At 41.3% G+C, this 144,179-nt stretch overlaps 1 protein-coding gene across 3 annotated transcripts; it reads right to left on the bottom strand.

Moving 5' to 3' along the window:
- Positions 1–40,934: 40,934 nt before the first annotated feature.
- Positions 40,935–98,703, bottom strand: LOC126094663 (asparagine--tRNA ligase, cytoplasmic). 3 transcript variants are annotated; one of them, XM_049909170.1, is made up of 11 exons: positions 98,546–98,703; positions 98,324–98,420; positions 98,090–98,238; positions 96,478–96,739; positions 84,907–85,064; positions 73,531–73,823; positions 71,402–71,530; positions 71,110–71,245; positions 62,772–62,885; positions 62,089–62,261; positions 40,935–42,183 (listed from the first exon to the last, which is right to left on the bottom strand). In XM_049909170.1, the coding sequence occupies exons 2-11, from the start codon at positions 98,361–98,363 to the stop codon at positions 41,961–41,963; spliced, it is 1,677 nt and encodes a 558-aa protein (XP_049765127.1). In that variant the 5' UTR covers positions 98,364–98,420; positions 98,546–98,703; the 3' UTR covers positions 40,935–41,960. The 3 variants fall into 3 exon arrangements, with proteins under 3 accessions (XP_049765127.1, XP_049765128.1, XP_049765129.1); XM_049909171.1 differs by having other exon boundaries at positions 98,542–98,688; XM_049909172.1 differs by having other exon boundaries at positions 98,563–98,686.
- Between the last annotated feature and the right edge of the window lie 45,476 nt (positions 98,704–144,179).

Consider the following 144,179-nt stretch of genomic DNA (forward strand, 5'->3'; position numbering starts at 1 on the left):
AAGTTTTTTAAATTTATAATGGAGGTCCGTCTTCCACCTGGTATTGTGGGTATGTAATGAATCATTGGTTTTGTATAGTTGCTCATTTTTACCAGTGAAACATAACAGAGAATAGATATATTGATATGCAACTGTCAGTATTCCTAATTTTCTAAAAAGGTTTCTACAAGGATGTGTAGGCTGGACTTCGCTCATTATCCTAATAACTCTCTTTTCGACAATGAATAGTATTTTGGAAAATGGTTGATTGCCCTAGAAAACTGTGCCATGCAACAACAGTGCATGAAAGTAACTAAAATAAGCAGTTTTTGTGGTGTCTCGGCCACAGACAGTGGCAATAATAAGATTAGCGATTGTTGCAGAGCTGAGTTTTTTGAGAAGTTGTAAAATATGTTCAGATTATTTTAGATTGCTGTCAATGTGTATACCCAGGAATTTGGATGACTCATCTTGTACTAACTCACTACCATTACATTTAATACTTAATTGATCCTCCACATTTTTACTTACTTGTAAATGAATAAAGTGGGTCATTTAACGATAACCCACTATTTTCAAACCAATTTAGCACATTGTTAAAGACAATATTACGCAATTCCTCAAGATTGTGGTTGAGTGTTTTGTTGATGAGGATGGAGATGTCATCAGCGAAAACAGTAAAGTGAATTTTTAAGTTAGAACCAAGAGAAGGTCATTGATAAAGAGGAGGAAGAGAAGGGGGTCAAGTACAGAGCCCTGAGGAACACCACAGCAAATACAGCCCCAACTAGATGACAGAGTGCCCCTCAGTGTTGTTCAATATGATATTCTGCATTCTTCCAGTTAGGTAGGATTTAATCCATGAGCCAGCTGATCAAATTATTCCATAATATTCAGGCTTTGCTAAGAGGATTTCATGGTTATCATTATGAACGGCCTTAGAAAGGTCACAGAAGATACCAACAGGAGACATTTATTATTAAGACTCTAAGATTTGATAGGTGTTCTTTTGATACTCCCTGTTGAAGTCAAACTGGATACTGTTTAATGTCTTATAATGAATGAGGTGGTAAATAAGTTTCCATGAACCAATCTCTCAAGAATTTTAGATAAAGTTGTTAAAAGGGAGATAGGCCAATAGTTGGTAATATCAGTTGTATCACCTTTCTTAGAGAGAGGTTTGACAATAGCATACTTTAGTCTCTCAGGAACAATCCCGTACTGGATGAATTAATTGAATACGTGGTACAGTATTTTGATTATTGACTTATAGCATTCCTTCAATAATCTTGAAGACGTACCATCAATGCCAATGGAATTCTTGCTTTTCATCTCTCTAACTACATTCTTAATTTCATGTACCGTGACAGGAGACATTTTAATCTGCTTGGGTTTCTTTTGCTTTTTTTTTTTTTTTTTTTGTTAATAGCTTTCTGAAGGGATAACATGGCTTCATTAACAGAACATGCTTTTGCAGTTTAGGCTGCTGACCAAAAAGTGTCTGTTAAAAATGTCAGTAATTATTTCAAAATTTTCCTGAATCATATCATTTATTTCAATTTATGTGTTTTCAGCAGCAGGGATTTTACCTGTTCCCCTTTTTATTATGTTCCATGTGGTTTCTATTTTATTATTAGAGACATTAATTTCTGATTTTATAGAAATATTCTTTGTCCTTCTTAGAACTTTTTTAAGGATAGAGCAGTATAATTTGTAATGTGTTTTTTTTTCTTTTCTAGACTGGATTTAAGTAATGGAAATGCCATGTGGCTAGGAACTCCCATCAGGTAGACTGTTCAGCTGGTGCAAGTCTTTCAAGTTGACGCCACTTCAGCGACTTGTGTGTCGATGGGGATGAAATTATGATGATTACAACAACACAACACCCAGTCCCTGAGCAGAGAAAATCTCCGACCCATCTGGGAATTGTACCCAGGCCGTTAGGTATGACATCCTGTTATGCTGAACACTCAGCTACCAGAGGCAGACACTAGATTTGAGTGAGGTATAGAGATTCCTTTCCCTTCTGCAGCAGGTTTTGGTGCCCAAAGTTAAACAGTTTTTATTAGAATAGTATTTACGATTGAATTTGGCAGTCCTTATAGGAAAGGCCGCTTTGAATAGGCTGATAAATTGATTTAGAAAAGCATTATATTGGTCAATGGTTAAATAACAATTACATCATTCATCATATTTCTCTTAAGTAGCCAAAAACATTAGCAGACTACTGTTGACTATTGCTTCTTGTTCCCTATTTCTGTCATGTGTGCACAACTGTTCTATATACTAAAAATTACAGTGCTTACATGAATAACATTGTGTCAAGAATTTAATTTCGAATGTTTTTCTTTTCTTGAATGCTTATTTGCTCTAGTCAGCTGAATTTTCTGTTGTAATAATATTATGCCTAAATCAGAGTAATTATTCTTGTGTGATTTAAAAATGCATATTGTAAATTAAAGTGACTTGTCTAATATCATATTGTATACCTTGTACAGCAAATGATTAAAAGGACCAATAAAAATGAAATAATACAATATGTTTGGCCTCACTAAAACAACTTGTTTTTCGTTGATATATTTCGAATAACCAAGTATAGAAGGAAGTGATGTGAAAGTATGCTTCTACAATCCATTTGTTACCACTACTGCTGTATTCGTATCGATAACAAATGATGCTGAAACCACAGTCTAACATAACAGTTGCGACACTCACTGGTGTAAAAGCTGTAACCGTTTGACACCTCGAGCGATATTAACGCTCCAAGTGGGGAGAAGGCAGAACTTGAGATGCGCCGTAAGCGTAGTGTTTGTTTTGCATCCCTTTCCTACGTTATTTACGAAGTATTTGAAAATGTTTTGCCACCAAGAGTTTGTGTAATATCATAAAACATAGATTTTTCTAAAAATGATTCTAAAATAAGCGCAAGTAGGGATAAAACTCATGAATCCAGTGACAAGTTACAGTACATTCGTGAAAAAACACGTGTGACGTTGGATAGAACTGCATCTTACTACTTTGATATCAACGATATATAAACACATAGATTCTCACATAAGAACCACAGACTCTACAACCCAAAGGGATCAATGCCCCATTTGTCATTCCATAGAACTACTGTCTTTTGGTCATTGTCGCCTATTGCCACAAGTACGACCTTCATGTTTATATTATTCTAAGTGGGACAAGCAAATAGTGGGAGAAATATACTGTGAGTGTGAACCTCAAGTCCTCAAAGCTAAAAACACTGTCAAAAGTGCTGTCATACATTAAATTTACAATTAGAGACTTCTCATTCAATGAAGTATGCGCCAGTTTATCAGTACCTTGCGCTTCAAAAGGTGGAACACATTGTCATTTGTATGCCTTCCACGTACCTCTCTAATGTACACACTGATGAAAAGATAAAACATTCTGACAAAACCTGTATGCTGGAGTGCTGCAACATAATAAATTTAGAGCAAACAGCTTAGTTTTGTCTTTCCATCTTGGTTTAACAAGAAGCTAACGGCATCTTTTTTAAAATATTGGGATCCTATAGTCTTCAAAATTTGTTTGTCCTTCTTCATTTGATCCTACAATGAAAAATGCACCACATTGTAGAGCGTCTCAAGGAATTTATTTATTAATCATCATTATACCTCTGTATGTGAACCATTTGTAGCATGGAGAATATCGAGTCTACATTTAGTTTCTTGCCAAGTTCTTTATAACATTTCCTCTGTTATTGTTGCAAAAGCATTAGTGATACGATGTCAGAATGTGGGAATATCGTCCACTTTGGTTGCATACACGTGGTCCTTCACGAATCCCCATATGAAGAAATCAAGTGGCGTAATGTCGGGTGAGTGTGGTAGCCAGGTTATGGGTCCTCCGTGTCTGATCCAATGATTGGGAAATTTCGTATTCAGGAACTTTCGAACAGTCATTGACCAATGCGGCGAAGCTACATCTTGTTGAAAAATGATGTTAGGTTGCAAGTCTTGAATTTGAGGGTACACAAACTGCTCCAACATATCCAGATACACTGACCCATTCATTGTTTGTTCCGCAAAGAAGAACTGTCCAACAATCCTGTTGTGCATTAGCCCGCACCAGACATTTAGTTTTGGGCTATCATGAACATGTTCAATGACAACATGCAGATTTTGCAAACCCCAAATCCAGACATTATGCCTATTAACCCTTCCTGATAGATGAAAGGTCGCTTCATCTGAGAATAAACATCTTTCCAGGAAGCTGGCATCCATATCAAAACGGTCCACCATATCCGCAGTAATTGTTGTTGGTGTGGCTTGTCGTTCGTCGTCAGATGTTGCAGAATTTGCACTTTGTGTACATACATAAGAAGATGCTGGCAAACTACGCAATGCAATGTTGATCGAGGTACATCAACTTGCCTACATGCTTGACGAATTAACTTACGTGGCCTTCTGAGAAACATTTGTGTGATGTCCTCCACTGTCTCTTCTGAAACTTCGTAATGTGCACCACCAGAATGTTTCAGAACACTTCCCACTGCCAGAAACTTCCTGTAGCATTCGTTAATTGTTTTCACATCAGGTGGATCACATTCATACACACGACGATAATTTCTTTGCACAGTAACTGGCGATTTTGTTTCTGCAAACCACACTATTGTTTGTGCACGCTGCTGTGGAGTCGCCATTTTCACTTCATGCTGCGACCATGGTGCACACTGGCGACGATACTTGGCACTTCGGACGTGGGAATTTAAATTCTTTGAGATGCTCTACAATGTGGTGCTCATTGTCTTATGTACTAAGGTTTTTCTCTCCTGGGTCCTTGAAATCAGGGAGGTTTGAGTGGGACGTGTAATTTGCAAGAGAATCCTGACGATGCTGTTTAGTAACATGATGGTATGTACCTCTCAGGGTCCTTAGGAAACCTAAAAGAAGAGAGATGTGGTATCTTCTTCTTGTTTTTCTGCAATTTATTGCGTTACACTCCCATTTGTAAAAACCATTGTACAAACCAAAATAAACAACTGCTATTCGCTTTCACTTTCACGATCACACCGAAACCACCAGTTTAATTTACTGCCCGCTTGGCGCGCTGCTGGCACAGCAAGCAACAAAATCGAGGTGAAGTGGCGCAACTGTTACATTTTCAGCTTCCAACTCGTAAGCAGAACATTTTTAGTGTTCACGTTTGCAAAAAAACGTACCTACGTATTCTTTGCTAACCTGTAAATGTGTGCAATGAGGAATGAAGCATGGCTTACTATCGTATCTCGTGCATGTTAACAAAGTGAATGATCATTGAAATATAATCCAGAGCAGCATAGCGGTAGACCTCCATGCAGAAATGAGTACTCGTTTTATTAGACTGTCAGTGCATTAGTCTCATTACCTATCTTCTCACTTCGAAATGTTACCTATGATGCGTCATTCAGTGTGTGGCCAATAATAGCAACTTACAGGGTAAAAAAAGATATAATTTTTTAAACATTTACAACATTGTGGAATGCTACAAATATGACTGATGGAATGGTCTCAAACACTTAAGACACCTTAAAATGGATATTTTGCTTTAACATGTGTGTAAATAATTTTTTCAGTAATGATTGCGTAACTTGCGTAAGATTAGGCCAACCTGTCCGCTGTGCACTAAGTCCGCCGCTGGCGCGCTGCCAAGATGACGTCGGCCAGCCTTATTGGCGCGGGGTCAAAGGTCAAATGGTCAGTGTGATGACGTAACATGCTGTTACATACTCTATGCCGACATATTCTAGATGTACCCTTGTCCGGTTCTCAGCTACGCTACAGATCACTTTATTTATGAAAATACAAAGTACAGTCTCCAACAAATTTTACATATTCACATACTCCTTTACCTTTAATCCAAATAAATACAGACTCATTTACAGATATTTTTCTTTTGTTACGAGTATACAATGACAAGGCAGAGGTAGACGTATAAGCAGATTTACCAAAGTCTTTATTTGCAAGTTCAGCAATATGATAGGTACAGTAGGCAATAATGTCTCTGTCTACAAAGCTTTCAAGTTACGAGTATACAATGACAAGACAGAGGTAGACATATAAGCAGATTTACCAAAGTCTTTATTTGCAAGTTCAGCAATATGATAGGTACGGTAGGCAATAATGTCTCTGTCTACAAAGCTTTCAAGTCCACCAACACTAGGTATGCGCGTACGGGCTAGGGGTCTGAGCCCCCTAGAACCCCGGTCAAATGCTGTTGCTATATCATGCAGTTGCTGTATACATGTGTGTTGCGTCAATCACCATTTGCATTTATATTATTAATTAGTAATATTATTATTAGTATTTTTAAATTAATAATGCTGTTGTATCCTTGAGCAAATGGTTCGTGATGTACCCTTGTCCGGTTCTCAGCTACGCTACAGATCAGTAACAATGATGGTTATTCATATTTGTTCATCATTAACATTTATTATGTTGTAAACCTTCCACTTATGTCATCTTTCAATGAGCCACATCAGCGGCGAGTGATTACATAACAGCTCGGACTTAGAATTCTCGCGAGTAGATTAAGCGCACGAAGTTAAAGTCCGTATACATGGAGTTCCCTATGGGACTTAGTCTCTGAAATAGTGATTTGTTAATAACTTCGGTATTTGTTAATATTTTTGTGTCAAATTTGGCATGTTTGCCGATAGGACAAGGGTACATCGATTGTCATTGTCAAATATGCAATATTTTGAATTTCGATTTTTGACGTTATGCCGTACGCGCATACTAGCCGTACTAGGTATGCGCGTACGGGCTACAGACGTTATCGTCGTCGTTCCAGACAAACAATTTATAAAACAATTGAAAACATTGAATTCTCCACATCAGCCGCAGACAAGAAGAACCGCACACAAGTCAAGAGTGTTGCTGCCACTGCACTCGTCGACGGACCCTGTGTTTTCTGTGGTTGTAGACTTAATTTTAGTATAGACTTGAATGATACATTTTCACATGGTAATGGTTGGCTGACTGTAGCCATTGTACGAGGTGGTAGTGGAGTACCTAGTGTTGGTGGACTTGAAAGCTTTGTAGACAGAGACATTATTGCCTACCGTACCTATCATATTGCTGAACTTGCAAATAAAGACTTTGGTAAATCTGCTTATATGTCTATTTGCTTCTTTTCCCAGAATATTTCTTGCCAGAAACTCGGTCAATTTTTCAGCTGTAAGCCAAACATAGTGCAATTGGAATGTACTTGTACTTTGATCATCATCATGATTTTATTTCTGAATTTCATTTTCAGCCTTTCAAAGTACCAGGTATATAAGTTTATATCATGCTTTGTGATATAACAATAGTTAGTTTCATATTTGGTGTATCATTTGCACGATAAATTGTAAAGATATGGAATGAGTCATTATACATTGACATCAATTTTTTTTAATATGCCTTCACGCTGATCGTATATTAGTTTTCACTTTTCGTAATTAAAGACTGAGAGAGATGTTAGTAAATATTCCTGCCCCAGCAACATTTACACTTTATAGTAACAGATAATATTCCGCAGAATGGGAGGCGTTATCAAACAGAAACGTTTTCAGTTTAGTTTCAAATTTTGCTTTGCTGTGTGTCAGGCATCTTACATAAATTTTCTTCTGGTGTTGTAATTGTGTATATAATTGGAAATGGAAATGAGTGTATGGTGTAGTTGTCCGGGAAGCCCCTGGGCAGGTCCGGCCGCCTTGGTGCAGGTCTTATTACATTCGACGCTACATTGGACGATCTGCGCGCCGCATGGGGATGAAATGAGGATAAAGACAACTCAACACCCAGTCCCTGAGCGGAGAAAATCCCCGACCCAGCTGGGAATCGTACCCGGGCCCCACACTGACCATTCAGCTATAGGTTGCTGTTGAAGTGAAGTGGATTATTTACAACAAAATTTATGAGGAAATAAGTACTGTGAAACGGATAGATTGCTACTCACATGCCGAGCACAAGGCAGGCATGACGAAAAGTGTGTTCACATAAATTTTTAGCCAAAGGCTGCTTGAGAAAAGATGCACAGCACACATACACATCCATACAATCATACACACAAAACTTACGCTCACATGACGGCTGTCTCCCGCTGTTCTAGTCAGAATCTTTTTTAATGGGGAGAAAACGTGAACCATGAATAATAATTATCGGTAAGAGGAATTTAGGGCGTCGGATGCTGCCCTAACAACAAGCACGGTTACGTAGCCGTGTATTTGAGGGGACAAGACCTTTGATATAGCGTGGCTCCGATCTGGGAGGTACGGAAAAACGTTGGAAAGAAACGAAAAAAACAGACACTGAGTAAAGTAAGGCAAATCTAAACCTTTGCGGTAAAAGTTAACAGTGCGGTGTACACAAAAGAAAATTTTGTTTGAATTGCTCCACTTACGAATGAAATGTGATTTTTTTAAACTTTAGATTACGATCGGATCTATTAGGTCACCCGTAAACAATGCAAGCTGGCATTTTTTATGAAATAACTATGTCTCCACACAACCAAGCACCAACGCGGTCGAAACCGCTCCCTTTTGGCATTGATACTGTAATGCTTGGTGTAGCAAGTCTGGGAGAATATCAGCGATTTCGTCTTCATTGTTCTGTTTCATTTCAAGGATAGCTGCAGGATGTGTGTGGTTCACATTGCTTCTAAGATGCCTCCACAGGAAGAAATCGCATACTCCGAGTTCAGGGGATCTTGTGGGCCGTGGTATGTTACCCTTAAGTCAAATGGCATGCCTTCGAAACAGTTGGCTAATGGCTTCCATTGATTGTCGAGCAGTATATGACAGTGCTCAGTCCTACTGAAAACATCTTTTCGATGCTAAGATGATACATGTTCATGGAACTGACAAGATTTTTTCCAGTTCCTAGTAATGGAAACTATGTTTATTAACGTATCCATTAAGGTGGAAGTGTACTTCGTCGCCGGCCGGAGTGGCCGAGCGGTTCTAGGCGCTTTAGTCTGGAACCGCGCGACCGCTACGGTCGCAGGTTCGAATCCTGCCTCAGGCATGAATGTGTGTGATGTCCTTAGGTTAGTTAGGTTTAAGCAGTTCTAAGTTCTAGGGGACTGATGACCTCAGATGTTGAGTCCCATAGTATTCAGAGCCATTTGAACCATTTTTGTACATCCGTATGTTGTTAAGGAAACTGCCGTCCTTATTCATTTTAGCCAACACTCATTTGCTGAACTCCCTGTACAACACAGGGTCTCGTGGATAAATTGCTGCATAACCTGTAATTTATAGGGGTGAAACTTTAATTCGTGCAGTATCCTTTGTACGCTTTGTCATGCAATTTCTAGCACAGATACAGTTTATCAAACATAGCGGCAAGGACTCCTGTCAATAGAAGCTCGAACAGCTGTGATGTAGTCTGGGATACATAACTGTTTGACAGGCAGCTCAAGACTTCTTTTTTAAAATCTGAAACAGTTTCTTCAAAATTACACACCCACATTGTATTGACATGGGCATATGAGACATGTCCATAACGTCCCAGCTGGCAATGTCATTGAAATACCCTTTACGCAGCTGTGACTTATCACCCTGTTAATAGTATGCTCTCACAGTGATAGCTTAATCTGCACTGCTCTAGTGCTGCATGATCACTACATGGCTACGAGTCCACAACAACAATGCATCAAGTCCATACAATGCTGGCAATAGTGTTGACATTATCGGTATTCAAAATTCCCAGTTTTCCTGTACCACCACGTACTTCTGTAATTAAGTTAGTTCTGGTTTCTTTTCTCAGCTGCTTTTAAACATTTCTTCAACACTCTGACCCATCTTCAAGAAGAGTTGAATTATTGAATGGGCTCAATACTGTTCATTACAATTTACCAGAACTGAAACCTGCCTTGATGGCTTTGAACCAATACAGCCCATAACATTAATTATACTAATTTCAGATACTTTATTCCTTACAATTCCTGGTCATACATGACAAATTTTTCTTGCATCCGCCATTTTAATCCAATTCTATTGTTCCCACTGTCCATAATGCCCATTAGTTCAAAATCTCTTTTACTTTGTTTGTAGGGATAATTCCTATCAGTAATGTAATCACTAATTCCTATTTATTCCTAGACAATTTTGAAACAACACTTTACTACTCATTGAGTTGTGGCACATTTGCTACAAAACAGTATGACGACTGCTCATTGTGAGATTGGTGCCTCCTGGTAACATTGCCAGTGTATGAAACATTAAGGAAACAATATAAGATAATCAGAAATGAATGGGAAGTCATTTGCTGCTGCAGGAAACCTTACCAATGATTTGAGCGACAAAACAAATCAACACACAGTGGATGCAGGTAAGCAACCCTATAGTGAAACAGTGAGTCACTTCCCATGAAGGCAGCACTTGTCAAACATTGCGACAGGAGAGGGTGAGATAAGCTAACTGGGCTGCAGCCATAGGAGACAATGTGGTACTTATCGTGATATTTTACGTGAACGCATCAGTGACATTCACCACTATAAATCCTCTGTGGGATAGTCTGTATCCTACAGAATCATTCAAACGCCTTAGCTGACATTTCTGTAGCTAACATATGGACATCCAGCAAATACAAAGGGTGCAAGACAAGCTTGCCATTTACCTTGTTGATCCAGACAAAGAAGAAGATGATGCACAACTACCAGTGGTTGCGCTCTAGGAAGACTGCTTAGTCATCAGAAGACTGCCCAACAACAAAGCTCCTGGGCACAATGACGTTTCGACCAAAACAGTTAAGAACCTGAACAAAGCTGCAACAGACAATTTCAATTTCATCATCCATAAGAGCAATACCCGTGTTCAAGGAAACGACTAAGATAGGATAACATCACTCCTAAAGAATAATTTGGATTCTGAGAGTACCTCTTTACAAGACAACAACTTCTGTCCTCCAATAACAGGGAGTTCTGTGGGGCAATCTTCCTCAATGTATCACATATCTTTGATATCATCTAGCATGAAGGATCTCTACATAAACTATTTGCATTAGAACAGACTACTCTACAGGTGATGCAACAACAGCTAAAATAATACAAGAGTGATGTAATTGGAATTTACATACCATAATATTATACAAGGTGTTATTAGCAAATTAAAATGAATTAAATAAAATACATGTGGCTACATTAGCTGTTGTGACTTTTGAAGCTTTCCAGATGAATCTGTTGCAAATACACTTCTCGGGTTTCTGCCAGAGTGAACTCAGAAAGATGGTGGGTAAACAGGAATAGCTGGTGAGATCTATATCCCAAACATACTCAGATGGGAGCTGGAAACTGCTGGAGACAAAGAAGATGACGATGATGATGATCTGTGAAGATGTGCTGGTATTCCGTGTCTTGTCATAGAGCTAGTCTGTAATGCTACCTCTGGTATGGTGCCAGTAATGTTATACCGAGTGTGAGATTGATGGCAATAATGGATACCATTAGCATTCTACTTTACAAATAACTGTAATTACATGTAACACTGCCCTCTTGTTCCCGATTGCCCAATTGTACTTCCTACAATAAACAGCCTTTTTTAAAACGATATTAACTGCAGTGTTAACTTGAAGATCTAGCTAAATATAAGATCATCAGACAAAAAATTAATCACCCCTAGAGAAATTGTTAGAAGCATCATTTAATGTTGTTTTTGAAGTGTATGGGTGCTCAATGGCTATCATTTATAACCTTGTTATTCTGCCCCTTGACTTGATAACTGCTATGACTTGGGTAGAAGTGGGTCTGCCCAGTTGTGCAGGTATGTCACATCCAGTTTAAGCCTCTCGCCGAGGATTTGACCGTGTGATTCCACTGAATTGCAGGGATCTGAAGTTAGCATTTTACACGCTGTTGTAACGTGTTCCACAGATTTTCTGTGGGGTTCAAGTTAGATTTTGCAGGCCTGTCAAGAGTGAGGGAGTGTTTGGAAAACCAGTTGCAAATTAATAAACCCTAATGAACTTTGCTGTTGTCATCTTGACAGATGTTAACTAAAAGACAACACCTGATCATTCAGAATGTTTAAATAAATATGCTCGTTCATACTAGTGGTCACCTCAGGGCACTGACCCAATTTATGGTAAGAAAAACACACTCAAAACAACACAGACACATCTCTGTCTTGAACCTGACCCTGCACGCATTCAGGATGAAATGCTTCAGTGCACTCGACTACATGCATAATTTGAATAAAAGCAAAAACATATTTCATCAGACTACATAATGTTTTGCCAGCCAGCTACTGTCCATATTTAATGATTTCTAACCCACTGAAGATGCTCAGCTTTATGTGTGCAATGGCTCATTGTGAGGTGACTGACTCGAAACATTCATTGCATGCAGTACCCTTTGCAATGTTCTCTCACTAACAGATTGAGATGGACCTTCATTTACTGCCTGCAGCAATTCATGTTGAATTTGGAAGCGATTTTGATTCACAAAAAACTTGTCTTCAGCCCTTCTTAGTCTGGGCATTTTTTTGACTACAATTCTGATATGTTTCATGGCCACATTTGTTACATCAATGCTTGTAGACACATTGAAAAGTCTGCCGTGAAACATCAACAAACCCAGAAGCTTCACTGACTGTACAACCATAGATATGGCCGCACACGTTTGCCCCTTTTTGCCACTCTGTCACGTCCTTACATTTACCCATGTTTACAGCCAATGTCCATTTGAAACATAAATGTCTAACTGATCGGTACTGTCGTATGCACATGATTGAGCATGTGACTCAATTACTGCGCCATCTGTAAAGGCTTAATGATTCATCTGTATGTGTGCGCATTGGGTGACTAATTTTTTGTCCAGTGAACTTATGAGATGGATTTGGTACATCCATTCTCATTTGTAGGTACCCAGTATAATGTAACATATTATTATGATTATTATTATTATATTCCTCTTCTCCCCATATTCAACTTTTTAATTGCTTTAGATCATCTGTCTGTTTCTATAAGTGGTAGGGGGTGGGTGTGTGATGAGTTCCACTGCATTGGTATTGTTCAGAAGTGTGTATTCCAATTGTGCGTCAGAAAGTATTAAAGACACTTATCGAGACAGCATCGTCATTCATGACGATGATACCCCCCTGTCCGCGATGTGCTGAGAAACCTGCATCAAGAGGTTAAAAGCTAACAAGAATTCGCGTGAGCAGAGAAGGGGCGATCCAGAACCAGTATTGTCTTACCAATCTCCATGCACAATAGCGTAACGAGAAAAGGATGACGTAAATTTACGGATGTTAAATGCTGAATATATGTATTGAATATTGAAGATCTCTTTATATTATCGCCAGTTAAAGTTCACTCGGGATATGTGGACCTTCCATTTTTTTTCCTCAATCATTCTTTCAAAATTTTCCTTTTAATTATTCAAGTAGCAATTTTTTAATGTTTCCAATATATTTTACATTCTTAGGCCCCCGGCCTCCATTCAATGGCGACTGTTGAAAGGACAGCGCCGAGCGGAATATGAACAGACCTTTCAATTGTTGAAAACAAATTTTTTTAGGTAAATGATCGATTTTATCGTATCAAGAAACTAAAGAGGCCTCTGTTGCATTTGTTACATTAACTATTAACAACTTGAAGGAGCAAATTAAAAATTAAATTCTGCCTACAAACGAGACGCACCGGGAATGAGAATTTCAGCTGTAAAAGTAGGAAGCTGCTATGCTATATGCTTGTATGGCCGCACTTGGCGCCGTCTTTCCTGCAGTAAATAATCCTTCTTTCCATTTACTATCCTTCACGGAAAGTGCATTCCTCTATAAAAGACAAAAATCTGTATAAAGTCCACATTAAGGTGCAAAACAATTCTTTCAAATTCTGTAAGACTATCAATAGGACTGTGTCAGAGAATAATTAGGTTTATTAATGAAAACGCACATAAACTGCTTTAATTGAAAGATACCGATACAAATAAAATTTCGTGTTCAATTTCTTTTCTTTTCGTAATTTTATTAAACACTGTTCACAATGGAGTCAAAGGAAATGACCATTGTTGAAAATTCATTACAAACTGCTGTATGCCAAGATGGTGGAAGTTCAACCTTGGCAACAGTTGAAGGTAACGCGCACCAACTCGTGAACTGGTCGATGGCTACCAAAAGAACAAGGCTGGCGTCCCATTATTAAAAAATGATGACACTGGTAATATAAGTAGTCGTGATGTCACATATTTGCCAAAAAAGAGAGATAAATTATGTGCAGATGTAAAGGAAATAAATGAAAAAACTGAAGCCATGATGCTGGATAAGGGCAGCATTCTTACTGAAAACGTAGTGACAGAATGCAAAATTTATGTAGATACTGTAGAAGAAGCTCTAAAAGAGAACGAAAGTCAACTTCTAGTTAAAATAACCTTGGCTTTAAAGGAAGCATAGGAAACGTTGCGAGGCAGTGTCGAAACTACTGACATTCCAAAACAACATATGACAGAAAACAAACCTACGCTCTTGGAGAAGTTAGATATCGTCATTGGTTACCCACAATACGGGGTTAGCCCGTCGAAGGAAAATACCGAATGCAATGCAACAACACTTGCCGGCAGTTGCACCTGTCCGGCAAGCGCAGTTGCTATGCGCTACCCCACAAGCGAACATAAACACGCCTGTCACTGACAGTGCTGCGTTTTGTCAACATTACTTGCAGATGAGGGATTATAAGGTATCGACAATTTCCGATATTTACTTCTGAAGGGAAAAGAACATACCCTATGGTATTTATCAGAGCATTTCGAAATGTTTTACCTCGTACCTGGACCGAAGCCCAGAAAATTAGATTTGTTGTTGGATACACACAGGGTGATGTTCTGCTATGGGCTACGGACATGGCGGAACGTTGCCACTATTATGGACAGTTTGAGAGGGCATTTCTGCATAAGTATTGGTCTGAGGCCGTATAAGAGAGGTTCAGACGTGAAGTATTCAACCCCAGCTCCCTCCAATAGCCAGTATGGAAGCTTAAGGGGCTATTTTGGAAAGTATTTGAATGAAACCAGATTCTGGACAACCCAGTATCTCAAGTAGACATGCTGAAAATTTTAAAGAGCCGTTTTCCTGCCCACATTAGGGAAAAACTCACTACCTTAACACGACACCGAATACCCTCTATCTGTAGATAGATTTAGTATAAAGAGAGACCAGTACAACCGGAGCCTGTTAGTACGCTGATACCGACACAGAGATTTATGGACCAGCAAGTAAACAACGGATTCGTGATACAAAACAACACGGATGGCAACGATAATCGCAACGACAATGTAGAAAGCCGTATAAATACGAAGGTGGATATAAACGAAATGGGCAAATATTTAGCGAAAACAATTACAATGGGGGAGTAGCGTATGGGCAGCCGGTACAATATGTACAGACACAAGCTACTGGCAATAATCAGCCGATCGCTTGGCAAACGCAAAACAATAACAGATAACCGAATAACCCACTGACAGCGGAATTCGGCCAGCAAAGTAACAACATATGGCGAATAACACGCATAGGCATAGAGAATTTCAGTCGAGAGCTTCTCAGGACAGTAATTGGCGTAACCAAACACTAAGGGTCAACATAGTGGAAGTTATAAAATAAATAAAATAAAAAATATTATTTAAATATTAATTTTTCTATCTGTATGATGGTGATTGTGATTGTAATTGTAATTAATATTTGCTTATCTGGAACGTGGACGTTTAATTATTCGGTATCAGACGCTTGACAATGGCTTTCTCGTAAAGGCAATGTTACTCGTAGTTGACCGTGAAATAAAACTGAAATAATCGGACTTCGTAAATAAATCGTTTCCAAAGACTGCTGCGGTAGGTGCGGACTCATAATCTAAATCTCAATATTTCAATAATTTGCCAGCCATGCCAATACGTCGTACAGAGGTGATTGTCTACTAAACATAAAAAAGTTACACAGTTAGTTAAATCAGATATATTCAATGAATAAGCCTACAGTTCATAATCCTACTTACTTTTATAAATATAAATTCTTTACAGAATCGAGTGCCTAGTCTGGTTGCAACTCGCAGTATTCTTCTATAACATGAAATATGGCGGTGTGCCAGACAATAGAATAAAATACGTGCTTCTCGCACCACTTCTACCAGAGCTCTCTCCTTTCTTAATCAAACATAAGGGTAACGTAATTGTGCTTTTGTTTTATCAGTGACACAGCGCTGCAGTTGTGTGCCATAGGCTTTATTTATTTGTCACTGATTATTTATTTAATTAATATTTCGCGTTTCCGAGGAAACCCACGCTCGGCATGCAAATGTGCCTTTATAAAGTTAAGCCTAACCTAGAGGCTGATGCTACCGCGACGCCAGAAAACGTAAACCGGTCACGGCAGGCCCCACGTTCTGTGACCTTGGAAGGGAGTGGGGGCACGAGCTTGATCGAGACTTGCTTTATCAGATACGATAATGATATGAGAGATGATCTTTATCAAGGTAATGAGGGTACGCAGAAAAACTTGACTGAGAGCCAGGTACAAGCTACTGTTACAGAAAAAATATTTCACCTTGATGTACCCATTGTGCTTGACACAGGGGCTACGACTAATTTGATGTCGCAGGGATTCTTTCGAGAACTGAAGAAATGTGTACGTATACTACACTGCCAGTGCAAAATTGCACGGTACAAACTGCCACTGGCCAGAAATTGAAAGGAGTCAAGATAAAGCCTCAATTCCCGTACAATCAGGACAGTTTTCTGTACAATGCAGTTTTTGACATTAAAGAAATTAATAGTTGATTGTTTAATCAGTATGGATACATTTAGGACGTACCACGTACAAATTGATATAGGAAATGGTCAATGTCATTTCACTGTAAATAACCAATTATTTGTAAGACACCTGATTTACATCTACATTTATACTCCGTAAGCCACCCAACGGTGTGTGGCGGAGGGCACTTTACGTGCCACTGCCAGCGGAGGAGCGGTACTCAAGCGTCAACTTTAGGTTACAATGTCTCCGGATGTAATTAACATTTTACAATGCAACAAACGGCACTGATTACGTATTTGTTTATATGTTCAGATGTGATAACAAAACTAACGGGGTTCCATTTAAAAAACGTAGGTTTGTGTTAAAAAACGTACTTCCGTGCATTTTTGTATGGTTTGTATTAAACAATTACACTAGCCTCTCACCTCACGTTCGGTCTGTGGAATCGGTTCGTCAGTATTAGATGTGGTTTACGAAATATATCCAGCGGTAACGTTAGGTGACTCACCCTGTATATTGTGAAAAGCAATGGTCCCATAACACTCCCCTGTAGCACGCCAGAGGTTACTTTAACGTCTGTAGACGCCTCTCCATTGAGAACAACATGCTGTGTTCTGTTTGCTAAAATCTCTTCAATCCAGCCACACAGCTGGTCTGATATTCCGTAGGCTCTTACTTTGTTTATCAGGCGACAGAGCGGAACTGTATCGAACGCCTTCTGGAAGTCCAGGAAAATGGCATCTACCTGGGAGCCTGTATCTAATATTTTCTGGGTCTCATGAACAAATAAAACGAGTTGGGTCTCACACGATCGCTGTTTCCGGAATCCAAGTTTATTCCTACAGAATAGATTCTGGGTTTCCAGAAACGACATGATACGCGAGCAGAAAACATGTTCTAAATTCTGCAGCAGATCGACGTGTTTTGTGCGTGTGTGTAGAGTGTCTGTGTGGCCTTGACTACTGATAGATGCTTTTCGTGTTGAGAGATGTGCGTCTAATCTATTTCTCAAAGTAAAAGATCGCTTCACAGATGACGTCTGTCGGTTCGTCAGGTGTCACACCAAGTCAGTGGTACCTACAATAACAAATGTTCCGTGAAAAATTAATATATCATTCACTGCTACGTAATCATAAATTTTATTTTGATATTCCGTCTTCCAGGTGGTGGCGCGCGCTGAAAGAAGAGTTCTTCTGCCTTCAACTGCGACTCTGGAACGCTGAAATGAAAATTTCTACACCACTTATTATCAGTGTTGTAACAACAGAGTTTTTCGAGTTGCTTAGCAATATTTTGATGGGTATGACTTTGACATTATTCAGCATGAAATGCTCTAAGATCTCGGTGTGCGTATTTTTCTAAAATTCTTTGAAGTGTGTCAACGTGTTCCTTCCAAGACTGTGTAGCTATCAGTATATCATCTACATAGTGTGTGACTGTCTCAACTAAATCATCGCCAAGCACGGTATCCAGGGCTGTAATGAATACCCCAGAGCTGACATTCAGTCCGAAAGGTAGAACACAAAACTGATAGGTTCGCCCCCCGAACATAAATGCAGTATATTTCCGTGAATCAGGAGTGATACCCACCTGCCAAAACGAATTAGCGAGATCTATTGTGGAAAAATATTTTGCATCTAGAAATTTCTGTAATTGCTCTTCTAAATTTTCGGGTTTTGTGTGAACCGGTAAAATTATTTCATTAATTGCTCGTGCGTCTAACACTAACCTAATGCTTCCATTTGATTTTTTGACAACAAGTAGAGGACTACAATAAGGTGAGGTGGATGGTTCAATGACCTTCCAGTCTAACATTTGTTTTAATTCTTGCCACACAGCAGGTCGTTGAGATAACGGTACGTTATATGTCTTGTGGTAGAATATCTTGTGAGGCTTAACTTCAATCTTGTATACATACGTGTTGATAACACCTAATCGTTTGGTAAAAACTTGTAAATATTTGGATAACACTTCCTGTAGTTTTATACGTTCATGTACACTGAGAGCTGTAGCTTCACTTATCTTATGATCAAGCAATGTTTTCAAGTCCATTAGCTCTGTGTCAGATGAGTGTGTTTGCATATCTTGAATGTCATTGTCAAGTACTAACTGAACCTTGTACCCTGTACAGTGTTTGTCATGCTTTAGAGTTCTCCTGTCCAAATCAATAATAATTACACTGCCTTTATCATTTAAAATACATTTACCTTTGGAGAAGTCTATAATAGAGTCCTTCTCGCTCATAATATCTATTCCTAATATGCAATTTGTCACAAGGTTTTGTACAACCAGGAATGGCCATTGTACGGTTCCATTACCTATTTTAATGTTTACAAAAACTTGCTTCGTAACCCTACATGACTTATTACCTAGTGCAGTAGTTATTTTACAGTTTTGGGCATGAAACTCAGGCACAGGTTCCAATTCACACATCTTTTTATAGAAATTAAAAGACAAAACGCTCACAGCTGCACCTGTATCTAGGATAATAGTAGTTGGAATCCCACCTACTACACCAGTAGTAGATGCTAAAACAATTTCATTTGTGTTTGAACGACATTGTGTACTGTCTTGTAAAAGTTCATCTGATATATTCTCATTGTGGTTGTATCTTATAAATAAAACAGGTAATTTTTGTTTAGAATTATTCGGCATATCATTATTCTGTTGTTCAAGTGTGGTGTCAAATAACTGATTAACATTGCAGTCGCCCCGCAAGAATTCTTCAACCACGACCTGGGGCATAGAAGTGACTGTTTCTAGTTTGTTGGATTAGCATTTGTATTAGGTACTGACACAGATTGAGGTTGTGCATCAGGCGTCATTTCTATTATATTCACATTCGGATATTGCCTATTATAATCTCCAAACTTTTGCGGTTGTTGTTGCTGTTGCGCATTATAACTTACCTGTTGGTCGTAAGGTATGCTCCAATTTTGTCCTGGTGGCTGCTGTGGTAAAGCAGAGTTTGAATGGAAGTACTGATCGTTACGAGTCCAACCTTGATGCTGTCTTGGCTCGTAGTTATTATTATTTCTATTTCTGTTTGTGTTTTTGTTGTTGCCTTTGTATCCGTTGTTACCGTTGTAGTTATTACCGCGGTGCCTTTTGTATGGATTGCCGCATGAAGTGTTATTACTGTTGTAACTATTGTTTGTATTGGAATACGCGTGTTGATTTTGATTTTCGTATTTAAACGGCATGTGAGTTTGCTCTTTTTGCTGTACCACGTATCCAACTGTGGGCGCGCCAGAATTGAGTTGGCAAGCCTGCATGTTTTGCATACCACTAGTGTAAACATTGTGGCTGCTGTTTTGCCGTGCGAAGCGCTGATCTTCAAGTAACATGTCAACCGAATCTAAGGCTGTTAAAAAATAATCTGAATCGTCATCCGGGATATGTAGGAGTTTTTCTTTAATGTTGAAAGGCAATTTGGCCTTCAACGCACGGAGTATATCACGCGTTGCGACTGGTTCGTCTAAAAAGTGTCCCATGTTCAAGTATTTTTCAAAATATCTGCGTAAGTTGCCATTTTTACTGTTAAAAGTTTCAGGTTCTAAAATTTGTCTTCTGAGTCGCTCCTGGACGGATTGCGACCAGAATTTGTTCAGAAAAGCACGCTCAAACTCATTGTACGTGGTACATACGTCAGCTTGACTGTATGCCCAGACAGCTGCATCGCCTTGGATGTAACCGACAATATATGAAATCGTTTTCCGGTCACTCCAAGTGCGTGGAAATGCGTTAATAAAAGATTTAAGAAAAATCACCGGATGAATGGTTCGTTTTTCTGGGATAAAAATCTGAAATTGCCTGTGTTTCATTAAGCTTTCTTCTTCCTTCGTATTGTGATATGGATTTATTCCACTGTAATTACTGGTATGTTCAGCTGGCGAGTAATTACGATAATGTTGCTGTGGTTTACCATGATAATAGCTTGTGTTTGTGTTTGCACATCGTGGTATGTGTTGTAGTCGTGGGGTGTTTTGTTCTTGTGTGTTTGTCGTGTGCGGTATGTGTGTGTCATACTCGAATGTATATTGGTTCCTGAACTGTGCATTTTGACTGATATTTTCGTTACATTCAGACTGTGGTCGATCGGTGAATTGTCTCATGGGTGCAGTGACGGATTGTACTGCGTCACTGATCAGCTGTTTGTTATTAGTAATGTATTGCGCTACGGAGTCGTGCACAATTGTTGGTAAATTTTCACGTAAGCATCTATCAAAATGTTTGTCTTTGTTCACTACCCAATCATGAAATTCTTTATTAATATTTTGAAAATGAGCTGTGGCATCAGATTGTAAGATGTCAGTCAGGTGTTGTTCAACATTGTCAAATTTATTCTGTACGTCAGTAATTCGTTTTTCAAGGTTGTCATGTACTGAAGGATATGTTTGAATTTGTTCAGTAAGAACTTCACACGTGACATTAAGGTTTTTTACTTGTGTCTGTAAAAGTGCTACGTCAGTTGTAGTCTTTTCTTGTCTCGTATTAAGCTGGGAAAATTTAGTACTGAGTTCAGTCATCTGTTTGGTCAGTGTGGCGTCTATAAGTTCCACACGTTTACATAAAGTGTCATTACCTGTCTTGAGTGCTATGAGGTCAGATTTAATTGCGTCATTTTGTGTCTGTAAGGTTGCCATGTTTTCGGCGTTCTGTTTCATTAGCATTTGTAACATGTCGGCAATGTTTACTGTTTGCAAGGTCTGTGCCCCCGTCGCGTCATTAGACGTGACGTCATGCATCAACATGGGCTCTGACTGAGACTTTGAAATGTTTGTAGTGGACGGCCTATTGCCAAAATTTCCGTCAACACTTGCGTCAATGTTTGATAAATCGTCACTACCGGTTGCTGTCGTAAAGTCATTTTCTAACATTTGTCTCTCGTCCGAGTCTGAATAGTACGTCTTTGCTGTTCCATTTTTGCGTATTGATTTCTAGTTATTACCATGCCACACGTGATATATGTTTCAAGAAAATATTTGACACTGATTTTAAAATAAAATGCAGTTGAGCATGAATCGCTCGTAGCAACAATGGCTGTCTGTTAATTTAAAAATATAAACTGAATTTGAGATTATTGGTAATGGCTGCTGTCCATGTTACTACGTATCGTACAGAAGTCGGCCATATTGTACACTCGTGTATTGGTATTGTTGCATACGTTATTGTTTAAGGAAAAGTACTGAGAATGAAATTTATCACTGAAAACTGTTATGCACGAAAGAAACACTACAGAATCTACTGAAAAGCTAATACACTGAATTATACGTCTGGTCAAGCCTGCTAATGCAAAGATGCTGTGTCTTACCTTATTTTGCTGGAAGTTTCATTGCGTCTTCCCGCAAAATTTTAGAATTGGAAAATATCTTCAGATTTTTTGTTATCTCTCATACATTCACGTCCAGGTCCAGAAAGTTGATTTTTCACATGAAACAAAGAGAACAATGTAACAAATGACAAAATAACAAGTCCGACACGCAGTCGCCAATATAAAATAAATAAAATAAAAAATATTATTTAAATATTAATTTTTCTATCTGTATGATGGTGATTGTGATTGTAATTGTAATTAATATTTGCTTATCTGGAACGTGGACGTTTAATTATTCGGTATCAGACGCTTGACAATGGCTTTCTCGTAAAGGCAATGTTACTCGTAGTTGACCGTGAAATAAAACTGAAATAATCGGACTTCGTAAATAAATCGTTTCCAAAGACTGCTGCGGTAGGTGCGGACTCATAATCTAAATCTCAATATTTCAATAATTTGCCAGCCATGCCAATACGTCGTACAGAGGTGATTGTCTACTAAACATAAAAAAGTTACACAGTTAGTTAAATCAGATATATTCAATGAATAAGCCTACAGTTCATAATCCTACTTACTTTTATAAATATAAATTCTTTACAGAATCGAGTGCCTAGTCTGGTTGCAACTCGCAGTATTCTTCTATAACATGAAATATGGCGGTGTGCCAGACAATAGAATAAAATACGTGCTTCTCGCACCACTTCTACCAGAGCTCTCTCCTTTCTTAATCAAACATAAGAGTAACGTAATTGTGCTTTTGTTTTATCAGCGACACAGCGCTGCAGTTGTGTGCCATAGGCTTTATTTATTTGTCACTGATTATTTATTTAATTAATATTTCGCGTTTCCGAGGAAACCCACGCTCGGCATGCAAATGTGCCTTTATAAAGTTAAGCCTAACCTAGAGGCTGATGCTACCGCGACGCCAGAAAACGTAAACCGGTCACGGCAGGCCCCACGTTCTGTGACCTTGGAAGGGAGTGGGGGCACGAGCTTGATCGAGACTTGCTTTATCAGATACGATAATGATATGAGAGATGATCTTTATCAAGGTAATGAGGGTACGCAGAAAAACTTGACTGAGAGCCAGGTACAAGCTACTGTTACAGAAAAAATATTTCACCTTGATGTACCCATTGTGCTTGACACAGGGGCTACGACTAATTTGATGTCGCAGGGATTCTTTCGAGAACTGAAGAAATGTGTACGTATACTACACTGCCAGTGCAAAATTGCACGGTACAAACTGCCACTGGCCAGAAATTGAAAGGAGTCAAGATAAAGCCTCAATTCCCGTACAATCAGGACAGTTTTCTGTACAATGCAGTTTTTGACATTAAAGAAATTAATAGTTGATTGTTTAATCAGTATGGATACATTTAGGACGTACCACGTACAAATTGATATAGGAAATGGTCAATGTCATTTCACTGTAAATAACCAATTATTTGTAAGACACCTGATTTACATCTACATTTATACTCCGTAAGCCACCCAACGGTGTGTGGCGGAGGGCACTTTACGTGCCACTGCCAGCGGAGGAGTGGTACTCAAGCGTCAACTTTAGCTTACAATGTCTCCGGATGTAATTAACATTTTACAATGCAACAAACGGCACTGATTACGTATTTGTTTATATGTTCAGATGTGATAACAAAACTAACGGGGTTCCATTTAAAAAACGTAGGTTTGTGTTAAAAAACGTACTTCCGTGCATTTTTGTATGGTTTGTATTAAACAATTACACTAGCCTCTCACCTCACGTTCGGTCTGTGGAATCGGTTCGTCAGTATTAGATGTGGTTTACGAAATATATCCAGCGGTAACGTTAGGTGACTCACCCTGTATATTGTGAAAAGCAATGGTCCCATAACACTCCCCTGTAGCACGCCAGAGGTTACTTTAACGTCTGTAGACGCCTCTCCATTGAGAACAACATGCTGTGTTCTGTTTGCTAAAATCTCTTCAATCCAGCCACACAGCTGGTCTGATATTCTGTAGGCTCTTACTTTGTTTATCAGGCGACAGAGCGGAACTGTATCGAACGCCTTCTGGAAGTCCAGGAAAATGGCATCTACCTGGGAGCCTGTATCTAATATTTTCTGGGTCTCATGAACAAATAAAACGAGTTGGGTCTCACACGATCGCTGTTTCCGGAATCCAAGTTTATTCCTACAGAATAGATTCTGGGTTTCCAGAAACGACATGATACGCGAGCAGAAAACATGTTCTAAATTCTGCAGCAGATCGACGTCAGAGATATAGGTCTATAGTTTTGCGCATCTGCTCGACGACCCTTCTTGAAGACTGGGACTACCTGTGCTCTTTTCCAATCATTTGGAACCTTCCGTTCCTCTAGAAACTTGTGGTACACGGCTGTTGGAAGGGGGGCAAGTTCTTTCGCGTACTCTGTGTAGAATCAAATTGGTATCCCGTCAGGTCCAGTGGACTTTCCTCTGTTGAGTGATTTCAGTTGCTTTTCTAGTCCTTGGACACTTATTTCGATGGCAGCCTTTTTTTAGTTTGTGCGAGGATTTAGAGAAGGAACTGCACTGCGGTCTTCCTCTGCGAAACAGCTTTGGAAAAAGGTGTTTAGTATTTCAGCTTTACGCCCGTCATCCTCTGTTTCAATGCCATTAGGAGAAGTACTAACAGATATAAAACTTAAGTTACTCACGACCTTGAAGTTCAATTGATAAATCCCATTCTTATGTTTGTCAACAAATACCGTCGTCAGCAGGAGAAATAAACTTCGGCGCATTAAACACAAAGGTAAGTGAATCGAAGTGCTTGTCTAAAGAACAGCAAGCGGAACTTAGGGAACTGATACTTGCTTATGTACATGTATTTGAAAAAGAACCGGGTATTATTAAGGATTTCGTGTGCAAAATGGAAGAGGGTATGCAGCTCTAAGTTGTACATATATATAATAGTATTAGATTTAGGATGCTGGAAAATCACATTTCAGATTTTATGTTGTTAGCTGATAAGGAAAAATTTTGTTTAGGTTTCTTCTTATATGTCAAATGATATGTCTTATATGTCAATGATAAGGTAAGTGGATGTAACAAGGAAGAATTTTACTTGTATGTTTCTAGGAACGACGATACTTGAAACACAACGTTTCACCTTGCGCCTGGCCCAGTTGTAGATGAATAAACGAACTTTTGAAATATACGGTAGTACGCACTGCAATACACAACTCGCCGCGACGAGTGGGAACAGAGCAACGCAGGGCAGGCGCATTGGGGAGAAAGCTAGTCAACAAACCGCAAGCGCGTGCGCGCCAGGCACAGCTGAAAGTGTTGGAGCACCCTAAACAAATAAACCCTACGAGCTACAGCCTGCACTAGCATTTTTAAAGCCTATAGCATAAACTAGGACATAGAAAATTGGGGGAGAGTCCATACTACAACTACGACAATCTACACAATCAAAGATAAGCTAAGGGATTATATACACGGAAAGAGAATCCTAAACTACGAGATATTTACTGAAGTTACGTTACTATGTACATTATATCTAAATATTTAAAAATTTAAGTACTGAAAGTACACGCACTTATTATAATGAAGGGACCAGAAAACCCTCGCTGCAGGTATACAAGCGAGTACTATATGAGTGGCGACTTGAGAGATCGCACCTACGCTGATAATACACTTTATCTTTCTGATTTATAACGTAAGTAGAGGCGCATACATGATATTAAATTAGTTTGTGATAGCACGACTGCACACTGAAGTAAATGAATACATGGCTGAATATATGAAAGATGTGTTAGTGACCATCGAGCCACTGTACAGTTATCTATGAAGGTTTAGTTTTAAATTAGTATTAAGTTTTTCTTCCAGGGGACGACGCATCGACATGTCCTAAAAGTGACGAAACATAAATGCTTGTCGAGTGTTAGCTACCATATAAACATAAGAAAGGACCGCACCACAAGTAAATATAGTTTTAAGTTTATGATATGTAAGAATGGGATAGTGTGAAAATAGGTGTAAAGGTATACAGTTACAGTACGACGCATATCACGAGGCTGAACTGAGGTGGAGCATTACCAATCAAGGGATCGAAACCCAACTACCGTGAGCGTCGACTACTCACGAAAGCACCAAACACCTGATTTAGATTGAACTTTTTTTGCACGTTTGTCACTTACATAAACACTATTTTACGCTCATTGTACATGACATTTAGTATTGATGATACAGCTCTGTATAGCTCGGCACATGGAATGGTTATCCTTTATACGATGAACATAACAAGTAAATATTGAGGTGCACTTTAAAAGCTGAATAAGTATTCGACACGTTTGGTATCATCAGGTTTGCGTTATGTTTATAAACAACAAATTATTTTTGTTCTGGGAATCACAACTAAGTCTAGTAAAGAGGCGTAACTGAGCACATAAATGCCTTTCCGTGAAATTTCCTCAACACTGTAGTGTGTAGATCCTTTCCGGAAAATGCTAGAGGCGAGGCCACGCGTCGTTATTAAGCAGCGCGTAGAATATGTTGTAACGAGTGTTGTTTACTTCTTTGAAACTGATAAATATACTCCGACAAGAAGTCACTGTGAATTGGAATGAAACGTACGTCAATTTATACCATAAAGGAAAAACGAATCTATTATTGTATGAATGTCATGTAAAGAATGTAAAACCAAACGATAGAAAAGTGTACTCATATAATTGGAACTGAACAATGTAACGAAATTATAATTTAACAAAATGTTCTAAACAAAATGACAATCAGACTAATGTATATAAGCAATGATAACGGCATGTCAGCAAATGAATAGGATAAGTTTATTTTTGTAGTTGTATTTTTATTCTTTCTTTCGTTGTGTGTATAGTATGTGGAAAGGACACTACAGAAATTTTGTGTAATGTCACGGTATGAAACATGCTCAAAAACAAAGTGCAAAAACATATGAAACCTGCCTGCAAAGTGTTAAGTGTGCGTGTGAGATATGTGGGTGTGCGCGTGATGAAGTAAAAAATGACAATACTTCGTGTAACACGAATTGCCTGTGCTCCACAACGTCGTAGAAGCGCAAGAAACTTGTCGGCGCACGTCAGATGTACACTGAATAAGTGTGAGCGACGAGGTGAAATACTTTCCTCGGGCCGCTGATATGGAAACCAGTTGTCACCGCACCGAAGATTTCTCAAAGGATCACGACACTGAATACGTGCTTCACGAATTTGTGCAGTAAAGACTATGTGGACGCACGACACGCGCACTCTGACTTTGTATTAAGCACGTGAAACCGAGCAGGAACGGTAAAACGAAAGTCGAGCTGCACGCGGATGCTCCACAAGCTAAATACTGGGCATATGCTGACTGACAATGGGGCTATGAGCTTACAGCACTTTGTTAAGAAGGAAGATTTATGTATGTATGTGTTAAGGGAGCTGACATGCCTATATAAACTGGTAATCATATAGGAGAACTCCAATGGCCGAAAAATAAAGGCAATGCCCATACCGGCCAGTGTTATCAACCCGTAAAAAGAGAAATAAGCTCAGGCGCTGTGCACCTCCGTATGACGTCAGTGCACAGTGGGAGAGCAATTATAATGTAACATTATTATTATTATTATTATTTTTATTATTATTATTTTTATTATTATTATTCTTTTCTTTTCTCGCTCATTCTTTTCTTTTTATATATCTATAACATATGTATAAGTGGGTATTCCAGTGGTGCATTAGGAAGTATTAAAGACACTTATCGAGAGAGCAAAGTCAATTCATTCATGGCAATAATACTCATCTGTTCATCTCTCCATGAAGCGCTGAGAATCCTACATCAAGAGGATCGAAGCTAACACGAAAAATTTGCGTGAGCAGAGGAGGAGTGATCTGGAACCAGTATTGTCATACCAGTCTCCATGCACAATAGTGGTAACAAGAAAAAGGTGTATGTAAATTTACGAATGTTAAATGCTGAATACATGTATTGAATATTGAAGGTCTGTTTATATTAGCGCCAGTTAAAAGTTCACTCAGGATATAACACCGTGTGCCTAGTCTGGCAACGAAGCATTTATCACTATGCATGTGACAGTCAATGCGATAACCAATGCGAAAGTAGGATTACAGTATAAGATATTCAATACGTTAGGGCAGAATCCATCTGATCCTTACAAGCTTGGTGCTCCAAATGACCAACGTAAAATCTACAGAAAGCATGTTCAAGAGGTAGTCTGATGCACATGAGCAAATATATATCACACACTGCATCCTCTATTTCGTACACTAACTGCCAATTGTCCAAAGCAGAGTGCTCTTTCTCCTGTATTTTCATCCATCACTGCGGCTTTGGGATACCGTATTCTTCACCAATTTTGGTAAATTTCCTGGGGTGACAAATAATTGAAAAAAGAACTTTATTATGCTACAGTATTCCAGCATATACATCTGGCAATGCACATTCAACATAATTAATTTACAAAACAACTATTCTGTAATTATAAATGATTTAGGAATAAAGGTTATAACCCACCTAAAAGTAGAGACATTGTGTCATCAGCAAGCAGAGAAACACAATAATTTTGCTAGCATTTGGACAATTCCTTTCTCAAGCCAGAGGATTCGTCTGAAAGCTAGCAAAGTTAGTTTATGTGCCTGACAATGACTGATGTTCTACGAGTTGTTACTTTTACTCCTCAATTATTTATGTTCAGCCAGAACTTTCTGTAATCCTAATAAACAACTAACAATATGTACCAATATATCACACAAAACTCAGATATATCAATTCCATGTCTGTACCACAACATTAACTCCTCTCCTTGCCCTCTTATATTAATGATGAGTATTATAATCTCTGAGATAGAAATTTCAAAGATCATTTGTGTGTGATGGCACAAGAGTCATATCTGTGTATGATATGTGAAGATGAGTAGTGTGCTTTGGAATTTTAAATACATTTTAACAGTTCAAGTTTCATCAGCATTAACAGCCTAACAAGCAAAGTATATTGACTATCAGAACACAAGAAATGGAAATCTGAGATGCCCTAATGAAAGAAAACTTTATTCAGGAAGGTGAATGTGGCTTACTTATAAATATTCTTAATTTTTGAATAGAGAAAGAAATCTGTGGTTTTATTATCCATTGATACTTACATTAGGGGGTAATATATTTGTGTTTTCAGAATAGCTTCTCAATACATACTTGGGGAGTTGGAGCAAGTATCATATACCAAAAAATAGTACATAGTTTCTTTTTGACACATACATCTTAAGAAAATTGCAGAATTTCAGACAGTGTCTTCTGGTCAAAGATAAAAGGCACAGTTCAAGAAATGGTCAAAAACCACACAAACAAAATCGTCCTCCTGTTAAAAAGTTTCAGTTCATTTTCTGTGCTACTGGGTGAAAGCAGTAACCTTTCTAATACTGCTCAGTTGCCATTTAATATTTACAATGTTGATAGTAGCCATTTCATTCTAGATGAATTGAACTAGTTTCAAGGAAAGACACTGACAAAGTGACAGATAATCTTGCATTTACACAGGGGCACACAATGGATTATAATGGAAGATTGTTGTTTCTGAGTGTACACATGGTACAGTGAGCATTGTTGGATGAAACTTGTTCCCTCATACTTTCGTAATTGGAGACTTAAATCTTTAACTGCAGCAACTTCATGCTAAGGACATTATGTTTCTATACATAACTACTTCATCGGAATATCATAACACTGACTATGAATATCTTTAATTTTGCTGCTCTCTCTTATAGTACATTTATCTATGGATCGTGAATACAATAACAAGCTGCTGCTATATGAAACATGTCCTTGCAAACTGACAGTAGGCCATTAAATTTCACTTATTGACAACTGGTCTTTTACTGTAGTGAATCTTTTCTTCCCCTCTACCCAAGAAGTACCCCCTGTGATTCAGATGGTGGTTCGCCATTACAGCAAGAGTGCAACACAGGGCACAATGCCAGAGCAGTGAGCAGTTTTATGCATCCTTTTGATCTCTAAGGATAAGGAGATTTTACAGTAGGAGAAAAATTCCTGAGCGTTCTTATGATACAAAGACTCAAACTGGCTCATTGCTTCGAGGAAGCATCCTGTGCTGAGAAAAGACTGCTAGCAAGAAATCCAACATTTCCAGATAGCTCAGGGAGAGGAGTAACTTCAGCCTCAAGGTATTGCTTTCCTCAGTCTGACTTCATTCGATGAACACAATGTTGCTGCTATACGGAAACTCTTGCTGCAACCCAGTCCACTGCAGAATGAATGTTCCATTCTGACTACTTTCCATAATGAAGGTGACACTCCAGCCATTCAAGTACGGAGCTATTGATAACATAACATTTTAGAATCTGAAGTAGTACTTTATAGAGTACATACCAAAAGTCTTTGGCAAGGACTGAATAAAATACCAACAGAATAATTTATATTGGTTAACTAAGGAAGGATCACAATACTGTACATAGTTTATTCTGTACTGAATCCATTACAGAATACAAAATGAGTGATTATAGAAGCAAAAAATAAACGAGGACTAGTAGCACGTTACAATTATAGCTCAAGGGATGTCTTATCGAGTTATCACTAAATTTTAGCAAATTAATGTGTGAGCAGTGGACACATACCTGGGGGGGGGGGGACTTTTCGATAACTATACAACAATTAAATTACTCAACTGAGATTGATAATAGTTTTAGGGCATTCAATGGCATGATTATCCACACCCTTGTTGGATATGAATGTTTGCATTTAAAGAGATGAACACAGCTTTACCTCATAAAAGTCATCATGAGGCAATGGTCCAAGGGCATGTGTTAAACACTTTAGTGACTGCTTGGCATTGACAACATCTAGGAGGCAGAGGCACACCAACTCACAGGGCCACACCAGGCAGAGTATGCAGGCCATGCCAACACCAACACTGTTCTACTGCTTTCTCAGGCTTAGACATTTTACAACATTCTCTCTTCATACTGCAAAACCTGCAGACTGATTAGTGGTACTAAAGGTGACAAATGACAATTCAGATTATTGGAGTATGAAATGGTTTTTAGCCAATCATCTTTGTATTAAGGCTTTGTCAACACTTTAAGAGAGTGAACAAGGCCACCCCTGCAGGAACAGCAGATCCTTACAATCCACAATGCTTTGCCTGTCCTATTGCCTTTAGGAGCTGATATTATGTCATAGTATTCCATTTCATTGTTGATGAGCTAACATTTAAATAATACTGATTATCAACAATTTAATAAAATATGATACTACAGAGGAAAATTAACAATATTGTGAGATTGAGAGAGTGGTAGGGCAAATAAACATCAACTGAGACCACTGTAAGGAAGGTAACACACAAAAATCAGAAGCAATATTTCAGAACAACTACATTTTAGTAATGACTTTATGTATGTTAAATCAAACAATGTAAACTCCAGGTTGGAATATCAAAAATATAAGGGAAAGATAGACTGCTACTCTCCGTAAAGATGAAACATTGAGTTGCAGATAGGCAAAACGTGTTCTTACATTAACACATATTTAGCACTGAAGCACTTCTTCCTCAAACATGGTCTAAGTGTTCCAAATGGTCAGTCACCTCATGCTGAATCTTGAAATAATTTACACTCAGTTTGGAAACTAGTTAAAGTCAGTTTGTGCTAGACAAGGTCTGCAGTAAGATGGTGGTAAAACATTTCCCACAGAGAACTCATGTTTGTGTGTTCTACTTGTTATTATTCATTATCAGGCATTTGGCAAGCCAACCCATCCAGTCAAATTTTCAAATCACATCCGGTGCAGTCCCCAACAATCAGTCTTTCCTTCTCATCCCTACGATAAGTCTCCCCCCCCCCCCCCCCCTCGACCCGGGGTTCCGAGCGATTTTTCAGAACTCTGCCCCTTTTTCTAAACCGTGCATTCCTTTTCCATAATCCCGCTTCCTTCCCTTTCAAACCTTCTGCGAGAAGGAACCAGTGGCTCCGAAAGATTGCAAACTTTAGTACTTTTTACATGTGTGTTCTCCTGCTGCTGCTGCTTAGTGAGGTAGATATTTTTACCCATCCAGTTACATTATATTTTCAAAAATTGATTATTTTCATTGATTTATATGATTACTTTGCAATTCACACTTAAGTGGTGGGAAATCAATTTCCAGGTATTTCTTGAGCGTTCCACTCTCGAATAGCACAGGTTAGAAATGAACACATAAGTCTTTTTGAGCATACTCATATTTTACTACGGATATTATTTCTCCCAATGTAGATGGAAGTCAAGAAAATATTTTCACATGAGGAGAAAGTTCGTAACAGGTATTTCATGAAAAAATCCTGCTGGAACAAAAACACTTTTTTTTTAATCATTGCAACACCAACTCGTGTATACATCTGTGACACACTTTCCACTATTTCATGATCATACAGAACAACCTACCTTTCTTTGAACTTTTTCAATGTCCTCTTGTCAATCCTGTATAATAAGAATGCCATACCACACTGCGATATTCCAGAAGAGGACAGTTAAGTGTAGTGTTGGCAGGCTATTTAGTAGATTTGGTGCAGCTTCTAAGTTTACTGCCAATACAGCACAGTCTTTGGTTCACCCTCCTAGCATGTGTTGGTTTCAGTTTAAGTTGTTCATAATTGGAATGTAATGGGTTGGATTGTTTTTGAGTTAGAATATGGTCCACTCCATGTATGACGTGTCACCCAGCTGATGTGTGTGCAAAAGATTACCTTACAAATATTTTGCAGCTGCTTTTCTTGAAGCTAACTGCTGTAATGGAACTGCAATGCAGTACCATTAGACTTCAGTGTGACTTCTTCACTTTTGCAGTGGAGCGGTTGCTGAAAGAGAGCTCCAATCTATTCAAGCTCCCAAATGATGTAAAACATTCTGTGCAACACTTCTGTATTGTAATCGCAATGTCTTCACTGTACAATCACTTTTACAATTACGAGTGACAATTATATTTCGTAAATTGGTAGCTCACAATAGATCATAACCTGTATTACTGTACTACTTTGACATTCCAGAGAGAGAGAGAGAGAGAGAGAGAGAGAGAGAGAGAGAGAGAGAGAGAGAGAGAGAGTTCTCATTTACTCTTCATTCATTCTCCCTTTTCTTTGTGACTTTCAAGGCACTGCCAAGATGTGATGCCAAAGCCTAAGAGGGTCTCCATAGCAGGTGGAGACTTGCATTTGCCATAGCACCGTATCAGTATGCTGAGACGACTTCTTTTGCAACAATCTGTACATACAGCAAACTAGAGAGCATGCAGTAGGATATCCCACACTTAGTAACTACCTAAACAACATTTTCAATTTCCACAAACATCTTTCGCCAGCCTAAGTGGTTCCAGGTGGAACATGCTTTTCTGCAGAATCGCCCTGTTACACACAGTAGTTGAATCGACAACCTCTAAATTTATGCAGTTTATCATATAACCAAAATTTAATGTTTTTTGTGCTCTACTGAAGGGCTTCACTTTTTATTGTTTAGGATCAGTTGCCACTTTTGTCGCCATACAGATATCTTGTCTAATCAATCTGCAATTAATTTGGACCCTCTGATCACTTTACTAGACAGTTAACAATAGCATTACCCTCAAACAATCCTAGAGGGTTGCTCCAACTGTCTCCTAAATCTTTTACAGTGAAACCTCTACCTATATCATTGTTGAAGGGACCAAGAACTCTTAACACTGTATGCAGGAAAATATTATAAAGAAGACGACTTCCCATTCATAGATACAAAACTTGAGTCAAATTTTATTGAGGATGTATTACAAAAAACACAGTAAAAGGTACAAATTAAAAAAGCATTAAGTGCAAGAAATTACTGTAACAATTCAATTGTAAAGTGCAACTTTAGTCCAATTTTCACGAAATCTATGAATTGACAACTTGACATCACGCACCTATGATTTTTTTGTGATAGTTAAGCAAGCACGTTTTCTACCTATTTCTTCTGGATTGTATCAGATCCACTTCTTGCTCCAAATTAGAATGTTGTGGTACTGTTGTGTCTTCAAGTTTATGGGCAGCCATAAACCTGAATGTTTCAATTCCTTCAGCTGCCTTAGTGTATGAGGGAGGCACGAGGTTGTCTTCTGTCTCACTATCACTTTCATTTTCATTTTCCATGCTTCAGTCAGCAGTCAAATCCTCAACACTCAGCACTCTTGTGGTTGTCACACTATCATCTATGGTCACGAAGTCTTCAAAAAAGATAGAATTACTACCTGCTAATTCACAGAACTCCTGCAATTTATGTCCAACTTCTTCCAAAGGAGCAACCATCTCTATCTCATTGTTTGATAGTTTCAGCACTCACTTTGCTCTATGAATACATACCCCAATTTAAAGCTTGTAAAACATTCAGCTACAACTGTGAGTGACACTGGCTTTCTTTGGTCCATGGCATCCTAGGCCTCTCATTCCAGAGCTGTCCTGTATTTAACATTAAACATACATATTACGCCCACATCCAGACATTGCAGGCGACTGATGCAATTTGATGGCCACTTTTGCATTTTTCAGAAATAAATATGTGGAGGATGTGCCCTCTCCTTGCAGGACTCGCCATTCTGACATCAAATTCTCTAAGAATATTTAAATATTTTGCTAGTAATCCATGATTTGATACTGTCTGTGTACCTGCATTGACAGACAGTAATGTGCTAGAAGCGTTTTGGAATTTTAGGCTTCTTGATGACCAAATGCTTCAATTTCTTGTTGCCATTGGCATTTGTGTACAACAAAATGGTAAGACACACCTCACTTTTTGTACTGCCATGGCAATGTTCACCACAAACAGAAATGTCTTGTACAGCATTAAATTAAAGAATACACTGTTTTTGTCAACATTAATAATGTTAAAGCAGCTCATGGGCAGGTTTTACAATATTTCCACCTTAGACAGTCTGCATCCCTTGAGCTACAGTGTGCTGGTATTAGGACTGTTGATAAAATATTGATACTTTTTCCAAAAAATATATCAGTGATATTCTTTGAAATTGGTCTTTTGAAATTGTAGCAGAACATAATTTTACTTTCACTGTGTGAAGGAATCTTACTACTTCTTGAGCTTTCATCACATCCAGTCTCTCTCTCTCTCTCTCTCTCTCTCTCTCTCTCTCTCTCTCGCTGTGTGTGTGTGTGTGTGAAGCAAATACAGGTGGCACAAAGAAGTAGTCCGATTGCACTGGTGTGTGGCAGTGTGAATGGAATAACAGGATATCCAATGCGAAGAAATAGCACACCAGTTGCATTAAAAAACAAATTTTAATGCAACTAGTGTGTTATTTCTTCACATTGGCATTCTCCAAAAACAGTTGCTGAGACTGATGAACAAAAATCTAAATGACAAAATTGGTCTTTGCAGTGGGCGGAGACGTGTGAGGGAAATGCTGACGTAATTGGCACTCACTGCTACCAACAGAAACTGCAACACTGAACTTCAACATGCAATTTTGACACTACAACTGCTAGTTTGCCGGCATTTGCAGAAATTAAAAAACAGGGAAGTCGACATGAAGTGTTCCAGATAAATCCGATAAGTGACAGAACTGAACAACAGACCCATCGGACACTTTTTATTGTGCCACTTCCATGCAGTTATCATTGTTAGCAAAGTGGTTATCGCCAAGCGTGAACATGCATCGTTTTCACTTCAGTTCTTGCTCTAAGAAGGATAAGCAGGCTGCTACCTTGTTGATGTAAAGAACATTTAATAATAAATCAATACTTAAATATACAACTCTAAAACTGGCAGCATATTTACAATGTGCGGCCAATATTTTTTTTGCCGGTACATCGATATTTTTCCAGCAATATATTGATAATTTATTTCGATATATCAGGTGCAAATAATGATACTTTTTTAAACATGGATACATTGGATTCCCAATATTTTTAAAAATATCACCAGTCCTAGCTGGTATACACCTTCACTCTGCCCACATTCTGCTTAGTACACAATGCCATGCCAGTGTCAAAATTCATCAATACAGCCAATGGAAGCCTTGAAATTTTCAACCCCTAATTGCAAAGCTATTCGTACTGCCTTCTCCTTCAAAATAGTTTCATTTATGGGGATATTTGTGGAATGTTCTTGTTAATGCCACATTATTAATAGTTGCTCCATTTGTCCTAGAGTGAAGGTTTCATCTGCATACAGTTTGAATTTCCACATTTCTCAGTGTTAAGAGGGGCTAACAACTCCATCAATCAATGCCAAACTGAATAACTGTTTGCATAAGTGCTAGAGGTGGACCAACACATTATCGATTTCCTATTTTTGTGAAGTTCTTTCGCTTGAATAAATCTTTGTCTGTATATGTACATCACATCTACCCATTTCTGTCCTATTCGGATAATTTCTTCGCGGCGCATTATTTTTTTTGTCTTAAGAGTGTAATACAAAGGAAAATTTAACATCGTGTGTGTGTGGGCTTTTGGTCGAGATGGGAAAAATGGGCATAACACAGAGAAAAACATTACATGGAGGTTTCAGTGTACAAATATATAGATTAAGAACACCAGAGGGCCTATAGCACTTCCTTGGGGAATGTCAGATATAATTTTGTTTTGCTCTCTGATTTCCTGTCAGTTACAACAAACTTTGACCTTTCTGACAACAAGTCACAAATCCAGCCGCATAACTGAAGCGATGCTCCATAGGCACAGAATTTGTTTGTAAATTGGTTGTGAGAGACAGTGTTAAAAACCATTTTAAATTACAAATATGGAATTAACCTGACACCCCCAGTCAATAGCACTCATGTTGTGTGAATAAAGAGCCACTTTCCCCTCTTAAAAAATATACTATCCGGATATGACACTCAGTACCATCTCCCTTTTCCTACATGCAGTCCAGTAAACTTTAAGAGTGTTGCAGGCCAGGTTGTGGTGATAGATAATTGCTAAGAAAAAATTTGGTACATAGTGCCATTTTTGAGTTAATTACCATTTAAGTTCACCATTCAGGCCATTGCAGACAGGCTCAAGCACACCAATATATATAGTTAGTGTAACTTGTTCTCACAGCATAGATGATAGCATATGAGATTAACAATCTTAAATTGACATGGCCAAATGAGCCTTTCATTTCCAGCACTACCGTATCACAAATTTATGTCTACTGATCTGTGAAATGTCATGCTGCCAACAGAGGATATGGCACTGGAACCTATTATGAAAAAAATAAATCTTCCAATTTCATTTACCTAGGTTTTGGTACCTTGAAAGATGTCCTCATCAGAAAGGAAATATAAAAGTTTTAAGTTACATTGCCAGAAGCTAATAGTGTAAGTCCTGAGCAAACATGCTCAAGTCAAAAATCAAAAGCATTCCAGCCTTTGGTACGTACACCCTGCAAGGTATATCAGACTTGAATATTCATTCTGATGAAGACATCCTTAAAGGTGTCGAAACCTAGGTAAATGTATTAAACAACGATTTACAACCAGTTGGCTGTGTGATTTCTCCACTGAGAAATAAATCTTCCCTTTTTTACGGACTGGCATGGATACTTTAAGCATGATCCTAGATTTTATTATACTCTGTTCATTGTACGTTTAACATGGAAGTAAACCTTGCACTATGTATTCCTCCACATTTGTTGTTACCTCATTGGAGTCTCCTTCCCACTGAATTTAAATAACACTCTGTCAAGTACAGTTGCATGTGATCTTCACGCAGTTCACACATTGCCTTATTGGCACATTGAACTTATATCTGTGTTGCCCTCCCCACTGCTGGGATCCATACCAGGCAATGATTACACTGCAGCTAGAGCATAAGCAGAGCTTAGCAACTGAACAACAGAAGTCAAATACCCTGCACATCTGAGCCAGCATAGGATGCCTCTCCTATTGGGACAGCAGCTTATTTTCCTGCCTAGTCCGGACAAGTGCAGAGTGCTTGTCACTGGGAGGCCCACTGTTAGGCAGATGATGGAGCCCCTCATGGAAATAGCACGCAAGGCGGGAAAGAATGCCAGTGTGCACTTGGTATATCTCTGGGGTCTCGTCTGTGATTTGGAGGAGGCCCTGCTGGCAGCTATTGAATGCACTGGGTGCAACCGGCTGCCCACAGTGACACATTTGGTGCAAATGATATCTGTCACTTGGGTTCTGAGGGCAACCCTGGCTCCTTTCAGTGGATGGCTTGATTTGGTGAAGGCAATCAGCATCACCTGCTGGTTGCAGGCTAAGCTATATATATGTAGCATCGTACCCAGTCTTGGTTGTGGTCCTTTGGTTTGGAGCAGAGTGCGACAGTATTAGATGTGAATTTCTCTACCACTGCTACTGAGTGCAGTATTGTAGGGTTCCCCTTAACACGACAGGTATGCACTACACGCAGGAAGGGGCTCCTAGGATGGAGGAGTAAGTGTCGCATGCACACGGGCTTTTTTAGGTTAGAGAAACCCTCCCTTGGGATCAAAGGGGATTCACCTGATAAATTAGCCACAATGTCCTCAGAGAATGTTCGTATTTGCAGAGCGGAGAGAGAAAAGAATAACATGATTTCTGTAAACTGCAGGAGCATCCAATGAAATGTTCCCGAATTAGCATAACTTCCTAGAGGTCGTAATGCACAGATAATATTAGGAACAGAAAGATGGTTGGAACCAGATGTTAATGACAACAAAATCCTTAGTTCAGATTAGAATATTTATCGTAATGATAGGTAAGTCACCATGGGTGGTGGCAGGTATAGATAGGGAGTGTCATGCTATCAAAACTGGTGCCAGAGATAGGGATTCATGTGACATTGTTCTGGACATCTTGTCTGAGAATTACTTTGAGCAGATAGTTAGAGAACCAGCTTGTGAGGAGTAACATCATAGACCTGGCAACAAACAGACCTGAACTTATTCCACGAGTTAATGGCGAGGAAGGTATCAGTGATCATAAGGCTGTGATGGCATCTATGACAACAGGTATTATAAAGCATGTTAAGAAAGGAAGTAAAATATTTTCACTTAGCATGAGTGACAGGATACAAATTTCAGAGTCAGCATAAAATATCCAGTGATAACGATGACGATGTGGAGAACAAATGGAAAAAATTCAAAGGCATCATGCAATATGCTCTACACAAGTATGTTTTGAGTAAGGTCTTAAGAGATGGGAATGACCCACCATGGTTAATAGCCATGTTAGAAAATTGCTACATAAACAAAGAGAACTTCATATCAGATTCAAGGGAAGTAAAAACTTAGCTGACAAACAAAAGCTGAACGAAGCAAAAATGAGCGTAAGGAGAGGAATGAGAGAAGGGGTCAATGATTTTGAAAGTAAAATTTTGTCAACTAGTCTGAGTAAAAATATACAGTAATGGGGTTTTGGTCATATGTAAAATAAGTAAGTGGTCAAAATCATGTATTCATTCATTCAGTGAACATAGTGCACTGAAACAGAAAATAACAGAAGGAAGGCTGAAATACTGAATTTGGTCTTCCAAAATTGTTGCACCACAGAAGATTGTAATACAGTCCCTTCTTTCAATCGTCGTATCAATGTCGAGATGGCAGATATTGAGATAACCGATTGCAGAACAGAAAAACAACTGCAATCGCTTAGTAAGGAAAAGGCATCAGGACCAGATGAGATACCAATAAGATTCTACCAAGATTATGCGAAAGAACTTGCTCCCTTCTTGTAGTAATTTATTACAGATCGCTTGGGCAATGAAACTCAGCTCGCTCTGTTCCTCCATGAGAGCCACAGCACTGCACATAATGATGCTCAGGTCGATGTCGCGTTCTTTAGGAAGGCATCTGACACCACACTGCTATTTCGTGAAAAAAATACAAGCTTATCAAGTATCGGAGCAGATCTGTGACTGGATTCAAGACTTCCTTGCAGACAGAACTCAACACATTGCTCTTAACGGAACAAAACTGACAGATGTGAATGTAATTTCTGGAATACTCCAAAAAAGTATAATTGCAACGTTACTGTTTACGATGTACATAAATGATCTAGTAGAAAGCGTTGGATGCTCTTTAAGGCTGTTTGCAGATGACACAATTGTCTATAACACACTAGTAACAAGAGAAGATAGTAACAATTTGTGTAATGAACTCCAGAGAATTAGTAAACTGCGCAGGTTCTGACAGTTGACTCTGGACATAAATAAATGTAGCATACTGTGCATACATAGGAAAAGAAATCCACTACTGGACAGCTACACTATTGACGACAAACTGCTGGAAACATTATCTACTGTAAATTATCTAGGAGTAACTATCCAGAGTGACCTTAAGTAGAATGATTACTTAAAGCAAAAAGTTGGGAAAGTACATGCCAGAATGGTTCATAGGAAGAATCTTAAGGAAATGTAACTCACACACAAAGGGAGTGGCTTACAAGGCCTTATTCGACTGATTCTTGAGCACTGTTCATCCATCTGGGGTCTCTACCAGATAGGACTGATAGAAGAGCTCGAAAAGATCCAAAGAAGAGCAGCATGTTTTTTCGCAGGATCATTTAGCTGGCACGAGTGTGTTACGGAGATGCTCAACAAACTTCATTGGTAGACTTTAAAACAGATGCATTGTGCATCAGAGAGATTTACTACAAAAATTTCAAGAGAACACTTTCCAGGAAGAGTCAGACAACATCTTACTTACAACCCCCCCCCCCCCCCCCCCCCGCCCCCACCCCCATAATTTTCTCAGTGAAACAGAGACCACAACACTCTCTTTGTGTACTGTCAAGTCTGAGTCATCATCTTTCTTGTTCAAGGCAAGAATTCTGTGCAAGTTGCCCAATTTAGTAGCTGCTTTGACAAGAAAATGGTGATTCATACAATTTCATATTGAGGGTACTTAACCAAAATAGGAGGTGGAAGATGTAATAACTGATTCATGTTCACAATAATGAGACAAATTAACACATGAAGTGAAACAATTTAAAGTCATTTAATAAACATTTTTATTATTGCCATAAAGCACATTTTTTGATTTTGGTGCAATTTGTGTTGAAGCTGCTGTCAACAAGCCTTCATAATCCTTTCAGTTTTACACCTCCCTTAATAACATCCCACATTTGTCAGCTCTGTTACAAATGTTACTTAATCACATCACCATAAGAGAGCTTTTATTTTCATCTTGGTATGGTTGTACCTGAATAACGCACTTTAATCACAGAAAATTATTTTCACCAATGTTATAGTTTCTATAAAAGTTGTTGATAAGATCTGATGTTCCTTCTACACAAAAACACATCACAGTTAAAAGCACTACTGTATCACTGCAACAAATCTAAACAGTAACAGCCATTGTAACAATAATTACAGAATTCAGCCAGAAATTAAAACCACTTTTTTCCAGAATTCATTCCTTGTGCTCATTAAAATTTCAGACATTCTGTTTTGTATTAAACTTTTTCACTTACAAATGCTATGTCAGATCACTTTAAATAACAGATTCACACTCCTGTGACCCTGAACTGCCTCAATGCACAAAACTGCCTATGTTACATGCAACAGTGAAACTGCAAAAGCCCATTTTATCACAAGCTGGTTTTTCAACTGCAGGACACTTTGCCAGAAAAACAATACATTTTATGGATGAAACCTTGCATAGATTTAACAACACACCAAGACGAGAAATAATTGCCCTGAAGAACATCAAGAGCTTGCAAGGAAAGTAAGTAGGAATGAGGCATGAACTAACTGTATGCTATAAGAATTCTGTAATAGCTTTACTGTTCACTGTCAATTATTTCTTCTGATGCCAAAGAACTTCACTTTCAAGGCCTGTTCAGAGCAATCATGTATTTAATTACAGCCACAAAAGTTCTTAGCCCTTGAAACTCCTATTGCTTTCATTTCATAACACAATGTAACTATAATCCAAGTAACTATGAACAGTTAACAATGTGTGGAATGACAAACTGTGAAAGGACCATATAAATTACAAATAGTTTATGGCTTACAGCGCTCAAGAAATCTTGGATAAAGACAAACTTCACGAATATGTTGTCTTGCAAGTAACCAGCACAGGAACCGTTCAAGACCTAACCCATAACCACCATGTGGGCAGCTGCCATACTGTCGTTGATCAGTATACCAATAGTATGGTGTAGGGTCAATTCCTTCACGGGCATAACCCTGCAGAAGAGGTTCCAACTGCCAAATACGCATGGATCTGTGAACAGATTATTAACAGAAATTTAAAAAAAATACAAGATTTCATATTACAAATGCTTTTCTGTATCACAAAATTAGAAGACAATAGTAAATTTAGAAATAACTATAATGAAAGCAAAATAACTGCAATTTATGACCGACTGATTTTCAGTTTTAATCCACTGATCAATGTTTTTAAACATTGTGGATAGAGAATTGATTAAAATTAAGAAACAACGCAACACTAGCATATTACATACACTAGGGCAACCCCCCCCCCCCCCCCCCCCCTCTCTCTTTCTTTCTGCCAAGAGAATGTTTATTAAAACTTAATATTTTGTAATCTTTCATATGCATGATGCATTTTCTATTGGTTTATGCTCAATTTCAATCCTTGCCCTATACACGTGTGTGTGTGTGTGTGTGTGTGTGTGTTTTACAATCTTCAAACAGTCAACTGCAACATAGGCATAATTAACTACTCTTAAGTCTGAACCTTGTTTAAATTCCCCTATTGTATGTGTTCAGTGATATTATCTTGTACATCTATTTGATCAGCAGTTTTAGAGGACTAAACCTCATGATACACTCACCCTGTTTGCAGATAGTCATCAGTTTTTTCATATCTACTGACAGAAATATAATAATAATTTAGCTACCTTACTTCTTCATTAGATTGTTTTTGGTGAACAGTGCTATGCCGTTGATTTGGTCATAATGGAAAAACTCTAAATGTATGTCACAGCAAGTGCCTACTTCACAGCAAAACTGATGGAGTATTGAACATACTGAAACTGACATAAAATCATTGGAGTTCTCAGCTGAAACAGTTTGGAACTGCTCTCATTCTACAAAAGTGTTTTAAGTTTATACCATATGTCAGCTCTATATCAACTAATAAACTGAAAAGAGCCTGGATGGGCCTTAATCTATGTCTGAAGCCTGGAAGGTTCATTACTGAAATTAGTAACAATAGTATTAAAAGTGTTAGTAGTAGTTGTTGTAGTTGCTGTTGCTGCTGCTGTTGTTGTTGTTTTAGTAGTCATATTTATGAGTTCAAGATCTTATTATCCAAAAATCTAATGTGACCTTTTGACACACTTCTCCAGTAACCAATTATTCAGTTTTCTCTAAATTAATGGTTAAACCCCATTTCTGATATTTTCCATGTGACTTACTAACCATGTAGTTTATGTAATTTTCATCCTCTGCTTTCATCATTTGTAGGCACGCCACACTATTACAAGAACATCTCAATAGCCTTAAGGCAAAATTCAAACATAGTTTAAATAATCTACATACTATTGTGCAGAGGCTCAAATGACACACATTGACATCCACAGTGCCAATCCGAGAGTGACAGAGGCGCCACAACTATAAGATTTCTATACTGGATGTATCACACTCAATAGCAGCTGCTCAGCACACCAAGTTGAGTGTGTCATCCAAGCACAAGTTTTGTGCACATTATATATCACCATTAGTCAGGAAACTGATACAGCAGAACGTGTATGAAGGAAAAGGGGGGAGAGGGGGCTAAACAATACATAGTTTTTTGTGGAAAAATGTTCTCAAACCAGCCCTGATCATGCATCCTTGTCATAACCCACTGGTCACTGGAATCTCTCGAGATATATTTGTACATACTTTAATTCCACAAGTTGTGCCTCTACATGAATCTCTAATGGCTTGAGTACAATGAACAGAACCTTCATACAACTATGTGACACTGTCAGAGAAGTCCTCCTTTGGGATGTTGCTCACCTCATGCATCGGACTGGCTTCAATGTCAGTTATGTTGTTAAAGAGTTGATCGTTGATATGAATTTCAGCACTTCGATTTTATGGCAATTTGTATCTACAACACCAAGTCTCATCACTCGTGATGATTTTTTCCAGAAAAGAATTGTCCACATTTTGCATTACAATTAGGCCTTGGCAAGCACCCATGCATCTTAGTTTTTGTTCAGGAGTCAGGGTGTACACAACAAATTTTCCACACAGTTTTCTCTTCTTCAAAGATTCAATTTAAAACTGAAGATTCCATTGAAAACTGTTGTTCCATTTCAGTTTGGTGGATTCGATGCACTTAATGCAACTTACAGAGTATCCATGTAGATGTAGATGTGACACAGCAATGGTGACACACTACGGCCGCACGTCCATTACATAACACTGCCCACTCACAACCGACGGACTTATTTCAAGCTGCCACGGTAGTTACTGTGCTGATGTTGCTTATATGCCATGAATATAATTGGTCTCTGGATGTTTTGGATAGACAGTGTATAACTGATTCACTCCATTCTCTAACACTGCAGTCCACAATTTACACAGGGGAATGCTACAACAGGTTTTCGTAAGGTCAATGAAAACCACGTGGCACTCTAAATACCAGGTCAGTCTTTTTTCCACAAGCTGTTTTAGGTGAAACATACTGTCTGTGCAAGATCTTCTGGTATTCTGTTTTTCTGCATCCACAATGTGTGATTCAATTAACACATTTATAATTTTCCCATATAATCTAGATGGTTGGTTGGTTTGTTTGGGTGGGGGATTTGGGGGGGGGGGGTGAAGGGACCAAACAACATGATCATCAGTCCTTTGATCCACGAGTGACACATCCAGAAGCAGAAATGTCCACAGACAATGTTCTCAGATCTAGCCAGGAGTTTCATAACAGTAAAAGCGAGAAGGCTACAAATGTAATGGATGTCTTTGTAGCATCAATAATAAAAACAAGATGAAGGAAACAGGGAAATCAGCAAGCGGGCATCCTAGGCGCTCTGCATGCAACAGGAAATTTCCCACCCGTAGCTGTCCCACACCTAATCCTTTAGTCAAGAGTGCCCAGAATGTAACAGAGTTTGGCACCTGGAATAGAAAATTAAGTGTGGCAGAAAGGAGGCAAAATGAATCTAAAAGTGATTGAAATACAGTAAAGAGGGATGAAAGAGTAACCTTGTCAAGGACATATGGTCCACGATCTATACTCCAGTGGGAGAAGCCCCGTCCCCCCAACCACCCTGCACCTGCTATGGAAATAGAGCAAAACCTTGTAACTCAGAATGAAAACCACTTTCATAGAGAAAACTGAGAAGCAAGTGAACCATCCATGAATCATCTGCTAATATTAGAGGTATTAAGTCCAGATGTTCACACACAGCATGAAGGGAGGGAGCGTTCCACCAAGATATAAACTACTGTCTGTGAGGTTCCACAACCACAATGTGGGGGTGGCCCATTTCACAAAACTATGGGTGACTCTGGTATGACCAATGCAGAGATGTCTTAGGACTTTTTTTTGTTTTTTTTTTGTTTTTGGTTTTAGGGCGCAAAACTTCTATGGTCATTAGCGCCCAGCCCGTGACTTAAGACAGTAAAAAACCGAAATTGAAAACCAGCAGCAATGGGAACAAAGTCATAAAATTGGAGAAACTAAAAATAGAAGGAATGCTTAAAAATCCACTACAGAAAGGGGGTGGTTGTCCCCAAAAAAAGCTTCAAATGACTGACGTCATTTCACTGTCACTAATAAACTGGAGAACGCGGTCGGCTGAGCGCGAGTCATCTGCTAAAATCGACGATAGATCAGGCGATAGCTGTAGACGGGAGCGTAAAGGATTAAAATAGGGGCATTCAATTAAAAGGTGTCTTACCGTCCACAGCTGAAAGCAGTGGGGACAGAGTGGGGGAGGATCGCCGCTTAAAAGATGTCGATGGCCTATCCGGAGTCTAGCTAAAATTACCTCCTCCCGACGACGCGTTCGGGAGGAAGAGGTCCAAGCGCAAGGAAGGGCTTTCACTTCCCGCAATTTATTACGGGGAAGTGTTGACCAATGCGCATGCCATAAATGAGCAACTTTGCGACATAAACCGCTCCGTAGATCGGTGAAGGGAAGCGACTGAATAGCTGGCCGAGGAAGAGAGACTGCAGCCTTGGCCGCTATATCGGCCGCCTCATTCCCACAGATACCAGCGTGTCCCGGGAGCCAGAGGAACGCCACCGAGACGCCCCCCAGGTGGAGCAAGCGCAGACAGTCCTGAATCCGGTGGACCAGAGGGTGCACAGGGTAAAGAGCTTGGAGACTGAGGAGAGAGCTGAGAGAATCTGAGCACATAACGTACTGTATCCGCTGATGGCGGCAGATGTAGTGGACAGCCTGGAGAACAGCATAAAGCTCCGCAGTATAAACCGAACACTGGTCGGGAAGCCGAAAGCGATTTGGGGTGTCGCCAACAATATAGGCACTCCCTACACCTAACGATGTTTTCGAGCCGTCGGTGTAATTAAATGTGGCGTCCGTCATTTGTGCACATAGAGCAGCAAATGCCTGACGATAAACAAGTGTAGGGGTACCATCCTTGGGAAATTGACAAAGGTCACGGAGCAAGCAGATCCGGGGACGGAGCCAAGGCGGTGCTGTACCCCAGTTGTCAAGAAGGTTTTAGGAAAGCGGAAGGAAAGAGAATGGAGCAGTTGACGGAAGCGGACTCCCGGGGGTAGTAGGGAGGAGGAGCGGCCTGCATACCCTACATCAAAGGAGGTGTTGAAAAAAAGGTCATGGGCTGGATTAGCAGGCATGGAAGACAGATGGCTAGCATAACGACTCAGGAGGACTGCTCGCCGATTGGACAGCGGAGGTTCAGCAGTCTCAGCATAAAGGCTTTCCACAGGGCTAGTGTAAAAAGCTCCAGACACTAAACGTAATCCACGGTGGTGGATAGAGTCGAGACCCCGAAGAATAGATGGCCGAGCAGAGGAGTAGACTATGCTTCCATAATCCAATTTCGAGCGCACTAAGGCGCGATAGAGGCGGAGAAGGACCACTTGGTCCGCTTCCCAGGAGGTACCATTCAGGACACGGAGGGTGTTAAGCGATCGCAGACAGCGAGCCAAAAGATAGGAAACGTGGGAGGACCAGCACAGTTTTCTGTCAAACATAAGACCCAAGAATTTAGCGACATCTGAAAACGGAAGGTTGACAGGACCTAGATGTAAGGAGGGCGGAAGAAACTCCTTACGTCGCCAAAAATTGACACAAACGGTCTTACTGGGTGAGAAACGGAAGCCGGTTTCGATGCTCCACGAGTGGAGGTGATCGAGACATCCTTGAAGACGTCGTTCAAGAAGGCTGGTCCGTCGAGAGCTGTAGAAGATCGCAAAATCGTCCACAAAGAGGGAGCCCGAGACATCAGGAAGGAGACAATCCATAATGGGATTTATGGCGATGGCAAACAGTACAACACCCTGGGGTACCCCGTTTTCTTGGGAGAAAGTACGGGAGAGAGTAGTGTTCACCCGCACCCTAAAGGTGCGCTCTGCCATAAATTCGTGAAGAAAAAGGGGCAGCCGGCCTCGAAAGCCCCAAGAGAACAGTGTGCGGAGGATGCCTGTCCTCCAACAGGTATCGTATGCTCTCTCCATATCGAAAAATATTGCTACCGTTTGGCGTTTCCGGAGAAAATTGTTCATGATATAAGTGGAGAGAGCAACAAGATGGTCAACTGCAGAACGATGCTTCCGAAATCCGCATTGGGCTGGTGTTAAAAGACTGCGGGATTCCAGCCACCAAGCTAAACGGTAATTCACCATACGCTCCAAAACCTTACAGACACTACTCGTGAGAGAAATGGGGCGATAGCTAGAGGGGAGATGTTTGTCCTTCCCAGGTTTCGGAACGGGAATGACAACAGCTTCCCGCCACCGTCTGGGAAAGGTACTGTCGGTCCAAATTCGATTACAAAAGGCGAAGGAGGTAACGCAGACTATGGGTTGATAAATGCAGCAACATTTGGACATGGATACCATCCGGTCCTGGGGCGGAGGAGCGAGAAGAAGAGAGGGCATGTTGGAGTTCCCACATGGAGAAAACAGTATTGTAGCTTTCGTGATTTTGAGAGGAGAAAGCAAGATGTCGCACTTCCGCTGCACGTTTCTTCGGGAGAAACACTGGCGGGTAATTTGAAGAGCTCGAAATCTCAGCAAAGTGCTGACCCAACGAATTAGAAATTGCGACGGGGTCCACTAAGGTATCATGCGCGACAGTAAGCCCAGAGACCGGGGAGAAACTAGGCGCGCCTGAGAACCGTCGAAGCCGACTCCAAACTTCCGAGGAGGGAGTGAAGGTGTTACATGAGCTAATAAAGAATTTCCAGCTTGCCTTCTTGCTATCGCGGATGACGCGACGGCATCGCGCACGGAGCTGCTTATAGCGGATACAGTTGGCCAAAGTAGGATGGTGACGGAAAATGCGAAGAGCACGTCGCCGCTGACGTATTGCGTCACGGCATGCCTCGTTCCACCAAGGAACTGGGGGGCGCCGGTGCAATTCGGAGGTGCGTGGTATTGAACGTTCCGCAGCTGTAAGAATAACGTCGGTAATATGTGTGACCTCATCGTCGATGCTGGGAAAGCGACGGTCATCGAATGTCACTAGAGACGAAAAAAGTGTCCCATCGGCTTGGGCAAATTTCCAGCGTCGCGAGCGCATATATGGCAGTGGAGGCTGCAGTCTAAGGACACATGGAAAGTGGTCACTCGAGTGTGTATCATCAAGGGCGAACCATTCGAAGCGCCGAGCTAGCGGAACAGTACCGACCGCAAGGTCCAAATGAGATAAATTTGTCGTGGAGGCAGACAAAAATGTGGGGACCCCAGTGTTGAGGCAAACTAGATCCGCTTGGTGGAAGACGTCTAGCAATAGAGAGCCACGTGGACAAGGATGTGGAGATCCCCAAAGCGGGTGGTGGGCATTGAAGTCCCCAACCAGCAAATAGGGGAGTGGAAGCTGACCAAGAAGATGAAGGAGATCAGCTCGTGCCATTGGTGTGGATGATGGAATGTATACAGTACAAAGAGAGAATGTGTATCCAGAAAGGGAAAGACGGACGGCGACAGCTTGGAAGGAACTGTTTAAGAGGATTGGGTGATAATGGAGAGTATCATGGAGAAGAATCATGAGTCCTCCATGGGCTGGAGTGCCTTCAACAGAGGGGAGGTCATATCGGACAGACTGAAAATGAGGGAGAACAAAGCGGTCATGGGGACGCAGCTTTGTTTCCTGAAGACAGAAGATGACCGGTGAGTAGGATCGTAAGAGGACCGACAATTCATCCCGATTGGCTCGAATGCCGCGGATATTCCAGTGGATAATGGACATAGGGCGAACAGAAAATGGAGGAATGTGACCAAGGGTGCTGTCAACTCAACGACTGCTCAGAGCTTGCGAGCGACAGCATGGAATGGCATTCAGCCGAAGGCAGAAGATCCTGATCCATAGGGTGGTCAGGAGCAGCCCCTGCCACCAGCGATCGGCCAGTTGACCGGCCACCAGCAGTGCGCCTCGGCGACACAGAAGACGGTCGAGGGCGATTTCCGCCAGGTGGTGCTGTAGATGGGACACGCCTTGGCGGAGAAGGAGAGGAACTGGGTTTCTTTGTAGCCTTCTTGGAAGTATGATGTTCAGATGAAGGAGGAACCGATGGTTGTGAAGTTGCGGTACGTAAAAACTCTTCACGAGTATGCTCTTTTTTCGAAGACTTGGCGTCTGACTTTTGGGCTCGAGATTTAGCAGAACCCAACGAAGGGTGAGCCATAGAGTGGGCAGGCGAAAGTGGTGAGGTTGAACGGGCGATCTTTGCGCTGGCCGATCTGACGACCGTGGTACTAAAGGTGAGGTCGCAAGTCTGCGTGGCCACCTCCTTTGTTGGCCGAGGAGAAGCAAGGACAGTGCTGTATTTTCCTGTCTGAGGCACGGTGGGCTGTCGACTGGCGAATAATTTTCGAGCAGCAAAGGTCGACACCTTTTCCTTCACTCTTATTTCCTGGATGAGCTTTTCGTCCTTAAAAACGGGGCAATCTCGAGAGGAAGCAGGGTGGTCACCCATACAGTTGATGCAGCGAGGGGATGGAGGTGGACAAGCACCCTCATGGGCATCCTTGCACACGTAACACATTTGGCCGGATTGGAACAGGACTGGCTGGTGTGATTGAACCGCTGACATTGATAGCAACGCGTAGGGTTTGGGACGTAAGGGCGAACGGAAATTATCTCATAGCCTGCTTTGATTTTCGATGGGAGTTGAACTTTGTCAAATGTCAAGAAGACAGTGCGGGTTGGAATGATGTTCGTGTCAACCCGATTCATAACTCTATGAACAGCCGTTACGCCCTGGTCAGACAGATAGTGCTGAATTTCTTCGTCAGACAATCCATCGAGGGAGCGTGTATAAACGACTCCACGCGAGGAATTTAAGGTACGGTGCGGTTCCACCCGGACAGGGAAGGTGTGGAGCAGAGAAGTATGCAGCAATTTTTGTGCCTGGAGGGCACTGTGTGTTTCTAACAACAGGGTGCCATTCCGTAATCTGGAACAAGACTTTACAGGACCTGCAATTGCGTCAACACCTTTCTGAATAATGAAAGGGTTGACCGTGGAGAAGTCGTGACCTTCGTCAGACTGAGAAACAACAAGGAACTGTGGCAACGATGGAAGAATCGTCTGTGGCTGAGACTCAGTATACTTACGTTTGTGAGCAGACATAGTGGAAGGTGAGGAAACCATTGCGGAAGAATCCCCCATGATTACCGGCGTCTCCGATGGCGCGCTCCTCCCTTGTGGGGGCCCTCACTGAGGGCACACCCGCCTTAGGTGATTGTTCACACCTCAGGTCACACCTCCCGACAAACGGACGGAGGGACCAATCGGCACTTTCGGAAGGTATCAGCTCGGGTAATCACCCCTCCCTGGGCCTGGCCGTTACCAGGGGGTACGTACGTGTCCTACCTGTCTACCCGGGGCGGGGAATTACGCGTTACCCCGTCACCGGCTACGCACAAAAGGCGCGGGTCGGCCTTCAGACACGCACAGGGAGGAAGAAAGAGAAAGGGAAAGGAAAGAAGAGAGGTCTCAAACGCCGCAGCGGAGAAAAGGGTAAAGAGAAGAGGTAAGGAAAAGAGAAGGACAAAGGAAGGAAGAAGACATAAAAGCAAGGAAGGCGAAGAATGCAGTACATTTACGAGCGTCCGTCTCCGGACGTAGGCACAAACCATACTCCCAGATGGGGAGAAAGGGAAGGAAAGAGCCAGAGGTGAAGGGAGGAGGGGCGAAGATAGGGATGGGGAAGGATGCGGAAAGGGAAGGTATGCAGCCCGGAAAGGAAGGAAGGCCACATTAGCTCGGGGTCCCATGCTCGCTACGCACGTATCCACAAAAGAGTTGTGGACCCCCTGGGGGGATGTCTTAGGACTGTGTATTCCTTCTGGTAAAGGGGAAAGAAGACCGCCATGCTGCAGGAACCATGTTTATTGTGCAGAGTTTATTAGATAGGGCAGTAGCCCACCAGATGATGTTCCATTTCTGAGTGAGCAGAGATGTCAGATGCACCCATAAATCTGGATCTGGGATTGACAAAGTGAATGGGGAGCAAGTAAACGCTCCTCTAGCCACGGGGTACCCACACGACTTGGCATCCAGAGAATGACAACTGATTAGGCACATGACGAAGATCAGAAAGAAGGTCATCAATAGCAGAGACTAAAGTGTGGCAAGATCAGCATTGGTCAATAGCCTGGAGACTGCTCATTGGGCCATTACATATTAAATCATGGTCCATGGAGGGCTCTGCTAAAGCTGTCAGCTTTGCCACAAACACAACACATGTTCCCAGCAGCGAACAGTGTCCCATAGCGGCAGTTGATGTAAATGCATATCTCTCCTGATCCACATTTTTAGTCAGTGTAAAAGATGGTAGCATCACAGAACTCTTGAAGAAATGGACCTAACAGGTGCCAAAAGATCACGGGGGCTACAAACTTTAGGCCCTTGGAAGTGACTGGTCCTAATACGTGGGCTGGGCACCACCCAAAGGGGTGTGTGTGCAAGGAAAAATGGGTAGCACAGTCCACGGAAGGGCGACGGATAACTTGGCAGATGGAAGCTACATGCATTCCAACTGGTAATCCCACCTGATAGCAGGTATCAGGAGGACAACAGCCCTCGTATGCTCAGACAATGGGATAGGTGGTATGATCGGGGAATTGTCAAATGCCAATTGCCTAGCAGACCAAGAACCAGTACCATCAAAACTGAAGAAGGAAGATCCCTGCTTTGGCAAGGAGACTGTCTATGGAACTAGTCCAAAAGACACCAGTAGCCAGTCATTGATGGACTAGATCTAACAGTTTCAAAACTGAAGGTGCCACCAAGCCATAAACCTGGAAACAAAAAAGTATGCTACAACGGCCAGCTGCTGGGTACCTACGTAGAGTTCTGGGTCAGGATGGAATGTGGTTTGACAGCAGAAATGCATGACCCACTTTTCGCAGGTGAGAATTGGAAACCATGAGGTCACTAGCCTGTTGATGGGATGAGAAGATGGTAACACTCAACACAGAGCCCTTTGGGATGCTGTTCTCTTGTATCTGTGGGGAGATGAGTGAAGTGTTGACTCTAACCCAGAACAACCAGTGATATAAAATCAGAGGAATAAAAAAATCAGTATGGGCCTCAAAAGCCTTAAGGAGGGTAAGTAATACATGATGACACCAAGTGGTGTCTGTAACGTTCCCTGGCAGCACACACACTATTAATAAACTGAAATGACATTTAATTGTACTATGTACGCTGCTATGAAGCAATTTGTATATACTGTAATTGTTTAACAAAAAATATTATTTAATTTTGTATAAAGGACGTTGGTTATTATTGTAATATTTTCTGTAATAATATTCTCAATGTATTTATGACTGTAATATTTCTATACTCATAATGTAATTACGAAATATGTTAATATCTGCGATGAAAACAAGTAAAATATAGCCACAGAGGAAAATAATGTTGTAAGATTACAAAGAGATATTCATAATCAGCAATAGTATAAATAGCACTACTTAATGTACATTCTTTGTCGTCTTCCTCGAGAGCTGGGAGAGAGAGGAACCTGTGACAGCATTATATGAATGAGTAGACTTCTTTTCTCTGTATCTATCTTTAGCCGCCATTAGAGGAGAAATTATAAAGGTGTGTAATTTTAATTATTGTTATGGTCTAAATACATTATAATTTATCAAAATTATGTATTACTAATGTAAGTAATAGTATAAATAGCACTACTTAATGTACATTCTTTGTCGTCTTCCTCGAGAGCTGGGAGAGAGAGGAACCTGTGACAGCATTATATGAATGAGTAGACTTCTTTTCTCTGTATCTATCTTTAGCCGCCATTAGAGGAGAAATTATAAAGGTGTGTAATTTTAATTATTGTTATGGTCTAAATACATTATAATTTATCAAAATTATGTATTACTAATGTAAGTTAGCTTGCCCATGTCATCTATAATATTTCTTTAAAGAATTTTCAGCACTTTTAGCTATTATCGTTGGTGTTGCTAGGCTGTGCCGCGACCAAAAGATTTGCAGTGGAGGCACATTTAAAACATTGTTACGCTGTAAAATTAACCAAACCCATAAATCGGGAGCAGGTAAAATTAGCAGTAAATTATGAAATATTTTTCTTTTACAGCGATCCTGAGGCTGACTGAATTTATTACTGGTTTTACATTTGTGCATTCATAGGCAGATAATTAACGTTGAAGTTCTTTCAATTTCTAAAGCAAATAACTTAAACGTATAGTGAAGTGTGTTTTGTCAATGAAAATTAAACGTTCAGGTCGGCTTGGCAATATTTAACCATTTTATGCTAACAGAGACAGTCTTGTGTTCCATAGCTAACGCTGGTAAAGAATTCAGTAAATATTTAAAAACCCACTGCATCTAGAAAATATGTGCAAAGGCCGAAATACGTAAAAAAATTTAATTTAAATAATTTTCAAAGTCATAAATGTTATTAATCAGTTAGATTGAATTTATCAGCATGAGAGGGTTGCTAAAGTTCACATAATTTTAAATGTGCTTAATTCTGTCTAAATGAATTTTTATTACCACACATAAAAAAAGGGGTTCAACAACAAAGTTCGTACTGAAAGAGTAAATAACAAAAATATTTAAAGCCATTTCTTCCCCATTTTCATCCATTCATTTTACATAATAAATACTTTATATACATATAAAAACAAAGATGATGTGACTTACCCAACGAAAGCGCTGGCAGGTCGATAGACACACAAACAAACACAAACACAAACACACACACACACACACACACACACACACACACACACACACACACACAAAATACAAGCTTTCACAACCAACGGTTGCTTCATCAGGAAAGAGGGAAGGAGAGGGAAAGACGAAAGGATGTCGGTTTTAAGGGAGAGGGTAAGCAGTCATTCCAATCCCGGGAGCGGAAAGACTTACCTTAGGTGGAAAAAAGGACAGGTATACACTTGCACACACACTTTTCCCCCCCCTAAGGTAAGTCTTTCCGCTCCCGGGACTGGACTGACTCCTTACCCTCTCCCTTAAAACCCACATCCTTTCGTCTTTCCCTCTCCTTCCCTCTTTCCTGATGAGGCAACAGTTTGTTGCGAAAGCTTGAATTTTGTGTGTATGTTTGTGTTCGTTTGTGTGTCTGTCGACCTGCCAGCACTTTCATTTGGTAAGTCACATCATCTTTGTTTTTAAGTATATTTTTCTTTCGTGGAATGTTTCCTTCTATTATAACCATATATATATATATATATATAATAGAGGGAAACATTCCACGTGGGAAAAATATATCTATAAAGAAAGATGATGAGACTTACCAAACAAAAGCGCTGGAAGGTCGATAGACACACAAACAAACACAAACATACACACAAAATTCAAGCTTTCGCAACAAACAGTTGCTTCGTCAGGAAAGAGGGAAGGAGAGGGAAAGACGAAAGGATGTGGGTTTTAAGGGAGAGGGTAAGGAGTCATTCCAATCCTGGGAGCAGAAAGACTTACTTTAGGGGGAAAAAAGGACAGGTATATACTTGCGCGCGCGCACACACACGCACACACACACACACACACACACACACACACACACAGACACAAGCAGACATTTGTAAAGGCAAAGAGTTTGGGCAGAGATGCCAGTCGAGGCGGAGGTACAGAGGCAAAGATGTTGTTGAAAGACAGGTGAGGTATGAGCGGCGGCAAATTGAAATTAGAAATTAGCGGAGATTGAGGCCTGGCGGAAAGTGAGAAGAGAGGATATGCTGAAGGGCAAGTTCCCATCTCCGGAGTTCTGACAGGTTGGTGTTAGTGGGAAGTATCCAGATAACCCGGACGGTGTAACACTGTGCCAAGATGTGCTGGCCGTGCACCAAGGCATGTTTAGCCACAGGGTGATCCTCATTACCAACAAACACTGTCTGCCTGTGTCCATTCATGCAAATGGACAGTTTGTTGCTGGTCATTCCCACATAGAAGGCTTCACAGTGTAGGCAGGTCAGTTGGTAAATCACGTGGGTGCTTTCACACGTGGCTCTGCCTTTGATCGTGTACACCTTCCGGGTTACAGGACTGGAGTAGGTGGTGGTGGGAGGGTGCATGGGACAGGTTGTACACCGGGGGCGGTTACAAGGGTAGGAGCCAGAGGGTAGGGAAGGTGGTTTGGGGATTTCATAGGGATGAACTAAGACGTTACGAAGGTTAGGTGGACGGCGGAAAGACACTCTTGGTGGAGTGGGGAGGATTTCATGAAGGATGGATCTCATTTCAGGGCTGGATTTGAGGAAGTCTTATCCCTGCTGGAGAGCCACATTCAGAGTCTGATCCAGTCCCGGAAAGTATCCTGTCACAAGTGGGGCACTTTTGGGGTTCTTCTGTGGGAGGTTCCGGGTTTGAGGAGATGAGGAACTGGCTCTGGTTATTTGCTTCTGTACCGGGTCGGGAGGGTAGTTGCGGGATGCGAAAGCTGTTTTCAGGTTGTTGGTGTAATGGTTCAAGGATTCCGGACTGGAGCAGATTAGTTTGCCACGAAGACCTAGGCTGTAGGGAAGGGACCGTTTGATGTGGAATGGGTGGCAGCTGTCATAATGGAGGTTTGTTGGTGGGTTTGATGTGGACGGACGTGTGAAGCTGGCCATTGGACAGGTGGAGGTCAACGTCAAGGAAAGTGGCATGGGATTTGGAGTAGGACCAGGTGAATCTGATGGAACCAAAGGAGTTGAGGTTGGAGAGGAAATTCTGGAGTTCTTCTTCACTGTGAGTCCAGATCATGAAATTGTCATCAATAAATCTGTACCATACTTTGGGTTGGCAGGCCTGGGTGCCCAAGAAGGCTTCCTCTAAGCGACCCATGAATAGGTTGGCGTACAAGGGGGCCATCCTGGTACCCATGGCTGTTCCCTTTAATTGTTGGTATGTCTGGCCTTCAAAAGTGAAGAAGTTGTGGGTCAGGATGAAGCTGGCTAAGGTAATGAGGAAAGAGGTTTTAGGAAGGGTGGCAGGTGATCGGCGTGAAAGGAAGTGCTCCATCGCAGCGAGGCCCTGGACATGCAGAATATTTGTGTATAAGGAAGTGGCATCAATGGTTACAAGGATGGTTTCCGGGGGTAACAGACTGGGTAGGGATTCCAGGCGTTCGAGAAAGTGGTTGGTGTCTTTGATGAAGGATGGGAGACTGCATGTAATGGGTTGAAGGTGTTGATCTACGTAGGCAGAGATGTGTTCTGTGGGGATTTGTTAACCAGCTTGTGAATTTTAGGAAGAAGGTAGAAGGTAGGGGTGCGGGGTGTTGGTGGGGTCAGGAGGTTGATGGAGTCAGGTGAAAGGTTTTGTAGGGGGCCTAAGGTTCTGAGGATTCCGTGAAGCTCCGCCTGGACATCAGGAATGGGATTACCTTGGCAAACTTTGTAAGTAGTGTTGTCTGAAAGCTGACGCAGTCCCTCAGCCACATACTCCCGACGATCAAGTACCACGGTTGTGGAACTCTTGTCCGCCGGAAGAGTGATGATGGATCGGTCAGCCTTCAGATCATGGATAGCCTGGGCTTCAGCAGTGGTGATGTTGGGAGTAGGATTAAGGTTTTTTAAGAAGGATTGAGAGGCAAGGCTGGAAGTCAGAAATTCCTGGAAGGTTTGGAGAGGGTGATTTTGAGGAAGAGGAGGTGGGTCCCGCTGTGACGGAGGACGGAACTGTTCCAGGCAGGGTTCAATTTGGATAGTGTCTTGGGGAGTTGGATCATTAGGAGTAGGATTAGGATCATTTTTCTTTGTGGCAAAGTGATATTTCCAGCAGAGAGTACGGGTGTAGGACAGTAAATCTTTGACGAGGGCTATTTGGTTGAATCTGGGAGTGGGGCTGAAGGTGAGGCCTTTGGATAGGACAGAGGTTTCGGATTGGGAGAGAGGTTTGGAGGAAAGGTTAACTACTGAATTGGGGTGTTGTGGTTCCAGATTGTGTTGATTGGAATTTTGAGGTTTTGGAGGGAGTGGAGCTGGAAGTGGGAGATTGAGTAGATGGGAGAGACTGGGTTTGTGTGCAATGAGAGGAGGTTGAGGTTTGCTGGAAAGGTTGTGAAGGGTGAGTGAGTTGCCTTTCCGGAGGTGGGAAACCAGGAGATTGGATAGTTTTTTGAGGTGAAGGGTGGCATGCTGTTCTAATTTGCAGCTGGCCTGTAGGAGGATGCTCTGAACAGCCAGTATGGATGTGGGAGAGGAAAGATTGAGGACTTTTATTAAGGATAGGAGTTGACGGGTGTGTGCACTGGCTGAGTTGATGTGTAGGTGAAGGATTAGGTGGGTGGCGGAATGTATTGTTCAGTTTGGAACTGGTATAGGGACTGATGGAAAGAAGGGTTGCAGCCAGAGATGGGAACTTTAAGTGTGAGGCCTTTGGGGGTGATGCCAAATGTCACAAAAGCCTGAAAAAATAAAATATGGGAGTGTAATCTGGCTAGGGCGAAGGCATGTTTGCGGAGGGAATGTCAATTAATGGGATGTGAAAATTTCAGTAGACTCTCAGTCCTGTCACTTCACAGGGTATCGTTTCTTCCACTTTTAAATACGAAATGACATTGTGTTGTGAGGGACATGTAGTTCCTAAAAGCGCTGTTTACCATACGAAGTCAAACTGCTGGAGGGCAGGAGTGGTTCATTCAGTATATAAAGCAACAGAAGACATGGCTTTACATTTTTTATGGACGACAAAATTTTGCATGTATTGTAAGAACATGTTGTTGACAATTACAGTGAGGATCAAGATACAGAAGAATTGGGTCATAGTGCAAGTGAGTATTTCTTGTTTTGATTTTGTAAAACGAGATTTTGTTTCAAAGTGTATCAACAAAAACGTTGTACAATGAGAAAGAAATTCTAGTTTTAGGGTGTAAGTTTTCAATTAATGAAAGTGGACTAGCGCAGTAAATAAAATTATTTTGGTTAGGTGTTGTTGTGGACTTCTGTCTGAAGACTGGTTTGATGCAGCTTTCCATGCTACTCTATCCTATGCAAACCTCTTCAACTCCAAGTAACTACTGCAATCTACATCCTTCTGCTTACTGTATTCCCGTATTCATCTCTTGGTCTGCCTCTATGATATTTTACCCCCCTCCAGACACACACAAACACTCCTCTCCACTGTACTTCTATTCTTTCCATTCTATTCAGTATCTCCTCATTAGTTACATGATCTACCCATCTAATCTTCAGCATTCTTCTTTAGCACCACATTTCAAAAGCTTCTATTCTCTTCCGGTCCACGTTTCACTCCCAAATACTTTCAGAAATGACTTCCTTCTTTAAGTGTCACATTTCCTAATCTAATTCCCTCAGCATAACCTAATTTAATTTGACTACATTCCATTATCTTCATTTTGCTTTTGTTGATGTTCATCCTATATACTACTTTCAAGACACAGTCCATTTCTGTTCAACTGCTTTTCCAGGTGCTTTGCTATCCCTAACAGATTTACAATGTCATCGGTAAAATCCCAAGGTTATTATTTCTTCTTCCTGAGCTTTAATTCCTACTACAAATTTTTCTTTGCTTTCCTTTACTGCTTGCTCAACATACAGACTGAATAACATTGGTGATACACTACGACCCTGCCTCACTTTTCAACTGGCCATCGAGTATTGTAACTGCCATCTGGTTTCTGTAGAAGTTGTAAATAGCCTTCAGTTCCCTGTATATTACCCCTGCCACCTTCAGAATTTGAAAGAGTGTACTCCAGTCAACAATGTCAAATATTTTCCCTAAGTCTGCAAATACTGTAAATGTAGGCTTGCCTTTCCTTAATCTATCTTCTATGAGAAGTCACTGGGTCAGTATTGCCTCATGTGTTCCTACGTTTCTACAGAATCCAAACTGATTTTCTCCGAGGTCGGCTTCTACCCATTTTTCCATTCTTCTTTAGAGAGTTTGTGTTAGTATTTGGCAACTGTGACTTATTAAACAGATAGTTTAGTAACTTTCACACCTGTATGCACCCGCATTCTTTGGAATATGAATTATTACATTCTTCTTGAAATCTGAGGGTATTTTGACTGTCTCATACACCTTGTTCACAAGTTTTGTCATGGCTGGCTCTCCCAAAGCTGTCAGTAGTTCTAACAGAATGTTGTCTACTCCTGGAGTCTTGTTTCCACTTAGGTCTTTCAGTGCTCTGTCAAATTCTTTACACAGTAACTTCCTCCGTCTATGTCCTCTTCCATTTCCATAGTATTGCCCGTAAGTACATCTCCCTAGTATAGACCCTCTATATACTTCTTCCACCTTTCTGCTTTCCCTTCTTTGCTTAGTATTGGTTTTCCATCTAAGCTCTTGATACTAATACAGGTGGCTCTCTTTCCTTCCAAGGTCTCTAATTTTCCTGTAGGCAGCATCTTTCTTTCCCCTAGCAATATATGTTCCTAAATCATTACATTTGCCCTCTAGCCATTGCTGCTTAGCCATTTTGCACTTTGACTTAGGTAAGCCTTTATACTGTTCACAAAACTTAACCCCCATTAAAAATTTAAGCAAATAAACTGATAACTCAAAGAAGATGGAAATTATAATCCAGAAGAAGAAATTTTAGGTTTTCATAAAAGGTTATCATCACAATTAAGTGATTGTGTTCTCAATTTTTAAAAAGAATATTTGAAAAACCATTCTAAGACATGGCAAGGTTTACACGGCCAACGATTGATGTGTTAATCTTCCCCAACCTATCCCTCACACCTTCCTGATAAAGGAACTCTTTGTTTCAAAAGCTAGATATTCTATTACTTTGATATCTATTTATTGGCAGTACTACACCTGTGCTGGTGAAACACTGACCTTGACAATTTGCATGATCTCAAAATTAGGCTGGCTGTACTGCAATAGCGATGTTGCAATAGCAGCCCTACACAGATGATGCGGTAAATGTAAGCTACTGAGTGAATAACTGTATATATAAGAATTCATTTTTGACATGCTATCGCGATGATAGCAAATAAACAATCACATAACAATGTAGATATAATCATAACAAAGCATATGTTTTTGATAATGGAGCAAAGAAATACAGAAAATAAGCATTTGGTGATGACCTGTATCTTGAAAACAATACGGTACATAGTTTACAAGATAAATAATAACCGAGATTCCAACTTCTCACTATACATTTTATAATGACAATCATGCACTAAGTAACCAATATTCGTAACTTTTCATTCACCATTTTACGGTGATTGGTGCAATTTCACCATCTAGATCTCCACTGTTACTGTAGTCTGAATCAGTGCCAAAATCATCTTCATAGTTGTCATCATAAACACAAACTGAATGAATGTCTTTGACCAAAATTTTGTACAAGAATATGCTTAGAGCCATAACACTATGTACCTTTTCTAATGGGACTGTGTGTTCGTCCACTGCTTTGTAATGGAAATCTGTACTTTTCAGCACAATTTTTAGTGACTTTTCCCACCCCTGAAAAATTCACTTTCTTTTATCAACACTGATAACTTTGCTATGGTAGGATACCCTTTCCTGCTCCAGTAAGCATAAATATGCCTGCAAATTGCACTGGTCATGAAAGAATTTCAGTTTGTGACAGGGTGAGACTGCTTTTTCTTATTTCAGGGGTTGCTAAAAATAAATCATCTGACCCAGAAAGTTTGGAATCATAATGACTCGCATCTATATCTTTGAACTTTTGGAATAACACTCCTTTGCTTACTGTTCTTGCACTAATTCTAATAGTTTGATTTCATGTTATCAGCAGAACTGACAGCAGTCCGTGAATACTTGCATACTCTTTTTCCTTCTTGCAAAAATCACAAGTTCTCCGTAGTAACTTCAGTGGCTTGCTGTCTAGCAGCACACCTTGATGCAAAGGACAAATGAAGTTTTTCTGAGTATCAGAATTTTCTAAACCACAGTAAAACAAAGCACAGGACAATGCAAGCACATGGTAGAAACCATATACAACACACGTTGTTTATGTTCACATCAAACAGAGCCAACAATGCAGGAGCTTAGACGTCACGACCAGCAATGATTACCATGCTGGGATTGGTTCACACCACATGCCTAGCACCTTGTGCTTCTCGTTCTTAACTTGTTAAGCTGTGCTGCCAACTTGAAATGCATATGTAAAGTGCAACTTTTCAGCAGCTTGGGTATACACATTTTGCATCCTGAAAGTAAGTATTGGACAGCAATTGTGTCTTATAATTTATGTCTTCTCAACTGGATTTTCTTTGAAACTGCTGCTTCGCTTCCTCATAATAACATGGGCTGACAAGAATGAGTAGTACCATGTCCATTAAAGTGAGAACAATTAAAAAAAAAAAAAAAGAATAAGAAGAAAAGTACCAAGCCTTTTCTGAGGGATTCTGTTGTGAACAACAAAACAACACTGGTGTTTTTCTGTGTTTGAAATATTATAGTATGCATCAGGACAAGATATGAAAGTTCAAGACAAAATTCCCAAGCAACATGCTACGAAGGTAACAGACAAACTGTGTCAATAGTTTACTTTTGAGAGACCATATGATAGCATTAATACTCACCCGCCAATGACTTCACCCACACCTGGCAGCAAAATATCAACAGACTCTGTCAGCCTGTTGTCTTCTGGGCACAACGACATATAAAATGATTTGATGTGAGCTGGGAAGCGTGTCAGCATTATAGGTTTCCCAATTGCATCTGTCATGCGCCGCTCAGGCATTTCAGGGATGTCCTAGTGCCAACAATAAATGACAGCTACATAAAATTCCAGGTAAGTAACTTTAATAAGTTATGCTGGTTCACATATAGCATATTTTTAAGTAAACTTTATAGTCCATTCTATTCTTGTCACTCCACAAATTATATAAAAGAATAGTGTTTCAATCCAGTTACTGTTCTGTGGAATTGTGCAGTAAACTAATGTAACAATGATCTGGTTAGACAATCTGGATAAAAAGGACAATGCAGGAATTCATGAACTCAATTATGGATTTTGCTGCCACTTAAAAAAAAAAGATAATATAATCCAGCTTTAAGTTTGAATAGAACACAGCACAAAATGTTAACAGTGTAACTTAAGAATCACACACAAAAACTAGATACAGGATAAGCAATGAATAAGAAACATTGTTATAATGATAACTTCATACATTTCAATGTTGGGCTCAATTCACATTATATTCTGAGTAATACCTGAAATTACATATTAAAGGGATTATTAAATTTTTGTTACATTACTTACCTCTCCAAATTCATAAAAACTGGCATCATCTTTTTTAATGTTATTTTTACGTAGATATTCAATGGCTTCACCATAATCCATGCGCAGGAAAGGTCGCGAAGGGGGCTTGAAATCCTGTAACAAATTATAATGATCAGCATTAACAACAAAACTATTTATCAAAAAGAACCGCAGCTGTTGTGTTAAGATTAGGACATGGTCATCATATACCACCTCAGTTTCTGTCTAGGTCCCTTATTTTCTGATTTACATTGCTGACTTTCCTGCTATGTGTCTGAAAAGTTAACAATGAGAGGCACCAGTAACATTCTGTCTACAGATCTCCACTGTTTACACGTTAACTCTCCTTCAGCCAACCTAAGCAGCATCTACTTTGTTCAATTTAGTCTAGTCTTAAAGTGCGAGAGAAATTCACAGTGATATTTAGTAACCAGCTGCTTCAGAGAGTAGAAAGAGCCAAGTTACTGCGAAGTAGATGGGGAACACTATATACTTCAGACATTTAGAAACATATTCACTGCTTTTGTATTAAGAATGCTCTCTCTCTCATTGGTTACCGGATGATGCACTTCACTATGTCAAAAAGAATTAACTTTTGCGGGAACGCTTCCCTTCTCAAAAAGAAAAGGGTGATTAGAACCATTTGTAGATAATGTCCAAAAACCTCTTGCAAAAAATTATTTGTGTTGGTGGTGCTAATCACAAGTACATATTCCCTCTGCCTAATTCTTTGTTACAAAGGACGACACTCCCGACCAAAGTAACACAAATTTGCACATGCGGGACACGAGATATAAGGGCAACATACACTACAAATTAAAAAGATCTGTCATTGGCTCAAAGCAGTGTTATACAGGTTGTTGCCATAATTTTCAACTAGCTTTCTATATACTAAAAATCTCAAGAGTCAGGGATTCAGTTTTTAAGCTTAAATTTTTGATAGAAGGCTTGTTTTTTCTTTTCTACTGACGCGTTTCTGAATGTGAACATACCGAATGAGTGACTATCTAAAACAGTTTTCACAATTCCCATGTGCTGGTGCAAGAAGTGTGTGTACAGTTATCATCATTGAGTCACTGCGTAGTTTGTGTATGAATTATCATTGTATTCTAGACCGACAGTGCAGTATATGACAATTGGTTCAGTTAAACTAATCTGACCATGTCACCTTGTAAGACTGAAGATAGGGGCGCTTGTGGTGTGTGTGTGTGTGTGTGTGTGTGTGTGTGTGTGTGTGTGTGTGTGTTTCATTGCTGGGATAAGGGAATAGACAGTGAGGTCACCAGTCCCTTGACGAACAGGTGGTTTATCTGAAGTTAGTGATGTCAACCAGAAATTTGCCTGAATTAAAATTTGACTGAATTACAAAAATATGTAGCAGTGATAAAAATTTAGGCATTGGAAGCAACATTCATGCCAGAGCTGGGAAATTACTTAGAGGTAAAAGTATATAGGTCAGACTGGTACACCCAGAACTCATCTGTGGCGAGAGAAAGCCTGCCCATATCTGATTGCCCATCAACCTAAGTAAAGGATTGAGACAAGTTATACAATAAAGAATCCTTCCTAGTTGGGAGACACACAGTAGTAGAAGTGAGGAGACTAACTCAACACACAATGAACATCAGTTGGACCTACAATAATAAAATAAGGTGTGAGAAATAATTAGGTCAGTAGGCAGGTGGGGTTATGTAAGTGTCCCCAGGGCTCTGCATGCGCTGGGGCCTGTCACTCCCACAGCTGTCCAGTCCTGAACCATGAGAGCCAAAGTATTAAAGATGGGAACAGCACCCACTGTTCGTTGAGAGCTGCCCCTAAAATGGAATTCATGGTGTGGCAGGAAAAAGGGCTATCCATACCTAAAAGCAATTAAAACAAAGTAAAAGTGGAGTGACTAAGGCAGTCGGCAAATGAGAGCTTCGAGCTTCAAGCCCGCTCCCCCCCCTCCCCCCTCCCCTCTGATACAGCAATTAGGTGGGAGACATCCGAACCCAACCACCCTGCATCCACTCTCCAAGTAGTTTAAAACATTACATCCAAGAATAAAAACAACTTTCTCAGTGAAAATGAAAAACAACTTCGAATATGAGAGTTGTCCACCAATATTACAACAGGTAAATGGGGCAGCACATTCTAAGGGGGTTAGGCAGAAGAGGTCCCAGCAGAGGACCTCGACGCGCATGACAACTGCTAATCCCACACAAAGATAGTTATCACGGATCGCTGCCCCTTACATGTAAAATTTGACAAATTGGATGATGGTGACTGCGTAAGCAGGCATTAGTTGGTTCTGTTGGTACTGAAGTAGTAAGCTCACTGCTTTGACACGGAGGCTGCCTATGGTACTAGTCTGGAAGGCACCACTGGCCAATCTGTGAAATAGCAAGGTGGGTTCTTCCTACTAATTATGTTTTTCTGCTCCCAAAAATGAACCTACCTTTTTGACTATTTTTTATCTTATATTAGAACAAATAAGCCCTCAGTCACAAATATTAAGTCAAAATTGACCAGGTTTCGACACTACTATGAGCGTCGTCTTCAGAATTAGACTAACTGTTCTAAAACATATTAAGTATATAATACATTAATAAAATTAAAGTTTTTACTGACTGGAAAAAGATACAGTACTTACAAGTCACATATAAAAAAAGATCTAAGCTGGAAAGGCGATGTCATGAATAGTTGTAAGTAAGATGGCGAGCCGCTAAGGGCTGCTCGTACTTTAGTGAACAGTCTTGTTGCAACCCTTGTTCACTAAAGAACGAGCAACCCTTAGCGGCTCGCCATCTTACTTACAACTATTCATGACGTCGCCTTTCAGGCTTAGATCTTTTTTAATATGTGACTTGTCAAGTACTGCATCTTTTTCCAGTCAGTAAAAACTTTAATTTTATTAATGTATTATATACTTAATATGTTTTAGAACAGTTAGTCTAATTCTGAAGACGACACTCATAGTAGTGTCAAAACCTGGTCAATTTTGACTTAATATTTGTGACCGAGGGCTTATTTGTTACAATATAATTCTGCCACGGTCACTGAACCTTAGCAGCTATGTTCAAAGTTTTAATATTTATCTTATTTTTCATACACATTTTAAAAGCTCAAATTCTTATTTAGACTAAATTTCACTTGAATTTATTGTTCAGGTTCTTCTTTAAATGTTCAGATTCCATTGATACTATTAGTTTGGCTTTAGAGCATAGAGCTATAGAGCAGTTAATTAAAGTTAGCACTATAGTCTGACACGTGAAAACTTTGTGCCAACAGAAAGCTCAGCATTCCAACTTTCCAGTAACATATTTTAAATTACCTAAAACTAATTATCTTATACAATAGCTAACATCAAAGTTTCAGGCTATTAATACAGTGACAACTCAGGAACATATGTAAAACACTTTTGGGTGATTACTGTTATCTAAATTAGTTGGTTTGTGGGATTGAAGGAACCAGACTGCTAGGGCCATCGGTCCCGTTATCTAAATTAATGAATAGTTTGATTGAAATGTGACGCGATCAACAAGTGCTGTTGTCATCAAAATGAGTGATTCGTGGACATTGCAAATTTCATTAAGAACCAACTTAATTGAACTACCACACTGCAATCTTTAATAAACTACAGTGATAAGAACAACAGTGATAAGAGGAACGACATTTTTATATAAATATGGACATTGTTTTGTGGCACAATTGAATATTCAACTTTGCCACTGTGACTGTTAGGTATTGTAGAGGCTATCCTAACGTAATGAGCCAGTTATTCCTTTTACATCTGGTTAACAGGTCAACAACACAGTAAAGTCTGCTAAAGATGAACAAAAGTGTTCATCAGTGCAATTAAAATTGTTGAGCTGTGCTCATTATTGAATCGAAACATTCTAATAGCCATTACGATTTTTGTAGTTTCATTTCATGTACAGAATGAAGATTGCTACCATGATGGCTGCAAGACAAATGGCATCAAAGTTAGTAAAGTTCAAATGATGGACTGAGTTACACAATTTCAAAGCCGAAGGTGCTTCTGAGCCATAAACCTAGCAGTCACAAGCCAATAATGACAAGATCAAGGCCCAGTAAATATGATGGAGACTGGTGTAGAGAGTAAGCAGAGAGCATTAAGCTTTCACATACAGCTAGTCTCTAGTTTATGAATATGGTGCAGCCATGTCAACTTCTTATCAAATAAGAGTCACAAAAATCAGGACTGTACAATAATGCCCATTTGGTGCATATGCAAGTAAAGTTCTGGCTTAGGATGGACCTTGGTACAAACAACAAAAATGCACGACTTGCATTTTCCTGGGAGAGAAATGAAAGCCATAGGAAAGTGTCCAACCAATCATAGGCCCTTCAGATATTTTGGAGCTGGTGTTCAGCCAAGCTTACAGATTGGTACTGCAGCTAAACCAAATGAGAAAGTCACTGACATACAGTGCACAGATGACCACTGGCCAGACGGAGGTCACTAGCACGTTGGAGGCAGAGAGAGAGAGAGAGAGAGAGAGAGAGAGAGAGAGAGAGAGAGAGAGAGAGAGAGACTCAGCATGGAGGCCTGCAGGTCAACCTGAGCAATGTACCAACTCTACCAACTAATAAAAATTGGTAGAGAGCCACAAAAAAATCTGTTGTCAAGGGTAAGTAAAATGTTATGGTGCCAAACAGTGCCTTACACCTTATGATGGTCAGAAAGACTGCAATGAGATGTTGGCATTTACACAAGCTCTGTTTAATTGCTGTTTCCAACCTAACCAGATGGTCTGTTGCGGATTGTTCCTTCTAGAAAACACTGATAGGGAGAAAAAAAAACCTGTGATTTGACAACCCAGCACAATTGTCAGCCAACCATACTTTCAAGCAGTTTTCAGTGCAAATTGGTGAGACTAATGGTTGGCAGCTGTCTGTCAATGGAAATGGGATTTCACCTAGTCCAAGGATTGGGACGATGACGGTATCTCACCACTAGGAAGGTAAAACACTTTCTAGCCAAGTACGCTTGAAGACAGTGACTAGATGGAGTCTAAGTAACATTCACTAGTTCGATCATCTGATTATGAATCTAATCAAGGCCTAGGGCTGAGCCTGAAACAGTTACTAGGCAATTAAAGATTCCTTACATAATTCAGTGTGATGAAGGGTAAGGGGAGGTCTTCAACACATCTTTTATGCATTCAACAGGTAGTCAGGTATGCGGAGGATGCGAAAGCAGTCACAAAGAGCATCATGATGCATTCAGCAAGAATCTATTTATTTGTAAAAACACTACCATGAAGCAAGAGAACCAGAACAGTTGCTGATCTTTGCCTGCCTAGCACACTATGAAGTTTGGCACATACCTACGATGAAGAGGCACATGTTTCCAAACAGATTTAGTTCTCCCAGCAATCCTTCTTGCTGGATTTAATTAGATAGCGAGTCTTGATGAAGATCCACTTGAGGGTGACATGTGAAAGATGTCACTTTAAACACCGCAGAGCACTTTGAGGATCCTAAATAGATGCTGCAATATCTTCGATTCAGCATGGCACCAGTCAGTTGCAAGGGGTCTTTAGAAAGGGGAATAGCAGTTCTAGGGGTGAGGGTCAGAGTGTCAGACGTATCCCACAACCTCACTGAACCAATCAGAGTGATGAAGGTGATAGCAGAGGCATAAAACTGCCAGCTGGCTTTTCGAAGAGCCTAACTTCGTAACTGCTCAAACAGTGATGACAAGGAAGTGACAGGATCAGTGGAAGAAGGTGCCTGTCACAAAGACTTTCATGTAGCAACCACTGTAACATTGCCAAGAGATTAGTGGAAGAGACTGTAAGGTTAATAGCCAAATACGCGATATGGATGACACTGAAGTGAGTAGGAGTATTAACACAGAGGAACAGAGATCAAGATCAGAAACAAGCTGAACAGACAGATATGCTCCTTCCCCACAGGAGGGGGGGGGGGGGGGGCATATGCACTGAAATCCTCAACTAAAAGAGACTGGGGGTGAGGGTGTCAAGTTAATGTGGTAATCTCAAAGTATGCAAGCACCCTGTCTAAGGTAAATAAATATTACAAATGGCGACCACTTGTATTGTCCACACTAGCACTATTGCTTTCCATTTGGTACAGAATGGAATCCACTTGCCGACATCTGTGCCAACGAAAGTATAGACCCCTCCAGGAACTCTCACAGAGCCAATATGGTTCTGACAGAATGCACAGTAACTGCAGTGAGTTGCACACTGATTGTCAATTGCAGAACAGGTCTAAACTAACAGTTGTAGTTCTGGCCTATGACAGTTTTATCCATTGCTGTTCCACTGAATTATCACATTAAATATGTCCTGGTTAGAAGTGAGACAGCAGGACACATCATGCCCCACGATCATACTCCGTCATCTATCACAGCGGCCACCAGAGCAGCCTTCTCCCTACATTTTTTCTTTTTCTCTTTCACTACAGTCAAGAAACTACTGGGGGCTTATCTGCTGTGGGTGTAGGAACCAGGAAAGGAGCAGGCAATCAGGGGAACCACAGTCCATGCCTCCTTCAACGATTGGCTGGTGTTGGATTTCTGTTCCACAGATTTCCATGATGAAGGTTCCTGAAAGGGAGCCCTTTCATCAGTAGATACCAGAGGAGGATGCTGCTTCTCTGATCAGGTGTGGGGAATCAAGGCTGCTGCAAGAACCAAGGGAGGGGATGGGCTATTGCTGCCATATTCTAACTTACTTGTACTACTACTACTACTACTACTACTACTACTACTACTGGATGTCAATGTTGAGGGAGTAAATACGTCAGGTACTGCCAACAAAACTTGGCACTTTAATGGCAAAGATAGATATCACGGAGACAGGATTGAAACGATTGTACTTTTTCTGACCTTCAAAATATGAGAGACAATCTGAGAACTTTAGTTCCTGGATTCTGTGTTCCTCAATTAGGGTAGCACACTTCAGGGATCAGGAAGAATGGTCATTTCTGCAATTTATGCAGACAAGGAGTATGGTGCTTTCTGTGAAGGGACCACTGTCTCCACAAATCGGGTCATATGTGCACTGGGAAAACATATGCCTGAAGTATTGGCATTTAAAGCACAAAATGGATGTGGGAAATACACCTTCACATCACAGTGGTAAACCATGATTTTGACCTTTTCTAGAAGCAAATCTGATTCAGAAATGAGGATGAATGCTCCTGTGTGAACCTTGTAGTCAGGTGGGCTTCGACATACAAAACGGATCCTATGCTTCTCCAAGTGTTCGCATAGTCCTTCACCCATCTGCAGCATTAAATAGCAGTGAAACATTATACCATGTTCAGACTCTCATGGGAATGTGCAGTAACAGTTGCATCACCAAGTTTTTTGCAATAGCAATGCCCTGGACAGTGTAGAATTTGCAGTTAAAATGGAACCACTTTGTAATTTACAAAAGGAAGATATTTCTCCCAATACATTTTCATTCAATATTCTCCATAAAGAACATTGGTTTTGTAAAGAGAAAGGACTCACTATCTGTTGAAGTACAAACAAGGAACCGAGGGTCGTTAAGTATCTGCAAACTACTTGGTTTTGCTTTTGTCAAGCAGAGCATCCAAGGAGAGAAAGCTCCTAGAGCTAAAACAATCCATATAAGAATTCCAGCCTGGAAGGCCACCAGCTGATAGCTTCATCTTTTCTGTCAGGTACTAATCATTATGCTGCGCCTGCTACACATGAGGGATGTCTCCACAGGTGCCACTCAGCCAGAGCAATTGCCACCTGGGTTGATGGCTATTGTGTTGAGTCCTGGTGGACCCCCTTCCCCAAAATGGACAAGCATCTAGTTCTTAGTTTGCATGGGGAGACAAGAGCTCGAGAACCAATAGTCAATCAAAATAAGTGGTGTAAAATAAAGCAATGAGCAAACTAGGTTCTCAGCAGGGAATCTGTACTAGAGACTGAAAGAAGATACAGACAGAGTGTAAGATTGCAGCACGGGATAGAAATGGCTTCAGGCCCCATAGCAGCAGCACACACACTCCCAAAAGAATCGTGAGCCCTCAGAAAAAACCTGACGAATCATAAAAGCTTTTTTTGTAAAATGCCCTACAAACAATCCATGCAGCATACCAAGTACAAGATATATATATAAGCTCTCAGCGATTATATGCTGTTGGTGTGCGGTTTGTGGTTATATGATGTAATAATAAAATATATGAAATATTAATTTTAAATGAGACAGGCAGAAGCAGTGCAGCAATGAAGCATATTCAAACAGAATGTGAGCTCAGTCATTGTAAGGGAAGACAACAGTCAATAAAGATGAAATGGCCAGTGCACTTCTCTTATTTCTTCTCCCTCTATGTATATACTTACAGGATTGAGGTCACTGACAATTTGTCCTGCAGGTGAATCCAATACCCTTTGCACAACATCACATACAAGATCCTCCAATCTCTCTAAAAGATCCTCAAATGTTATAAAAGGACATTCTGCCTCAATGTGGGTATATCTGAAACAAAATATGCCTGTTTATCTGCAGGAAGTTGACTTTCAACTAACTACATTCTTCACTATATAGTCTAATGTCAAGATTGTAAAAGTAAGGAAAAAAATCTAGTTTTCAGGTCAGTGAATACTTCAGATCATATCTATTTTTAACACTCACTCCGCTAAGTGCCTCCTTGTGCGACTCTGTTCAGCACGATAGCTCTCTGCTATACAGTAAACGTCCCCCAGAGAAGGCAAACAAGTCTCCAGGTACAGCTGAGAACTCTGTGTTAGATATGCCTCTTCACTGTAAGACAGTATAAAATAAATTAAAATTAATAATTTCCTACAATTAAGGAAATTCCAGGATGGAAACAATGAACAAAAAATGAAGAAAAACCATTTGTGTGCAAATGAAGAAAGGTGATGGTGCATCAATTTCAGTACTTTACACAAAGCTGTGCAACAAACACCTGCTGCAATAAATTGTCATCCAATTCTCCATCTTTATTCTCACTCATTTTTCCCTAAAAATAGTATCACAATGAGAAATTGTGTTGTTACTCTCTTGATTTTTTAATCTTTTGGCTGTCCTGCCTTAAAACTTGTCATGCCAGAGTCCTGATTTTGAATGTATCATTACACTCATTTAATTTAACAGCTACCATTCCTCCCAACTGTAAACACATTGTTTCCTAATCAGATAACTTGACATTATACAGATTATTTTAAAAAAATCAGTTTCCTTTCATTCTGTTTTCATAGTAAAATAATTATTTTTAGTGTAGTATTGCTTGGCATTATACAGTATTTAATGCTATTTTGTTGAAAATTGAGATTTTGAGAACTGTGGCTGTAATACTATAAGTTTCATAATTGAAAGAGCAACCAGCCAAACTATAGTTTAAAATGGTTTGTTTGAATTGGCAGTTGACCCTAAATAACGAGAAGTGTGAGGTCATCCACATGGGAGCTAAAAGGAATCCGTTTAACTTCAGTTATACAATAAATCAGTCAAATCTAAAGGCCATAAATTCAGCTAAATACCTAGGAATTAAAATTACGAACAACTTAAACTGGAAGGAACACACAGAAAATTTTGTAGGGAAGGCTAACCACAGACTGCATTTTATTGGCAGGACACTTAGAAAATGTAACAGAGCTACTAAGGAGACTGCATACACTACACTTGTCCATCCTCTTTTAGAATATTGCTGCCCGGTGTGGAATCCTTACCAGATAGCATTGACGGAGTGCATCGAAAAAGTTCAAAGAAGGGCAGCAAGTTTTGTATTATTGTGAAATAGGGAGAGAGTGTCACTGAAATGCTACAGGATTCGGGGTGGACATAATTAAAACAAAGGCATTTTTCGTTGCAACGAAATCTTCTCACAAAATTCCAATCACCAACTTTCTCCTCTGAATGCGAAAATATTTTGTTGACACTGACCTACATAGAGAGAAATGATCACCATGATAAAATAAGGGAAATCAGAGCTCGTACGAAAAGATATAGGTGTTTGTTCTTTCTGCACACTATACAAGATTGCAATAATAGAGAATTGTGAAGATGGTTCAATGAACCCTCTGCCAGGCGACTTAAATGTGATTTGCAGAGTATCCATGTAAATGTAGAATCAAACCACGACTGGTTTCAGATTTCTTACAAATCCACCTTCAGATGGTTGCTACAGGTTTTGTTATTTTCCTGCTGGGGCCTCATTTTGTATTTGTTATTGGTTTGCTGCACTATGAGAGAGAGTGTTTTTGTTCATTGTTTGGTAAAATTTACTAGAGAGATAATTCTTATGACCTCTGTCAAACCATTTATAAAAAGTTTTACGGTTATTAAAATGTGAAATGTGGTGAAGATTCTGGATGACAAAATCCCACTGTGTTTTTGTTAACACAGAATCATACGGCACCCAAAGTTTTCGCCACATTTCAAACTTTAAAACCTTTGCTTTGATAGAGGTCACAAAAAATTAAATCTCTAGTAAATTTTGCCAAATAGTGAACAAAAACTTTTGACCTCTCCAGTGCAAGCAAATGAATACAAAATAAGGCCCCAGCAAGAAAACAATGAAACCTGTAACAACCATCTGAAGCTGGATTTGTTAGAAATTCAAAACCAGTCATGGTTTGATTCAAATAAACCTTTTTAAACCATGCTTGTGGCTGGCTGCTGTTTCAATTAAAATGATATAGCATTTAGTTTTGTAAAATACATCAGATACCAGGGGTCATATTTCCCCACAAAATAAAAGAACTTCCTAGAGTCACTACCTACAACTTGAATATACTTACCCAAAATAGTCAAGCTTAAACAAAGTCGAACCGCCCTCAACTTGTGTTTGTACAAGAGTGGGTGGAGTGACTTCACAGTAGCCCCTGTCTGCATAATGGTCACGGAATGCCTTCAACACTGCGGATCGTGCACGCAGCACTGCTGATGTGTTCTCACCACGAATCATAATGTGCCTGTTGTCTAATTGAACATCCGGTAAGGCTTCTTCATTGAGGACAGCATCTGCTCCTCCTGCAGGGGCTGTGCCAATTAGCTCCCAATAGTCGACATGAAGTTCAACGCCTCCAGGTGCCTGCAATGTAGGTAAAAATTACTAACAATATCACTAAAAATTACACAATTTTCCAAAGTACCCTGCTCATTAATAAGAACTCTTATCAGCATAGGAATAAAGAAATCTATAATGTTAAATAAAACTTTAAAACAAAAAAGCAAAATGTTAGTAATATCCCCCCCCCTCTCTCTCTCTCTCTCTCTCACACACACACACACACACACACACACACACACACACACACACACACACATTTCGACTGGATGATTTATTATTGAGGGTAAATGGACCAAACCACAAGGCCTCATCTTCCTTAAATAATCAAAGCCTCAATGATTCCACATGGAGAAATTGTGGACAGCCAATTTGGTATGTTTCAGTTTCATCTGAGGCACAGAACCAGGTAAAAAGATGAGCAAATAATAATAATAATAATGCAAGTTCACCTCAATACATTCACATCTAGCTAAATTATTTAACATATCTAAAAACAAAGATGATGTGACTTACCAAACAAAAGCGCTGGCACGTCGATAGACACACAAACAAACACAAACACACACACAAAATTCTAGCTTTCGCAACCAACGGTTGCCTCATCAGGAAAGAGGGAAGGAGAGGGAAAGACTAAAAGATTTGGGTTTTAAGGGAGAGGGTAAGGAGTCATTCCAATCCTGGGTGCGGAAAGACTTACCTTAGGGGGAAAAAAGGACGGTTATACACTCGCGCGCGCGCGCACACACACACACATATCCATCCACACACATACAGACCAGTTACATGGCAGACCCATACACAGTCCTTGATACACTTACACAAGGAATAACTTATCTGAAACCTAAAAATCAAGCAGACACAGCAAACCCAGCAAAATATCACCCCATAACATGCCTACCAACAATATACAAAATATTAACTTCAGTCATTACACAGAAATTAATGACACATACAACACAGAACAAAATTATAAATGAAGAACAAAAAGGCTGCTGCAGAGGAGCACGAGGATGTAAAGAGCAACTGATAATAGATGCAGAGGTGACATATCCAGCTAAAACTAAACAAAGGTCGCTACACTACGCATACATTGATTACCAAAAAGCTTTTGATAGTGTACCCCACTCATGGTTACTACAAATATTGGAAATATACAAAGCAGATCGTAAATTGATACAGTTCCTAAACATAGTAATGAAAAATTGGAAAACCACACTTAATATCCAAACAAATTCAAATAATATCACATCACAGCCAATACAGATTAAGTGTGGAATATACCAAGGAGACTCTAAGTCCTTTCTGCTTCTGCCTCGCTCTGAACCCACTATCCAAATGCTAAATAATACAAATTATGGATATAATTACAGGAACATACCAACACAAAATCACATATTTGCTATACATGGATGATCTAAAACTACTGGCAGCAACAAAACAACAACTCAACCAATTACTAGAGATAACAGAAGTATTCAGCAATGATATAAATATGGCTTTTGGAACAGACAAATGTAAGAAAAATAGCATAGTCAAGGGAAAACACACTAAACAAGAAGATAACATATTGGATAACCACAGCAACTGCATAGAAGCAATGGAAAAAAACAGATGCCTATAAATATCTAGGATACAGACAAAAAATAGGAATAGATAATACAAATATTAAAGAAGAACTGAAAGAAAAATATAGACAAAGACTAACAAAAATACTGAAAACAGAATTGACAGCAAGAAACAAGACAAAAGCTATAAATACTTACGCTATACCAATATTGACCTACTCATTTGGAGTAGTGAAATGGAGTAACACAGACCTAGAAGCACTCAATACACTTACACAATCACAATGCCACAAATATAGAATACATCACATACACATACATTCAGCAACAGAAAGATTCACATTAAGCAGAAAGGAAGGAGGAAGGGGATTTATCGACATAAAAAACCTACATTGTGAACAGGTAGACAATTTAAGAAAACTATTTATAGGACGAGCATTTTTTTTTTTTTTTTTTTTTTTTTTTTTTTTTTTTTTTTTTGGTTGGGTTTAAGGGCGCTCAACTGCTGAGGTCATTAGCGCCCAGTCACTGTTGTTTGAGCACATGGAATCTGGTAAAACTCAAGGGGATGGAGGGGACACCAGAAGGACCCGACAAAGATGCAGACAAAATAAGTAAAAAGATTAAATGTCCTTGGACAAGCCAGTTAAAGTTATAAAACGCAGAATACGAGCAGCTGCTCGAGCGTCATCAGCTAAAACATCCGGTAAAGTAGATGGCAGGGACAGGACAACACGAAATTGACTAAAACGGGGACACGACAATAAAACATGGCGCACTGTTAATGCCTGACCACAAGGGCACTGCGGGGCTGGGTCACCGGAGAGCAGGTAGCGGTGGCTAAACCGGCAATGCCCAATCCGCAACCTGGTCAGAAGGACCTCCTCGCGCCGAGATGGTCGGGAGGATGTTGTCCAAGCAGTTGGTAGCGGTTTTACTGCCCGGAGCTTGTTTCCTTGGAGGGATGACCAAGCATCCCACCACAACGACACAAGCCTCTTATAGACATCCCCACGAACGTCGGATGACGGGACACAATGGGAGGCTCTCCGAGGCAGGAGGACTGCAGCCTTGGCTGCAGCATCCGCAGCCTCATTCCCAGGCACTCCCACATGTCCGGGAACCCACAGAAAGCTGACAGAACCACCGTTATCAGCCAAAGAATGGAGGGACTGCTGTATCCGTTGTATCAAGGGATGGACCGGATAGGGAGCTCCAAGGCTCTGAAGAGCACTGAGTGAGTCAGAGCAGAGTACATATGATGAATGGTGGTGGCGGCGGGCATACTGAACGGCCTGATGGAGAGCAAAAAGCTCGGCCGTAAAGCTGGAACATTGGTCGAGGAGCCTGTATTTAAATGTGGCGGCCTCGACGACAAAGGCACAGTCGACACCATCGTCAGTTTTGGAGCCATCGGTGTAAATAAAGGTGTGACCGGCAAGTCGAGCACGAAGTTCGGCAAACCGTGAGCAATACATTGCAGCCGGAGTACCATCCTTCGGGAGTGAGCTGAGGTCGAGATAAATATGAACCGGAGCCTGGAGCCAAGGTGGTGTCGGGCTCTCACCCTCTCTGAAGGTGGTAGGGAGGGCAAAATCCAATTGTCGAAGCAGGCGACGGAAGCGGACTCCGGGGGGCAGCAGGGCAGACACATACAACCCGTACTGACGGTCGAGAGAATCGGCGAAGAAGGACTTTTAAGAGGGGTGGTCGGGCATAGACGACAGCCGGCAGGCATACCGACACAGCAGTACGTCGCGCCGGTAGGTCAACGGTAACTCGGCAGCTTCAGCATAAAGACTCTCGACAGGACTAGTGTAGAAGGCTCCAGTCGCAAGACGTAACCCCCGATGGTGGATGGAGTTGAGCCGGCGTAAGAGGGACGGCCGAGCGGACGAGTAGACGAAGCTCCCATAATCCAGCTTCGATCGGACTATGGACCGATACAAGCGAAGCAGGACAGTGCGATCCGCTCCCCAAGATGAACCGCTAAGAACTCTGAGGACATTAAGGGAACGTGTACAACGGGCCGCCAAATAAGAGACGTGTGGAGACCAACACAGTTTCCCGTCCAACGTGAGCCCTAGAAACTTAGTTGTGTCCACGAATGGGAGAACAACGGGACCGAGATGTAAGGATGGCGGAAGGAACGCTTTATATCGCCAAAAGTTGATACAAACCGTCTTTTCTTCAGAGAACCGGAAGCCATTTGCCACGCTCCATGAGTAGAGGCTGTCTAGACAACGCTGAAGGCAGCGCTCCAGGAGGCATGTTCTCTGGGCACTGCAGTAAATCGCGAAGTCATCGACAAAGAGAGAGCCCGAGACATTAGGTGGAATGCAATCCATAATGGGATTGATCGCGATGGCAAAAAGGGCTACGCTCAAGACGGAGCCCTGAGGCACTCCGTTCTCCTGGAGGAAGACGTCGGACAATACGGAGCCCACACGTACCCTAAACTTTCGATCCGTTAAAAAGGAATCAATAAACAGGGGCAGGCGACCGCGTAGGCCCCACCTGTGCATAGTGCGGAGGATACCTCCTCTCCAACAGGTGTCATAAGCCTTCTCCAAGTCGAAGAACACGGCTACCGTTTGGCGCCTTCGCAAAAAGTTGTTCATGATGAATGTCGACAAGGTCACGAGGTGGTCAACAGCGGAGCGGCGGCGACGAAAGCCGCATTGGACATTAGTAAGTAGCCGTCGAGATTCAAGAATCCAGACTAACCGAGCATTAACCATGCGCTCCATCACCTTACAGACACAGCTTGTAAGAGAAATGGGGCGGTAACTAGAAGGAAGGTGTCTATCCTTCCCGGGTTTGGGTATAGGAACAACAACGGCGTCATGCCAACGCATGGGGACCTGACCTTAGGGTCCAGACGCGATTGTAGGTACGGAGAAGGAAGCTTTTGCCCGCCGGAGAAAGGTGTGCCAGCATCTGAACGTGAATGGCATCCGGCCCCGGAGCAGAGGACCGGGACAGTGCAAGCGCACGTTCGAGTTCCCGCATAGTAAAGGGGGCATTATAGGTTTCCAGATTCAGCGAGTGGAAGGAAGGTCGCCGAGCCTCTTCTGCCTCTTTCCTGGGAAGGAAGGCAGGATGGTAATGGGCGGAGCTTGAAACCTCCTCGAAAAAGCGGCCAAAGGCGTTGGCGACAGCCACCGGATCAACAAGGACCGCATTACCTGAGGTCAGGCCAGGTACCGAGGAGTGGGCCTTAATACCCGACAGCCGGCGCAGGCTACCCCAAACGATGGAAGATGGAGTAAAACTGTTAAAGGAGCCGGTGAAAGAGGCCCAACAAGCTTTTTTGCTGTCTTTGATGACTCTACGGCATTGCGCTCGGAGTCGTTTGTATTCAATACAATTCGCCAACGTAGGATGGCGGCGAAAGGTGCGTAAAGCACGTCGTCGAGCACGGATAGCGTCCCTACAAGCCTCGTTCCACCAGGGGACGGAAACGCGACGTGAAGAAGTAGTACGAGGAATGGAACGTTCGGCAGCATGGATGATAACAGCCGTGAGGTATTCGACCTGACTGTCACAACTGGGAAAATCGTGGTCCGGAAAGGTCGCCAGGGATGAGTAAAGTCCCCAGTCAGCTTTCAGTATGTTCCAGCTCGAAGGACGTGGGGATGGGGTGTGGTGCAGGAGACGAACGACACAGGGGAAGTGGTCGCTCGAATAGGTGTCAGAAAGGACATACCACTCCAACCGACGGGCAAGAGTGGTAGAACATATCGAGAGGTCCAAGTGGGAGAAGGTATGAGTGGAGTCCGAGAGGAAAGTCGGGGTGCCGGTATTGAGGCAGACAAGATTGAGATGGTTGAAGACATCTGCCAAGAGTGAGCCTCTTGGACAGGATGCAGGAGAGCCCCAAAGGGGATGATGGGCATTGAAGTCGCCAAACAATAAAAACGGCGGGGGAAGCTGAACGATCAGGTGCATCATGTCAGCCCGACTAACGGCAGACGACGGCGGAGTGTAGATGGTACAAACTGAAAAAGTAAAAGCAGAAAGAGTAATGCGGACAGCTATTGCTTGGAGTGGGGTGGTCAATGGGATGGGACGGTAATAGACATCGTCCCGAATGAGCAACATGACCCCACCATGAGCTGGGACACCGTCCACAGGGGTAAGGTCATACCGCTCCAAGGTATAGTGGGTAAAGGCAATACGGTCAGTCGGGCGCAACTTTGTTTCCTGGAGTCCAAGGACGAGCGGACAGTGCAGGCGGAGGAGCAGTTGTAATTCCTCCCGATGAGATCGAATACCTCTTATGTTCCAATGAAACAACGCCATCGCTAGTCAAAAAGTTGGGGGAACGAGACGGGGGAAGAGCTGGTCACCTCGACGGCCGCGGAGGGCCAGGTTGCGAGGGAACAACGCTACAACCGACGGGAGGCGGATCCGGTTCCATCGACTGGTCGCCAGCTGCGGCCGCTGTCCCTGGTTGTGTAGGAGGGGCAGCATCATTTGCCGACGAAAGGCCAGCTGAGCGCCTGGCAGCAGAGCGTCCCGGCGAAACTGAGGACGGCCGGGAGCGGCGACTCACGGATGGAGCGTCAGTCGAAACGCGCCGGGGTGGAGAGGGGGATAGAGATTTCTTCTTGGAGGCCTTCTTGGAAGGCCGAGGAGGCACAGGGATGGTGGGCTGGACCCGAAGAAGGTCCTCACGCACGGGGTCCGTTTTGGAACGCCGGACCTCGGAAGCCGGGGTCCGGAACGTGTCCCCGATGGACACCTGAGAAGAGGATCGCTTCTCAGGTGGCGTGTGGGGAGAAGGAGGAAGAAGGATGGCCCCTGGGGCAGAGGGGGTGGGGGCCACGGGGGAGGAGGATTTGGAAGGGAGGGATTTGGGAGGCGGAGGCAGAGCCCCCTGATGGGCGGAGGAGGCGGAGGGGGGACAGGAGAGGGGTGAGGATACTGCGGAAGGAGTGGACACAACTGAGGCAAATGAAGTGGTCAATGGCACGGGATGGAGGCGGTCGTACTTCTTCCTGGCCTCAGAATAAGACAGCCGATCCAAAGTTTTGATTTCTTGTATCTTCTTCTCCTTCTGATATGCGGGGCAGTCTGAGGATCTAGGCGAGTGGACGCCAGGACAATTAACGCACCGAGGTGGTGGGGTGCATGTATGTTCCTCACGAACAGGACGGCCACAATCGCCACAGAGGGGCTCAGCCTCACACCGTGACGACATGTGCCCAAAGCGCAAACACTGAAAACAGCGCATAGGAGGCGGAACGTAGGGTCGCACGTCACACCGGTAGCACATTACCTTTACCTTCTCCGGGAGAACGTCCCCCTCGAAGGCGAGGATAAAGGCCCCAGTGTCGATGCGACGGTCTTTGGGGCCGCGCTGGACTCGCCGGACGAAATGCACGCCTCGGCGCTCCAGGTTGGCCCTGAGCTCCTCATCAGATTGTAGCAGGAGGTCACGATGAAAAATAACCCCCTGCGTCCTATTGAGTGCCAGATGTGGGACAATGGAGACTGGGATGTCCCCTAGGCGGTCGCACGCCTGGAGCGCCGCCGACTGTGTGGCGGACGTGGTCTTGATAAGTACGGACCCTGAACGCATCTTGCTGAGAGCCTCGATTTACCCGAAGATGTCCTCAATGTGCTGAACAAAGAACATGGGCTTGGAGGTGGCGAATGTCCCCCCATCGGTTCGAGAACAGACCAAATAGCGGGGGAAGTACTTCGCTCCAAGCCGGCGGGCCTGTCCCTCCTCCCATGGAGTGGCCAAGGGGGAAGGGGCAGGAGAACCAGATCCAGAAACGGTACTTTTTCTTTTAAAAGACTCGGCCGCAGAGCGACCCGATACGTGGTGACGTTTCATCTGCGAAACGTCCGCCCCGATACCACCCACTCCGACCAGGGGCTCTCCCCACGGGCGCCACCCAGCCGCAGCAAGGGCCACCTGGCAGGATGACCATTGCCGGGAGTCCTGATGCCCCAAGGAGACGGGCATCTACTCCTTGGCTGACGTGGGGAGGGTGCAGCTCAGGTATCGGCAGTACGATCCCTGTGTTGTCAGGGGGCTACAACCTAGAGGGTACATGACGACCCCACCACAACGGGCTGGCTACCGTGCTGGATTTCTGGTGCCATGGAAAGTCCATCATGATCGCTGGTGCAGATGGAGACGCACTATGGGCGTAACTGGGACAACCCAAAAGGCGTTTAGGCCCAATTTGAGTAATAGTGGGTATGGTTACAACGCCGGTGCAATGCTGAGTGCCAAGGTCTGAGTGCACTTAGGACCAGTGGTACACCATGTAAGGTGTCCTTCCCCAAAAGGCTCGTACTTCTGTAGAAATTTAGAAAAATGGAGGTCAAACCCCAAGGGGGACCATCACATGGAAGGCCGAAACAGTTGAAACTCCTTTTAGTCGCCTCGTACGACAGGCAGGAATACCTCGGGCCTATTCTTACCCCGGACCCGCAGGGGGGATAGGACGAGCAGAAACCAGCAAAATACACTAAGCAATTACTCATATAAATACACTGGCTACACCACTGCAATTTCATAACCACTTCTACAACCCTTTAGATCACATAACATCAACAGATACGAAGAAAGTAAATCGGAAAAAGAAAACACTACATGGCAAGCACCCGTATCATCTAACACAGCCACACATCGATCAAGACGCATCCAACACATGGTTATGAAAAGGCAGTATATACAGTGAGACGGAAGGATTCATGATTGCAATACAGGATCAAACAATAAACACCAGATATTACAGCAAGCATATTATTAAAGATCCCAATACCACAACAGATAAATGCACACTTTGCAAACAACAAATAGAAACAGTAGATCACAAGCGGACGTACAATACTAGCAAATACAGAATACCCCAGAAGACATGACAATGTAGTAAAAATAATACATCAACAACTTGCCATACAACATAAACTAATAAAACAACACATTCCTACATACAAGTATGCACCACAAAATGTACTGGAAAATGATGAATACAAATTATACCGGAACAGAACCATTATAACAGATAAAACAACACCACATAACAAACCTGACATCATACTCACCAATAAAAAGAAGAAATTAACACAACTAATAGAAATATCCATACCCAATACAACAAATATACAGAAGAAAACAGGAGAAAAAATCGAAAAATACATCCAGCTGGCTGAGGAAGTCAAGGACATGTGGCATCAGAACAAAGTTGACATTATACCAATTATACTATCAACTACAGGAGTCATACCACACAATATCCACCAGTACATTAACGCAATACAGCTACATCCAAACGTATATATACAACTACAGAAATCTGTTATTATTGATACATATCAATTACCGAAAGTTCCTAAATGCAATGTAACATATAGCATAGAGTTAAAAGGAAGTCACGGTTGATGAAGGTCACTTTCCATTTTTAACCAGACATAACGTCTGAGAAAGGAAAGAATAATAATAATAAAAACAATGATAAGTTGTAAAATATAGTATTGCAATGGAGGTGACCTGCCTCAAAACAGCCAGAGGTTCTCTAGGGCTTGTCTTGTGATGGGAAATCAGCTTCTGAATCTGACCAGCAGCTCTCTAGTTACTGTACAAGAAGGCAAAAGAAGGCAGAGTGCTGAAGTCACAGAATGGGATTCTTTCGGTTTCCAGTCATGTACTGTACTGCTAGACAACAAGGTCCGACTAGGTAATGTCATAAGGTAACCATGTCATGAGTTGCTATAGTTGGTTGGTTGGTTTTGAGGAAGGAGACCAGACAGTGAGGTCATCGGTATCATCGGATTAGGGAAGGGCGGGGAAGGAAGTCGGCCGTGCCCTTTTAAAGGAACCATCCCAGCATTTGCCTGGAGTGATTTAGGGAAATCACGGAAAACCTAAATCAGGATGGCCGGACGCGGGATTGAACCATCGTCCTCCCGAATGAGAGTCCAGTGTCTAACCACTGCGCCACCTCGCTCGGTCTAAGTTGTTATACATGTTCTTTTAGTCAATGAAGAGACAGATGAGATATTGGTGATGGTGCACAGTAGCTAGTGTCCAGCATGTCATGCTTGAATAATTGTAGTAAATACAGAAGTTATGACTTACAGGAACAATGAGACCATAGGTGTCGAAACATCTCTGATTCCAGTGACTGCTATCAGAAAATGGGTCACACTCAGCACAATTCTCTGTGGGACTTCATTCTTCTGTGTATGGAGGGTACTGTGGGATGCACCAAATGAAACATGAAGTAACTGGAGAGGGAGAAAATTCTGATTAAAACCCAGGAAGGAGTCTCATACAGTGTGGTAATGCCATAATAATAATTTCATGTGGCTCAGGGGCCTGATGCAAGTCTGTGAATAGGACACTACTTCTGCTACCTGTGTGTCCCTAACATACCCCAGCTATCCAACGAAGAAAAAGGAACGTACAGTTTAATGTGGGATCCAAACCACATGTCGTTTCTGGTGACTCCTAACATCGTTGAAGAGGTGAAGGTGGGGTGGGGGCAGTTGCTGGAAGGATATGGCCTACATTAGATGCCTAAGAGCAGAACAGCAGGTTGCAGCATTAACAGTAACACCATGAAACTGGAACTTCAGCAACATGACATCCTAGATTGTTTTTTTTTTTTTTTTCTTTTTCTGTGGACGAAGGATACTTCCATTCCATGTAGAATTACTTTGATTCAGTGTAAAAACTTTATGAAAATTCAGCCACTTATGTACCCAGTTTTGTGAGAACAATTTACCTAGAGTACATGCAAGTTTGACTGTTACTGAATGATCTTCACAGACAATTTCTTCCACATGTTACAATGTGGCTTTATTTAAAATCTCCAGAGGGCCACCAGGACACACTTGATTCTTTCACGTCCTTTGTCAAATTTCTGAATCCAACTGAACTCAGCTTTCCATGAAATTCAGTTCTCACCATGTAATTATGGAATAACTATGTAGATAATTCCTTGGCTTACAAAAATTGCACGCCATCCATCGACTGCAGAATCCTAGTATTGGCTATCTTCTGTGCTCACTTTTATAAAAACATGTGAGTGGAATTTAAAATGGTATGCAGTATTCTGGCATTCATTACATCTTCACTGACTCACTTCTGTACTGAGACGAATTGTATGAGGCTTGTTGATTTCACCATACCACTATTATATTTCTGAGAAAAAGCAAATGGTTGGTTATCATCACAAAGGCAATTTTAACACATCTTCGCAGTTGTCACTGCAATAACTTATCTGCAGAAATTTTAAATGACTGATTAATTTTTACATTCACTGTATATGTGTTGTCTTTGCTGTGAAGGAACAAAGTGGACATTGGCAAGTTGCAGGTCTAACATTGCCCCACCTAGCAGTCTACATACAAAATATTCCTTATAGGTAGCCGGATTAGGTGGAAACAGAGCACGACTAAATATTATTTGTAGCAAGTAAGTCTGTAGTAGTCAAACGATTGGTAAATCAATAAATGATGAGTTTTTATTATTAAGTTTGTTAACATACAACACTGGATGTTTAACTCACCGTTTTACCCTCAGGAACCTTCTTGACTGTTCCAAATAACTGGACTGATGACTCTGTAGTCAAGACAACAGCCTCATATGTCTGACACAACAGGTCATTCAGAACACACTGTAGAAAGCCAGACCCGTCACGCAGAGTGATGAACATCAAGGCCTTCCCTGAGCAAAGTAAAATGGTATAGTACATAAGGAAAGGTTGTCATTTATTAGAGAAAATATTGTTGTATCACTTCATACCACTACCTGACAAACACGCCAAACTGATAACAGGCTTAACTTTATTTGAGAACAGTTCACTGTGTTCTACAAATAGTTTACAAGATAAAGACAAGTCATATTAATACAAAATCCAACTCAATGCCAGCATTGCTGAAGTTGACAGAGGGGAAAGAAAGAAGGGGGAATGATGACAGACATTATATCCATACCCTAAAGCTGCAGTTTCAATACTGTTAATTCAACTATAAATGAAAGTGCATAGTCCAAATTGAAGGGGTAATCAGTACAGCAATCATCAATGTAAATTATGATCTATGTGACATACTAAGCTTGACTGCTCCATGCCTGAAATGTCTGAAACATTATGAGAAATTAAAGTGTGAAACAACATTACAAGATTACTGTAATGGGACAAGCGAGTAACAGAATTACAGAACTCCCTTATTTCAGCTCTCGTGAATTAGAGCATTTATTATAACGGCAAACCAAAAAAAAACTTCTACGTTATAGGGATCATCACAAACCTTGTCTTGTAGCTTACATTTATAGAAAACAATTTACTTTGGTACAAAAACAATAACAAGTATGACCCAGTGAAAGTTATGAAAAGGAAGTCTAGATGTTAATGTCCGTCAAAAATCAATAAACATTCAGCAGCAGTTTACAGTACTATCAAAAAATGCTGAATCAAAATAATTAAAGTGATTCAATTTGTTTAAAAATTAGGCAGAACTCCAGGGAGACAAGCTCTGAATATAAGTTAACTGACTGTAACTTCACAGAATTAACATCATTAAAAGAGTGTCAGCACTGTACATGCAAAACCATGTCATAAATACAACTTCCCAAGAGACAAGGTGTGCCTTGCGCCACATAAGCACAGTTTTTCGGTAAAGGAACCAAGCTGTACCTTAGACCAACTACATTTGGTTCTTTAGTAAAGGACCCTAATTTTAGGCCCAGTCCCTAATGCAGTTTAATCTGCCAAGAGTTATAGATTCATTCTGTTCCACAACACCTCTCAGGTTACACTGACCACCTTCCTCTGCTTGAAGTGGTCACTATACTTTGTCTCTCATGCAAAAGTCGTATGTTTGTAACAGAAGCTAGACCCTTCCTAAAAGACTATTTTCTTGATATCTCCCCCCCCCCCCCCTCTCTCTCTCTAATAATCTGGGCTCTAGTCTGATAGTGTTTCCCCTCCCATCTTACACTAAAACCTTAACTGAGATGACACTGATCTGCAGCTGTTACCAACACTGATGCCATTTTTAATATACTTTACTTTATAAATAAATAACACCACCAGATAAATTCTGAAATGTGTGATTTCTGTAACAGAGCAACATCCACTGAGTAAATTGGTGCCTTTGGCGCAATCATCAACATTGAAAAATATCAGGGGCCCATTATGAAACATTCACCACTAACATGAACTGCACTGCCTTTACAATCTGGATGCTTGTGTGTTATTACTTGTGTGTTATTATGGAGATGAACTACATCTGAGCTTGTACACAAGACTTTCATATGGATGAACCAGAAACTTAGTAATCCATCACACTTTAAAACTGGTTTATTTAAACAGCCACTGGGCTGCACACAGTATGCCCTGCCCTACTAAGTACCAATTTCCACATTATCAGCGAAAGAAACAACATTACAAATGCTCCTGGAGGCATAACTGAAGTCACTTCTGACCAGAAATTGTTACAGGGTATGTGTATGAACAACTGGTGCAGACATGCAACTGACTAAAATGCCACAGTAAGTCCTGTACAGTGAAGCTTCAAAATACACTCCTGGAAATGGAAAAAAGAACACATTGACACCGGTGTGTCAGACCCACCATACTTGCTCCGGACACTGCGAGAGGGCTGTACAAGCAATGATCACACGCACGGCACAGCGGACACACCAGGAACCGCGGTGTTGGCCGTCGAATGGCGCTAGCTGCGCAGCATTTGTGCACCGCCGCCGTCAGTGTCAGCCAGTTTGCCATGGCATACGGAGCTCCATCGCAGTCTTTAACACTGGTAGCATGCCGCGACAGCGTGGACGTGAACCGTATGTGCAGTTGACTGACTTTGAGCGAGGGCGTATAGTGGGCATGCGGGAGGCCGGGTGGACGTACCGCCGAATTGCTCAACACGTGGGGCGTGAGGTCTCCACAGTACATCAATGTTGTCGCCAGTGGTCGGCGGAAGGTGCACGTGCCCGTCGACCTGGGACCGGACCGCAGCGACGCATGGATGCACGCCAAGACCGTAGGATCCTACGCAGTGCCGTAGGGGACCGCACCGCCACTTCCCAGCAAATTAGGGACACTGTTGCTCCTGGGGTATCGGCGAGGACCATTCGCAACCGTCTCCATGAAGCTGGGCTACGGTCCCACACACCGTTAGGCCGTCTTCCGCTCACGCCCCAACATCGTGCAGCCCGCCTCCAGTGGTGTCGCGACAGGCGTGAATGGAGGGACGAATGGAGACGTGTCGTCTTCAGCGATGAGAGTCGCTTCTGCCTTGGTGCCAATGATGGTCGTATGCGTGTTTGGCGCCGTGCAGGTGAGCGCCACAATCAGGACTGCATACGACCGAGGCACACAGGGCCAACACCCGGCATCATGGTGTGGGGAGCGATCTCCTACACTGGCCGTACACCACTGGTGATCGTCGAGGGGACACTGAATAGTGCACGGTACATCCAAACCGTCATCGAACCCATCGTTCTACCATTCCTAGACCGGCAAGGGAACTTGCTGTTCCAACAGGACAATGCATGTCCGCATGTATCCCGTGCCACCCAACGTGCTCTAGAAGGTGTAAGTCAACTACCCTGGCCAGCAAGATCTCCGGATCTGTCCCCCATTGAGCATGTTTGGGACTGGATGAAGCGTCGTCTCACGCGGTCTGCACGTCCAGCACGAACGCTGGTCCAACTGAGGCGCCAGGTGGAAATGGCATGGCAAGCCGTTCCACAGGACTACATCCAGCATCTCTACGATCGTCTCCATGGGAGAATAGCAGCCTGCATTGCTGCGAAAGGTGGATATATACTGTACTAGTGCCGACATTGTGCATGCTCTGTTGCCTGTGTCTATGTGCCTGTGGTTCTGTCAGTGTGATCATGTGATGTATCTGACCCCAGGAATGTGTCAATAAAGTTTCCCCTTCCTGAGACAATGAATTCACGGTGTTCTTATTTCAATTTCCAGGAGTGTAAGATAAATATATGGGCGAACTTCAATGAAAGCTCATAAACCGTCAATTCAGTAAAAAAGAAGCTGGAATGGAAAAGGTAACTGGCAGCAGCATACAAAGCTCACATGTATATCAGGAATGCTAAATAAAAACCTGCTTCAATTCAGTACTGAGTTCCAAAAAATGAACGTAAGTAATATCCCAAATTTTAACACTATCTGCTGAATTTAAATAACTTCCACCACCTGTGCATACTTCTTTGTTTTGTCAGTTCTGCCTCCAAGGACTGTTACATAATAAAGATGAGTTAAAAGGAATCTAAAAAATCTTATCTTTGTTTTTTTTCTTCATTAACTTCAGTTTATTGGTAGAATACTGGGGAAATGCAAGTATACATAGGAGATTACTTACAAATAATGCATGCACAACACATCCTAGAATATTGATCAAGTGTGAGAGACCGGTAAAGGTTGGTTGGTTGGTTTGGGGGATGAAAGGGACCAGACTGCTACGGTCATCGGTCCCTTTTTCCAAAGACAAAGAACATCCACAGAGAATAAAAACGAGGAACAGAATAGACACAGACGATACAGAACAAAAGAAACGGAGACAAGGACAAGACAAAACGAACTAAAACCACACAGAGTGTGACAGTGGTTGGCCGACCATAGAAATAAAAAAGGAAAAGCCAACCACTTAGAAACACATTAAAAGATCAGTGTAAAATCATAGGCCAAAGGCCAGAATCAAAAGAAAAAATAAAATAAAACAGAAACACTCAGAGGAAAGAATAAAAACTCCCTGCCCGAATAAAACGTAAAACTAAGGCAGCCATAACAGGGTCATCGGATAAAACGGCAGGGAGCGTATCAGGCAGCGCAAATGTCTGCCTGACCACAGCTAAAAGGGGGCAGGCCAACAGAATGTGGGCCACCGTCAAAGCCGCCCCGCAGCGACATACAGGAGGGTCCTCCTGGCGCAGTAAATAACTGTGTGTTAGCCGGGAGTGGCCAATGCGGAGCCGACAAAGGACGACTGAGTCCCTGCGGTTGGCTCGCATGGAGGACCGCCACACAGTCGTCGTCTCCTTAATGGCACGGAGTTTATTGGGTGTAATCCGATCGCGCCATTCAGCGTCCCAAAGCGCAAAAACTTTTCGGCGGAGGACTGCCCGCAAATCAGCCTCTGGGAGGCCAACATCCAGAGATGGTTTATTCGTGGCCTCTTTCGCCAGGCGGTCAACATGTTCATTGCCCGGGATACCGACATGACCGGGGGTCCACACAAAGACCACAGAGCGGCCGCAACGCGCAAGAGTATGCAGGGACTCATGGATAGCCATCACCAGACGAGAACGAGGAAAACACTGGTCGAGAGCTCGTAAACCGCTCAGGGAATCGCTACAGATAACGAAGGACTCACCTGAGCAGGAGCGGATATACTCTAGGGCTCTAAAGATGGCGACTAGCTCAGCAGTGTAAACGCTGCAGCCAGCCGCCAAGGACCGTTGTTCGGAATGGTCCCCTAGAGTTAGCGCATACCCGACACGACCAGCAACCATCGAACCGTCGGTGTAAACAATTCCAGAGCCCTGATACGTGGCCAGGATGGAATAAAAGCGGCGGCGGAAGGCCTCTGGAGGGACCGAGTCCTTCGAGCCCTGTGCCAAGTCGAGCCGAAGGCAAGGGCGAGGAACACACCACGGGGGTGTACGCAGAGGCGCCCGGAAAGGAGGTGGAGCAGGGAAAAACCCAAGCCCACAGAGAAGCTCCTTGACGCGTACGGCGATCGGACAACCCGACCGGGGCCGACGGTCTGGCAGATGGACGACTGACTGCGGGAACAGGACACGATAATTTGGATGCCCGGGCAAACTTAGAACATGGGCAGCATAAGCGGCCAGCAAACGTTGGCGCCGGAACCGCAGTGGGGGTACACCTGCCTCCACTAGCACACTGTCCACAGGGCTGGTGCGGAAAGCACCAGTGGCAAGGCGTATCCCACTGTGGAGAATTGGGTCCAGCACCCGTAACGCAGATGGGGATGCTGAGCCATAAGCCAGGCTCCCATAATCCAGACGGGACTGGATTAACGCCTGGTAGAGCCGCAACAGGGTAGAGCGGTCGGCGCCCCAGCGGGTGTGGCTCAAGCATCTCACAGCGTTGAGATGCCGCCAACACGTCTGTTTAAGCTGCCGGATATGAGGCAGCCAAGTCAACCGGGCATCGAAAACCACCCCCAAAAACCTGTGGGTCTCCACCACAGCAAGGAGTTCGTCAGCAAGATAAAGCCGCGGCTCAGGATGGACTGTTCGGCGCCGGCAGAAATGCATAACGCGGGTCTTGGCTGCCGAAAACTGAAACCCATGCGCTACAGCCCAAGACTGCGCCGTACGGATAGCGCCCTGTAGCTGACGTTCAACAGCTGCAATGCCAGTAGAGCTGTAATAAAGGCAGAAGTCGTCAGCATACAGGGAAGCAGAGACAGAATTTCCCACGGCCGCAGCGAGCCCGTTAATGGCTATTAAAAACAGACAGACACTTAAAACAGAACCCTGTGGCACACCGTTCTCCTGGACGTGGGTGGAACTATAGGAGGCTGCGACTTGCACGCGGAAGGTACGATACGACAGGAAATTGCGGATAAAGATCGGCAGAGGGCCCCGAAGACCCCATCCATGAAGCGTAGAAAGGATGTGATGACGCCATGTCGTATCGTACGCCTTCCGCATGTCGAAAAAGACAGCGACCAGGTGCTGACGGCGGGCAAAGGCAGTACGGATGGCCGACTCCAGGCTCACCAGATTGTCGGCGGCGGAGCGGCCTTTCCGGAACCCACCCTGAGACGGAGCCAGAAGGCCCCGAGACTCCAGTACCCAATTTAAGCGCCGGCTCACCATCCGTTCGAGAAGCTTACAAAGAACGTTGGTGAGGCTAATGGGGCGGTAGCTGTCCACCTCCAGAGGGTTCTTTCCAGGTTTCAAAATGGGGATGACAATACTTTCCCGCCATTGCGATGGAAACTCACCCTCGACCCAGAGACGGTTGTAAAGGTCGAGGAGGCGTCGCTTGCAGTCCACTGAAAGGTGTTTCAGCATCTGACAGTGGATGCGATCTGGCCCGGGAGCGGTATCAGGGCAAGCGGCAAGGGCACTCTGAAATTCCCACTCACTGAATGGAGCGTTGTAGGGTTCAGAAGCGTTGGTGCGAAAAGAAAGGCTCCGACGTTCCATCCGCTCTTTAATGGAGCGGAAGGCCTGGGGGTAATTCGCAGAAGCGGAACTCATAGCAAAATGCTCTGCTAAGCGGTTTGCAATGACGTCGGAGTCAGTACAAACTGCTCCATTCAGTGAGAGCGCAGGGACGCTGGCAGGGGTCCGATAGCCGAAGACCCGTCGAATCTTGGCCCAGACCTGCGATGGAGTGACATGGAGTCCAATGGTGGACACATACCGCTCCCAGCACTCCTTCTTGCCTTGGCGGATAAGGAGGCGGGCCCGCGCACGCAGCCGTTTAAAGGCGATAAGGTGGTCCATGGAGGGATGTCGCTTGTGACGCTGGAGTGCCCGCCGGCGATCCTTAATCGCTTCAGCGATCTCAGGCGACCACCAAGGCACAGCCCTCCGCCGAGGGGACCCAGAAGAACGGGGAATGGCAGACTCGGCGGCAGTGACGATGCCGGCGGTGACCGATGTAACCACCACATCAATGGCACCAGTTGAGAGAGGCTCAATAGCGGCAGTGGAGGAGAACAAGTCCCAGTCAGCCTTATTCATAGCCCATCTGCTAGGGCGCCCAGAAGAGTGACGCTGTGGTAGTGACAGAAAAATCGGAAAGTGGTCACTACCACACAGGTCGTCATGCACACTCCAGTGGACAGATGGTAAGAGGCTAGGGCTACAGATTGAAAGGTCAATGGCGGAGTAGGTGCCATGCGCCACACTGAAGTGTGTGGAGGCACCATCATTCAAAATCGAGAGATCGAGCTGCGACAATAAATGCTCAACGGTGGCGCCTCGACCTGTTGCCACTGACCCACCCCACAGAGGGTTATGGGCGTTAAAGTCGCCCAGTAATAAAAAAGGTGGCGGCAATTGGGCTATCAGCGCAGCCAGGACATGCTGCGCGACATCACCATCCGGTGGAAGGTAAAGACTGCAGACGGTAACAGCCTGTGGCGTCCACACCCGAACAGCGACAGCCTCTAAAGCTGTTTGGAGAGGGACAGACTCGCTGTGAAGTGAGTTAAGGACATAGATGCAGACGCCACCAGACACCCTTTCATAAGCTGCTCGGTTCTTATAATAACCCAGATAGCCACGGAGGGCGGGGGTGCGCATTGCTGGAAACCAAGTTTCCTGCAGAGCAATGCAGAGGAAAGGGTGAAGGCTGATAAGTTGGCGGAGCTCAGCTAGATGGTGGAAGAAACCGCTGCAGTTCCACTGGAGGATGGTTTTGTCCATGGCTGAGAAAGGCGTGCCGGGACTGGGACGGCAGATTACGCCGCTGGGTCACCTGCTGCCTCCGATTGAGCACCCGTGCTAGTGCTATTGCTATTCACGGCGTCTGAGGGACCGGCGAGATCGAGGTCCTCAGCGGACGCCAGAATCTCCACCGCGTCCTCAGACGCAGAGCTAGAAGGTTGCGATGGGGTGGCTACCACCGCGCGTTCCTTGGGCTTAGAGCTGCTCTTCTTTGATTTCTCACGCTGCTCCTTGGGTTTAACTGGCTGGGAGGGCTTCACCGATTCAGTCTCCGGGACTGAGGAGGATCGGGAAGCCCTTCGACCTGCAGATTGTGGGCACTTACGCCACTGTCTATCGTCAGCCTTCCCGCCGGTGGAAACCTGGGAAGGGAGGGACCCAAGGGACCCCTTGCGAGCGTGAGAAGCCGAAGAAGTTGGACACTTCTCCGGCGTAGAAGCGGGGACCGACGTCCCCGATGGGGGGGATGGTGTTGCTCCTGAGGTAGGTGGCACAGGAGCAATCGGGTGGGTAGAGCCCCCCACTGGCAAGGGGGCAGGAGGAGTTGTACCACTCGTCGATCCGGCCGAAAGGCGCGAAACTGATGGGGCTAGCACAGGTGTTGTAACAGCGGCGTAGGAAGTTGTCATTCTCACTGGATGTAATCGGTCGTATTTCCGTTTGGCCGCAGTATAAGTCAGTCGGTCCAGGGTCTTATATTCCATGATTTTGCGCTCTTTCTGGAATATTCTGCAGTCTGGCGAGCAAGGTGAATGGTGCTCCCCGCAGTTGACGCAGATGGGAGGCGGGGCACATGGAGTATCGGGATGAGATGGGCGTCCGCAATCTCGACATGTGAGGCTGGAAGTGCAGCGGGAAGACATATGGCCGAACTTCCAGCACTTGAAGCACCGCATCGGGGGAGGGATATAGGGCTTGACGTCACATCGGTAGACCATCACCTTGACCTTTTCCGGTAACGTATCACCCTCGAAGGCCAAGATGAAGGCACCGGTAGCAACCTGATTGTCCCTCGGACCCCGATGAACGCGCCGGACGAAATGAACACCTCTACGTTCTAAGTTGGCGCGCAGCTCGTCATCAGACTGCAAAAGGAGGTCCCTATGGAAAATAACACCCTGGACCATATTTAAACTCTTATGTGGAGTAATAGTAACGTTAACATCCCCCAACTTGTCACAAGCAAGTAACCTGCGTGACTGGGCGGAGGATGCCGTTTGTATCAGTACTGAGCCAGAGCGCATTTTAGACAAGCCCTCCACCTCCCCAAACTTGTCCTCTAAATGCTCGACGAAGAACTGAGGCTTTGTGGAGAGAAAAGACTCCCCATCAGCTCTCGTGCAAACTAAGAATCGGGGCGAATAACTGTTACCTCCATCCTGGGACTTACGCTCTTCCCACGGCGTGGCCAGGGAGGGGAACGTTTTCGGATCGTACTTCTGAGCATTAAATTGAGCCCGAGAACGCTTAGAGACTGCTGGCGGCTGGCCGCCAGCGAGAGATGATGTACCACGCTTCATTGCGGGTCATCCGCCCTGATGCCACCTACTCCGACCAAGGGCCCTCCCCACGGGCGCCACCCAGCCACAGCAAAGGCCACCTGGCAGGATGGCCGTTGCCGGGAGTCCTGATACCCCAGGAGGATAGGCATCTACTCCTTGGCATACGTGGGGAGTTAACGGCGCAGGCATCAGTAGAGCGATCCCTGTGTTGTCAGGGGGCTACAACCAAGAGGGTACATGGCGGCCCCACCACAACGGACTGGCTACCGTGCTGGATCTTAGGTGCAAAACTGTCCAAGGTCGTCGCCGCAGTTAAAAGAAACACTGCAGAGGGCAGCGTGGTAATCGCACTCAGGGACGTATCCCCGCCCTAAAGATCGAAAACGAGCGGGACACCATGGCAACGACGTGAAAGCCGGCTAAAGGTCTAATTGCACGACGGATACAATGCACCACGTAAGGCGCCCTTCCCCAATTGGCTCGCTCTTCGGAATAATTTAGAAAGATGGAGGTCAAACCCGAGAGGGGACCATCACATAAGGCCAAAACATGTGAGACTCCTTTTAGTCGCCTCTTACGACAGGCAGGAATACCGCGGGCCTATTCTAACCCCCGAACCCGCAGGGGGGGAGAGACCGGTAAAAAACAGGATATTAAATGCATACAGAGAAGACCAGACTCTCGAAGACAAACTATCCTGAGAAAGCCCACTTACAAAGTTTCATGAAGCAGTTTTAAATGATAATTCCAGGAATATATTACAACCCCCCTACGTATCATTCACAAAGGGACTGGGAGGACAAGATTATATTAACAGCAGTATGCACAGAGGCACTGCACATGTAAATGGAATGTGGAAATACAGAAGCATCTGATTCCACCCATGTGCTTTGACCCATGACATCACAAATATGGCGGAAACGACCACACACTACGACTTCAATATGGTGCCTATGACATTACGTAAACATGACCACAAACACGTAAATACATTGAAAAACCAACACACACACACACACACACACACACACACACACACACACACACACACATTCCACAAAAAACCTAATGGAACTAACACGACAATCATGGGAAACTGGGGGTTTTTGGGTGGGGACAATGTAAATATAATCAAATTTAGACACACACCACCATACCAAACCACACAAAATGATGAAAAAAACCAACAATACAAAACTCCCCAAATTCCACTAAACACAATATCCTCTGCAATCGGACACACCCCTTGACCTATGTACGTCAACAGAAACTAATGATACCAAACCATAAAACCCAAAACTACAACCACGTCCACAATCATCACTACCTCAAAAAAAGCGAGACAAACCAACAAAATTGGAATCTAACACTTCCCTTGACCTGTTACCCTTACGATATCTCCACATACAGCCATCTCTGGTCAGAGACGCCAGAACTTTAGTAAGCCTCATTTCTTCACGACATACTGAACACTTCATGACTTCATCCAAAAATCCGAATAGTTGAAGAAATTTTATTGGAGACAACGCACTGTCCCCCATCATCAACGACAAGCGAAAACTGTAGACCTTGTCAGTCATATCCATACACACCAAAGACATAAAAAAAAAGCAATTTACCAAAATTCACACACGACGAACAGGAAAAAATTACAATAACATTGCCATGACAAAACTAAAATCGTTAACTCACTGAAAAATATTCTGCTGAAAGCACAGTCCCGATACCACACAAATGCAATGCTATCACGCATAACCAGCGACCACAACAATACGCCACCTATAATCAAGCCACAAACGCAAACTAAACCAGAAACATCACCTAACACACCACCAGAGAGAGCCACCGATCACATCAAAACGAACCCTACAAACACGCCACTCTCACAAACTAAATTCCACGCTGTCATGAAGTCACACACCAAAACAGCCTTACGTCACGGGTCAAAGCCAACGGGTGGGATCGGATGCTTATGTCGACTTAATAACTGGCACAATGGGATGTACCCTCTCCCATGCACTTCACAGTGGTTCGCACACTATAAGTGCAGATATAAATAAATGGCACATTCTGGTATCCGACATTCACAGTAAGTGTAAAACTCACTGTACAGCCATAGGAGCTATAGTTACCATGTTCTGAAAGGAAATGCCCCCTTAAAACATTACCTTGCCTGCGCAATCGATGCACCCAGCCATAAATTTTTACTCTTGTGTCACAACTTGAAGGTGCAGATTTTATTTTTATCTGTTTGGCCTTTGGTAGACTCTCATCTTGTTTAATGACAATTTTCTTGGCTTCTTCTAAATTTTTTGCTCTTTTTTCGGCATCTTCTTCTTCTTTCTTAGCAGCGTCTGCCTTCTTGTAATTTTCCCTTGTCCATATTTTCTGTATCTTTTTCAGTTGTGATTTGGCTGCTGGTTCATACCTCTGAAATTTATGATCCTAGATGTAGATTATTACTATTTTAATGGGAAAATGAGGACAAGTTTACATGACGACTCCTGGTTTACTCTAACAGTCTGTCATTACTGAACTATTAACCCAGTCCACAGCAATAGTATCTCATCATTCTTAATTTTTATTACAGTTCGATCTGACAATGCTGTGACAGTTCAGTGAAACATGTTTGTCTGTACAAAACAATAAACTTTTTGGTATATATAATACATATATTTTGCTGTGACAGGTCTGCTTTGCAAACTATTACACTCCATCTTCTAAGGAATTTCAGCAATTTGATATTATTCAAAAAATTACAATTATCACTGTGACAGAATGAAGAAGACAGGTAAAAAAAAGTCTGAAATTTTGTGGACATGCATTTTAAAATAGCTAAAGCATTTCTTAATTGTTTATATAAATCCACTGTTTTATAAATGATTTCACACATCATATTGTGAGAATGAACTCTATGCTGAGGAAACCATATTGATAACAATAGGTGAAAATTTACCAGGTGTTCAAAATTACAACAGAGGAAGGGTTGAGATTAGAAAGTACTACTATATGGCCAAACAGCTGTCCATTAACAAAACAAAAACAGATAAACTTTATTTTAATCTCAGACAAACTAGGCCTAAGCCAGAGGATAAGAATGACAGACTGACAGAAGAGTGTCACAGGATGGACTTAACCTGCAAACTTTCAAGAGTGATTGTTTTATTACATAAATTAAAATAAATGTCAGTAAGTATCTGACACTATATGTTGTTCTACTGACACTGGCAGTATAGAATACTGGTGGGGGAGGAAGGCATCAGCCTAGTTACATTCTCCAACGGCAGAAGAAAGTTATTAAATGTATTCTAGGTTTATCTCCCAGATAAACTTGCAGAAACCAGTTCAGATAATTTAAACTGTCAAAAAAAATAGCTCACTTGACTCCCTTACACAGGCGAAAAAAGTTGTAGAAACTTTGCTAAAAGAACATGAATTTTATTAATGATGTCGAAACAATGAAGAGTTAGTCAAGAAATGTGCTATGAATGTGTGTACTTATAGGTAAAACTGTATGTAATAATCATACCATTAAATTTATGCATTTATATATACATTGGTATATTAGCTATATGTACCTCACATTTCTTCGTGTATTTCTCTGCTGTAAATGTGTGTGCACGTACGATGTATGTAACTAACAATGGATGTAATTTGCTTTAAGCACATACACCCTTTACTCCAAATGAACTTATTTTCACATAAAGCTGTTGCCATGTCCAATATTGTATAAAACCATACTGAACGTTTGGTAATACACATTATAAAGGTTTCACTAACCTGATCATCGGTTTTGGAATCTACATAGATTACTGGAAACGGTTCACGTCCTGCGTGTCGCATTGCTTGCAGAATAGTTTTAAAAGGTTTACTTTCTGTTCCATCTCCGGACTCGTCGTTTCCACTCTTTTCAGAGGTGAAAATTTCACCTAGGACACGTCACAATAATAAATGTAACATTCCGATAAAATTTGGAAGCATTACCTATATATATTTCAGTTAAACAATAAAAACCTATAGCCAATTTTCCGACGTCAGCTGTCACCTCCGGCATTTTCAGTAACAAGATCTATCAGCGACGGTCAAAGCGTGGTAGCGTGGCCGGCGTCGTCTGCAATGGTTTCAACACAGATAACAGTAACGTCAAACTGCACAAGGAAGAAGCATGATGCAACTCCACAGTAGCAATGAAGAAGGAAACATGATGCAACTTCAAGGTAAACGTGACGTACTTACGAGTTTCGTCACTCTACCTGGAAACGGGGCGAAATACGTCCTAAATGACTGTCAACACAAACACTACAGTAAAAACATTCACAGACCGCTCGATACTTAACCTACAACACTTCCATTCCTCATCAATCTGCGCCATCTCAAAGAAATTGCTCATCGTGGCAGTAACCTTTGACATTGGTGGATAATAGCATTTCTCTAGCATGAAATTTAAATTACCGTCAGATTATTTAACATAAAAGCCATTCCAGCAGGCAAATGTCTAAAAATGTATAATAATAACTGTGCCATTCGTGTTAACACAGAGATGCATGCATTTTTTAGAGTTAAATGCTCGGATTTTAATGAATGCAATTCTCTTTCAAACAAAATATTTTAATTCAGTTCTGTCCAGCATATAAGATAACTCTGTACTTCGAAGTCACACTCCAGTACATGATGCGTTTGAACGGGAAATAATAAGGAATACCGTTACTAATTATTTCCTATTCAAATTTCTTTTCTTATTCCCTGCATCATTAAAAATGCATTCAAGACCCAAAACTGCAGCACAGAGGTGGAGAAAGGTCTACGGCTTAGAAGTGAGCACCTGAATGTGTACAGTTTATCAGTTCAAGTGAACACTCAGTGATTCGCAGGACGTCTCATTGTTGTACGAATGGGTGTACTTCCATCTTTAGGTATGCAATACTAGCGCAAACTAAGTTGACACCCAGCGCGTAGACTGATGGGACTGACCTTAAAGGCTTTTTTCCATTTAAGATCTACACATTAAGTTCACCCTTTAAGTAGTAGCTGTCGGGAACGATAGGAGGCGTGTCTTGCTTCTGCATTATAGCTGCAAGGGGAGGGGGAGTGGCAATTGAAATTATCGCATGGCATTATTGGCTGGGAGAACCTGATGGGGCTGTTTCCCCGCCTTCTGCAAATCTTTCTAGAATACGCCACATAGACAAATATGAGACGAAATGATTAGGGCAGCACAAACACGCAGTCCACGAGCGAAGAAAATCTCTGACATAACCCGGAACCGAAATCGCAACCACCCGATCCAGAGGCACCCTCTTATAATCGCAGCACTGGAACCTTCACTCATGTTTTGTGCTTATACGAAATCGTAGGTGAAGCACTCCGAAATATCGACAGTGCTTGGAGACAACATAATATATTCAAACCAAGTCTACATCTACAGTCAAGCTCTGCAAACCACTGTGAAGTGCGTGGCAGAGGGTACGACCCATTGTACCAGTTACTAGGGCTTTTTCTCGTACCAATCGCGTATGACGCGCAGGAATAGCGATTGTTTAAATGTCTCTATTCATCCTGTAATTAGTCTGATATTGCCCTTGTGATCCTTAATGGTGTGATATGCAGGGGGTTGTTGTATATTCCAGTTACTGCCGTTTTCTCCGCTACTACCCCAGCTAGCACTCAAGCTTATTTCAAGGTGGATATTGAGTTTAGGTTCAGTTGAAAATTCAAGATTGAAAAATCAACCTGTTACACAGCTTATTTCAAGGTGGATATTGAGTTTAGGTTCAGTTGAAAATTCAAGATTGAAAAATCAACCTGTTACACAGTTTACATCAAGCTGTAAAAATTTAGCTTGAATTAAAATAATTTTCCCAAGCTTGAAATAAACTGTAATTTCCCTGGAAGGCTGTACAGCAGATGCGCGCGCAGCATAGCTTCCATAGACATCCACTGGAAGCGCCACAAGCGTTTATAAGCCTTGCACTGACTCTGCTAGGTTTACGGCCATTTTATTTTTGTGACGTGCGTTAATGATTGTTGACTGTTGTGAAGTTTGTTTTATACTGGAAAATAGTTCGGAAAGTGTGTGGCGTCCCCTGCCTTACACTATATATCTTCTTCAGACCCGGTATAGCAGTATTACAGGTACGCTGGTGCATTTTTCTCTAGTGGTACGTTAATATTACAAATGTTAAATATTATTACGTAACATAAAGAAATATCATATTCTTTTACGTAGAAAAATTGAACTTGGATGAAAGTGAAATGGATTACCAGCTAAGAAAACATATTACAAGTTGTTCAGCAAAAAGAGGTCATTTTAAACTAGCTCTCTAGTACGTGGGACCAATAAATTAAAACTTAATGTTATTTTACCTTTTTAAAATCTCGCCTTTTTATATATATTGCCCTATTACATTTGTTTACTGGTAAATACTCGTGTGTGTCACACCATGAATGAATAATCGTGAAGCGTGAAAATTTTCTTTGCGAATACAAATAGTAATGACATGGTGAACGGGAAAAAGTGCATCAAGAACCAGTCACTACATAGGTGTCAGTCTTTTTTATTTACGTAGCTTTGACTGGTCTTCAATTGCTCTTAATTTTGTTGTTCCCTAGGTGAAATAATACTGCAAGGCCTACTGGTACTTCTTACTTTTATTGTTATTTGTAATGTGGCTGAAATCTAATAAAAGGCAATATTAAAATATGACAAGGAGAACATTTTTTGTTCTTTTACATTTCAGTTCCACTGAACTGGTAATTTCTTAAATTTATTTCGATTTCATCTTTTATTTCATTTTGATTCAGTTTTACTCACCAAAATATAATTGTGGATAGAATAAAACGTCTACATTTTTCTAAACGGTAGTTTCCTCATAAGCTTACAGTATGAGGTGTATATGATTTCAAGTAATTGTTTCTTTATAATTCAGATTAAATGGCCCTGAAACTGTTAGAAATAGTGATGTGTGGCTTCTATATGAATCATCGCAAAATTACCCAAATGTCATCTTTACTTAAAAAGACAGCGTCCGCCATTTTGTCAAATTTGACATCTATCAAAAGGTCTGTGTTTGACAAACACATCAAACACACTGCACTCCGCACTGAGACACCTTTAGTAACAAACACAATAGGTTCACTGTTTCAGTGATTGCCATCTTGATATCTTCTGTGTGTTTGTATGAAGTCACCAGAAGCAGCTGCTTACTCAGTGACGTTTATACTAGTTAATGATTCTTACTACATCAGTGAGTTTGAAGGTATTTTGCTAATCTGGGGCATAAATTATATTTAGGTTGATCGGTTTCAACTTTTTACATTTTTTATGTTTAGGTATGGCTAACATTTTCTTTTACCTGTTACAGTATCATTATACCAGCAGAAGTCAGCGATATTTGATCCTGCACTGGTCTGTGTGCTGGGGCTGGAGGGGCTTCAGAATAATTAAATTTTAAAATAAAACAATTTTAAACACTTTGAAAATAAAAAATTTTAAACATACATGTCTTGATAATTTTTTTCACACCATTTGCATTCTGATATTTATTTAATTAATTAGGTTCAATAAATTCAGATTAATAATTTTGTAGCTTAAAACAAGCTGTAAATACCAGGCTGTATTCCACGTGTGTAGATACAGCTGGAGCCAAACTTGATAAGTCAAGCTTGAAATATAGCCAACTTTGATGTTTGTTTCAAGCTTGAATCCAACTAACAGGCCTGAATATTCCAGCTTTGATCAAGCTTATATACTTGAACTTTACATCTGGAAACAAGTTTGAAACCGGCTTACTGTGCTATCTGGGATTAGCACCAGTAAAAAGGATCATCTAATCGTGGCCAAACTATAGATTGAGATGGACAATTTGCCACATCAGCCATGACTTATCGAGTATTGCCTTATTTTTTTAACCACCCAATAAATCAGCACGTAAAATTCATATGCTACATTTTATCTTTTAGTTGTGGCGCCTCTGGCGCTCCTCCCAGCTCAGCATCCCAAGCAGCAGCTTGTGTCACTTGTACCTTAAACTGGACCTGGGTGCAGTACGTGCAAGAAGAAGATGGATATCCGCCTAAACTACAATTAAATCAAGCTTCAGGGTAACACAAAGAAAATGAAGGAAGAAATTCGAAGAACTGATGCTGATCTGAACCATACAAACACACAGAAGATATCAAGATGGCAATCACTGAAACAGTGAACCTATTGTGTTTGTTACTAAAGGTGTCTCAGTGCGGAGTGCGGTGTGTTTGATGTGTTTGTCAAACACAGACCTTTTGATAGATGTCAAATTTGACAAAATGGCGGACGCTGTCTTTGTTGATGTTTTGTCGCGTATGCCCAGTGAGAAAGACTTTCTTCATCATACCGTGAGTTTCTAAAATTCTGGAAACTACGATCTAAAGAGTAGATGGATAAAAACAAATGAAACTAGCAGTTACCAACACAGCAGAGGTAATGCGTTTTTCACAGTCGTACATCTTGCAGTAAGACGTAACAAGAGTGTCAATATTGTACGTACAACATACAAGAGGGAATGCAATAAAGTAAAAAAATCGAAGTTCTCCGGTTTTCGACAGACTATGTATATGGTTTCACATTGTGTCATTTTACTGAGTTTTTTTTAGATTTTCATTAGTATATTTATCTCCCAAGTTCAACCATTCCATATATCAGTGTCTTTTTTTTTTTTTTTTCTTCTTTACACACAGTGCTGGAATCAGTGTAAGAGATCCTCTGTCTATATTAAAAACCATTCGAACTTGTGTTAAAATAGTTGGCGATAGTATCGACAGCTGCTTAAAAAGACTGGTTAAATTTGGAAAACTACTTGTACGTATGCTCGCTTGTTTGACAAACCTATGAATAGGAAACAGTGAATTTGGGAAACAGGTTTGATCATTACCAGGGTCCTTTAAACCTCGTCTACATTGGATGCCAGGAGCCTTGAAGCGCTAAACCGTGCACGAACAGAGCAGCGCAGGAAAAAAGTGTGTTCGTAGGTGTGCGGCACGATTCCAGAGTGCGCGCACACCTAAATAAAAATACAAAACGAAACTCTAAAAATTACAAGTGCTGCTTTCATAGTTCTTTTTCGTCAGTAGAAGGGGAAAAACTTTAAAGAAACATCGTCATGTGTGACGTCAATATTGAAAATTCGAAAGGTATTTGGCGCAAATAATCTTGAAAGCGATTTACGTATCGGCAATGATGGAAAGTTTGAAAATTTTTGTCGCAAGTCGTCTGAAAACTCTGAACGTTTGGTCAGTTTCATTGAACCAGATATACAGAAACAGGACACAAATTGTAGAAATGTCATGTGCTTCAAAGAGAGAATAGCAATAACACTGCGTTTTTCAGTTACTGGAGAGCGCATTTCTTCGAATTTTCTAAGCAAAGCATGTCAGTTGTTGTTCCTGAAATGTGGAAGGCTTGTAATGACGCACTGAAGTAATAGATATAAGCAAGTAAATTACATTCTTTATTTGAAATTCCCATTATTGCCAGTACAGCTTAGGAGCGGTCATTTTCGTTTACACATCAGCCCGAAAAATGTGTTTATTTTGAAAGCTGTCTGTTATGCAGTTTGGCACCTAACTGGCGGAAGTGAGGTTATGAGGGACTATCCTCTTTAGAAAAAATCGAAAGATAGTAAAAGTATGTAGGAAAAAGCAATGATAATAGAGTATATTTACCATCAAAGCTCAATACATAGAGAATGTTCTTTTCAAAGGCAAATTCTTAACACTAGTGAGAACTGAAAGTATCTCCAGACGTTTCAGACTACATACATTTATTTGCTCCAGAAAATATATATTTTAAAATATGTCAAACAAAATATAAAACGAAATAAACAGCACCTTTTTATTTTTTCTTTGTTTCTTGGGTTCTTGCTAAATGCCACAAGATGTCGAAAATTATTCTTCTCATTGAATAATTCTGAATTTTTATGTGTTAAAATAAAATTCTTTAAAACACTCTCTTATCTATTTACATTGCTATTTACAAATAGTGTGCACTTTTTATGTGAAGCCAGCCCCTGTGGCCGAGCGGTTCTAGGCGCTACAGTCCAGAACCATGCGACAGCTACGGTCGCAGGTTCGAATCCTGCCTCGGCCGTGGATGTGTGTGGTGTCCTTAGGTTAGTTAGGTTTAAGTAGTTCTAAGTTCTAGGGGACTAATGACCTCAGATGTTAAGTCCCATAGTGCTCAGAGCCATCTTAACCATTTTTTAATGTGAAATGTAAACACCTTTTTGCTTTCAAATATTTCGTCTGTCTTGTTGGAGAACACTAATTGGAAAGATACCAGAACCTTGACCAATTTTTCCAGTGCCTAACGAAAACAAAATAAAAACACAATTAAGAATAAGAAGATACGAAAGCACGAAATCCAGTCCCTTATTTCTGCACATGTACAATGTGCAATATACTGGAAAGTTTGGAGTTGAGTTCATTTGGGGGAGGAGACCAAACAGTGAGGTCATCGATCTCATCGATTTAGGGAAGGATAGGGAAGGAAGCCGATTGTGCCCTTTCAAAGGAACCATCCTAGTATTTGCCTAAAACGATTTAGGGAAATCACGGAAAATCAAAATCAGGATGGCCAGACGCGTGATTGGACGGTCGTCCTCCCGAATGTGAGTCCAATGTGCTAAGCATTGCGCCATCTCATTCCATCGGAAATTTAGAATTCCAACTTCACGCAATCTGTAGATTGTTGATGTCTTAGATATACTCGCAAAGCAGATGGCTGCTGATTCACACACAGGCATGAAAGGCATACACACTTTGAGAAGTCGATTGTGAACAGAAAGTCATTTGTGTAAAAAGGGCTTAAGCGACCGGTGCTTTCATTGCATATGATCAGCGATCAGTGATCTCGAAAACTGAATGTGTGTGCACCCTTCCATCCTTCCACTCCTGCCTACATTTACTCAGTGATGTGTGCAGCCACCTCACTGAACACTTCACTTACACAAGCTCAGCTTACCTATTGATGGATGATGTTTCCACTGATCCTCTCTAAACCTGAGTCATTTCAGTAGGAGGCTATTGACTGGTAACACACTGAGTGTTTGTCAAGCTTGGTTTCCATCGTAGGTCATAGTTAGCCATACTAGTGTACAGTAATAGAGCAGAACACAATGCTCCCTGCCCTTCCACTTATTATTTTCCAAAAATTCAAAAAAGGGAAGTATTCATAAAATGAATACATGCTCATGTATTGAAGGATGCATTCCACACATTTCATCTAGTTGTCAGGAATAAGGAGGGGGACACAGGACAGGGGCTTGAATCTTATTGCTCCAGGGATGGGGGGGGGGGGATGGGAGGGTGGAGGAACCCTGTGTGGGCAAGAAGTCTAACCTGATACTTGAAGTCAAAGCTGCCTAGCCGGCCGTTGTGGCTGAGCGGTTCTAGGCGCTACAGTCTGGAACCGCGCGACTGCTATGGTCGCAGCTTCGAATACTGCTTCGGGCATGGATGTGTGTGATGTCCTTAGGTTGGTTTGGTTTAAGTGGTCCTGAGTTCTAGGGGACAGATGACCTCAGAAGTTAAGTCCCATAGTGCTCAGAGCCATTTGAACCATTTTTTCAAAGCTGCCTAGAATCGGCAGTGCCTCAGTTGTGTGGACAGATCAATGAGAAAGGAAGGGGTGGGGGTATAAACTATCTTCCACAGTGGTTTAGTGACAGTAGTAATAAAAAATATGCATATTTCATTTCAGTAAATCATCGCAATTTCGCAAGACAAAAATAGTCCAATGAGAGGTAGTTATATCAAACATCAGTCCCTACTTATCTTTCTGTTTGATGTTTTCAGTGGCCAGTGGCTGAAATTCACTTACAAGAACTGTTCAGATTGTTGGTCTAGATTGTGATTTGGAAAAGACTCAAGCACCAACTTTCTTTTAGAGTTGCTAATTTATTTCTCCATTGTTCTTGAATCCAGACTATTATTTGCCATACTTTTCATCACATTGTTCTTCAAATCAGATTTGTATCTCTAATACACGACATAACTTTTCAAAACAGAGACAAAAAACTTAACTTGTCGAGCCACAACTATATAAACACCATTACACAGACTGCTTGTTTTTTTAACTATTCCTGTAATTCAACTCAACTGAGATGAAACACAGATTGTGTCACATAGTATCAGCTTACAACTAAACACTCTCATATACCAGAGATGATTTTCAAAGAAGTAACATTAATCTATATAGTGACATTAAAGTTGGGTTCACACACACAACGAAAGTGTCGCCACAGTGAGAGGCATACTGCAGTTGCAATGCAGTAGCAGGTTTGAACTCCCAGTTTTTAGTGCCGCAACTTAAGAGACAAACCTTTTATCAAGCCTCAATAAGTTCCACTTGGTTGTACTTTGTTGCGACACTTTCCTTCAACCACTGCTGTGTGGTGACAGTATTTCGAAACACGAGCATTGTGCCACAGTTACCACAGAGTAATTACTGTTGTATACCATTCTATTGCTATGTGTTTTCATTTTATTACTAAAAAAGTGGAAAACTGGTTGGCAGGTTCACTTATGCAGCTTCTAAAACTACAATAACTGCCATATCTGTGCATGTGTATCTATGTTTAAATTTTGGAAACCAATGATGCATACCATAGTCTTAAAAAGACTAAATAAATTTAATACATGTAATCAAAAAAAGCAAGTCATACAATGTTTATGATTTGTGAGACCAAAAATTTTGTAAATTGTGGGTTATATGCAGGAAATAGCTCCCGAGTGTGACGTGACAGTTGTTAAACAACTGTAAAAACTAGTTATTGAAAATACCTATATCAACAAATAAATAAGATTCTAAAATCTTGGAAGAGTGGCATGCCAGCAGGTGATATTTACACATCGTCTTCAAATGTTATTTCCTTTATAAATGTGTTTATGTCCCCTGGTTTATCCCTGTGCAAAATATATTTTCAAATCCAGCATCTGGGTTTTGTCTTCCTCATATTTAACTCTTGTCACAGCTCTAATGCCATAACCTGAACTGTTACAGTCATACCCACCCTTGTGATTTTAATTTATGCCATACTGAAAGCTGTGCATCCTGTGTGAACAGCAACATACAATGTCACTACAGAAATCCATAGAGTGTGGCATCGCATCAGTCACATGTGTGAACTAGGCTAAAAAGTAGAGGTTCACGCAGTACTTTAAAAATAATTTTATCTGACTTTGTATTAAATATACGTGTTTTAGTATAAACAGCATACTAAATATTTTCATAACCATCTAATACAATAAAGAAATAGTAATAATGGATACGCAGAATAAAAAATAACTCCACAGCAAAAGCTGAGAATTATGCAAATAATGCCAAAAAGTGGTATCAGAAGATTTATTAACAGCGAGACCAGGAGGAATAGAGTCAATATGCAAGAGAGGAAATCACCCTTGGGTTGTTACAATTACTCCCTCCACACAATTTAATGTGTAGCATATGTATGACATTTTGTGACCATACAGGACATACTACTTTCAAAAATATAGTCACCTAGTATAGTAAAACAAAACTTTTTTTCTATGTGCAATTCTCGCATCTTATTTGAATGTAATGTGAGTATGTGATAAAACTTTTCATATTAATTAACTGTGTTATAACAAAATTAAATCATAATTTTTGTAAAGCTGTTGCTTAATTAGTTGTGTCATAAAGTACGAGAGTTTCGAGTTTTTCACAGCATGATGTATTGTCTGTCTGTAAACTCAAGAGCGAGCAACGCTTTTGGTGGGGGAAGTGGCCTTTCCCAGAAGAACAAGCAGTAAAGGAAACAAAAGAAAAATTCGGAGTAGGTATTAAAATCCATGGAGAAGAAATAAAAACTTTGAGGTTCGCCGATGACATTGTAATTCTGTCAGAGACAGCAAAGGACTTGGAAGAGCAGTTGAATGGAACTAAGCAGATTCAGAAGGATGTAGGTTGCAGTAGGTACTGGGAGATGAAGAAGCTTGTACAGGATAGAGTAGCATGGAGAGCTGCATCAAACCAGTCTCAGGACTGAAGACCACAACAACAATAACTCCCCAAAATACGTAAAACAAAGACCTTGCAGTACAAGAAATTTGATTCACAGTATCAAAGATGAAGAAGTGCTCACAACTTTTATGCTAAGCATTTTAGAGCCCATGTTTACTAGACGCTTTTGCTGTGAATGATTGTTCCTGTCATATCCCTTCATACTGACCACTTCCACTGGGAAATGTTAGATTGTAGTTATTCTGAGTAGATGATACTTTTTGTTCCTTTGGTTCTCTTCAACTGATTTTGCTTAATGATGACATATTCGATACATTACTGTCAGTGTCTTGTGTTCCTTGTTACTCACAGCTTTTTCCTTTGTGAACATTTGCACTTTGTAATCAATGTTATATTGGTTTTTCGTTTATTTTATTATGTGTTAGAGATGGTGTCAATGAAAGCATTCTTAAGTAAAATTATTTTTATGTATATAATATAAAAATATATGTTACTTGCTCATAGTTTTAATAGCGTCTGGTGATGCTAAAAAGCAAATTGATTATGGTGATGAGATTTTTAGTTTGCAGTGAGCTTAAGATAAAAAAAGAAAAGTGTCTATAACAGCTACTGAAGAGGAGTACTGCCCAGGTTATTTTCTATGCTCTTTATTTATTACTTTCAAATTGCTATCAGTGTATCTAGATATTATCTGTAAGTTACAGAAATGCGAATGAAACTCATTTGCCTATACTTCAGCTATTTTGGGCTACCTGTAAGTGCAGTGGCAACCATTGCTGCATCTTTGAGGTGCAGGCTTTCTGAGTGTCAGCCACCTCAAGAAGCACACTGGCTGAGTAGACATGTTCTTCCTGCTGCCAATCTGATGGAGAAATGTCAACATTGTGGAATATCTTTGGCAAATATGTGATCATTAATTTATTTCCTGGAGTGGTTCAGAATTATGCAGCTAAATTCACTCGATTTTTTCTTGTAATTTAGAATAAATAACCTGAATGATTCTCACTTTAGGTGTAATACTGGATTATCAAATTTATGATTTGATATGAGGAAGATTGTACCTCACAGAATCTACATTGCAGCAATGAGAGTGCACTGCAGGCAGCACAAGCTCACTAGCTAAGAGGTAATGTATCTGGTTTCTGAAAAGAAAGATGCCATAGCTCCTGGTTCTAACCTCCCTGGAGGCACAGATAACTTGTGAGCATTTTACCTCTTCTCTTACCAAGCTACAGGCTTCCAGGTAATAAATCAATAAGGACATCCTAATTTTGCCACCTTAAGTCTACATTTACATCAACGTGATTACTCTGCTGTTCACAATAAAGTGCCTGGCAGAGGGTTCAATGAACTACCTTCAAGCTGTCTCTCTACCATTCCACTCTCGAACAGTGCGTGGAAAAAACGAGCACTTAAATTTTTCTGTGCACGCCCTGATTTCTATTATTTTATTGTCATGATGATTTCTCCCTATGTAGGTAGGTGCCAAGAGAATGTTTTCGCAATCGTAGGAGAAAATTAGTGATTGAAATTTCATGTTAAGATTCCGTCGCAACCAAAAACGCCTTTGTTTTAAAGATTGCCACTCCAATTCACATATCATGTCTATGGCTCTATCTCCCCTATTTCGCGATAATACAAAACGAACTGCCCTAATTTGTACTTTTTCGATGTCATCCATCAGTCCCAATGCGGATCCCACACTGCACAGCAATACTCAAGAATAGGGTGGACAAGCATGGTGTAAGCAGTCTCTTTAGTACACCTGTTGCACCTTCTAAGTGTTCTGTCAATGAATCACAGTCTTTGCTTTGTTCTACCCACAACATTATCTACATGATCATTCTAATTTAGGTTATTTGTAACTGCAATCCCTAAGTATTTAGTTGAAATTACAGCCTTCAGATTTCTGTGACTTATCGCATAATCGAAATTCAGCGGATTTCTTTTAATACTCATGTGAATAACTTCACACTTTCCTTTATTCAGGGTCAATTTCCACTTTTCGCACAATACTGATATCTTATCTAAATCATTTTGAAATTCGTTTTGGTCATCTGATGACTTTATAAGACAGAAAATGACAGCATCATCTGCAAACATTTAAAACGGCTACTCAGATTGTCTCAGGAGCAATAGAGGGCCTATAACACTTCCTTGGGGAACGCCAGATATTGCATCTGTTTTACTCGATGACTTTCCATCTATTACTACGAACTGTGACCTTTCTGACGGGAAATCGCGAATCTAGTCGCACAACTGAGACGATATTCCTTAGGCACGCCGTTTGGTTATAAGACGTTTGTGAGAAACGGTTTCGAAAGCCTTCTGGGATTCTAAAATTATGGAATCAATTTGACATCCCTTGTCGATAGCAGTCATTACTTCATGAGCATAAAGAGCTAGTTGTGTTCTGCAAGAACGATATGACTATGTGTCAATAAATCATTTTCTTCGAGGTACTTCATAATGTTCAAAAACAGTATATGTTCCAAAACCCTACTGCAAATCGACGTTAGTGATATGGGCCTGTAATTCAGTGGATTACTCCTACTGCCCTCTTTGGATATTGGTGTGACGAGCAATTTTCCAGTCTTAAGGTACAGATCTTCCTGTGAGCGAATGGTTGTATATAATTGCTAAATATGTAGCTGTTATATTAGCATACTCTGAGAGGAACCTGACTGGTATACAATCTGGACCGGAAGCCTTGGCTTTATTAAGTGATTTAAGCTGCTTTGTTACACCGAGGATATCAACTTCTATGTTTCTCATATTGTCAGTTGTTCATGATTGGAATTCAGGAATATTTACGTCATCTTCTTTGGTGAAGGAGTTTCGGAAAACTGTGTTTAATAACTCGTTTTAGTGACACTGTCATCAGTGTCTTCACCGTTGTTATCGCTCAGTGAAGATATTGATTGCGTCTTGCCACTGGTGTGCTTTATGTATGACCAGAATCTGTTTGCGTTTTCTGCCAGATTTCGAGACAGAATTTCGTTGTGGAAATTATTAAAAGCATATCGAATTGAAGTATGCGCTATATTTCGGACTTCTGCAAAACTTTGCCAGCATTGGGGATTTTGCGTTCTTTTAAATTTGGTATGCTTTTTTCGCGATCTGACCCGTTTTGTGTACCATGAGGGACCAGTACCATCACTTATTAATTTATGTTGTATACATCTCTCAATTGCTATAGATACTATCTCTTTGAAAGCATTCCACAATTTTTCTACACATACATAAACAGATCCGAAGGAGTAAAGACAGTCCTTCAAAAGGTGTTAAGAGCATATTTATCAGCTTTTTTAAGTAGATATACTGTGCATTTCTTTTTGACGGTTGTAGGTGTTACAGTAATCAGCCTAGCAACAACTGCCTTGTGGTCGCTAACCCCTGTATTCGTGACCATACTCACTATTTGTCCATGATTATTTTTTGCTAAGAGGTCAAGTATGCTTTTGCATCCATTTATGCTTCGAGTGGGATCATTACCTAATTGTTCAAAATAATTTTCTGAGAAAGCATTCAATACAATTTCGGTTGACGTTTTATGCCTGCCACCGGCTTTAAATGTATAATTTTTCCAGCATATCGACGGTAGATTGGAGTCAACAGCGACTATAATTTTATGAGTGGGGTACCTATTTGAAATGAGACTCAACTTTGCTTTGAACTGTTCAGCAACTATATCTTCTGAGTCGGGGGTCGGTAAAACGATCCAATTAATAGTGTAGTCCCATTGTCAGATACAACCTCTACCCATACTGTTTCACAGGAACTATCTACTTCAGTTCCACTGCAAGGGAAAATACGTCTAGCAGCAATAAATACTCCACCACCAACTGTATTTAATCTATCCTTTCTGAACACTGTTAGATCGTTTGAAAACATTTCGGCTGAACTTATTTCCGGCTTTAGCCAGCTTTCTGTATCTATAACTGTTTGAGCTTCGGTGTTTTCTATTAGGATTTGCAGCTCTGGTTCTTTCCCAACACAGCTATGACAATTTACAACTGCAATACCGATCGTTTCTATAACTACCTTATTGTGTTTTACCTGCCCCCTTTCAGACTGACATCCTTTATGTGGTTCCCTGAGAATCTCTAACCTAAAAAACTGCCCAGTCCCTTCCACACAGCCCCCTCTATCCGTGTAGCCGCCTCCTGTATGTAGTGGACTCCTGACCTATTAAGCAGAACTCGGAAACCCACCACCCGATGGCGCAAGTCAAGTACTCTAGAGCCTACACAGTCACAGAACCGCCTGAGCCACTGATTCAAACCCTCCATTCATCTCTGCACCAAAGCACCACAGTCAGTTCTATCGATGATGCTGCACATGGTGAGCTCTGCCTTGATCCCAGAAGAATTTACCATTTCCGCTAGCCACCCGAAATCAGAGAGAATCTCCTTTTATCCAAAGTGACACACCTCGTTGGTACCGACATGAGTCATCACCTGCAGTTGGCTGCACCCTGTACTCTTCATGGATTCCAGAAGTACCCTTTCCACATCTGGAAAGACTCCCGCCAGTTTGCAAATGGAGTGCACACTGGCATCCTTCCCCTCCTTGGCAGTCATGTTCCTAAGGGCCCATGACGCACCTAATATTGGAGCTCCAACAACCAGCAAACCCACCCTCTGTGATTGCCCAGACAATGCAGGCCAAGAAGCTACCTATGGAACAGGGTGGCCGACTGCATCCAGCTCAGAGACATTGTCAGCCATGGATAACACCCGTAACCTGTTCGTGAAATGAACTGGAGAGGCCCTACGACTGGACCCTTGGAAAGTTTTTCGCTGCCTGCCAGACTTTGGATTGATATGCCACTCAGCCACGGGTGAGGCTCCAACTTCAGTGCAAGCCACAGCAGTGGACCAGTTGGGGGACATGTGGTACGTGCTCAACGTACCTCGCATCTCTGTGCCTGACCCCCCACAGTACGGTGTTGCCCCTTGGCAGCAGTCTCAAGCTGTGTGACAGAAGCCAACACAGCCTGGAGCTGTGAGCGAAGGGCCACCAACTCAGCTCGTATCTGTACACAGCACGGTTTCCATCCATTACTGCAGTCGCTCCTGTTTGAAGTTCGTAAAAATACGTAACAAACGAATGGTGTACTCGGCTTATTAGCCTTCTCACAGCCATTAGTTAGTAACCCACGATTTAAAAGAAAAATTTAAGAAATTACGACATTGCTGTTTTGTCAAAGCTTATATTTCTCTGCTTATAACAACATAATTTCCAGTTTTTTAATAATATACAATTTGTTTGATTTCTGCATAGCATTACATGATTTGTTAACTGAGTTTCTTTTTGAGTCCACTCTCGCTGCAAGATTTACTTATTTTCACAGCACACACAAGACGCTTCTTGGGTAGGATTCAGGACTTTATGTAGACAAAGACCATATCGACGTCAAAAGTGCGCAATATCTTACTAATGCATAAAGTTTTGGGCAGCCATGTACTGTGGATATGATTTAATTTTATTAAATTAGACTTTCATCGCAAAAATTTTCTTGACAATTATTCAATATGTAGTGAGAAAGGTACACATTCAAGGGTGCAAGAATGGGTACTGCTTTCCAGCCAAGCTCCTGGATAGGTTCTTTAGTGAAATCATCAATATATGTATGGCGGCTGCAAAGGATCTTATTTGTTGGCAACTGTGATGGACACACTCCCGGTACGCAGTTTGTAACACCTTCTTTGTGTCACCAGATGTATAAAATTACGTTTTGTGGACTCACACTGGTCTTTGCTTCAGATATTTTTTGTTGGGGTCGATCATTGTTTTCTTTTATGAAGTTAACACATAGTGGTTCAGATCCCCATCTAGTCATCCCAATTTAAGTTTTCTGTTATTTCCTTAAATCGATTGAGGCAAATGCTGGATATTTCCTTTGAAAGGGCATATTCGACTTCCTTCTCCATCCTTGCCAAATCTAGTTTGTGCTTCATTTTTAATGACCTCATCGTCGGTGGACTGGTGGAATGTTTAACCCTAATCTTCCTTCCCCCCCCCCCCCTCAAAGATGACCACTGAATACAAGTGTCTCATTGAAGTTAGGTGGTCGCACTTCATCATGTTTACCAATAATCACTGGTAAACCGTAATAAGTCATTCACTGGTCTTTTCAACATGAAAAATAATTCTTGTCGAAAAGATCCAACTTGAAATAAGAAAAATATTTTTTCTATGCACTTGCCCTATACATGGTACAAATGTTTACAGATATCACCACTTCTGGCAATACACTATTAAATCCAAAGAGAACAAGATGTCACAAATGTCAGACATTTCGCCACCTTAAACAACGTTCCTCATAACCTTAAACTATGTCACATCTAGTATGTCACCACAAGAGCAATTCTAGAACTACAAATAAAAAATGACTGTTAATAAGTATATACAGGAACCAGTGTGACAATACACTAAACAAAATCGCCATGAACTTATGCATCAACCTACCACTTTCAGAAAAATTTTGCCTGTAATGGTAGATTACATACTTACGTTTCTTCACATTACATGCTGTTTGAGCTATGGTCACAACACTGTTGCCTATGCAAGTATATCAGACGAAATGCTGGTTTCAAAACAGAGATTCGGTTTTGTGTTAACACTGCACAATGTTTGTCACTAGACCACTAATACATACTACAGCACAGCAGCTGAAATAGAAAGCAATAGTGTATGCATAAATTTCCATGTCCTACCATGTTGCCAGCTTGTGCAGTTTGCTGTTATGTGATTTGATTTCAGTGATTACAAAATCGAGTCGAAAGTAGGCACTGGGTAGCCAAAGTAGCTGGCGGACGGCGATACCGTTGAACAAGGAAATGAATGTTTTGAAAAAGCTATAATCCACCTCCACAGAGTCAGGATATTCATCCAGTATGGTGTGCTCCTCTTTATGACAATATCATGCGCCAGGCATATGTGTATTTTGGTGATCCATTAGAATGAGCTTCCTAGGCTTAAGGTTCGGTTCAAATTACATTTCAAGTGAGCATTTTTAACCATGAACAGACCCTCCTCATCTCCAGTAACACCAACTGAAAAACTTAGGTATGCACCATGGTTCCGACTCCACATAAAACATGATGTCCCTCTGCTCTCAAGTGGAGGAGATGCAGTAGACTTTTGGTGTGACAGGTGTAAGTTTTCTTAAACCAGAAACTTTATTTTATCAATGAACCAGCCATAATGTAAGGTTACAGAGCATTTTTTTCTGATTATATTTGTATGTGAGATGTTAAAAATATTGATGGTGTACTGGGATTTGAACTCAGATCTGTCCTTTCACGGCATTTGACCCCTTCAGGGCGATACATTTCCACTGTTGTTGTTTCCCCAAAATTCAAAAGTTCCTAAGGTCTCCGCAATAAGTGCATGCCTGCGTTCGAATTGTGGTGCAGCACAAAAATTTTCATCATGTCATTTCAAGCTGTAGTATACCCACACAAAACTACCAGTGAAAAATAATTATGGTTTTTGAAGTGTCTCTGTGTGTTGTCAACAATAACGATTGGTGCCTTTCGTACATGCTACTCCTAGCTATTGGTGGAAAAGAATTCGATAGTTAACATTTCTTCGCATTTAGTCATCAATGATGGTATGTAAGGGTTTGACTCCCAGCCTGCACAGAACTTTTCATCAAGTTATTTCCAGTTCAAACATATGCACTTCCGACCTCTGGAGAAACACACCAAATTTAATGTCTGCTCATGGTTAGAAAGCAATGACTATAGGTGCTGGGCTCGAATTCCAAAAAGGCAAAACTTTTTCGTTTTGTCATTTCAGTTTTAGTCGTTTCACTACTTATGAAAAATATTGATATCTAACACCTGATTGCGTTTAGTTAACAGTTGTTAGATACTGGTTTAGGGTACCCATCCAACCCAAAACTTTATGGGTATCATTTCAAGTTTAAACAGGTGCATGCTTTGTTATTTGTGACTAAAACCATAATTAAAATCTTACATGGTTAATTAACAGGTTGCTGAATAGAAGTCATGGACTTGTAGAAATAATTTTCGCTATGTACTGTAATTTCAAGTTGAGACTTGCTTTTTGAAGTGTTATTTACTGTAATATTGTGTATTGTTAAAGACTGTGTCATCTCTAATAACGTGCTTCCTACAGTTTTCATTATCATGGTGTTAATTTACCATCAGGATTGATTGCTATAAAGAGCAAAGTTCTTTTGTGGTCTCCTGCAGTAATCATTTTGATAATCAAATGAATCGATTGAAAAGAGATTAGACAAACCAAATTGCAAGACTGTTACATGGGTGTGTTACATGGGTTGCATTCAGATAAGGCAGAATGCAATTCAGATCGTTTGGATACTTTTGAGCGTGATAGTACATTGTGTCCATTCAAGTTGATGGGTAAGCACAACGGAGTCTGCAACCTCTGTACTCCACTCCAGTTAGGTAGCAAACTATAAATTCAAAGGAGACTTTCATCAGTTTCCTTATACTGCGATTCATCTTCATCAAGTATGGATGGAAGAGTGACGCTATGGCCTGTGGTATGTGAGAATTCTATGTGTCGTCACCCTCACAACCTGCCAGAGGGACAAAAAGACATTTAAGGTCTACATACATGACAAATGATAATCACACCTTGTGTGAAAAATTTGTAAACCTTAAGAAATTTTTGGCATCTCTACATGTACATAATTCTGAGAAGAGCAGTTCCTCTAATGGTCTGTCAATTTGTCTTTCTTATAAAAGGAACTCAGGCACTGGGAACAAATACATAGTGTGAATAATTGATGGGACATGTTTTGGTGTTGTTTGGAACCATCAGAGATGAGCATAAATGAACTGGTTTCCCAAAGGCCTGCTTGACACTGTTGCCTAAGTTTATAAACTGGAAAAGTTATCAGTATTTCTTAATAGTTCTTCCAATGTTCCACCATACTGTTGTCGTCACCATCCTTGTGAATTCCGTAGTAGCCATCTTTCTGTACATTATACTGCAGCACTTTCACACCTCAGAGGGCATTGTGAACCTACTGAGAAATCTGAATAGGAGATCAGCACTCTGTTTTCTGTTACGTATGACTTTGTCCTACGGCTTATGTAGGCTTATGACTATGCATCATGCTTTACCACTGGACTTGTGTTTCATACATTTATCGAAAAGTTTTGCTGCATTCTGTCATTTGGTTAACTACAGATTCCTTCAGTCACAGATACGCTTTGCATTATCACACCATATATATGATGGAATCACCATAACAGAAAGTGGAGTGCCAGTCTGCTATTCAGATTTCTCTGTAGGCTCACAACGCCCTCTGAGGAGTGAAAGTGCTGCAGTATAGTGTACAGCAAGATAGCTACCACAGAATTAACAAGGATGGTGACTACAACAGTATGGCGGAACACCGGAAGGACTATTAAGACCAGATATTAGAAACATTGAGGACTTCTCCAGGCAACTGTGAACACAGCTGTATCATGCATTCTGTATCGCTGCTAATAGGTGGTTTGTGCCACTAGTAACATTAAGAAAAAAAGATTTGCTGGGAGCTACAATCATTTCATCACTATCACTAAAGAGGAAATAATGAATAAAGTTAAGATTTTTGATGCCAGTTCTGATAAACATCTGGCAATAGTGTTTGTTGGTAATTTAAGTGTTGGAAATGAAAATGTACTGCAAGTTGTGAACACGATGTGCCAATGCTTTGAACTCCACCATTCAGTCACAACTGAGAGGGAATGGTGACAGTAAAATATTGATGTTTTCACAAAATCAGATGTGCCCTATTGTCCCAAATATTCCAGAAAAATATTGCTGAAGATATCACAATGCTACAATTGGAAGCCCATGCATTTGACAACATTAATGAGAAGAAGGGGTTACTTCTGCTGTTGCTGATGCTAATGCTTACTCCTTGTTTGGGTGGATTAAATCTAAAAATGTTTGTAAACTGTTTTCCGAAATTTATAAGAAATTTATGAAGTGTGTCGTAATTTGAATGAAATTCAATACTATTCATTTCTTAAACAATTGTTACCCCCTTTATGTGACATTTCACACAGCTTTCAGAGGTTATCTCAAGTATTTAAGAATGATTCGTATATTTTTAAGTATTAACATTATACTATACCTTATATTGTGAATGCTCAATGCCAAAATAATGGTCCACCCAGCTCCACTTAAACTGGACTGCAGAAGTTGTAAAAAGGAACATTCAAATAAAAAAATGGATTACATGCTTTTATTCTCACAAATCATCATCCACTTTTTTCAGGCAATAGCAACCCCAAGGTGAGGTATTCAATTTATCTGGAAGGTAGGAGGAGTATAAAACATTGATGTTTTCACAAAATCTGCTGAATAAAGTTGTACTAAATATTCAGGAAACAATTATCTCTGAATATGTGACAATGCTGTGAGGTGGCTCAGCAGAATGGGTTGAAGATGTGGAAAACTTGTTCTCGAGATTTTCGATAGTACCTTCTTGACATGAACTTTGAACTTCATGGTGGTTCTGTCCCATATACAGGTTCAACAACAGGCAAATTATTCGACTGCTGTCACACCCATATTTGTACTATCATGCAATAACATGTGGCACTAAATCGTTATTAGTGAGTGAATGGTTATTTGGAAAGTGATTTGCAAACAGGAACTGGGGGAAGTTAGTAAATGTTGAACTCTGCAGTCTACTGTAAGTTTCGTATGCCAAAAAAATTTTCTGGGTTGCTACTAAATTTTATTAAAATGGTGAAAATTTAATATAAGAAGTAAATTAACCACTGAAATGGTAACTATAACTAACTAACATGCTAATATCAATAAAATGATTCAAGTGAATATATTCAATAAATATATGGGAACAGTTTAAGCCCAAACGATAAATCAAATAATCCAGAGAAAGCAGAAGATTAAGACTCAACAAAAAGAATGAGATAAATAGACAAAAATATACAGACATAAGGCTTGCCCTTGCAGTTCAGAAATGCCAGGTGGGATTATTAAAAATAATCTTACAAGAGTGAGGGGTTTGCTCGAGAAACAATCATGACAGTTTAACATAATTTATTAAGTAAAACGTCATATTAAAAATTCACAGAGTGATTCCAAACTATGATCTGTTATTGTTTGTGAACTCATTTATATTATAAGACTGAGTTGTGAGGTACACTATGGTGGGAAATGAAAAGGAAATTTTAGGCATGCATGGGAAAACCTCATACAAACATACACAATTCACACCCACAAGAATAGAGATAAAAAGAATTTTACCCATCACAATATGTCCAAGGCTCAGAGGTTCATTCCTGTAATTATGATTGGATAATTATGAATACTAATACTATGGAATACTTTCTGACAAAGAAATTTATCATATTGCACATGAAACTAAGATATCCTGTTGCGAAACACCTACAAATGCCGTGAATATACATGAACAAAAAAAAAATTACTAAGACTTGCGAAAATGTCAAGAACACAAAATAAACCATACAGACATAAACAGCAATAAAACTTCTTAAATTGGTACTGAAATTAACTTGGTGAAATCACCATCTCGAGTTATGGAAAAAGCTACACAAGCTTAAAACTAAAACGAAATGAAAAGTAGAATAATAAAACACACACATAAATGAGGAAAGTTCACACATACATTCCAGTTAAAACAGATGATAGGCAAATGAATTTTAAACCTGTGCTGGAGTAAGGAACTTCCTACACATGTTCTGGTTGCACAAAGCAAGGACCAAAAAAACTTGCTAAATGCAGAAAATATACTCATTACTACACTCTGAAAGGTATAAGGATTGGCTACCGAACGTTAAAATTGACTAGCAAATCAAACATGTACATCAGGCCACGTCACTCTTATAACTACCATCTTCACCCACCCAAGGTCCAGTCCTGGGTGCTGAGAGCATGAACCCATGTAGCCATAAGAGATCAGAGTAGTCCTTTCTGCTACCAACTTAATGGCTGTCGAATGACTACCTAAAGGGTAGGAAAATCTATGTTCGCTACATCATTGCTACCACATCGCACAGCCAGATGCTATTCTTAAACTAAACTTTGCCCAAAAAGGCTATCAAGGCCCAACAGTACTGACCGGCCGCCATGTCATCCTCATACCGCAGGCGTCACTGGATGCGGATATGGAGGTGCACATGGTCAACACACTGCTCTCCCAGCCGTATGTCAGTTTACATGACCGTAGCCACCACTTCTCAATCAATTAGCTTCTCAGTTTGCCTCACAAGAGTTGCGTGCACCCTGCTTGCCAACAGCACTTGGCACACCAGATGATCACCCATCCAAGTGCTAGCCCAGCCCGAAAATGCTTAACTTTGGCGATCTGACAGGATCCAAGGTTACCACTGCGACAAGGCCGTTGGCAGTTGCTGTTCTGCTACCACATAAAAAACGAATTCAACATACACACTCACTCACTCATTCATCCAGATGATAAATAGAGAAAGGAAATTTGGGAGCACAAAATGTAAGTAATGTACATAGGATTAGATGCTTACTGGAAATATTGATACTTTAACATAATTGTGTAACACTGAATGCGGGTAAACACGAAGTACAAAACTAAATTACAAATGATTGAGCATGACAGCACATAATACAAGTAACATAGCGTGAAGTGAATTTAACAGAGACATTTCATAAGCCCCATGTCTCGTGAAAAAGACTGCAGAGAATTTACTTGCCATGCTAGAGCATTATCAAGCAGTCTTTCAAAAATAAAAAAGGAGAGAAAAAAGGAGAAAATATAACACCTTACAAAGTAGACAAGTTATGAATATATTGAAAGAAAGGCAACAAACGTTTAAGAAAGAAAAAAACGGCAATCTAATGCTAAAGTATATATATGTAAGTTGAATCTGCTCTGTGACACTGCAGCATACCAATCTAAACACGGACCTCAATTGTTCACTGAGATTAATATAATGGTCAGTTCACGAGTTGCCCAAGAGCCAAGCCAAAACACAAGTATTTCATGTTTACAACCTGAGAACAGAATAAGTTAAAAGTGAATATGAAAGTGTCACAGAAAAAATGAATTTAGATAGAAATTAGAATAAATTGCAGAATGCAACATATCAAAAGATATGAGAATAAAAATTTAGCTTAAGCAAAGAAATAAATAAATCGGTTGTGTAAGTATATACTGAATAAAGAGAACAGTAACATGAAACATTATTCAAGTGCAAAGGTTATCATGAGAAATATAAAAATATGAATAAGAAAGAAAATTGTTCTTGGCACTACTGTGCACAGTTCCATACTTCGGCATAGGTAATATATTATACATGAGAAATAATAGTAGTGCAAAAAATAATTTTTTTAAAAAAGTTTGTAAATGTAATTTGTAAATGTAATTTATATTTGAAATGTTGTTCCATTGTTATGTTTTGCTGAACATGTAAGTGAGACGTTTCTGACATGTTGGTGCATAAAACACATTAGATTAAAATAATATTTTAAGATATCTCTTGGCCATATCCAGGGTGTCAACAGATCGACAAACATGGGAAATAGATAATTGTTTCGATGAATTATTAGATTTGATGTCTATGTCTTCACCGCTTTTATCGAAAATATGCACATAGGTTTTGTTTACGTCACACAGAAATAAGCAACACTTATGTATTATTTTCAGACTCAGTCATCTGGCTGTATTGAAGTCCGAAGCAAGTGTATCACATCATTTTGTCAGCTAATGTTGTGTATACTCAGCTTCTGCAAGCGAACTGGCTGCTTCTGTCGCCTCTGTCATCAGTCATGTAACTCGTGGTCACATGGCGCGCCGCCCCCGCGCGTCATCAGTGATGTCATATTGTAATCCACCTTCGATCATCTATGCTACCTCTGTGCAAGGGAGACATGAACTGAGTGTTCTGTGTGTCACCCTCAGCAGCAGAGACATCGATCATGGTGCAGTCGCCCATTGACATAGGTCGCCGTTGACCGGCACGTCCCCTTGGCTCAGAGTGTATTAAGATTCGTTGGGCATATCTGCCAGTTGAAATCCCCTCCTGCAGAAACGTGATTGGCCATAGGGCTCGGGTTGGCGGTACCCACGAGCCATGAGTCTGCGTCATCGTTCGGTACTGGGAAGCAGGAGCGTGGGTCGAGTGGCCCTATCTTGCTGGTCTGCTTTTCTTGCCAGTGGACGGACCCTGCCTGCTATCAGCGCATCTGAGAAATCCGTCACTAGCTGCAGATGGCATGCTCTTAACTACAGAACCTCCGGCAAATGCTGTGGACTCGTGAAGCTCATTTCAAACTGCAATGAGAAACATCTCACGATAACATCATATAGGTATTACAGAATTAACAAAGGAATTTTCTACTGCTGACTTAAAACTGGTACATGAGCAACTGCCCCAAAAATTGCTTTACAAGCTGACCTTTATTAAAATGAAATGAAAGAAAAGAAAACGTATTAAATTATCGAGCTTTCGAAAATGTTTCAACGAGAAAAAGAAATTAATTTACTTCTCAGAAGGTTGCTTGTATGAGCAAAATGTTAACGAAATTCGTATATATGCTCTTTTAACACTAATGTGGAGAGACTCAAAATTTAGGCATTGAAAAGAATTCTTACATAGTATAGATAGAACATATTATTTATTTTGAGAAATTGGTCTGGATATGTCTTGTACAAAATTTGGTAAGGAAATGGAGTGGATTCAGTGTCGCTGCTATCTGCAAATGCAGAGCGTTATTTACCATTAGGTACATACCCATAAACAACAATCAGAAGTACGACAATTAACTACAAACAGTGTAACCACTATGATACCCATACATAAATAAATAGGGAAACCACTATACTGATACCTAATACTAATGCTACCATGGTTTGTTTGCCTTCCTTTGTGGTGTACACGTTTGCGGTTCTGTGGAAAATCGCGCAGGAACCTTTGTTTGAAACGTACCTCAACAAGGAAGCACTGGTTATTCAGACAATAAAACAAACAAAAAATTTCTTGCTCCATATATGTAGAAAAGTTAGACTATTTAAAATATAGCTCTTAGAGTAAATCACAAAATATTAAAGTCACTTCACTTCTAAAATTAATTCACAAAACATTAGCAAAGAAAACAAAACCAGCAGATACAGTGGACAAAACCTGGGTGTTACCCTGACTCGCTCTGTGTCCATCGGCGCGCTGCTCATTCAATTGAAAGGTAAAAATGGAATAGCATCGTCGGCAGGGGGGGCCCCATGCGGGGAAGTTTGGCCTCCAAGTGCAAGTCTTATTCCATTCGACGCCACATTGGGCGACTTGCACTCCAGTGATGAGGATGAAATGATGATGAGACAAAACAACACCCACACCACGAGCGGAGAAAATCTCCAACCTGGCTGGGAAATCTCCAACCCGGCCGGGAATTGAACCTGGGCAAGCACGTTACCACCCAGCTAAGCAGGCGGACAAAATTGAAAGGTGATGCAGGCCCTTCGACCTTCGAATCCAGAGCGTCTCGTTTCGATGTGGAACGTGTTTTACGCGATACAGACCAATTCTTTTCCTACTCTAGCGGCTTCACTTCTATTCAGCCTCATTTTGCTTCACATCTCCCACAAAATCAAGGAATAGATGATATACGAACTTCAAATGAATATGCTCTCCGTATTATGGTCACCGTAATTAACATATTAGCTGCTGGTGGGAAACTTTCAATACTGTTACAACTTCAAGTCATTTCATAATGTGACAAAACTAAAAATCAAATATTTTTAGCCTCCTTTCGCTCATAGGTGTATAAAATAAAAGTATCCTTATAGTCTAAATGGGACAGAGCTTTACTTCATCGAGGAAGGATCAGACATTTCTGATCCTGTTTTCCTAACGCTTCAGTAATGTAGCTTGCATCAGCAATTTGAACTGAATACACATGAATACTGGATATGAACATAATTTTTTTCAGGTTGGCAAATACAACCATCTATACATTAACATTATTCATAGAGGCACAGTCTCTCATTTCGCACTGGCAAAAATTAATCGACTCATCTACAATAACCTCCGAGAAAGCATCAGTCTTGTGTAACCATTCATGACTACTTCCCAGCTGCACTCAAAAACTACAAAGCAAAAGTCATCCCATGTCATCCCACACAACCTCAGCCTAAAAGCAAACGAAAGATACAACCCATTTATCCGTCTTTATAGGGAATCCATTAACCCATGATGCTTCAGTTCATCCCTTAAATAACACAGTAGAGCCACAAAACTCATAATATCATTCTCACCTGGAGGGAATAGATATACCACATATGAAATTCACCTTAAACAATCGAATTACATATATTCCTTCGTTGTACTACCACACGCTGTACAGTATCACTCGGATGACAGCAAAAACTCCTTTGCTGGAAAACATCACCACATCTCATATTCATAATCGTTACTTCCGTTCGCCGTTGCCACAGTTTGCTCGAGTGTCTCGCCCTGAGTGATAATTATTGCTCAGTAGCCTGATTGTGTCTGGGATTGGCTGGCCTGATCTCGACACCGGGAAGACGACCTGGTACACCATCGTTCGTACGCCTTTCCCCCCGAGATCGACTGTGGTTCTCATGGTTACTGTGTTAATTATGGGTCTATCACGGTATAAGTGTATATTTTTTATTTTTATAATTATATATTTTATGATTTTGGTTGGGGTGGCTTTAAATATTGTGGGCTAGCATGAGACTTTTAATTAACTTATGCCGCGATAACACTCGTACGGACATCGGCTGCCCCGAAGTACGTACGATATAATATTTTTTAAACACAGAGCGCGACTCACCGCTTTCTAATAAATAGTTAGCGTGAGCGCTGCTATTTAGAAAAGAAAATATGCGTATTCTTGCTGCAAACTGTAATTATTAATATGGGTCTCAGGGGCTACTGGTTATTTATGTACCAAATTACATAAAGATTAACTGAGATATTGCGGAATGTAATACTGTTCAATATTTCTTGTTCAATATTTGCAAGGCAAAACTGGAGAGAATCTCGTCTGCCGTTAGGCGGCCGAAATGTAACATACTGAGCTCGCTCAGTATTCTAAATATTAATAAACCAAATCTATTTTGACTCTTTTTAACTTTGAAATTAATGAAAGATCGAAATGGAAAAGTCTCTCGCAGTTACATTTAATATTATGACATGATATTTTAATTAAATAATACAGTCAGCGTAATGGCCGACTAAATCCTGCTAGGGGAGATGAACTCCCTACACTACGAAGTTCTGTAAAAATTTTGTTAATTAATGGTTACGATCATGAGAGGTGACAACTAAGTCAATAATACACACTTTCTAATGACAATTTCTATTATATTTTTCAAAATACAGATAAAACTTACGTTAATTATCAGACAGCACTACAATGGCGGCCTACCGCTAGACGAAACAAAACAGGAGAGCTAGTTCAATCAAAGCATTGTCTCTGATCTTCATGGCCAATGTTCCGCAGAGATTATACCAAAAAAACAATGTTTTGTTAATTACGTCGATATTTATGTTTTGATAATAAAAACTTACGATCTTTACTATTTGTTATACATCGCGTACACGTACACAGTCTTGACATAATTTGTAATTCACACGTCTCGTAACAAAAACTTCCTTTCCCTTTCTCCAAATGTCCATGTATGTGACGTACCGTCACAGGTCCTGTGATCCTCAAGGTTCCCGTAATTTTTTAATTCCTGAAATGCTATCTGTTACCATAATTTGGTTGGTTACCATAACGATACCTATGTTTCCTGTTATTATTTCGCCAGTTCTAAAATGGCTGGTATGTTTCATTCTCGTTTCGCTCTCGCCTCCGCGTGCGGCCCCGTCTCTTGTTTTCGCTACGGCTGCAACTAGTGTCGCGACGCCCATGTCCATGCGAATTGATCCGCTCTTCTGTGCGCCATCACCTGCATCGTACTTACTGTTCCTGTAACATGGTTGTAAATCTCTCTGTGTCATCTTTACATCTTCCTGCAACGATGATATGGCGCAAGTTCATTAGTAACGTCATATTGAAAATATTCTTCCGGTCCGCGAGGATCGTACAAGAACTGATTTTTATGTAGCATATCTTCGAAAAACTGAGCTGAGCTTGAAAAGCGTGAATGATGCAAGTTCGGCATCATAATCATCCCGTGTTAAATGTGGCCCTGGTCCGCCTCAGACCAGTAAGCCAATAGAAAAATCCTTGACTGACCAGGAAAGTACTTGGGCTCAAACAAACAGATCTGTATGAACGTTTGGTTACAGGACCATTATGTACCTCTGAATGTGCTGGTGGGTGTCGTTTTTCTGCAAAACTCTGCAGTCATTCTCTAGATATCACTGTAGATGTAATTGTAGACGCCATACGCAATGCAGCAATCTTAACTATAAATGTAAATGCGGAATGTCAATAAAATGCTCCGAGCAATACGAATGACTGCAAAACGCACTGTGAAGAAATGCAAGTTGATCGCATGGCGTATTTGCACATTCTATAATATCAGTGTTGAACGCCACGTCAATGACACTTTTGAAGTTGTTCACTGGTTCACCAATATCGTTCTGCCACGCGTAACGAAGCATTGGTCTGTATACTCCCGCAGGTAACTGATGGTAAATGACAGAATGCATATTCATGATAAAGAATCTGTCGTGCAATTTCGGCTGCATATTATTGGAACGTAGTTTAATGAAGTCTGTTATTCTCTTGGCATATATTTCATATTGCCTGAAGAAATACACATCCAGAGGTTGTGCATATTTTGTAGTTTTAGGCGGGATGATTTTTAAATCTACATGTTTTCCGCCAGATGCTTCCAGTAGTACTCGTTCATCCTTATGTCCAGACCAGGAGTCACAAAGTACTAATGACTTTATCGACAAATGTGGATTCAAAACTGACAGAAAAAACGTCTTCAGATGTTGTTTCGTCATCTTCCCACTCACACTTCCATCGACGACGACATTTGGAGGGCACCGCGTTTCTATTTCCCTTGACACGCGGGGTCCAAACTTTCCACTGGATTCTTGGAAGCAAATATAGAGTGTCTACCAATCGTCCGTCCATTGATATAGCAACATCGATCGAGTAACTATGTGTTGCACAGTTAACTGATTGCAACATCGCGACAGTGTTTCTCTTCCCTTTCACGGATAGTGTTCTGTCACAAGAAAGTTCACAGTTGAACTGACTCTGATCATAGTTCCATACAGAACTAATACCGGTGTTTTCTCTCGTGATATGCTCACTGACGTCAGCAACAAACGTTTGAGCTCTTTCAATCAGCTCTTCTTCGTCGTCCTTACCTTTTCGTGCTTGGAGCATAGTGATACGGCGTGATGTTATCCTAAACTCCTTTTTCAAATTAGTAATAAATCCTAGTGAAGCTGTAAAGTTTGTACACCCGAGATTTCTGGTTACGTCCAATGCCCGAATGTTGTAAATGCCAATAATGAACGGCGGAACCGCATTCTCGCGCTTCGTCGAATTTCGCCATTACACGTTCCTTGATGGTCTTGAACAGCAGTGTACGATTTTCTTTGAAAACTGTATTTCCTTCTCTTTTCTTTGCGACGTAATCCAGTATGTTTTTAATATTGCTTTTAGACTTCAGTTTAGGGTATCTTTTCAGAAGCTTGTCGTATGTGTCGAAAACTCTTCGTAATAATCATCGTACATGTTCTCCAGTGTGTTGTCATCAAACGCCGTGATGATACTTGCAACTTTAACCGTCTGCCCTGGGAGACGGTTGGTATTCACTGTCACTGCTTCCATCGCCTCTTCCCGCACTTGCCGTAGCACTACCGTTTGCAATGAGTTGTTCGTCATTATCATCCCTATCATCATCATTATGTGTTAGTGTTACAACAGTATCTATTTCTAACTTATGCTCATATTTCTGCACTATAATAGATATCAGAAAACATGCGAATGATTCGTCTTCTACACCAATACCATCTTCACTATGAAGGGTTCTTCGTAACTTCATCTCAACCAATCGCAATACATTAGCAGGATTGATTACCAATGGCCGAGCCATCTGACGCTTCAATACACAAATAATGTCACAAAACGCAACTTCATAGGCACACTGCACCGTCCGTATTGGTCCCGACTGGCGTACCGGCAGGTCAGTGTGTAATACGGCGTGGCATACGCAGAGGCCTCTAACGGACGACTGCAAAGTTTTGCAGATGCGGGAGTATCACTAGTGCAATAAGAGACCTTTATATTATTTCTCACACGATTTTGGTGTATTTGTGTTTGTTCGAGCGCAAGTACTTTCCTGGTGAGTTGCAGTCGCGTGCTGCCTTCTTCATGCGTATAGCTGGCTCACTCTCGAGATATCTACTCATGATTCAATCTTGTGCGCGTCCGGCCAGGCAGGAGGAAGGGAATACTGGAAATGTTGTCACCGAGCCCTGTGATCAATCCCGTTTGGTGCGTTCCGAAACACTTCGAACTTTGTCACCGAGAGGAAATGTTTAAAATCAAATCCGTGCATTTCTTCTCGTGCAGATTGCTCTCGAGCACTCCCATTTCCCCTATCCTCGTCTGAATCAGCACTGTGTCCAGAGTCGCGATCTGTACTCTCCCGTCTGTGTTTACAGACACATTCGTTAGCCTCTGTATTGTACCTAAGGTTCTCCAATTGCGGTATCTGCTACCTAAGGTTCTCCAATTGCGCTATCCGCTCACATTTCGGTCTTAATGTCCCTATGTTGTATACTTGCTTCCCGTTGACCTCACTGAGTTTTCATTGGTGATCTCTTCCCCAGCGTCTCAGCTACGTTGACTGGTGCATTCTTGTCGCAATTTTCGCCAGTGAACGAGTCCCCTAACTTTCTGGCCATTCTAGCGACCTTGGCTTTCAATACCTGGATTGCTTCGCTATTAGATCCAACCAGCCGCTAATGTGCTCCGATACCTGTGCCGCCGGAATTTCCACAAGCGTCCGCAGCTCCGCGTGTTAGTGCTTACACGACTCAGCTAGCACTCGGCAATCTCCCTTAAGACGCTCTTCCTGCAGCTGAGACCGTTCGCTAGCTTGCAGCTGCCCCTCTTCCAGAGTGCAAACACGCTGGTCGAGAATCTGGATCTGCGCCTTAAATGCCGCAACTATATCATTTTCCATCTTTACTGCAAGACCCTCCAGGTTCTGAGTCATGTTGTCAAACATTTTCTCAGACTATTATTTGTTACTTTCTTCTACGGCCTTATGATTCTTCTCAGGTAATATTTTATTACTTTCTTCTAAAGCCTTACGATTCTCCTCAGATATTATTCTTACAAGCTCTCTTGCATTAAATTTATAGTCTCTAATAGAGACGTTTCAGCATTTCCTTGCATATAGGAAATTTTGCAAATTTGTGGTAAGTGCCTATGGGACCAAACTGCTGAGGTTATCGGCTCCTAGGGTTACACAATACTTAATTACGCTAAGGACAACACACACTCCCGTGACCGAGGGAGGACTCGAACCTCCGACAGGGGGAGCCACGCGAACCGTGGCAAGGCGCCCTACACCACACAGCTATTCCGCGCGGCTCTTTGTATACAGGGTGTTACAAAAGGTACGGCCTAACTTTCAGGAAACATTCCTCACACACAAAGAAAGAAAATATGTTATGTGGACATGTGTCCGGAAACGCTTACTTTCCATGTTAGAGCTCATTTTATTACTTCTCTTGAAATCACATTAATCATGGAATGGAAACACACAGCAACAGAACGTACCAGCGTGACTACAAACACTTTGTTACAGGAAATGTTCAAAATGTCCTCCGTTAGCGAGGATACATGCATCCACCCTCCGTCGCGTGGAATCCCTGATGCGCTGATGCAGCCCTGGAGAATGGCGTATTGTATCACAGCCGTCCACAATACGAGCACGAAGAGTCTCTACATTTGGTACAGGGGTTGCGTAGACAAGAGCTTTCAAATGCCCCCATAAATGAAAGTCAAGAGGGTTGAGGTCATGGAATTGGTCCGCCTCTACCAATCCATCGGTCACCGAATCTGTTGTTGAGAAGCGTACGAACACTTCGACTGAAATGTGCAGGAGCTCCATCGTGCATGAACCACATGTTGTGTCGTACTTGTAAAGGCACATGTTCTAGCAGCACAGGTAGAGTATCCCGTATGAAATCATGGCGGTGAATCGAGGAAGTACAGTACATACTGACGAAACTAAAATGAGCTCTAACATGGAAATTAAGCTTTCCGGACACATGTCCACATAACATCTTTTCTTTATTTGTGTGCGAGGAATGTTTCCTGAAAGTTTGGCCGTACCTTTTTGTAACATCCTGTATATGTTGCAGTTGTGCACCTAATACTGGTCAGGATAGACACTGCCATGTGGAGGACCCGGGTTCAGTTCCTGGTAATGCCAGGGACTTATCCTTTATTGGAGGGCTGGACTGCAGTCAATTCAGCCTTGTGATATCAACTGAGGAGCAACTTGAATGAGAAGCCGCGGCTCTAAGGTCTACAATGTCGACAGTGGATGTGAGGGTAGTTAGTGCCTTCAGTAGTTAGAATCTTTTATTTAGCTGGCAGTATTGGCACTTGCTGTGTTGCATCCAAATGATGCCACTGGCTGAATATGACAAGCGGCTGTTTGGCCCGAATTGGCCTTTCTGTTGTCAGAGTGGCGGAGCAATATTGCAGTTACTTGCTTATTCACAAATGCTGCCACGGCTGCCAGCAGACGTCTTTATCAGACTCCTCATTCTGCAGAGGTTGCTAGGAGCAGGAACATCGAGATTAAAAATGGTTCGAATTGTTCTGAGCACTATGGGACTTAACATCTGAGGTCATCAGTCCCCTAGAACTTAGAACTACTTAAACCTAACTAACCTAAGGACATCACACACATCCATGCCCGAGGCAGGATTCGAACCTGCGACCGTAGCAACAGCGCGGTTCCAGACTGTAGCGCCTAGAACCGCCCGGCCACTTCGGCCGGCCATCGAGATTAGCGGAGGGATAAACAGCTCTCGGTAGAATGGAGGGAAATGAAAATGGCGTGAGTACAGAAGGCAGTTACTACTGAATAAGTCTGTGCTGTTTTAAACAGATAGGTATGAAAGAGAGTTTCTGCAAAATTTGGAAGCATCGAGACAGGTACTGGCGGAAGTGAAGCTTTGAAAAGACGGTGTGTAGATGATGATGATGTTTGGTTTGTGGGGCGCTCAACTGCGTGGTTATCAGCGCCCATACAATTACCCAATCTTTGCCCAGTCCAATTTCGCCACTTTCCTGGATGATGATGAAATGATGAGGACAACACAAACACCCAGTCATCTCGAGGCAGGTGAAAATCCCTGACCCCGCCGGGAATCGAACCCGGGACCCCGTGCTCGGGAAGCGAGAACGCTACCGCGAGACCACGAGCGGCGGACGAAAAGCTGGTGTGGCTACGAGTCCCAGACCAGCACACAGTTTTAATCTGCCAGAAAGTTTCATGAAAAAATACTGTTTTTTTGCTGATAGATTAGAAGAGAGATAGGTAGAACTTTGTTTCAAGTGACATTAACATGCACCCCCGGTCAGGTGTGGCCCGCAGTACCCGACCCACCCAAGATGGTCACATAACACACACGCACGCGTACATACACACACACACACACACACACACACACACACACACAAATACACGTACACACTAACGATGTGACCGTCTTCCCCTCCAGTATTCCACCATGTTGTTGTGATAATCATCCTTGTGAATTCCATGGAATTCCATGCTGTACCCTGTACTGCAGCTCTTTCAGCCTTCAGAGGACGTTGTGAACCTATTGAGAAATCTGGATAGCATTCTAGCACTCCGTTCCCTAATGTATGCGACTCTGTCCTCACAAAGAATGGTGAGGCCGTTATATCTGTGGTGTGATAACGCGAAAGAATCTGTAGCTAACAAAGTGACAGAGCTCTTTAGCACATTTCGATATATATATGAAACCTAAGGCCGATTATATAGTATGTCTTAATTACTGTAAGTAGTCTGTTTAGGTTTTTATGTTGGTAACGCCACGTAGCGCTCTGTATGAAAGTCACTGACTGTGCTGTGTGCAGTCTGTGGCTGGTTTGCATTGCTGGAATATTTACTATTGTAGTGTTGGGCAGTTGGTTGTGAACAGCGCGTAGCGTTGCGCAGTTGGAGGTGAGCCGCCAGCAGTGGTGGAAGTTGGAAGAGAGAAGGCAGAGTTTTGAGAGCGGACGATCTGAACGTGTGTCTGTCAGAAAAAACGAAATTTGTAAGACTGGATATCATGAACTGATATATATACTATGACTTTTGAACACTATTAAGGTAAATACATTGTTTGTTCTCTATCAAAATCTTTCATTTGGTAACTATGCCTATCAGTAGTTAGTGCCTTCAGTAGTTAGAATCTTTTATTTAGCTGGCAGTATTGGTTAGTTGGTTATTTTGGGGAAGGAGACCAGACAGCGAGGTCATCGGTCTATCGGATTAGGGAAGGACGAGGAAGGAAGTCGGCCGTGCCCTTTCAAAGGAACCATCCCGGCTGCTGGCAGTATTGGCACTCGATGTATTGCAGTAGTTCGAGTAACGAAGGTTTTTGTCAGGTAAGTGATTCATGAAAGGTATAGGTTATTGTTAGTCACGGCCATTCTTTTGTAGGGATTATTGAAAGTCAGATTGCGTTGCGCTAAAAATATTGTGTGTCAGTTTAGTGATGATCAGAGTAAGTAAAGAGAAAAATGTCTGAGTACGTTCAGTTTTGCTCAGCGGTTTGAAAATCAAATAACGTAAGAGTTTTTCCAGCACTGTCATTTATAGATGTTTCTAAGGGGATGTTTCATTACCACATCGAAAAGATAAAGTTACGTAATTAATATTTTGTTTGTTTGCAGGTACAGGGGTTGGACAGAGATACGGAAACACAGGGTGAAATGTATGCTTAAACATAAATGCAGTTTCTAGCCACGTCTGTAGTTTGTGCTGTTGCAGTTGACCACCAGTGACACCTCTGCTATGTCCTCAGTACGTTGCAGTTGTCAGTCGTGGTCAAAATAGCGTTCTGCTTAGTTGTCAGTGTATTATGTCGATACTAAGTGAATTCGAACGTTGGAAAATTGTTGGTGTTCATATGGTGGGTGCTTCCATAACCAAGATAGCCGAAGCGTTTGGTGTTCCAGAAGGCATTCTATCGAAGATTTACACCGCATACAAGGAAAGCGGAGAAACATTCACTGTCTGATGTCGTCAGTCATACGACCACACCGCGGCTTGAGAGATCGATCCGCCGAATGCGATTCTCTCGATAATCGGAACAGAAGGACAGCTGTGCTAGCCAAAGAGTACACAGCCAGTCGCAACCTTCGACCATAAATATAATAGACTGGCCCTGACGTCATTTTCGTGGCTCCAACATCTCTGGGCTGAAGTCACGTGAATGTTGGCAAAACATGGTTGTTTCGTGTTGCGCTTATGGCAGTACTCAGCGTTTTGTCGGGGAAATGGCATTACATTTCACGTGTAAGTGTTTCTATGATAGTGCAGATGCGTTTATTGAAATCTGCTGAAGTGACTTGTATATGTTTTTTTACACTTGAAATAGAGTATCACGTAAATTAAAGTGTTGAAAGTGATGCCTGTAAAGTCAGACTCATATTACATTTTGGAAAGTATCTGTGATAATTCGGTTGCAGAAGTAAGTATAATCGTTTCTCGTTCCTACTCATAGGTTCACTAAGGATGAAAACCAAAGGCAGCTTTGGATACAGGCCCTGAAACGGAAAAACTTTAAGCCATCTGCACATACGCGCCTTTGCTCGAAGCACTTCGCGGAGAAGTGTTTTGATAGGTTAGTTATTATTTACAGTGTATATCTATAATTTGTATTTACAGTGTCTGTCATTTTTAAACCTAGGCTCCAAAATTATTTTCTGAAACTGCAAAGTCTCATCTTTCATCTAAAATAACATTTTTTTTAAACTGATAGGTTAAACTTTTGTAAAAGTAGTGGGAACTGAACCTTTGAAGTGCACCTAAAATTGATACTCTAAAATGGACCTGCTCCTAAAGTAAACAATTTTGACACCTATAGTTGACATAATTCCCATAGCCAATTTCGTTTATAAGTGACTAGAGCTCGAAACGTGGCGAATACAATGTTTAAAGTTTTGACACGAGCCCACTCTTATTGTTTAAAAGAATTTTAACGACGTTTATAGCAATTTCCTCCCGCTACCCACCAGAGTGGCGTTCGATGTATTTGTTAGATTTTATAAATGGTACTTTGAACAAATCCAGGTCAAATGTAGTTCTGGCATAATTTTTCACAAATAAAAAAGTAGTTTTGATTGGAAGCGTTTGGCAGTCAATTGAGAAATGTGGATAAAATCCGATACAAACATAGGATGGCAGACCGCTGATTTGAAATCCCGCCACGTTTTGCCAACAGTCACGTGGTTTATGTTGGAGCCACACTAGCCCCATAGCTTCTCCACAGCAAGGCCAGTCTACTAGTATCTATGGTCGAAGGTCGCAACGCTCGCCGCGAGGCGTCGCTAGGCCACTTCATGTGTAGCAGGAGTGTAATGCAGTTATAGCAGTCTATTCGTAGTTGCGCTCAGTGGTCAGCCAGTGCCGATGTTAATCATCGTCTGCAGCTCAGTCATTGCTGCCATCAAGTCTTTGTAGGCCAATTGCAAAGTTCCATAATAGTACTACAGTAAAGTCAACAGTACTAAGTTCTGTCATGTCGACAGCCAAGTTAGTCTTCAAATTTACCGGATTCGACATTCAAGTTTACGAGAGATTAATTCGTCACTGCAAGATTTGTGACTTGTAAATTATGTCATGCTACAGACGCTTAGTCTAGTCGCGTCTTCTATAATTGTTCAAATGGTTCAAATGGCTCTGAGCACTATGGGACTTAACATCTGAGGTCATCAGTCCCCTAGAACTTAGAACTACTTAAACCTAACGGACCTAAGGACATAACCCACATCCATGACCGAGGCAGGATTCGAACCTGCGACCGTAGCGATCGCGCGGTTCCGGACTGAAGCGCCTAGAACCGCATGGCCACACCGGCCCTCTTTATAATTGTCAACCAACAGATCATGGACTACAACAAAGTTAAGTGATAAATACTTTCTTACTTAGTACTCCCGCTAATTAATTGTGTTTTCCTGTTGTAGCTACCAAGCAGTCTTGGCATAGTAGAAGCCACGTTTCCACATCCTTGGCTACCTCATATTTGCTACCTCATGTTGTTGGACTCGGTTATGGTGGAAAATCGAGAGCCATCACAATAAGTGACAATGCAGACGAAAGTTTGTGTTGGGTGATCGTGACGTAAGGACACTGAAGAGGACTGTAGGGAAAAATAAGAGGCCGAGAGCTGCAAATACACCTACAGTACTGAATGTCACACCCACGAACCTGTGTTCTGTAAAACAACATGAAGGGAACTGCATAAGACGGGAATTGTAGGGCGAACCAAAATTCCAAAACCACGTATCATTGCTGCAGATGCCCATAACAGGAAAATGTGATGCCGAAATCGTTAAATTTGGAGCAATGGAAGAAAGCCATCTGGTTGGATGAAGCTTGTTGGGCTCTGCGTCCAACTTCTGGCTGAGTTTACGTCCAAAGAGTGAAATATGGCGGGGTTCGGTGATGATTTGGGTGGCTGTATCGTGATGTTCCATCGTTACCCTACAAGTTTGCATTATTGCCCAGAATTATGTGACAATTTTGGCTGATGAGGTCCATGCCATAGTATCGTCTTTGTTCCCCAGTAGTGATGCTGTGTTCCAAGACGACCATGATCCTGTTCACGCAGCACACATTGTCCAGAACTGGATTGGTGAGCACAAGGATGAACTGTACATCTCCACTGGTCACAGTATTATTAAGCATTGGTGGTCAGCTTAGGAGATAAGGGTGCGTGATTGCTATCATCTTTAACGGAACTTGCCACTATTTTGCAGGAAGACTGGTATAAAATTCCCTTGAAAACCACGTAGGACCTGAATTTATCCATCCCAAGATGACTGGAAGCTGTGTGGAAACCAACGGTTTGCCTACACCATATTAGGAAAGGTAATGTGTGGCGTTTTTGGTGTTTCCTCTATCTTTGTGCTCCCCTGTATGTTGTTGTTGTCTTCAGTCCTGAGACTGGTTTGATGCAGCTCTCCATCCTACACTACTCTGTGCAAGCTTCTTTATCTCACTGTACTTACTGCAACCTACATCCTTCTGAATCTGCTTAGTGTATTCATCTCTTGGTCTCCCTCTACGATTTTTACCCTACACGCTGCCCTCCAATGCTAAATTTGTGATCCCTTGATGCCTCAGAACATGTCCTGCCAACCGGTCCCTTCTTCTTGTCAAGTTGTGCCACAAACTCCTCTTCTCCCCAATTCTATTCAATACCTCCTCATTAGTTATGTGATCTACCTATCTAATCTTCAGCATTCTTCTGCAGCATCACATTTCGAAAGCTTCTATTCTCTTCTTGTCCAAACTATTTATCGTCCATGTTTCACTTCCATACAGGGCTACACTCCATACAAATACTTTCAGAAACGACTTCCTGACACTTAAATCTATACTTGATGTTAACAAATTTCTCTTCTTCAGAAACCCTTTCCTTGCCATTGCCAGTCTACATTTTAAATCCTCTCTGCTTCGACCATCATCAGTTATTTTGCTCCCCAAATAGCAAAACTCCTTTACTACTTTAAGCGTCTCATTTCCTAATCTAATTCCCGCAGCATCACCCGACTTAATTCGACTACATTCCATTATCCTCGTTTTGCTTTTGTTGATGTTCATCTTATACCCTCCTTTCAAGACACTGTCCATTCCGTTCAATAGCTCTTCCAAGTCCTTTGCTGTCTCTGGCAGAATTACAATGTCATCGGCGAACCTCAACGTTTTTATTTCTTCTCCATGGACTTTGATACCTACTCCGAATTTTTCTTTTGTTTCCTTTAGCGCTTGCTCAATATACAGATTGAATAACATTGGGGACAGGCTACAACTCTGTCTCACTCCCTTCCCAACCGCTGCTTCCCTTTCATGCCTCTCGACTCTTATAACTGCCACCTGGTTTCTGTACAAATTGTAAATAGCCTTTCGCTCCCTGTATTTTACCCCTGCCACCTTTAGAATTTGAAAGAGAGTATTCCAGTCAACATTGTCAAAAGCTTTCTCTAAGTCTACAAATGCTAGAAATGTAGGTTTGCCTTTCCTTAATCTATTTTCTAAGATCAGTCATAGGGTCAGTATTGCCTCACGTGTTCCAACATATCTACGGAATCCAAACTGATTTTCGCCGATGTCGGCTTCTAGCAGTTTTACCATTCGTCTGTAAAGAATTCACGTTAGTATTTTGCAGCTGTGACTTATTATGGAACTTTATTCCAGTCAGTAGTAGTAGTAGCTTTATTCATCTGTAGATCCCTTTTTACAAAGATATAGGACATTTCAAAGTATTTACAAATTTAGATCAATTTAAAATAAGTTTATTCGTACACACATGTATTTACAGACTTCTAGTTAGAGACAATCATTAGATTTACTCCTGGTATACAATACTTTTTTTACAAATAACTTATTAAAAATAATGTAATGCCACATTGTTCACTCATATCTCACTATCAGTCACTGCACACACTATACACACATTGTTTCACAACACTTCACTCACTACACACACACACACACACACACACACACACACACACACACACACACACACACTGGTCATCTCTGGGCCATTTTCTGCACCGCAACTTCACATCTGCTGTCCTGAAAATCTGAGTCAGCATTCCTCCATAATGAGCGAGACGTTGAGCTCAGAAAGAGGAAGAGGTGTTAGTATTGTGCTTGGGGGTAAGTATTTCTAGAAAGTAGAATAAGAAGGAAAAAACATAAAGTGGTGTTATGTGGAATGTTGGATATTTTATAATCATTATTATTATTATTTATTTGTGTAACATTTTTTATCGAACCCCTACTCTGTTTTAGTTAAGTAATCTTTCAATATATAAAATGTATTGCATAACAGGGACTTTTTAGCTGCCTTTTTAAATAAGTGTATTTTGGTAATTTCTTTAATCTCTTTTGGTAATTTGTTGTACAGTTTTATTACATGGTAGAAAATGCTGTTTTGAGTTTTATGTTTAATTTTTTTTTGGTAAATGTAAGTTGAGTCTATCTCTTGTTGCATGATCATGGACAGAGCTGTTTGTGCAGTAATTACCAATGTTATTTTTGATGTGTATAACTGACACGTAACGTGTATCCACAGGACATGTGGCCTGTATTTGAAGAAGTGTCATGGTGATCTCTCCATTGGCAAAAGATTCCGGAGTAGTCCCCCATTCGGATCTCCGGGAGGGGACTGCCAAGGTGGAGGTTACCATGAGAAAAAGATTGAATAATCAACCAAAGGATAACGTTCTACGAGTCGGGGCGTGGAATGTCAGAAGCTTGAACGTGTTAGGAAAACTAGAAAATCTGAAAAGGGAAATGCAAAGGCTCAATCTAGATATAGTATGGGTCAGTGAAGTGAAGTGGAAGGAAGACAAGGATTTCTGGTCAGATGATTAATGAGTAATATCAACAGCAGCAGAAAATGGTATAACAGGTGTAGGATTCGTTATGAATAGGAAGGTAGGGCAGAGGGTGTGTTACTGTGAACAGTTCAGTGACCGGGTTGTTCTAATCAGAATCGACAGCAGACCAACACCGACAACGATAGTTCAGGTATACATGCCGACGTCGCAAGCTGAAGATGAACAGATAGAGAAAGTGTATGAGGATATTGAAAGGGTAATGCAGTATGTAAAGAGGGACGAAAATCTAATAGTCATGGGCGACTGGAATGCAATTGTAGGGGAAGGAGTAGAAGAAAAGGTTACAGGAGAATATGGGCTTGGGACAAGGAATGAAAGAGGAGAAAGACTAATTGAGTTCTGTAACAAGTTTCAGCTAGTAATAGCGAATACCCTGTTCAAGAATCACAAGAGGAGGAGGTATACTTGGAAAAGGCCGGGAGATACGGGAAGATTTCAATTAGATTACATCATGGTCAGACAGAGATTCCGAAATCAGATACTGGATTGTAAGGCGTACCCAGGAGCAGATATAGACTCAGATCACAATATAGTAGTGATGAAGAGTAGGCTGAAGTTCAAGACATTAGTCAGGAAGAATCAGTACGCAAAGAAGTGGGATACGGAAGTACTAAGGAATGACGAGATACGTTTGAAGTTCTCTAACGCTATAGATACAGCTATAAGGAATAGCGCAGTAGGCAGTACAGTTGAAGAGGAATGGACATCTCTAAAAAGGGCCATCACAGAAGTTGGGAAGGAAAACATAGGTACAAAGAAAGTAGCTGCGAAGAAACCATGGGTAACAGAAGAAATACTTCAGTTGATTGATGAAAGGAGGAAGTACAAACATGTTTCGGGAAAATCAGGAATACAGAAATACAAGTCGCTGGGGAATGAAATAAATAGGAAGTGCAGGGAAGCTAAAACGACATGGCTGCAGGAAAAATGTGAAGACATCGAAAAAGATATGAATGTCGGAAGGACAGACTCAGCATACAGGAAAGTCAAAACAACCTTTGATGACATTAAAAGCAACGGTGGTAACATTAAGAGTGCAACGGGAATTCCACTGTTAAATACAGAGGAGAGAGCAGATAGGTGGAAAGAATACATTGAAAGCCTCTATGAGGGTGAAGATTTGTCTGTGATAGAAAAAGAAACAGGAGTCGATTTAGAAGAGATAGGGGATCCAGTATTAGAATCGGAATTTAAAAGAGCTTTGGAGGACTTACGGTCAAATAAGGCAGAAGGGATAGATAACATTCCATCGGAATTTCTAAAATCATTGGGGGAAGTGGCAACAAAACGACTATTCACGTTGGTGTGTAGAATATATGAGTCTGGCGATATACCATCTGACTTTCGGAAAAGCATCATCCACACAATTCCGAAGACGGCAAGAGCTGACAAGTGCGAGAATTATCGCACAATCAGCTTAACAGCTCATGCATCGAAGCTGCTTACAAGAATAATATACAGAAGAATGGAAAAGAAAATTGAGAATGCGCTAGGTGACGATCAGTTTGGCTTTAGGAAAAGTAAAGGGACGAGAGAGGCAATTCTGACGTTACGGCTAATAATGGAAGCAAGGCTAAAGAAAAATAAAGGCACTTTCATAGGATTTGTCGACCTGGAAAAAGCGTTCGACAATATAAAATGGTGCAAGCTGTTCGAGATTCTGAAAAAAGTAGGGGTAAGCTATAGGGAGAGACGGGTCATATACAATATGTACAACAACCAAGAGGGAATAATAAGAGTGGACGATCAAGAACGAAGTGCTCGTATTAAGAAGGGTGTAAGACAAGGCTGGAGCCTTTCGCCCCCACTCTTCAATCTGTACATCGAGGAAGCAATGATGGAAATTAAAGAAAGGTTCAGGAGTGGAATTAAAATACAAGGTGAAAGGATATCAATGATACGATTCGCTGATGACATTGCTATCCTGAGTGAAAGTGAAGAAGAATTAAATGATCTGCTGAACGGAATGAACAGTCTAATGAGTACACAGTATGGTTTGAGAGTAAATCGGGGAAAGACGAAGGTAATGAGAAGTAGTAAAAATGAGAACAGCGAGAAACTTAACATCAGGATTGATGGTCACGAAGTCAATGAAGTTAAGGAATTCTGCTACCTAGGCAGTAAAATAACCAATGACAGACGGAGCAAGGAGGACATCAAAAGCAGACTCGCTATGGCAAAAAAGGCATTTCTGGCCAAGAGAAGTCTACTAATATCAAATACCAGCCTTAATTTGAGGAAGAAATTTCTGAGGATGTACGTCTGGAGTACAGCATTGTATGTAATGAAACATGGACTGTGGGAAAACCGGAACAGAAGAGAATCGAAGCATTTGAGATGTGGTGCTATAGACGAATGTTGAAAATTAGGCGGACTGATAAGGTAATGAATGAGGAGGTTCTACGCAGAATCGGAGAGGAAAGGAATATGTGGAAAACACTGATAAGGAGAAGGGACGGGATGATAGGACATCTGCTAAGACGTGAGGGAATGACTTCCATGGTACTAGAGGGAACTGTAGAGGGCAAAAACTGTAGAGGAAGACAGAGACTGGAATACGTGAAGCAAATAATTGAGGACGTAGGTTGCAAGTGCTACTCTGAGATGAAGAGGTTAGCACAGAAAAGGAATTCGTGGCGGGCCGCATCAAACCAGTCAGTAGACTGATGAAAAAAAAAAACTGACTGGTAAATGTATTCACATGGAGCAGTTAAGATCCCCAGTGTTGTGAACAGATATTTACAATGAGCTCGACTAGTATTTTTTATTATTATTTTTATGGCACTTTTCTGGAGTTTGAAAACTGTGTTCATATTTTGTGTATTTATTCCCCAAAAAAGTATTCCATAGCTAAGAATTGAGTGTACATATGAATAATATGTAACTAAAAGACATTGCATGTTACACACTGATGATAGGATTCTAAGGGCATAACATGCTGATAACATTATGTTTGCAAATACCTTTGTGTGTTCACACCACTTCAACTGAGAATCAATATTCATTCCTAGAAATTTTGCATTTGTTACACAGTCTATAGAGGTGCCATCTACTTTTAATTTAACATTGTCATTTTTCCTCTTCAAACTGAAATTCATGGCATTAGTTTTCTTTATGTTCAATGTCACTTTATTACTTATTGACCAATTATAAACTTCCTTGAGAGTTTCATTTGCTTTCTCGGCAAGGAGTTCTCTTGTTTTCTCAGTGACTATAATATTGCTGTCATCAGCGAAGAGGATTTTTTCACCATGAGTAACACTACTGGGAAAGTCATTGATGTATATCAGTAACAGTATTGGTCCTAATATGCTACCTTGTGGAACCCCTATGTTAATGTATTTTGGTTCTGATAAGTGTTTTACTAAATGTTTAGATCTATTTGAAATTTGTGTTACGTCTACTGGCTCTGAGCACTATGGGACTCAACTGCTGAGGTCATTAGTCCCCTAGAACTTAGAACTAGATAAACCTAACTAACCTAAGGACATCACAAACATCCATGCCCGAGGCAGGATTCGAACCTGCGACCTTAGCGGTCTTGCGGTTCCAGACTGCAGCGCCTTTAACCGCACGGCCACTTCGGCCGGCTGTTACGTCTACTATTTGTACCCTATCTGTTAGGTATAAACGATACCAGACGTTAGCTACTCCTCTTATTCCTAATGCTTCTAATTTATTTAATAGGATCTTGTGGTCGACTGTATCAAACGCCTTAGAAAGATCCAAAAATATGACTGTGGCACCCTCATCTTTATCAAGGGCATCAAGTACAACTTTGTAAATTCTACTATGTCTGACTCCGTATTTTTCCACTTCGGAAACCAAACTGTGATTCGCTTAAAAGATTGTATTTATTAGGTAATTCATTAATCTGCCTTTAATAATTGCTTCTGGTTTTTGGAAATGCTGTCAGCAGGGAAAAGGGCCGGTAATTTTCTATGTCTTCTGCATTACCTTTCTTAAGCAAAGGTACAACTCTTGCCTATTTTGACTGCTCTGGAAATGTCTCTGATGTGAGTGATTCGATTATTATATTTGTTAAGTAGTAAGCAACAGTATTACTCGTTGTTTCAGACAGCTTCATGTAGTTTGCGTAGCTAGTGTGTATGTGTGTGTGTGTGTGTGTGTGTGTGTGTGTGTGTGGCGCGCACCTTGGGTGTCTACCCCTCGTCAGAGTAACGCCAAACTGTCAATGAGGGTGGGTCCACCCCCAGCCAAGTTTGACTGGCGGAGACTGAGCCGCTCTGGATGGTCTCTCTCTCTCTCTCTCTCTCTCTCTCTCTCTCTCTCTCACACACACACACACACACACACGCACACACAATAGCTATGGAACTGCTTTTCTTCCAGTGTTCTACCATAATCTTGTCATTATCGTGCCTGTGAATTACGTGGCAACCATCTTGTTGTATGTTGTTTTGCAGCGCTTTCAATCTTACAAAATAAATCTGATCACCTCGAAAAAATAAATTTACACAATCCTTTTTTTATATTTGCACGTATATTTCTGCAGTCATGGTACGCATTGAAATCCCCGCGCCTCAGATCCACAGCATGCGCTACAGGAGCCAAAATGAAATGGTGCAGGTCATTGAGGTAATTTGTTTCCGGCCGCTGCCTGAATGTTGCAGCTGTATTGGGACACTCTAAGCGGCTAAAAAGGTCATCTGGACTCACATGACAGCTGTAATGGTTGCGTTGCCGCCGAAAATGAATTACCTCACGATGCTCCATTTTTCTGTCCGCTTCCGCGGTCAGTGCGGATCTGGGTTCGACTCCCGGTATTACCAGGGATTTTTACCTTGGTGGGAGGACTAGACTGGGGTGCACTCAGTGTCGTGAAGCCATCTGAGGAGCTACTTGATAGAGTAGTAGCGGTTCTAGGTCACGAAAATTGAAAACGGCCAGGAGAGGGGTATTCAGTCACTTATTTCATTAACAGCACAGAGTAACCCACCGCCTTGAAATGTAAGGTGGGTCGAATGCTTCTGAATCTAATAGCAAAGGCTTCTCATTGTTACAGACTTACTGGTATACAGTTGTTAATGCTTTTTTAAATAATATAAACAACATAATATATAAAGATTTCTCTGAGGTTACAGCGAATTAAATGCTTAACAATTGTTAAAATGGTTCCATATAATTTGTTACTACCTAATTGATGAGAATATAATTTATACAATGCAAATGTCAAAGAAAGATAAAAAA

Source organism: Schistocerca cancellata, chromosome 8 (genome assembly GCF_023864275.1).
Source record: "Schistocerca cancellata isolate TAMUIC-IGC-003103 chromosome 8, iqSchCanc2.1, whole genome shotgun sequence".
NCBI lineage: Eukaryota > Metazoa > Arthropoda > Insecta > Orthoptera > Acrididae > Schistocerca > Schistocerca cancellata.

What these genes read in the sequence shown, in the direction of transcription:
- LOC126094663 (XM_049909170.1), bottom strand. Translation starts at nt 98,363, where the DNA reads ATGCCGGAGGTGACAGCTGACGTCGGAAAATTGGCTATAG. An exon ending in ATTCCAAAACCGATGATCAG is followed by an intron (nt 96,740 to 98,089) that starts GTTAGTGAAACC and finishes CATAAATTTCAG; the next exon opens with AGGTATGAACCAGCAGCCAA. An exon ending in GTTTTTATGAATTTGGAGAG is followed by an intron (nt 62,262 to 62,771) that starts GTAAGTAATGTA and finishes TGTTGGCACTAG; the next exon opens with GACATCCCTGAAATGCCTGA.